At 45.3% G+C, this 120,671-nt stretch overlaps 7 protein-coding genes and 2 long non-coding RNA genes across 13 annotated transcripts; 5 read left to right on the top strand and 4 right to left on the bottom strand.

Moving 5' to 3' along the window:
* Positions 1-4,018: 4,018 nt before the first annotated feature.
* Positions 4,019-5,541, bottom strand: LOC137442192 (uncharacterized). The gene is made up of 3 exons (XR_010987610.1): positions 5,479-5,541; positions 4,978-5,067; positions 4,019-4,886 (listed from the first exon to the last, which is right to left on the bottom strand). It is a non-coding gene; the product is annotated as an uncharacterized lncRNA (long non-coding RNA).
* Positions 5,542-5,689: 148 nt separating this feature from the next.
* On the top strand, positions 5,690-13,472 carry IPP (intracisternal A particle-promoted polypeptide). The gene is made up of 8 exons (XM_068141621.1): positions 5,690-6,017; positions 6,133-6,564; positions 7,173-7,328; positions 8,084-8,251; positions 9,010-9,147; positions 9,944-10,066; positions 10,699-10,919; positions 11,802-13,472. Exons 1-8 carry the CDS (start codon positions 5,729-5,731, stop codon positions 12,024-12,026), a joined length of 1,752 nt encoding a protein of 583 aa, XP_067997722.1. The 5' UTR covers positions 5,690-5,728; the 3' UTR covers positions 12,027-13,472.
* Positions 13,473-17,138: 3,666 nt separating this feature from the next.
* TMEM69 (transmembrane protein 69) lies at positions 17,139-19,848 on the bottom strand. Of its 2 annotated transcripts, none has more exons than XM_068141619.1 (3): positions 19,270-19,848; positions 18,809-18,871; positions 17,139-18,211 (listed from the first exon to the last, which is right to left on the bottom strand). In XM_068141619.1, exons 2-3 carry the CDS (start codon positions 18,851-18,853, stop codon positions 17,483-17,485), a joined length of 774 nt encoding a protein of 257 aa, XP_067997720.1. In that variant the 5' UTR covers positions 18,854-18,871; positions 19,270-19,848; the 3' UTR covers positions 17,139-17,482. The 2 variants fall into 2 exon arrangements, with proteins under 2 accessions (XP_067997720.1, XP_067997721.1); XM_068141620.1 differs by having other exon boundaries at positions 19,299-19,848.
* Positions 19,849-20,158: 310 nt separating this feature from the next.
* Positions 20,159-57,164, top strand: GPBP1L1 (GC-rich promoter binding protein 1 like 1). Its single transcript, XM_068141618.1, has 12 exons — positions 20,159-20,249; positions 36,862-37,806; positions 39,251-39,365; positions 40,367-40,496; positions 40,860-41,143; positions 43,704-43,776; positions 44,972-45,165; positions 50,503-50,643; positions 54,329-54,487; positions 55,231-55,355; positions 56,605-56,707; positions 56,954-57,164. Exons 3-12 carry the CDS (start codon positions 39,306-39,308, stop codon positions 57,098-57,100), a joined length of 1,416 nt encoding a protein of 471 aa, XP_067997719.1. The 5' UTR covers positions 20,159-20,249; positions 36,862-37,806; positions 39,251-39,305; the 3' UTR covers positions 57,101-57,164.
* Positions 57,165-61,675: 4,511 nt separating this feature from the next.
* Positions 61,676-65,084, top strand: CCDC17 (coiled-coil domain containing 17). The gene is made up of 11 exons (XM_068141611.1): positions 61,676-61,807; positions 61,911-62,104; positions 62,337-62,513; positions 62,612-62,744; positions 62,846-62,975; positions 63,100-63,159; positions 63,242-63,372; positions 63,448-63,573; positions 63,948-64,000; positions 64,454-64,602; positions 65,008-65,084. Exons 2-10 carry the CDS (start codon positions 61,925-61,927, stop codon positions 64,586-64,588), a joined length of 1,125 nt encoding a protein of 374 aa, XP_067997712.1. The 5' UTR covers positions 61,676-61,807; positions 61,911-61,924; the 3' UTR covers positions 64,589-64,602; positions 65,008-65,084.
* Positions 65,085-65,345: 261 nt separating this feature from the next.
* Positions 65,346-77,461, bottom strand: NASP (nuclear autoantigenic sperm protein). 3 transcript variants are annotated; one of them, XM_068141609.1, is made up of 15 exons: positions 77,297-77,461; positions 76,094-76,144; positions 75,159-75,269; positions 74,405-74,485; positions 74,154-74,251; positions 72,472-73,449; positions 70,566-70,648; positions 69,999-70,075; positions 69,801-69,874; positions 68,572-68,760; positions 68,151-68,317; positions 67,282-67,335; positions 67,117-67,188; positions 66,013-66,144; positions 65,346-65,513 (listed from the first exon to the last, which is right to left on the bottom strand). In XM_068141609.1, the coding sequence occupies exons 1-15, from the start codon at positions 77,356-77,358 to the stop codon at positions 65,460-65,462; spliced, it is 2,283 nt and encodes a 760-aa protein (XP_067997710.1). In that variant the 5' UTR covers positions 77,359-77,461; the 3' UTR covers positions 65,346-65,459. The 3 variants fall into 3 exon arrangements, with proteins under 3 accessions (XP_067997710.1, XP_067997708.1, XP_067997711.1); XM_068141607.1 differs by having other exon boundaries at positions 69,999-70,084; positions 77,297-77,459; XM_068141610.1 differs by lacking the exon at positions 72,472-73,449 and having other exon boundaries at positions 69,999-70,084; positions 77,297-77,448.
* Positions 77,462-78,257: 796 nt separating this feature from the next.
* LOC137442628 (uncharacterized) lies at positions 78,258-96,113 on the top strand. Its single transcript, XR_010987715.1, has 3 exons — positions 78,258-78,378; positions 93,320-93,470; positions 96,017-96,113. It is a non-coding gene; the product is annotated as an uncharacterized lncRNA (long non-coding RNA).
* On the bottom strand, positions 78,519-106,752 carry AKR1A1 (aldo-keto reductase family 1 member A1). Of its 2 annotated transcripts, XM_068141613.1 has the most exons (10): positions 106,645-106,744; positions 105,604-105,815; positions 102,181-102,276; positions 96,156-96,275; positions 93,686-93,837; positions 87,987-88,182; positions 87,217-87,416; positions 85,638-85,710; positions 84,071-84,157; positions 78,519-80,478 (listed from the first exon to the last, which is right to left on the bottom strand). In XM_068141613.1, the coding sequence occupies exons 3-10, from the start codon at positions 102,268-102,270 to the stop codon at positions 80,413-80,415; spliced, it is 984 nt and encodes a 327-aa protein (XP_067997714.1). In that variant the 5' UTR covers positions 102,271-102,276; positions 105,604-105,815; positions 106,645-106,744; the 3' UTR covers positions 78,519-80,412. The 2 variants fall into 2 exon arrangements, with proteins under 2 accessions (XP_067997714.1, XP_067997713.1); XM_068141612.1 differs by lacking the exon at positions 105,604-105,815 and having other exon boundaries at positions 106,645-106,752.
* A 4,723-nt stretch (positions 106,753-111,475) lies between these two features.
* On the top strand, positions 111,476-119,352 carry PRDX1 (peroxiredoxin 1). The gene is made up of 6 exons (XM_068141616.1): positions 111,476-111,581; positions 114,346-114,462; positions 115,437-115,590; positions 115,852-115,974; positions 117,338-117,468; positions 118,969-119,352. Exons 2-6 carry the CDS (start codon positions 114,357-114,359, stop codon positions 119,052-119,054), a joined length of 600 nt encoding a protein of 199 aa, XP_067997717.1. The 5' UTR covers positions 111,476-111,581; positions 114,346-114,356; the 3' UTR covers positions 119,055-119,352.
* The last annotated feature ends 1,319 nt before the right edge of the window (positions 119,353-120,671 follow it).

Genomic DNA, 120,671 nt, shown 5'->3' with positions numbered 1-120,671 from the left:
AGAGAAGAGAAGAGAAGAGAAGAGAAGAGAAGAGAAGAGAAGAGAAGAGAAGAGAAGAGAAGAGAAGAGAAGAGAAGAGAAGAGAAGAGAAGAGAAGAGAAGAGAAGAGAAGAGAATTCAACATAGCACTTCAGTGAGCTTTACAGTTTCCCTAGCCATTAACAGCTCAGCTGAAAAATGTACAGAGCCATCATCACCTTGCTGGTAGTTTTCACACAAATCCTACATTATGGGACTGCCTGTGCAGAAATACTATCTTTGGGGACCCTTCTTGCTCTCCATCTTTGGGTCAGTTCCAGTTCAGACCTCTATTCTATACACACAGATGCACACAGTCATCAAGATTCATTAACCCTCACAAGAATGAAGGCATGAGCTGTTGGGCCTCCCCCAAACCTGCAAAGAGAATGTGTTCTCATGCCTAGCTTAACCCTGAAGAATATTACTGCACTGTGAAGCACAATGCCTTTACCCACTGAGATGGGAAACATTCAGACCCTGAAGGGAAGCTTCTTTATCCACTAATTCTTATGTATCACATAAAATGGTAAGCTGACAACAGATTTATGTAACTATCTAATGAGAATCTAGGGCCTGTAGCAGACAATATGATAACCAGTCCCACTGGGGTCGATAATGGATTAACCACTGTTGTCTTTGAGAAATGCCTTGAAAGTACCCAGGGAGCCTCATCTCTCCTTCATGTTGCATGAGTGTGATCTCCAGCAGCCTCTCTCATCTGATCCCTACTAGGGACTGCAAATTCCAACAGAATGTAACATCACTTCAATAAACCATAAGTAATAGAGACAGCTGATGTGCATCGCTGCCTTGGGCATGCAGTGGTATCCAGAGTAACTGCAACACCTGAGCAAACATAGACCTTAACAGAGTGAAGGTGTGTTATAAGTAAGAGATGTTACTTAGTGCACTACAGATATTCTAGGCCTAAGAAACTCTTGGTGGCTCTTTACTTCTGCAATTTTGGCTTCTCTGGGAGAAGCTTGAGCTCAAATCCTTATGCAGCTCAGGGAAGTGGAACAAAAATGGTTGTATCCTAACAGAGTTTTGTGACCTGGACACCAAGACACAAAGTAAGCTCCTTTCCATTTTGGTAGGGCTGTCCAACACCTCTCTTCTGGTAGGTCAAGTGCATTATATAAGTAGTAACTAAAACAAAAATCAGTAAGCACTAACTGAAAAATTAAAATATAAATAGTAAAATATAAGTAGTAACTACAGTGGGTAATTAGCAGTTAAAATGGCAATCAACTGTACCACTGAAAGATTATAGAAGATGTAGAATATCTCCAGGGATAGGGATCCAACCACCTCCCTGGGCAACCTGTTCCAGTGTTGCACTACCCTCATGGTAAAGAACCTGTTCCTAATATCCAATCTAAACCTGCTCTTCTCTAGTTTGAAGCCATTGCCCCTTGTCCCATCACTGCAGGCCTTCAGCACAGAGGACAAAGTTCCAAGATGCACTGCAGTTTGGAATGGGAAGTGAAGATTTCACACCCCTTGAAACTGGGGAAGGAATTTGACCTGGCACATTCTGTTTTGACATTCATGGAAAGTGGCTTCCTATCACAAAGCATCCCATGGGGTCTGTCATAGAAACAGTCAGGGCTTGAGTTCCATGTCTCCTCCACAAGACAGAACTTAGCAGCCAAGTACTGCAAGGATACTGCTGAAATATTAAGTCAAAATGATCCCCCAATATATAGGTATAATGGACAGAATTCTGACTAAAGCCAGACAGGCAACAGTGCACTTTCAATTACATTCTTTTTCTTTTCTTTTTGGTTGGTTGGTTTGTGGGGTTTGTTGTTTGGGTGGGGGTGGTTTGGGTTTTTGTTTTGTTTTGGGTGGGTTGGTTGGTTTCTTGAGATTAAAAGGCCTTCACCTTTATAGAGCTTGAGGGGGAAGATAGATCTAACTAAAGTCTTCCTGTAACAGAGAGAACTACAACACTCACAGAGGCAATACCTTTTAGCCTCCTATTTTGGTCGTATGTTTGAACCTATCACTCTGTAGTAACAGCACCATCTGCAGGATTTTAGGGAGGGAGCAGAGACACCTTACTCCTCAGCAGAACATCTTCCATACATCTGGGAAGGTTTTCCTGAGAAGCCTTCAGACAAGGAAATCTGAGCAGTCATGGGCCTCTGTGGAGTAACACAGGGAGGACTGCAGTGCTTCATGGTGTTCTGGCACAGCACAGGAGTTTTTCATGGCAAAGCCTGAATAGTCTGTGAGATTCTTCTCACTGAGGGGTTTTGGTACTGTGACAGCACTTCTGTGCAGGCATTAGCAAGTGGAACACAGGACATGCCTTTTTAAATCACCTGTTCTATTTAATCACTCAGCACTTATTGGTTTATTGGCAAATATCATGTCAGGAGCCTATTAAATTACAATTTAAGCGATTTCAAACTCTTTGTCATGACTGTCATTCTTGGTGTTAATTAACCAAAAGGCTCCTCATTGCACAGTGCAACTTCACACTGTCAAATGTACCTGTGCCACTCTACTCTGCTCTGATAACACTGCACCTGGAGTACTGCATCCAGCTCTGGAGCCCTCAATACAGGATGGACATGGGCCTGATGGAGAGAGTCCAGAAGAGGGCCACCAAAATGATCAGGGAGCTCGAGCACCTCTCCTATGAAGACAGGCTGAGGAAGTTGGGGTTGTTCAGCCTGGAGAAGGTTCCAGGGAGAACTAATAACGACTTTCCAGTACCTGAAGGGGGCCTGCAAGAAGGCTAGAGAGGGACTGTTTACAAAAGCCTGCAGTGATAGGATGAGGGCCAAACTTTTGAAAAGAGAGAAGAACAGATTTAGATTGGATGTTAGGATAAAGTTCTTTACAATGAGGGTGGTTGAACAGGTTACCCAGAGAGGTGGTTGAGGCCCCATCCCTGGAGATATTCCAGGTGAGGCTCGATGGGGCTCTGGGCAACCTGATCTAGTTAAGGATGTCCATGCTCACTGCAGGGGGGTTGGGCTAGATGGCTGTTAGAGGTCCTTTCCAACCCGGGTGATTCTATGGAGATACTTTCTGACTTATTCCTGAAAATCTGCAGTTTGTTTAGGGAGATGCACGACAGTACATAGGAGCCTCAGCTCCGTCTGGTAGAGATCTGTCTAGTAGAGACCTGGGGGTACTGGTTGATGGTAGGCTGAACATGAGCCTGCAGTGTGCCCAGGCAGCCAAGAAGGCCAATGGCATCCTGGCCTGCATCAGGAACAGTGTGGCCAGCAGGAGCAAGGAGGTCATTCTGCCCCTGTACTCTGCACTGGTTAGGCCACACCTTGAGTACTGTGTCCAGTTCTGGGCCCCTCAGTTTAGGAAGGATGTTGACTTGCTGGAACGAGTCCAGAGAAGAGCAACAAAGTTGGTGAGGGGCTTGGAACACAAGCCCTATGAGGAAAGACTGAGGGAGCTGGGGTTGCTCAGCCTGGAGAAGAGGAGACTCAGAGGTGACCTTATTACTCTCTACAACTACCTGAAGGGAGGTTGTAGGCAGGTGAGTGATGGTCTCTTCTCCCAGGCACCCAGCACCAGAACAAGAGGACATAGTCTCAGGCTGCACCAGGGGAGCTTCAGGTTGGATGTTAGGAAGAAGTTCTATACAGAAAGAGTGATTGCCCATTGGAATGGGCTGCCCAGGGAGGTGGTGGAGTCGCCGTCATTGAGGTGTTCAGGAGGAGACTTGATGGGGTACTTGGTGCCATGGTTTGCCATGGGTTAGCTGTTTGGGTGGGTTGGATTGGTTGATGGGTTGGACGTGATGATCTTGAAGGTCTCTTCCAACCTGGTTTGGTTTATTCTAATAAAGGTTTATTCTAATAAAGATCCTCTGCGGTCACAAAAGCGACACGCCGAAGCAGTGCCCTCTTCTGGAGGCAGAACCATTCAACCGCGTTAACACGGGACAGGCCTTCAGGGCAAAATTAGCAGTCTCAGCAAGGCTGTTTTGTGTCTGTAAATTTGGCGCTGTGGTGTGAAATCCTAGTACCGGCCAAGTGTCTAACAGCTGACATCAGCCAGCGACTGAGCCACTGGCATTTAGGAGAATTGTAAGCCTTTTACTCACAGGCCGCTTCCGATGAATAAAATGTCAGCACCAGAGGGGTCTGGTTTCTTTTACTGATTCATCAATCAAAGAACAGTCTCAATGCATTTATTAGCCCAGCTTAAAATGTATACTGAGTCGTATCAGCATGCATCCAACTGTGTGTGCTTGCAGAGGACTTATTTTTCTATCTAGATCTATATTTTCTATGGGGTTTGGGTGTGTTTTTTTTTAAGAGCAGCTTGAAAGGTAATTTTACCACTCTACTGTCAGGAATGTAATGTTGATGAACAGAGAAACCAACAGTCCCCAGAGAGTATCACGACTCAGATGCCTTCCAGAAGCACATTTAAAAGTTATTACAATGAAACACAGAATCATGAAAAGAGCCTGAGGGACCACGATCATTGTAAATGTAAGCAGACATGTTTTTCTTTCCCAGTCTCACAGTAAATAGACATGGAAGCGTTCCAAGAGGCTCTCTGGTTGCTTTTTTGCTTTAGCTGCATGTCATGTTGCTGGAACAGCTGTGGAAAACTCAGGAGCAGTGCTTTTCTCTCAGCATCAGCGCCAGCTCTGCCGCACTCAGCGGCGGTGTGCACATAACTCACTGTGTGATGCTCATCCCTCAGCCAGTGCTCAGGCACACAGTGACTTAGTGAGTTAATTACAGGCTTAAGACGGAAATGCAGCCTGCCCCAGGACCAGTGTTGACCCCAGTGGCCCACATGGCACTGCTACAGGATGCTGTGATGAAACATCTGCGCTGGAATGAAGAGGAAAGCTCAAACAGGGCATGGCTCTGTAGAGAAAGGGGGCGCATGGCTTTCGTCAGTGCTGCCTCTGATGCCACACTGCTGAGCTCATGACAAGCAGCTCCCCCCACATCTCACCTCAGGGGTTCCCCCAGCAGGGTGGTAGCTGTGGTTTCTCCCCAGCACTGCTGTATTTCCAAACACTGGAACAGGCTGGAGTCACCGTCCCTGGAAATGTTCAAAAATGTGTAAACATGGATCTGTGGGACACAGGTTAAAGACCGTGGTTGTGTTGAGGTGGTGGTTGGGCACAACAAACTCAGAGGCCTTTTCCAAACAAAGTGATTCTGTTTCTCTCCCACAGGCACAGATTAAGGTGGCCAGGAATCCAGTTCTCAAAAGCATGCCTGAGAGGAAAACGACTGAGGGACAGAGACTGTGAAGACACTCAATAAGGTGACAGAACATCTGCCACTCACCGGTTACCTCGGCACCTGGCACAGGGAGCAAACCTATGACAGGAGCAGCTTTAACCATAGACAAGAAAGCTCGTGGTGCGGTGCCCAGAGGTGCCTGCAGGGGTGAGCAGGGCCCACAATGACCAGGCAAGGAGAGAAACAAAGGATCAGCCAGACGTACCACAATGAGGACAGATCCGCCTCCCAGGCCCGCTGAGGAGCAGAGCGCTCAGCACACCTCATGAGGCACGGCGGCCCGCGGCTGACAGACTCAGGCGCCGCAGCGCCCCCTGCTTGCCCGCGCCACACGCACAGCGCGCATGCGCCGCGGGCGGGCCGAGCTGCGCGCTGCGGGAGCTGCTGCGCATGCGCCAGCGCAGCCCCTCAGGGAGGCGGGAGAGACGTGAAGCTGTCGCCGTCTTGGAGAAGTTATGGCGTGCGCCGCGGTGGCCAAGAACGGTGGAAGCTCCTTCTCTGATCGGCATGCCCGCCTTCTCCTAGCTCAGATTAACCGGTTGCGGGCCGGGGAGAGCTTCTGCGACGTGCGGCTGGAGGTGGGCCCGGAGGCGTTCGCCGTGCACCGGCTGGTGCTGGCGGCCAGTAGCCCCTACTTCGCGGCGCTCTTCGCGAGCGGCATGAAGGAGTCCGGCCGGGACGTGGTGCGGATCGCAGGCGTTGAGGCGGACACCTTCCAGACGCTCCTCGACTTTATCTACACAGGTAATGGCTGGCGGGGGATGGCGGGGGCCGTTGCCCGACGGCCGGGTCAGGGCGTCGGCTGCCCAGGGTGGCCGCAGCCTCGAGCGGAGCCCCGCTTTGGTGTGCGTGCCCGCAGGGGTGGTGAGCATCGCGGAGCACAACGTTCAGGAGCTGATCGTCGCCGCCGACATGCTGCAGCTCACCGAGGTGGTGGAGCTCTGCTGCGAGTTCCTGAAGGGGCAGATCGATCCGCTGAACTGCATCGGCCTCTTCCAGTTCTCCGAGCAGATCGCCTGTCATGACTTGATGGAGTTCAGCGAGAGCTACATCCATGCACACTTCTTGGAGGTGCAGAGTGGGGAGGAGTTCCTGGCGCTGACCAAAGAGCAGCTGGTGAAGATCTTACGAAGCGAGGACCTAAGCATCGAGGACGAGTACCAGGTTTTCATAGCAGCAATGCAGTGGATTTTGAAGGACGTGGGGAAAAGGAAGAAATATGTCGTAGAAGTACTGGAGCCTGTCCGGTTCCCTCTGCTACCAGCACAAAAGCTATTAAAATACATAGAAAGTAAGTGAAAGAAAGAAAGGCTGTCACATGCTTGTATGTGAACAAACCACGTGTTGTTCGGGGTTGCTGAGGGAGCTGGAGAAGAGGAGGCTTGAGGGAAGACCTCATCATTCTCTACAGCTACCTGAAGGGAGGTTGGAGCGAGGAGGGGGCCAGCCTCTTCTCCTTGGTGGCAAGTGACAGGACCAGAGCAAATGGTTTCAAGTTGCACGTGGGGAGGTTTAGGCTGGATAGTAGGAAATGGTTCTTCACAGAAAGTATTATAAGACATGGGAATGGCCTGCCCTTGGCAGTGGCAGAGTCACTGTCCCGGAAGTGTTTAAGCAGCATGTGGACCTGGCACTTAGGGACATGCTTTAGTGTTGACCTCTCAGTGCTGGGTCAGGACTTGGACTGGATGATCTTTGAGGTCTCTTCCAACCAGATGTTTTCTGTGATGGGGTTTTGAGATTAATAGTGTGTTTTGAAAATACTTTATAGCAAACAAGTTATAAAAGAGCTTAAAACTTGTCTGCTGTTTTTGGAGAAGTTTATAACTTTTCTGTAACTGAGTTACTTCTTATCTGTAAATTTTAACTGTGCCTTTATTCATCTGCTTTTTCCTCAAGGTATTCCAGATTTCAGCCTTCGAGTGGCCCTGCAAACTCTCTTGAAAGAATATTGTGAAGTTTGTAAATCTCCCAAAGAGAACAAGGTCAGCAGTTTTCTGCAAGCTTCTAAAGGTCGTCCCCGGAGGAAAGCCAGGAAATACCTTTATGCAGTAGGTTAGAATGTGGCTGTTTGAACCTTGTAAAAGAAATTATGAAATAGTATCTCATATATACTACAGTTCTGAAGGAGATACTGGTTTTTGATCAAAAGGTATAAAAATAGCAGAAGGTTTCACCTGGCTGAGTTGCCATGTTAGCTGCTTTCTGCTTAGCATTGCAGAGAGAGGCAGCATCCACATTTCATGCCATCGTGATGTGGCCTTCAAAGCCTGGAGTTGCCTTTATGAAATTATCTGCCTTGGGTGGAAATCTGCAGATCAGCAGAGGATTTGCCTGTGGTTCACTGCTGCAATGGTACATGCAAATTCACTGCACTCCTTGTTCTTCTGAAGGCTGAAGTTTTCTCTCTCCAGAATATCCTAGTTCATATGCTGGGATGCTTGAAACTGCGAGCTTCCAGCAAAGCAGCACCTTTGTGTTGGAAAGGAATGCTCTTGTTGCACCCTGTGGGAAGTAACACTGACTTAAGATAGCAAAGGCTGTTGGCTGGTCTCTGTGTTTTACTAAGAACATGAATGGTAGTATTTGTAGTGCTGGGATGAAGTGGTCAGCTCAGGCACAAGTCGTGTGACCCTGAAGGCGACCCGTCTTCCTTAGGTGCTGGAGAAACAGCGATACCTGGAAAAGTCCAATTCCTACTAAAAGTGGCTAGTGGATGTTACTGTAATTTTTTCCATAGTTTAGATGCAGAAGCATGGGGACAAACAGGGAGCTTTTGCTCAGCCATGATCTTTCCACTTCCTTTCTAGGTGGCTACACTCGACTGCAAGGAGGGCGCTGGAGTGACAGTAGAGCCCTCAGCTGTGTGGAACGATTTGACACTTTCAGCCACTACTGGACCACAGTCTCCTCTCTCCACCAGGCCCGGAGTGGACTGGGTGTGGCTGTGGTGGGGGGAATGATCTATGCTATTGGAGGTAACAGCTGAAACGTGCATTTGTTGTTAAATGGGTACTCACAGGTGGATATTTCGTAATTTTTCATTTCTATAAGTGGTTCTGAGGAACCCAGCAGTAGGTAAGATGACTTCTAGATAAAATAACAATCAAATTAGGGTTACTTGTTTCTCTACCATCACTGCTCTGCAAATGCCTGTTTAAGCTTCTGTGGGGGCCAGTTTTTACAAGTCCTCTCACTCCTCGTGGCCAAGAAGTCAGCATTTGGACAGGTGCAGATATATGAAGAGATGGGTAATCTGCAGACTTTGTGTACCACCACTAACAGCATTTGTCTTTAGTCTAGCAGAAGCCCATGATATAAAAAGCAGTAGCATAGCACAGACCACTTACGGTCTACCCACCTGGAAAGGCTTATGTATGCACAAAGATGGGATGAATAGCTCTGCTAGTCCATCATTCAAGAATGCATGTACATACTGGTTTTGTCACCACAGAGCACATTCTTTGGTCTTTAAAACCTGTGCTGCAGAGTAAATAATGTGTAGCACTGTGGTTCACCCCTCTCATGTTTTCAGTAATGTGTCAGGGAACTGTTGATGAAAGCTGTTGCTAGTGATGATTCAGTTCTAGGTGTAAACAAAGCTTTTGCTACTTTGGCCATCTGGCTAGCTGAAAGAAAGCTCTTCCATTCAAAAGTTCTCAGTTTGGGAAGAAGTTGAAGAATGCTTCTGTGTCTGCAGTGTGAAACATTGTGTTTCTTGCTCTTTATTACCTAGGTGAGGACAGCGCAATGATTTTTGACTGTACTGAACGTTACGATCCTGTAACTAAACAGTGGAGCACTGTGGCTTACATGAACCATCCCCGATGTGGACTGGGAGTGTGCACATGCTATGGTGCTATTTATGCTTTGGGTAAGTCTTGGGGTTTTCTAGGTGAAGTTAATTTTTAAGGTATTAATTCATGGAACTTCTGGGCCCTTCAGTTTAGGAAGGATGTTGACTCACTGGAGCGTGTCCAGAGAAGAGCAACAAAGTTGGTGAGGGGCTTGGAACACAAGCCCTATGAGGAGAGGCTGAGGGAGCTGGGGTTGCTTAGCCTGGAGAGGAGGAGACTCAGGGGTGACCTTATCACTCTCTACAACTACCTGAAGGGAGGTTGTAGACAGGCAGAGGTTGGTCTCTTCTCCCAGGCAACCAGCACCAGAACAAGAGGACACAGTCTCAGGCTGCACCAGGGGAGGTTTAGGCTGGATGTTAGGAAGAAATTCTTCATAGAGAGAGTGATTGCCCATTAGAATGGGCTGCCTGGGGAGGTGGTGGAGTCACCATCACTGGAGGTGTTCAGGAGGAGACTTGACAGGGTGCTTGGTTGCATGGTTTAGTTGATTGGGTGGTGTTGGATGATAGGTTGGACGCGATGATCTTGAATGTCTCTTCCAACCTGGTCTGGTCTATTCTATTCTGTTCTAAATTGATTTAATCTTACTAGGTGTTGCAAATTTGCAAACTTAAGTTTTCAAAAACAGCTCTTTACCTGAGCATTACTGTACCAAATCTTTGTGGATTAGTTACTGCTCAGCCATTACTTATTTCCATCATAGATTGCATTCTGGTTTCAGAATTAGTTTGTCCTTGCACAGTGCACTGTACCTCCAAAAGCTGTATCTCCATGGCAATAATTCTTCCCTGTCTTTGCTGTTATTTGCAGGAGGTTGGGTTGGAGCAGAGATTGGCAACACAATTGAAAGATTTGATCCTGAAGAAAATAGTTGGGATGTGGTGGGAAACATGGCTGTGCCCCGTTACTGCTTTGGGTGTTGTGAAATGCAAGGTGAATATTGTTCAGTGTGTATCCATGAACAGTTCCAGAGCCATTGGATTTTGAAGCTTTCTGTTTCAAGCATGAATTTTTACCTTTGTCTTGTGCTGTGCTGTCAGTTGCACAACTTTGTGCCTCACTTATTCGTCTTTCTAGTACCATGTTTTTAATTCTACAGAACTCAAACACTATCAAGTTCTGTTTTCTGCCCTTTATCTCATGAAGTTTTTACTTGGCTACTGGTTATCCAATTAGTCTTTAACAACTGATCTCCTTCCTGATAACTGTTTTTATTTACCTCCTGTATTTGGGTTTGTGTGCGTGTCTTTGTGACAAGTTGCTATGGGTTATTTAAGGACAGATATGTATTAACTGGTCCCTGCCCAATCAGCAACTGCAGCCTTCTGAATTCTCTCCCCTACACTTGATTAATTAGTGCTTTCATCAGAGCTTCTAGTGCCTGAGCCTCAAGTTACTCATTTGAAAGCTTTATGTATGCAACTACTGGGCAATGGAGGACTTCTATTTGGCATTCTTAAGCCATCTTAATGTCAGGCTGAAACTTGTTTTGAGCCAAACATTTTCTCTCTTTCAAACCTTTCTGTTTTGAAACCTAATAGAGGAAAAACCTCTTGTTTCTACAGGTTTGATTTATGTTGTGGGAGGTATCAGCAGTGAAGGTGTAGAGCTGCGTTCTGTTGAAGTCTATGACCCGATATCTAAACGTTGGTCTGAGCTCGCTCCAATGGGCACCCAAAGAGCATATCTTGGTGTAGCTGCTCTCAATGATTGTATCTATGCTGTGGGAGGCTGGAATGAATCTCAGGATGCACTTGCTACTGTAGAAAGATACTCCTTCGAAGAGGTACGGTGGAGTCCCATGCTTTCATAAATGTGTAGGTTGCATCAGCTGTAGAGGTAGCCTGCTTCCTTTCTTCGAAAACAAGCTGGAAATTTCATTCCATTCTCAGTACTGGCCAGTAATCTGAATGAAACAAAGCTTCAGTGCCCTCAGGGTCTGTCTATCCTAACTAGGATCTAGCATCTTGCTGTCTGACTTGAGTGTAACGTTACAAAGATTGCATGCATGCTTTCGGGCAACTGAAATGTCACCAGTGCTAATAATGTATAGATAGACTGTAGTTTGGTAAGTACTTGCTAGGGTTAAAATGGGGGGAGTGGGATAGATTTCCCCATCTGCAATGGAATGGTAAATAATATGATGAGAGGAAAACATCCCTGAGAAAAGTAAGAGTTGCTATTTGTTTCAGAAGTTGAGGATCTTTCTTCATCAAAATGTAGTGGTGGTTCAGCATGACTAGAAAAATCACTTTGAACACTTAAGCCTCTGAATAAGAGAAGAAATTATTCCTGGCTATTATTGATCATGTTTCTAAGATGATCTTTGGAACAGTAGCTAGCATAAAAAGCAAAGCAGAATCCAGTGTGCAATTCTAGTTTGCTTTTTGAATTGAATCTAGTTTTCCTTACTTCCCACCTTAAACTGTACCATTTGCTGCTTTAGAGATGGACAGCATCTTGCAGTGACTGAAGAAAGGGAGGGCTGTTGTGTACAGGCAGTTTTGTCATTAAAGTCTTGATAATCCTCCTCACACTGTACATACACATCCAATATTTTAAGTCTGTATGCTTAGTGTTGTTTATGTTATAGTTTTCAAGCTTTAAAAGTTAGTTTTATTGGAGTCGGGGCTTACTAAAACTGTTGATTCTTTCGCCTTCTCATTAGGAAAAGTGGGCTGAAGTGGCATCAATGAAGATACCAAGAGCTGGTGTCTGTGTGGTGGCTGTGAATGGATTTCTTTATGCCTTGGGAGGACGAGCTCCCAGTCAGGATTTTGCTGCTCCAGTAACCTCTGACTCTGTTGAAGTTTATAATCCTCACATGGACAGTTGGACTGAAATTGCCAACATGATCACCAGCCGCTGCGAAGGAGGTGTAGCTGTGCTGTAAAACACAGAAGAAAACTCAGTGAAGGAATGAGCAAATCCATCTCCTCAGACTTCAGGTTTCATTGGCTGGAAACCTCTGCTAACACAGGAGCTTCAGTAGAGACAGTGGAGAATTAGAGGGCTTTTCATGAGCAAAAGGAAGTAGTAAAACTCCTGCCCTTCAAAGTGGCTTATCCAATGTCTGCTCAGAAGTATTCTGTTGTGAGTAGGAATGCTTCTTATGACTGGATTGAGCTCGTGAGATTAATGGCAAACCTGCCCTGTAAAAACCTGAAGAAATCATTCCAGCTGTCTGAGGTGCACCAAAGCTAGCTGGCCTTAGTTTGGAAGGAGGTTACTACAGAGAGCTAGGAGTTACCTGCAGGTAAGAGTGGATGGGCTACTTGGTTAGCATTATATGCCCTTTTCTGGAGGAAAACAAGGAAGAGAAGATAACAGGGAAGACTTGGTACCTCGACTTAAGACCTTTCTGATCACTCCACTAACTTGGATGGTGAGTGGCTGAGAATTTCCTGTTCTGGAAGGTTATTCTCAGTTCTAATAAGGTCATTCCACTTCAGCACAGGCTGCTCTTCTCAGTGGTATCAGTGATGACAGCAGAGCTCCCTTTTGTGTAAGTTCTGATGAATTTTAAAGTGAAATGCTCTTCATTAGATTAGCTGCTGCTTTTAAGTCTGCTCTTAGTATAAAAATACAGGGAAAGCATTTTGCCCTTTTTAAGCCTTTTTTTCCTTCCTTTAATGTTTTACCACGTGTGACAAATGCTGAGACTTGGCACTGGAGCACGGTATTCTACGAGGTACGGACATTCATCCTTGCTGCGTCTTGTATCCTGCCTCCTCCAAATTTGAGCAGGTGGAATAATGTGTGATAGAATAAGCTGAATTTGGCATTAAGTGATGCTATTAGTGTGTTCTCTCTTAAGAAGTTTGTATTTAGCTTGGATACACTTAGGAGAACAATACTACCAGGAGTTAGGAGTTCTTTCTAGAGTCATTTAATGAACATAATTGATGTTGCCTTTTGCACAGTGCAGCAGCAGTTTCTGGAGGACTCAGATGGAGGCTGAAACTAGGCTGCTTGAACTTTGGTAGACAGTGTTACTCTAGAACACAAAGCCACCACTGGAATGGTAGTCTAGAACACAGAGCCACAACTGGAATGTCACAAAATCTGCCTTGTGTAGACAAAGCAGCATTTATGCTGTCTGGGTCCGAGGCAAGTGTTGCAGGTACCTTAAGAATCTAGGTCTTATGTTCTAACAGGATTGGGAGAGTGCCAGGATAAAACGTGCTAGACAATGGAGCATTTGTTTCTCTGATCATTCTGTAATCTTGTGTGTGCTTTTACTTAAAAGTATTTATGTGTGAACTAATGTTCATTGTCTTTTTCCCCCAAGTTTTAGCTTGTTTTAAGCAGTCTTTCATAATAAAATAAGTTTTCAGAACTGACTCTGGAATGCTCTTCAGCAGGGTGCCCTCTTCTCATAATCACTTTCATACAATAGTTTTGGGGGAGAGTACTTGGTTGGTGTCTTTTACTGGCAATCCTACTAAGAAAAGTTTGGCTATAAGTATTGACTCTCTGGAAGGTGCAAGTAACACAATTGTGTAGTAAAATGTATTTCTCTTCTCACACACTCCAAGTGTAAAATCACTCAGACTTCTTGAAAGCTTCCCTTGCCAGCTCTCTGCATCTCTCTGTGGAAGAGGCACTGTCATAGATGTTTATCTTGGACTGCTTCTCTGCTCGCTCTTCTTTGTATTCAAGCAACTAGGGTCCTGTGGTTTGCTTCTGGAACAGGACATTGTGGTTCAGACACTGGGTGCCTGCACCTGTGCAGGCTCAAGTTGGTCACTGCCACCTTGCAACTGAGCCTGTGAAAACAAAGGAATCTGCAGTTGCCCAGAATATTGAGGGTGCTTACTGTCTTGTGACCCTGGCAACACCCCCTCCAGGCACACCAAGAATGACTCTCCTAAACAGAGGCCCTAACGTGCCTGTGGCATCAGAACAGCAGTGCATGATCCACTCCCCTGTGGGAACACTTCCACCCACCAACCTCCTAGGTGGGGAACAAAGTGAAACTTGCAGATAAAAGGCAGCACCATGAACAGTCAGGGGTGCAGCCACCAGCAAGAAGAGATCAACCATGTGGGATACCACTGGAATTTGGAGTGGTGATACTTCCCTCCTCTTGTCTTACTTCTTTTTCCACTTTTCTCTTTTTTTTTCTTCTCTGGAACACAATAGGTAGTCACCTCCCCTGCCTTAAGAGCAATTCTATAATCAAAGCAATGTGTGGGAACATGTAACAAATCTACAATCATTCCAGCCCTTTTGGTGTCAGCTTGCCTCACTTCATTCCTTGGGTATCCCTGAAAGACCCTTCCATGAACCCTTCCTCTGAGGCTGGGTCACAACTCCCTCTTGGGATCAAATGATCAGTAATATTTCTTTGTTTTCTTTACATTTCAGAATCCTTCATGAACCATTTGAGAAACATTACAGTAGAGTTACAGAATTATTAGGGTTGGAAGGGACCTCAAGGAGCAGCAAGTTCCAACCCCCTTGATATGGGCAGGGACCCCTCACACTAGATCAGCTTGCTCAGAGCCACATCCAGCCTGGCTTCCACCACCTCCCTGTGCAATCTGTTCCAGCATCTCACCACTCTAACGGTGAAGAACTTCTTCCTAACATCCAATCTGAATCTACCCATTTCTTTTTTTTTGTTCCATTAGCCCTGGCTAGATTTCATTCTAACTGAGGTTTACTTTAGGTTTCCTAACCAGGCCTCTTGCTGCTCGGGCAGCTTCCTTATATGCCCCCCACTCCAGCTGTCTTTTCTTCCACTCCTTGTAGAGTTTCTTTTTGTGTGAAAGCATGTCCAGGAGCTCCTTGCTCATCCAAGCAGGTCTCCTAACATTCTTTCCTGCTTTCCTCTTTGTGGGTATACTTTGCTCCTGGGCACAGAGAAGGTGATCCTTGAACACTGACCAGCTGTCCTAGGCACCTCTTCCCTTTAGAGCTTTGTCCCATACTTTGGCCAGCAGATCCCTGAAGCAATCAATGTGCATGCCTAAAATCCAGGGTTGTAAACTTGGGATACATCCTCCAAGTTGCCCTGAGGATCTTAAATTCTGTTGCTTCATGCTCACTGAAGCCAAGGTTATCCCCGAGCCTCAAACTGGCTACCAGCCCTTCCCTATTGGTGAGAACAAAGTCCAGCATAGCACCTTTTGTCTGTTTGGTTCCTCTACCATTTGGAGGTACCATGTATGCATTCCAGGAACATCCTAGAATGCTGGTACCTAGCTGTGCTGTCCCTCCAGCAAATGTCAGGGTGGTTGAAATTCCCCCCCAAGGACCAGTTCCGTTTTAGTTGTTTGGGAACTATGGATTCACTTCTGATCCTTGCCCATAAACTTGCTGGTTTAGTAGAGCTTGAGGAAGTCTGTTGTTGGATGAAATTACCTTCTTCAGTTTTTGTAGCTGACTATCATATTTGAATGAAAGCTTGGAGCAAGTTGATTATCTTTGGTATTCACCATCTCTTTCCATGAATCAAGCCACAGACTACTGTCTACTACTACTACTACAGACTACTCTTCTCTGAGCACATCTTGAGAAACACCTTGTCTAAGAAAGAATAAAGGACCTCTTTCACTCACAGATTCAATTTTACTTCCTTTTATACTCAGAAAGCACTGCAATAGGTCGCTGATTCACAGGTATCATGCTAAAAACCATCTTGTCTAAGGAAGAAAGAATAAAGGAGCTGGTTTTATTCACAAACTCATTTTTACTTCCTCTATATTCATAAAGCACTGAAATACATCACAGATTCACAGATATAATGCTGCTACCATGTAAAGGTTGATGGGTTACAGAAGGCAGGGGCTCACATATGTAGTTGCTGTTTCAGCAATACTGTATCAAAAGAGGGCTCTGTCTTCAAGGTAGACAGTTTTCTTAAATGTCTGTTCTTTGCAGAAGGAAAAGATAAATGTGACAGCATGTGCTTTATTCTCTATAGAACAACAGTGAAGAACAGTACTTCTAAGAGAGCTAAGAGGATTATCTGAATTTATTCAGATGTCCCTTCTCAGATTTCTTCTTGCCTCTTATACTGTACTTAACACAAGACAAAAAGCCTGCAGTAAATATGCCCACACACAATTTCATAGGTTTCTTGAGGTGAGGTTAGAGAAGAAAATCCACCTGACTCAGGTTGTATTTTCTTCCCCTAAATAATATGCTAGGAAGACTTAAGTATAAAAAGCAGATGCTTCTGCCATGTTTTCACTAAGTGGCCCATCACAGAGGGCTTGCAGGCTACATGTCCATTTGTATCTGCCCCAGGTGCTCAAATAAAAAGAATTTGTGGAGGAAGACAACACAAATTACTTTCAATTCCACTATCTGAGATTGAGACCGTATCTAATATCATATATTTGTCCATACCCATATCATCAGTTGGTAGTGCTTCAGGAGTATGACAGATCTTTATGGCTGTGCTGCATGTAGATAGCCTCAAGTCCAACCAAAACCTGGGAACACATGGCCCATATATCCTTTATTTAGAATAAACCTTTATTTAGAATAAACCAAACCAGGTTGGAAGAGACCTTCAAGATCATCACATCCAACCCATCAACCAATCCAACCCACCCAAACAGCTAACCCATGGCACCAAGTACCCCATCAAGTCTCCTCCTGAACACCTCCTTTTTGATTTAAGCCTGGGTAGGAAGCTAAACTTCTGTCTCTTGTGGTGCCTTGTCAAAGATGCAAAGCTTGCTCTTCCAGCTATCCCCTCCATCAGAGCAGCTGGATGACATACTTCACCCGAGTGCTGACCTTGACTTGCCACTGCAAATAAACCTTGCCTATCCTTTTGTACCTAACACTTAATCATATAGCATCTTCACCACCTTCTCAGCTGAGAAGGGACAGAGGTGTGTCCCGCAGCACAGGAATTGCACATCCATGTACTTTTGCATAATTCTCTGCTGCTTCTTTAAACACTGAACTAGAAGGACTGCTCTCACCTTGTTCCTGTCCGTGACTACGCAGTTGTTTTTCCCACTGCAGAACATTATCACACAGGTTGGTTAAACCAGATACTTTATTCTGTATAGAGCAATTCACACCATTGGAATCACCATTTTAAACTGGTAGGACAAATAAATTCACATCTTCTTTTCAAAACTCCTGATTAGTTGAAAAGGGATGCTTTGTTCTACAAACAAAGACTCATGTCTGTCTTGGAAGTCACTGCTACTAACCATCCCTCCCTCCTAAACCAGCTAGTGCTTGCTTCGAGAAGCATCATCTTGATCACTGCCATCTTATGACTTCTAAGCACAAATACATTTTTATTTCCCCTGAAGCTCAATACAAACACCTCACTGGCAGATAAATAGGGTTGGTTTTTTTTTCCCTATTGATTTATTATTTTGTGATCTGCAATTCATTTCTGCTGTTGTTTAGCTGCTCCCCTAAAATCATCTTCAGTAACAGAGTAGCTAATAGCGATAATGCCATCACCACTGTTCCCACTACCCTCAGTACTTTAAACCACCTAGGATAAGTAGGCAGAAGGGAGACATCATAATGTAGTGCTATCCCTAAGGCTATTACAACCATTACTGCACCACTAGTGATATCTTTAAAAAATATGGCTTGCCAGGCAAATAGAGGAGGAATTGTACTGTTAGCCAGGTTCATCCAGTCTGGCTTGGCTGGGCTGTCTTCTGGGAGAGCAAACCCCCACCTCATTCCCCCTAGGAAAGAAACTGTTACAGCACCATAAATAACCTGAGCAAATGCCAGCTCTGGGTAGTAGGTCCCTTGGATGGCCATTACCAGTGGCGCAGAAACAAATGGAATTAGCCCTGCCAGGCTTAAGTAAAGGGCTGGCTTGGGAGACTCCTTTAGCGATGTCATACTTCGTTCCAAGATGCCCAAGTCTTTGGTTTGAGAATCTTTGGGGGTTTTCTTCTTGAAGAAGGGCAGAGAAGTGTGAAATGCCTGGAGCTTGATTGCATATACAGATGCTGGGTTGTGGCTTGGAGATTTTGACAGAGGACACACACCTCTCTGCAGCTGGAGGTCTAGAGAAGACCAGGATGTCTTATGCTTTCCATACAGTAATAGTCTGGGACCAGTTACCTTCTGGAGCTGCAAATATAAAACTCATTCTGAACAACTTACAAAGTAGGCTTACAGATCTACAGTTACTCAACTACCTGTGAAATACTGCACCAAGTGTTTTTCCATGACAGGTCACACCACAGCAGCCCTTGCTCTTAGTTTTCAGGTGTTTTTAACTAGCTAAGCTAAATGACACAGCTTTCACAAGCAAGCTAATGGAAAGCAATTAGCTTCATAATGAGGAAACCACCTATCCTTCCACCTACACACATGCATTCTTTAGGCATTAAGATACACCAGGCCTTTGCAGAGTAGAACATAAAACTTACAGAAGTAGGACAAGGTCATTCCAAGAAACTAGCTATTATCACCTCACTACCAAAAAGAGAAAGGGGGAAAAAATACCTTTGGACAATAAAACTTCATTAAAGAAAAATAAATTAATCAAATAAAATCTTTGCTGTGGCTAAAGGCTGCTGCAGAAGCTTGGAATTCTCTCAGAAAGGCTAAGTTATAAACTTGTATCTACTCCAAACTGTAAGTTGCCTTTTTTTTTTCCCCCCAGTGCTCCAGTCATGTTATTTGAGGTAAAGTAAGACCCCAAAAAAGGCTTCAGAAACTTACTTTTAAAGGAGTGTGGAAGCAGCATCGTCGTATAAGGGTTAACATATTTGTTTTATCAACACCCTATAACAGAAAAAAATCAGGAGAAGGTTTGAAATTGATGGATAGTTAAGTCACAGTCTAGACATCAGATGTGAGACTCACAGATGTATGTTTAAAGATACATAATGTGCATACTCAATCATTATTTACTCACGTCAGGATATTTTGTTTCAGGGCTATGAACTTAAGCTCTAAAGTTCCAGTAACTATTAAAAGAACAATTTCTAATTAAAGAATCTAGTATCAGGAAAGAGGTGATGGTTTCCTGTTCATGGACATCTCCCTTTTCATGGGATGTGTGGCTACACGAAGCCGATAATCAATCAACGAATCACAATGAATACTGAACCATAAAGGATTGGAAACTACATTACTCCCCAAGCTGCATACAAGGCTCCTGCAGGGGGGACAAAACCAACCGGGAAGTATAAGCAACTCGTTTGCTGACTTCGCTCCGCTGTTCACTGTTCCGCAGCTCCGAGGAAGGAAGACGGCTACGCTGCACCAACCCGGAGGGAGCTGTGTGTCCAGAGAATTACGGGTCCCACAGGGCCGAGGCAATCGCCATGGGGTGGCACGAAGCGCCGGGCTCGCCGTTAGGCCCCGATCACAACCGTACCCAACAGCTCCAGTCCGCGACCTCCTCCCTGAGCAGCTTCCGGTGCCCCGGGAAGCATTCCGGCGGGCCTGGCACTCTGCTGTGCAAGTCCGGGCGAGAATAGGTCCGGCCTATGTGGTTCCGCCGGGCCCGAGACGCAGCTAGGTTTGCGTGGCACCCACTAGAGCCAGCGGTCCCGGTCCCTGGCGTGCCAAGAGCAAAGCCTACAAGGCACGCTCCTTCCCCTGCCGCCACGGCAGCCTAGCTTGTTCCTAGTCCGAGGACTGCTGCTGAGCTGGCAGGAGAGTAACAACAGCCCCCACTATCCTCAGGATTACGAGGAATTGGGTCCGCTCCTGATTTCTGTGTTCCCGGATCTCCACAGCGGGCAAGCCTCCTCAGGAGTAAAGGCGCAACAGCTTGGCACTGGACTACAAATCCCAGCGTACCCCGCGGCGCGGCGCCTGGGCACCTGGAGCGGCGGGAGGACGCACAGCCTTCTGGGACGCATAGTCTCCGGTGGTGCTCAGCCGGCGACAACGGCGGTGCGTGCTACTGCTCTGATTGGTGGGGAGGGGGGGCGCGCGCGCGCGCCCCTCTCCCGGGGCGGGGATGAGAATCGCTCCGCGTGGCCGCCAGGGGATCCAGGGGGGCGGATCCCTTCCGCCTCCTCGGCCCCGCCCCACGCACTCGCAGGCCCCGCCCCCTCCGGCCCCCGGCCGGGCAGGGCCGGGCAGCCATTTTGGGCAGAGCTTTGTTATGGTTCTGGGGCCGCAGGAGGCAGCGAGAGGGGCCTGGCCGGTGAGTGTGGCTCCTACACCCCTCCTCCCGGCGTCCCGCCGCGCCTCCCCTTGCGGCCTTGTCGTCCGCCGTCCCGGGACTCGGGCCGCTGTTCTCCGCTGGCTTTGCGGCCTCGGAGCGGCCCGGGATCGGCCTCCCGCCAGGCCGGGACCCCGCTGGCGGCGGCGGGGGGCGGTGCGGCCGCCGAGGGGGCTCCCTCCGCCCCGCCGCGCGCCCACCCCTATCGCTCAAACGCGGCGGGCCCGTGGGGAACTCGCTCCTGGAAGTGGCAGGGAGAGGCTCCCTGCCGGGCAGGGCCGCCGGGCCGGGGGAGGGCGGCCGGGGCCGAGGCTCCTTGCTTATTGTTTCCTGCTTAGTCGGGAAGTTCCCAGCGCTTGACACTGCCAGGGCGCTGCCGCGGCCCTTCTGGCTTTCGCCCGGAGTTCAGCCTTGTCCTGTCAACAAGCGGGCCGGTCGGGTGCCGGGTGGGGGAAGGGGAGGGCGGGTTGGAAGGACAGGCCGGAGCGCCGCGTTCCGCCGTGACTGCGGGGTGAAGTCTCTCAGGGCCTGGGCGCCCGGCGCTTCCTGCGCGGCGGCCCCGGGGCAGGCGGAGCGCCCGCGGCAGGGGTGGCTCCGGTGCCATCTGTTTTGATGGCGAGCTGAAAACGACCCAAGGTGAGCTGTGCTGGCTCGGGCCGTTTCTCCTCGTCTCTGTGGGGTTTAGGGCCGCTCTTTCCGGCAGCCCCCGGCGGTAGGGAGCGGTCGGCGCCGAGCAGTGACACGTGTGCTGCGGGCAGCCGAGCCCGAGCTCTGCCAGCCTGCTGCCAGCCTCCCGGCCGGCCTGTGCGCTACCAGGGCAAACGGAGCCCGGGAAACTTGTCAGGTGCCACTTGTTATCTGGGCAGGAGAACACAGCGCCTGGCGTGAGCGTGAGGTGGCTTTTTCCGTCCTGGAAGTAATTTCCGGGGTGATTTGTGTCCTGTTGGCCTAAGGTCTTGCATGGTTTATCGTAAACAGCGGTAGCTAGAATTGGTCAGAGTAGCTGTGTTCACACCTAGCACTCTGAATTTAGTTCAGTAATGAGCTGCTTTGCAACGATTTTAGAGCAGTTAGTGGGTGTCTGCACAAGTTTGGAGTTTTTAAACAGCTTTAGAGGAACAACTGCAATTCAAATCCTTGTACGCAACGGCAGAATCATTTAAGAGTCTTAAGAACCTTTTTATATTAACATTACCAGGTAAATCAGCCTCCCTTTCCCCTCCCCCCGAGGTCTGAGTGACACAAGTGTTAGTAACGTTGCTAATGCTGTGAAATGTTGCAAGTGACAGAAGTGTGGAGACAGCAAAAGGGGGGTTAGGGAGATGAGAAAACAGCTGAGAGAATTGAAGAGCCCTCCAAACTTGAGTTTGCTGTAGAGTTGACATTGCCTGTGTGAAAATGTTAGGTGGTTATGAAAAAAGTTGATGCAAATGTGACTTCGTGAATGTGCATGGCTGTTACAGCAGTGAAAAGTTTCCTGTGCTCATCCATTTGGAGACCAGTGCTTCAAAATTCCAGTCCCTAACTCAGAAAGGAAACAGGTGTAGAGCAGCACTAGGAAGAAATAAAACTAAGTGGAAGAGGAGCAGGTTTGGTTTTTTTTTCCTCTGACATTCTTTCTGATAATTTCTAGAGCAGGTTACCTTAAGAAGAGCTTCTTGACATTTTATGTGGGGAATAGAAAAGCTTCAAGTGATTGTCCCTTCTGTTTGCTTTTGTGGGTTTGTTTTGGGTTGGTTTTTTTCTTTTCTCTCTCTCTCCTCTTTTTTTAACAGGACTTTGTAGAGAAGTGCAGCCTCTGCATTTTATTTTCATCTGGTTTGTAGTCTTAATCCTATAGGACACAGAAGTTTCCATTGCGGGACTTAAAGCAAAAATATGCAGGGAACAGATGGTATTTAGAATATATATATATATATATATATATTCTGGGGTTCCTGCAGATGTCTCAGAAATAAGAGTAGCAGAATGCAGATGTGATATGCAACAAATCAAGTGGAAGTGCACGCTGTCTGAAGTGTCAAGAAAAATACTCTGAGAACATTTTGGAGGGTATGGCCACTGTCTCACAGATGTGACTGTTTTGTATAGGGTATGACTGGCTCTTGAAATTCCTGGTTTAAATTAAGTCCCTGCAGGACAACAGTCTTCACTAGCATTTTCCTCCAATGTAAAAATCCTTTCAAGAGCTCTTAATACAACAAAATATTATTCTTTCCCCCCCCCCCCCCCCCCTGTATTTTTAATACAGAAAAATACTGTAGTTGGCTCTGAATTTCTTCAGGAGCGTGGAGTGTCAGATGGTGCAGCTCTTGAAGTGAACAAAAACTATTGTCTCAAGTTTGAGTTGGAGGTTTGGGTTGGTCTTTTTTTCTTTTCATTTCATTTCAGTGTTACAAGGTGTTTGAAGTTTTGTTAGCTGGGGAATTGATTTTAGTTGTGGAGTGTACTTAAGGGCGTGCTTTATTCATTCATCTGAATGCACAGATTGGAAAAGGGCTGACTGTGTTCAGCAGAGCTGCACATAAAGCACCTCTCTTCAGTAAAGTGCTGGCTGTTCTTGCATGGGACACAGCTTTCTCTTAGGGCTTTGCAAAAGCGCAGCCGTGGGGTGACTGTTGCTGTGACTTCCACGGTGAAAGCTCAGCTGCTGAGTGTTGCGGTTGGTGAGGTGGTGTGGAGTAGGGAGTTTGATTGGGATTTTGATGTCAATTTGTAGAAACAGGAGTGGTTTAGATTTTGTCCTGCTAGCACAGCAAGCAGACATTCTGCTGTCACGTAGTGACCAGGATACCAACTAAATTGTGTGTGCCTTTTGTTTCAGTAAGAGTAATTGAAGTGCATGTTCTCTTTACTTGTCAGATTTGATGAAAAGCAGCGAAGTTGGCAGAAACATGGTCCTGCTTAGAATACTTCATGAATGCCAGGATGTTGTTTAACTTGTGTGTTCTGTAAGTTAGTATGTTCCTGCAAAAATGTGCCAAACTTTATCTGCTGAGCCTAGAGTAACTCATTAAAGTTACATTTTGGGGAGTGGATATAGGTGGGGATTGATAATGGCCGAGTATCCACTGCCCCATACGTGTATGTGCAAACACTGTGCAGACCTAAAAGTTCTAGGTTAGAGGAGGCCATTAGCATGACAGTGAGTGGGAAGGGAAGCATATTGGTTAAATTAATCATACATATTAGCTATCAGGCTCCATCACTGCAAACTGGAATTTCTTGATTAAAGCATGCTTAACTATTTCAGGTCCCGCCGCCTTTAGTTGGCCTTCAAACCTGTCAGGAGGAGGATTGTAACACTTTATGCTTTTTAGACTTTTCCATAATTAAACTGCAAAAAATACTTGACAAAGTGTTGGTGTATGCAGCTCCATAAAGTGACTAATCTGAAATAGCTGCACTCCCAAGGTCTGGCTTAACAAAACCGCTTTGAACCAGTGCATCCAAACATAACTGAGGGTTTTCTGCGATAAACGATACTTGGAAACAAATATTTTGCTGTGTGTGACCTTGTGCCTCAGAGACTGATGTGTACTAGAGGGCTCACTGGCAGCTACTAAAGTTCTAGGATTTCAGAGTCAGTTTAGCAAAAATGATAATGTCTTTCTTTTCTTTTATATTCACCTCCTTTAATCTTGAGATTTCCTGCCAGTTTAGTATTTTCATGGTCTTGTCCTCCACCCTGCAAGGGAGCATTATGGCCACAACAACCCCATGCAGTGCTACAGGCTGGGGTCAGAGTGGCTGGAGAGCAGCCAGGCAGAGAGGGACCTGGGGGTGCTGGTCGATGGTAGGCTGAACATGAGCCTGCAGTGTGCCCAGGCAGCCAAGAGGGCCAATGGCATCCTGGCCTGCATCAGGAACAGTGTGGCCAGCAGGAGCAGGGAGGTGATTCTGCCCCTGTATACTGCACTGGTTAGGCCACACCTTGAGTCCTGTGTCCAGTTCTGGGCCCTTCAGTTTAGGAAGGATGTTGACTTGCTGGAACGAGTCCAGAGAAGAGCAACAAAGTTGGTGAGGGGTTTGGAACACAAGCCCTGTGAGGAGAGGCTGAGGGAGCTGGGGTTGCTTAGCCTGGAGAAGAGAAGACTCAGGAGTGACCTTCTTGCTCTCTACAACTACCTGAAGGGAGGTTGTAGACAGGCGGATGATGGTCTCTTCTCCCAGGCAGCCAGTACCAGAACAAGAGGACACAGTCTCAGGCTGCGTCAGGGGAGGTTCAGGTTGGATGTTAGGAAGAAGTTCTATACAGAGAGAGTGATTGCCCATTGGAATGGGCTGCCCAGGGAGGTGGTGGAGTCGCCATCATTGAAGGTGTTCAGGAGGAGACTTGATGGGGTGCTTGGTGCCATGGGTTAGCTGTTTGGGTGGGTTGGATTGGTTGATGGGTTGGACGCGATGATCTTGAAGGTCTCTTCCAACCTGGTTTGGTTTATTCTAATAAAGGTTTATTCTCCGTAGCGTGATGTTGGTGTTTCTTAATAAGCAAATGGGAGGGGTGTGTGTACATGAAGTTGTATAAATGTATGTCCCCCATTTTAGGAATCCCCTCCCTCCCCCCCGAATACAGAAAGGAATTAAGGTTTTTTTTAACATTAATTTTCTTTGGAGTAGTTTTATTTTCAGCATCTCTCCTATGTTCATGCAGATAGTAAGTATCAAGGTGGATAGTGGAAACAGAGGTTTAGTGTGGCAGGAACTGCTTTCCTGGTGATCTGTGTGACCCTCCTAGTACAGTTGCAAGCTATGAAGCATGTAGCACTGGTCATCACTCTTGCACTTTTGCCATCTTCAGTCTATGATGAACAGTTATCTTGTAAATAATGTTGCATGGTTTAGTTGATTAGGTAGTGTTGGATGGTAGGTTGGACACGATGATCTTGAAAGTCTTTTCCAACTTGGTTTATTCTATTCTATAAAGGACTGAGTCTGCTGTGGAGGTGTGGTGGTATTCTGGACACACCAATCTGTTGATGCTCACTAAGTTGCTGATGAATTTGTATGGCAAAGATTACAGCAGGCCTGCAGCAGCAAAGAGAGTTTTGCCGTTGTGTTCCAATGCGTCATCCATCATCGAGGGATTAATCAGGATTTGTGTGAGGTGGTCTGACAAGATCTTTGATGTTAAATCTTAAAAAGCTTGGTGGAGGAACTCTTTCACCTTGAGAATGTAGAATGTATTATGATTGTGACTCTTAGTTTGGGTAAACTGTCTGTCTTTCCTCTACTTCAAACTCTAGTTAAAGCAGAGAACAGGTTAGTTACCATTTTCATGTCTTCAGGTTGGCTGGGCCTTACAGTATGTATCCTGTAGTATTTAGAGGACAGAGCCTGTGAGGCTGGGAAAAGATCCAGAACACTGAAGAGCTGAAGAGTGCTTTTCCCGTGCAGCACCTAGAAAAAGGCAGGACTTTAGTATGTTCACATCAGGGACTCTGTCCTGGGTCACATACCATTTAGTGTTTTCTCTTCTCTACATTGACATAATATTCTTGCTGAACACAGATGATCTGATCTTGATAAACTCAAGAAATGGTCCAAAATCAATAGGATTGATTTCAGCCATTTTGGTGTAGATGGATTCAAATTACTGTGTTTGGGAACATTACCTTATGCAGACAAGTAACAGCTGACTAGGCAGCAGTTCTGTGGGGGAGTATCTAGGGGTTGTAGCAGTTCCTAAATTATCATGAGTCAGCAGCATCACTGTCATGAAAACTTGCTTGTCATACTGGAGCATATAGAAGAGCATGGTAAAGAAGCAGGTTTTCCATTCTGCTGAGGAGTGGTGGGTCATCAACTAAAAGTATGTTGTTCAATTCACGTTAGTATCATGCTTTGGGAAAGTTATGACTGTGTAACAAAAGAAGATAAAGTCTGTAAAAGAGAGAACCCCAACATGGGATTTGGGAGGATAAACAAAGAAGTTGATTGCTTAACTCTAGAATGGTTTTGTACAACTTGTTTCATCTGACATCAGCGGGTGGTCTATAAAGCAGCTTTGAAAAGTTACCTGCAGGTATAACTGGGAGCAGTCCTGACATCCTGTCACTGCCTGCAAGCTGTCATGCTTGGTAGGTGGGTCACATCAGGTAGTTTTCAACATGAGTCCTTTGAAGTGAAAAGCTTGCAGCTTCAACAATAAAATTGGAGTAGTTGGATAGGGAGTGTGTTTGGGTGGTTTTTTAAACATGACTCTATTTGATCCCAAAAGATGTTATTTCATCCTTTCTAGCTGCCAAACAGTACTGAGATGCAGGGTGGTCTGTGGGACTTCCCCCTGCCCCTTCCAAAACAAACCACCACTTGCCTTTCAGTCAGGGAACAATGAAGTGTTGGTCTGGAGAAAAGATAGCTTCAAAGGTATCTGCAAAAAGCGATTAGTCAGCTGGGATGCATCATGAATAAAACAAGTAGTTATGGGTTGAAATTGCAGCAGAATATATTTAGGTTAGGCACTGGGTGCAGGGACAGGCTTTCGAGCCATAAGGATAACCAAAACAGATTGTAGAGAGATACTGGAGAAGGATGCTATGCTAATCTCTTTTGATTTATGGCTCCCAAAAAGTATTCCAGTGGAGGTATGAATAGCTGCTTAATTAATTGCAGTCTGATGATAACAAACCTTGGTTTTCTGCTACCTTTTGAGGCATCTTAGTATTAATGTGCAGCCTGAATAATCACTACACATTGTTGGAGGGGAGCTTTGCTTGGTTTAATTTTAAAGACATTTGATGGGAAAGGATAGAGCTAAAGTCTTTTAAATCTTTGGGGAAGGGGATGAACTGTGCAGCCTCTGAAGATTCCCCCCACAGGCATTTTCCCAGTATTTCTTAGCTTATTCTAGAACACTAGGACAGAAGAGTGACATTGTTTAACTCTTGGCCTGCATAGTGTACCTGCAGAATAACAGCACAACAATTCTCTGCAAGAGCTAAAGACAAAGCTCAAACCAGCTGGGCAACACTTTGTCCATAACACCTTGCTTTATTTTATGTCTAAGGGTTTCACAGACTAAATCATAGAGAGGGCTAAAGCAAAACACTCTGAACATCCAAAGAAGTTATATCTGCCATCTGCAGCAAGTCCTCAGATCACAGGATTAGGGATCCCTTTCTTTTATGAGACAAGACCAAACAAATGGAGTATTTATTGTTTGTGGGGTGTTTTAATCCTATGTGTAGGACTTTTAAACTGAATTGTCTTCAGTGACTTTTCTGCATTGATGTTTGATAATGCTTTCTTAATTAGACAAAGCATGGAAAATGTTAAGCTGGTGGAATGAAAAACATAGCAGACAACGTAAACTTCACAAACTGTAATGCAGGTGTTCTACACATGCTGCAAAGTGCTGACTGTACATGTCTTTGTCATGTCCTAGTCACAGACAAATAAAAGTGGAGTTTGTTCTTAACTGTCCTGGTCTTGAGCTAAAATGGTTTGGAAATAATCCAAATGGAGGGAGGAGTAAGGAAGGTATGATTAGTCCCCCAGCCTGTTGTCTTTAACTGGGATGTATCACCCTTACCAGTTTGTAGTACTGGTCTTGTCAGGCTGGGCTAATGATGTTAAGGAGAAGAACTACTATAATACTGTTCAGGAGAATGATCCCTTATTTCTGAATGTCCTTCTCTGTTTATTTTGTTGACTCTCAGTTCTCTTTCCTCTTTGCAAGTGACATGCCTCCTCCTCTCTTATCCTTCATCTGGAATGCAGCTCTGTACTTCCCTGTACTTGATTTATAGTCTCTCTTGCCTTGACACAAATATTTGGTAAATAGTCTGGTTGCATTTGATGCTCTTTTCCAAAGGAAATATGTTCGTCTCAGATCCAAAGAGAATATATTTAAATATAAATAGACTGTTGTAGAAATAGTAACCCTAATAAAATACTGGGTTGTAAAATACCCTTAGTAGGAAACACCATCTTCTTGTTTTTCCTTTCTTGTTTTAAGATACAGAGGAACTACTGAACTACTTCACTTCTACCTAGGCTCTGACAGCATCTCCAGAAGATAGGTAGGCAGGAGGTATGTAGTATGCATCAGGGATAAAGCAGTAATTACATACTTGTAATTCCTTCCTTGTGATGGGGAACATTATCCTGGTGTGTGCTGCTGAGCAGTAGAAGGAACTTTGTTTATTAAGGCTTTGGTCAGCCCATACAGGTAGGCTCTTCATTGCTATTTCACTCATTCTGCCATGAGCTTTTGGGAAGGATAGTGGTACCTTTAAAGGCAGCCCTGACAAGGTGCTTTGTAAGGTTCAAGGCAGAACAGAGTCTTATCTTGACTTCAGATACTCTCAAAAGGTCTGTAGATCAAAGTACACTATAAATTAGATGCTTAGTTTTGTTCCTTTCAGGAGTTAAAAATAAAAAACATTAACAGAATGCCCTCTCCAGATTAAAAATACCTTATTCAATAAAATGCTGAAGCTGCTTGAAAGTTCAGAACATTGATCACAATTAAAGCCTAAAAATCTGTTTGTTTTGTATCAGTAGTCTCAATAGATACAGTTGGTTAAGGTTCCAGGGCTAATACACACCTCTGTTACTCACTGCAGTAGGTCAGAGCAGTGAGCAGGTTTTAATATTTCAGTTTAATACTGCAGCTCTCTAACATAAACAGTACTAAAGAGTGTTAAAGGGGCAGTCTTGGAGGGAAATGCAATCTTAAGTGCCCATAAGGGATGACAGAATTGCCAGTTGTGGTAGAGTATAAAGCATCTAGGGATAGCTGTTCATAGGTGTAATGTCTAGAAAGTCATTGCTCCTTATAAGCATTCTGTGCTTATATGGAGCAGAGCAGTTTAGATTTGACATGTTTAAAATAGTCCTGTGTTGGTGCTCACAGTAAACTCATCAAAACCCCCTGGAAGGTTTCAGTTGCAACGTATCACACTTGCTGGCTGAGGTTCAGAGCCTTATCATCTTACACAGGCCTTTGTGCAGGTTCCCCAGATGCTGCCTTTTCCAAAATGTGCTTGGGGCCTTTCTGTTAAGTACAGCTTGCTTCCAAAGACAAGCTTGCTGGCCTTGGGATCTGTGGTATCCTCAGTGCACCTGACACCATTGACCCAGTAGTGGTGTCATGGTTGCCTTACTGGCAGAAACTTGGATCAGCTGGGGCTGGAAGTGCAGGTGTGTTCTTATTTGATGAAGAATCTTTCCTACATTGTGGTCCTAGAAGTCACTTTTCTCTGTAGTTTGGTTGTGTTATGTTTGTATGCCATTGTATCTTCGATTGCTGTTAAATAAAGGGAAAAAAAATCTCCTTACCCACAGCATTCTAGATCTCTGTATGTGTTTGCAGGACCAGGGTGTGAAGGCTTTGCAAGTTAGGTGTTTGTGTGGGTGTGTATATGTGTTCCAGAAATTTTGTGGAGGTAGGATTCAGTCAGTGTGACTTTAGAGAAGTAGAAATTAAGTAGGTAAAAATGGCAAGGTCATTTGTGAAGCAGTACTGTATGAGGCACCAGTGGGGGGACTGCCAGTTGAGAAAAGGGGTTTGGGTATAAACATGTCTGTATGGAGCTTTCTTATCTTGGTTTCGGTTCAGTGAAGCTGGTCATCTGGTTTGTGAAAGTGGTCAGATACATAATACGATTTTTTTTTCTCCCCACCCCCAGCCAGATACCCTGGAAAAACTTTTGTACAGACAAGCTTCTGGCATGTTTTCATCTTGGAATATATAGATCTGCAGTGGTGTTTCTAGAACACAAAACCATTTTGATGATTCTGCAAGGGAGGTTAATTTGCTTCAGACTCGAAAAGCAAGGTGTTAATCTTTCAGTAGTTGCTGGCTTCCACAAGAACTTTTTAATATCTGTATCTGGGAAGACTTTTTGGTTTGGTACACAATTAACATTTTAATCTGTCATTTAGTGTTTTAATGGGCTCATTTTCCATAACTCTAGAAAGTCTGATAAGAGTGATGCTTTGCATTTTTAGATGCTAGGGGGTTTTGCAGCAGCCAGATGAAAATCTGAACAAAATTTTCTGCAGTGGTTTTTAATGAGTAGGCCTGTCCTTTATGTTCAAGTAAGTGCTGTGGGGGTCTAGCTGTGTGATGTAATGAGGGAGGGAATTTAAAAATGATTAAGGCAGATCTGTATTCTGGTTACTCTGGAGGTACCTCAGGGGTGTGACCAGTTGGACGGGCCAGTCTGGAACATCTGCATTTGTCCTCTCAGGAAGCAGCTGTCTGTCAGTTGTGTAGACAGACTGAAGGTGTGTCTAGACAACTGTGTTAGTGGAAGCTGAAAGCAAAATGAACGTAAGTTTGTTTTGGGGATACTTCATGTAGGTGAACTGCAAATAAACAATTTCAGCTCGAAGATGGAGCTCACCAGTTAGGACAACTGTAGAGCTAGTAATGCTGTGCTTGTGTCTTATAGTAAGGCCTAATAATGCATGCAAGGTTGAAGCAAGGTTCATAATTACATTATTTTTCAAGGGCTGTGCACACAAGTATGATTGTCTGATTCAATAAAACATCTCTAATAATAGGAAGGCCAAGCCACATTCTGCTTTTTTGGCAAACAAGGTAATGAGATTCCATGTGTGGCTCTTTGGTGTAAACAGTAGCACGCATTTGACTTCTAGGCTGGGTTCCAGGCTTTGGCTCCCCGTTCCTGTGAATGTGTTGGATGAATTGAAAGTTGTTAGAAAGAGATCATGCTTCAGTGAATGGGTATGTTATTAATTCTTTATCATAAACTAATATACACCTATTAAATGACACTGTACTCTGAAGAGTAGCTAAGTGGAAAGATCTGTTGTGTATGTTTAGGCATATGTGCTTGATTAAATAACTTTAAAAGAGCTGCACAGAAAGAAAACTGATGAGGGAAGTAAATTCTGTTCTGCCTTATGCATCCATTAAAATGTTCACTAATTTTTCTGAATGCTTTTGCAAGCCAGCTGACATCAGATCTTTAGGAATATTACTGAAATCCCAATTGACTTGGCCAGTTAGAAAAAGGAATCTTTACAGTAAACATACTCTGTTTGAAGCAATACATAGAAATGCAGGCAGGTGAACTGAAATTGTGGCAAGGATAGACAGATGTTGTCCTTGTCCTTTTATAGCTGCTATTAGTTGGATTGACAAATGTATAATGAAGGATGAAGGTTTACTTTTACGCTGTTTTTCCACTGAAGACTCTACATCTTTGTGATTGGCTCCTGCAAGTAGAGGAGAAATGGAATTCACAAGTGTAATTAGTGGGATTCTAGGTAGACAGCAGGATGGAAGGGACCTGAGGAAGTTTGCAGGGTACAATGAAGCAGAGAAAGTAGAACGTGTCAGTTTCAGCAATGTGCACTGCGGGATGTGATCTGAGCAAAGGGCGGAAGCCCTGGTTCCAGGTGTTCCCAGAGAGGCTGTGTGCTTGAACAGCACAGCATGGCAGGCAGTCTTGTAACTTGGGGCAGATTGTGCTTTCCATTCGGCTTTTACATTGTAGGCGGAGACATGAAGTGGAAGGGGAAACAATGGGGAAAATACTCTGAGGATAGGCTAATCCATGAGCTTTCGTAGGACTTTTGAAACATCTTGATCCATTTCCAATGAGTAATTTTACAGCTCAGTGGCTCTGATTAGCTTTTCTCTCTAGTCTTATGTTCTGGCCAGCATAGGTCTTTATATATTGAATATCCCCTTGGTTCCTACTGTCAGGTGCATCTGGAAAGCTCAGCTTGAGAATCAAAGCTTTAGAAACACTTTGGTTTAGAGCTGAACTCTGATCAGGTCTGTGTTAAGAGTAGAAATTAAAATTAACAGAAGGATTAAAGCAGCTGGGCAACTATATTCAGTGTAACAAAGCAAGAACACTTTAGGAATGGTGTATTGGAGAATGGGGCTTTTGCCCTGTGTTTGTTTCCTTGCTGTGGTTTGCACCTCTTCTTTAAATGGAATATGCTTGTATGTTCTTTCCATTTTCATGTCTGCATTTAAATGTTTGGTTGGAGAAATACACAATGAAATCTGGTAATGTAAAAGAACATCAGACAATTTTAACTTACTTGACTCAGTAATAAATATCATGTCTTCCACTTGTATGTGAAAGGACACAGTGAAGGATATTATGATACTATGATATTAGATATTAAGCGCTTACAAAGGAGAGAAAAAAGTCCTCTTCCAACAGTAAAAACTTAGGAAATGAGGTTGCTATGAAATAAGCTAAAATATTTTTAATACAGCATGTAAAAATTGGGCATGGAAATGATTTTCAAAACAAATGGAACCCAAGTGCTAATAAAGAGTTCAGGGGTTTATGTGCTTACATTACTTGCCAAAGACTTCTTCCCTCTGATCAGCAAAAGACTATTTTGGGGTAGTTGATAGACAACTTGTTTTTCTTCGCCGCAGCTCATTAATGTAGATTTCATTGTTCTGAAAGGAGGCATGCCTTCACAGAACATCTCATTTAGTGATACTAGTATTATTTTCTACTCTTCTGGTTTGTATTTCCAGAAGTAATTCAGACTTGAACTGATTCAAAAGGAGAGAGAGCAAATTAATTCAATTTGCACTGACTAGCACCTTAATTTGCTTTTTTTCCTGGAACTGGGAGTGGCTGCTGGGGATGATCTTTGTCCTCGCTGTTTTTCATAGTGAAGCAGAGACCAATTTGACTGAACTGTGAAGGGAATATGAGAAGAATTGGAAACTTTGCCTTCAGGGAACATGTGAGTGCTTGTTGCACACTTGTTCATGTGCATGACCAGAGAAGAGAATCCTCCACCTGTGTTTTGAGGAATCTCTTCACTCTATTCATTACTGAGTGTTTGGCAAAGGTCGTTTCAGTTCTGTGTAACAATCGGAAAAAGAAGGGGGGAGAAAGAAGAAAAATGAGGCAGATAAGTTTAAAAGTGCACAGTTTTTGCCACTTGTGTACCTTGGTCATGCTCCCAAATCTTAAATACATTATGCAGTGTTGGTGGCATATTTAAAGATATGGTAAAGCCTAGTAAGAATGATTAGAGGTGTTCAGAAAGCTTCCACAACTAGTCTTACTCAGCTTGGAAGAGGGATGACTTGATGAGTGTGTGTATATATGTGTGTGTCTGTGTGTGTATATATATATCATGGATAAAATAATGAGTTTTATGAAAAACTGAATAGAATGTGGTTGGGCACTTTGATAATGGAAGAAAACATCAGCTGAGTTGGGGCTGACATTTTTATGGTTGCAAATTGACCTGTACCTCAAGCACAGGTAAGCTGTTCCCCTTCTCATTTGGGAGGCACGTGTATAAATGTGTCTGAAACCAAACCAATCCAACAGGTTTACATGGAAGCACTGACTGGCAAACTATAGTGCAGACTCTGGCTTAAAAATCTAAGAAAGTAACCTGGGAGCCCTGGTGCTATTCACTCTTGTTCTTGTACTTCATTTTTTCCCCCTAAAAAGCTTTTGCAGGTTGCTGTTAGAGAGGGTAACTGAGAGACTGTTGTCAGCAGTGTGATAGGTTGTGGGTAGGTTGACATTGGGCAAGATTCAGAGTGTGTTTGTAAAACCCAGCACATGGGCTAATCCTGGAGACTGAAGGGTTTCACTAGTAGTACAATTTACAACACCTCATCTAACAGCAAGTTTTTTGCTTTAGCAAAAACTACTGCATTTTAATGTCACTCACCTTGTTATTTTTGTGATAGTGTATGCATGGAAGGCAATGCCTGAAGAGCAGTGTATATGACTGTTGAAATATGGAGCCAGCTGCAGGCAGTGTTGGCATGTAGTGTACTGGCATATAGCCTTCAGTACCTTCCTTATGCCAAAAAACACAGCTTTGGAAAGGCTGGAGATGTGGCTTTGAATTTGCTGTCTGAAGTGTGCCTTGTATACACCACCAGAAGAGAAGCAGGTGGAAATTAATTTGAGCATCTTTAATTTATTTCAAGCTCACTGCAGAGCCTTTTAGTAACTATGACACCTGAAAGTGAGATTGTTTCAGAATACAGGTTGCAGAAGTATCAAAATACTTGCTGGGAAGTTTGAGATGACATAGAGGTCATTCCTTTAATAAGCATAAAGTTTTCTGACCAGTATCTAATTCATGCTATGTAAGCAAGACTTGAACATGAGTCCAAAGTGTGTCCAGGAGTTGCGTGGGACTGTCTGCATGCATGTTAGATACTGCTTAGTAACGAATTGCCCTGACCACTGATACTAATAGTATCAAGTAGCAGGTTAGGAGACTTGAATATTCTTCTGCAAGGTCTTCTAAATTGGTAGCTGGACTTGTGTAAGGAGTTACACCTTGGTTTTGATTGTGTTAAAACAGAGAAAGATGTCTGCAAAACTTGTGTTGCCGTAAGACTGTTGATGTATTTTCCTTTTCCGTTTCTAAAGGTACTGGGAACCAGGTTGGTTTTTTTTTTAGATGGAAACTGGGTTTAGTACTTCCATAGTGGTTTTATTTTTGTTTTGTGCAGGGACCTAGTTCTTACTTGAGAACCTGAGGTGTTAATTTATTTAGATACCCTTAAAGCCAGAGAACATTTATGTGGGGGAGTTTGTTTTGTTTAACTCCATTTTTCACATTGCTGTGAATTGTTCTTAATGTTCATTCAGTCAACTTCTTAAATGACATGACTTTTTTTCAATAGTTTGACATGGCTTAATTGCTATACAGTTTGTTCTGAAAGGCATATTTATTCAGAAGGTAATGAATCTTGTCGAAATGTAGTCAACTATATTGACTTTGTCCCTGTTTTATCTTGAAGGTACTAATCAAATGTTTTAATAGTAGCCGCAGAAGGTTACATCTAAAGGAGTTCTGAGTTCTGTGCTGAGTTCAGTGTGATGGGAAGACTTTTCTGTCTGCAGCAGATGTTTCAGTATGCCCCCATAACACTGAAAAATCACCCTTTAATATAGAATAGGATGGAATTAACCAGGTTGGAAAATACCTTTGAGATCGAGTCCAACCTATCACCCGACACCATCTAATCAACTACACCATGGCACCAAGCACCCCATCCAGTCTCTTCCTAAACACCTCCAGTGATGATGACTCCACCAGCTCCCTGGGCAGCCCATTCCAATGGGCAATCACTCTTTCTATGAAGAACTTCCTAACATCTAGCCTAAACCTCCCCTGGCACAGCTTGAGACTGTGTCCTCTTGTTCTGGTTTTGATAGGTTAGGGCTTTTGTTACTTACAGTGTATGACAGGGCGGGGTGCTCAGAAAGCTCGTGGGTTGATAGCGTGCATGGCCATGTCCGCTCTGGTTTTGCCATATCTTGGCTGGTACTTTGTAGGGGTTGTGAGGCTGTTTGCTGTTACTCTACCTCCTGAAATGTGATCATGGCTTAGGTACAAAAATATTTCCCTCTTTCTAAACTCCCCTAGCTCCAGAAATAAGAGATGTATGAAAATTAGGGGTTTTTTGAAGTGAATGACCCAGAGGATAAAAAGTTAGTGATTCTTTTGTTATTCCCTGTGCTTATTTTGAGCCTCTATCAAAACCATCTTAAAAAATAAGAAAAACCAAATTTAACTCCACATGCTTAGTAGGGAAAAAAAAAGACACAACTGCAATGAAAACCAAAAATGGGTCACAGAATGGAACCCTATCCAAACACGAAAAACAAACTCTACTAAGTCAAATATGAAGGCAGAATAAGACACGCCTAAAGGGATCCTGAAAAATAGCTGATGGCAGGAAAACAGTCATAAAACTTCTCAGATGTTTCAGGAGCAATAAAGCTATCTGTTTGCTTCTGTTTAGGAAAGAAGGTTCAAGTTAAAAGAGGCCATAGTAGAAAAACTCTGTTGATATTTTCTGTGAAGGAGTTAATGGAATTCTGGGTCTGTTACTGTCATGAGTCTCTTGAGGGGGAAGCGTGGCTGTATTGGAGCAGGTGAGCAGTGGTGTGGGTGCATGGAGGAGATGAGGCACGTGGAATGGCCAAGCCTAGCTGCAGCCTAGGGGAGTCTTAGGTTGGATGTTAGGAAGAAGTTCTGTACAGAGTGAGTGATTGCCCATTGGAATGGGCTGCCTGGGGAGGCGGTGGAGTCACCATCATTGGAGGTGTTCAGGAGGAGACTTGATGGGGTGCTTGGTGCCATGGGTTAGTTGTTCAGGTGGGTTGGATTGGTTGATGGGTTGGACGTGATGATCTTGAAGGTCTCTTCCAACCTGGTTTATTCTGTGTACAAGCTTATGGTGTGTGAAAGGTTGGACTTGATGATCTTTGAGGTCTTTTCCACCCCTATTGGTTCTATGATTCTAGAGTATCATTATTTTAGCCTCAAGCTTTAGAACTGCTGTGAAGTGTGGAATCTCTTTTGTCAGCTGCATGCAGTTTCTCCACTCTTCCCTTTATTCTAATTCAGCTTGTTTGTATTGCACTTTTTTAAACTAAATCTGGGAAGTGACCATTTAAAAGCAAAGTTACTCATTTTAGGGATCTTTACAAAAATTAGATTATTTCAGGTTTTGTTTTGATCAGAGATCAAATAGCTTTTGGCATTTGAACTAGAGTTGCTCAATTTCTCCTCTCTAATCATACTTGGTCATCTTTATGTTGCTTGTATTGATGGGATTTTGTTTGTGTTTGTTTTTTTATAGTGACTACAGTTCCTGTCTCACCTCTTTGATGGAAGAGGACTATGACCCAGAAGTGAATCCTCCACTGTAGAACAAGAAGCTCTTGTGGAATAATTTGTCCCTTTAAAAGCAGCACCTAGCCTACAAAAGATAGAGTAGAAGAGACTATTTTTGGACCTGGCTCTTTTTTTGTTGTTGTTGTTGATGCAACCTATGTTTCAGCATGTAAATGGTGAAAACCAGGGAGATAAACATTTGTGCCTGCTTTTGAGCTTTATATTAAGTAGTGCTTAGCTCTGTGGAGCATTAACCACGTTAAGTGAAGACCAGAGTATATCCTAACATTCATTTTTTTAAATACTATCTATCTTTTTTTTTCCTTTTCTTTTTTTTTTTTTTTAGCAGATGTATGTGATAAAAATGAAACTTATATTTTAAGAGCACTTGGGCAGATGCTTTTTGTTTAGATCTCAGCATTTGGGGGGGGCAAACATTTTTTTTTATGTAACCACCTTCTTTTTCCGGAGTGTTCAAGGCTGATCCGCTGCAGATCATGAATTATCCAGTAGGCTTGAGTGTATCTGTTCAGTATTAACCATGGTGTTGCTCTGAAGGTTGTCATGCAGACTTGACAAAGCTTTTTGTAATGTAAAGGCAGACTTCTGTACTACCACCACCAGAGGAAATTAATGAGGTGAACGTGGTCGTAGCTTTTTTTTTTTTAAATCTCAATTACCATAGGGGTATATATTTTTTTTTTTTTCTTGTGAGAGTGCAAGGAGAGGTTAAAATGAGCAGCTGAGGGGGAGAAGGGCACAGTTGGCACGAAGTGCGGCCTCTCGTGCTCGGCTTCAAGACGCACTATTGCCTCAAGGCTGGCCTTACAGCGTGCTGCAGAAGGAAGGAACCCAAAAGTTAGTGAAGCACAGAAACTAGGGACATTAGACTACAGAGGCCAAAATCAGGGTAAGTGATCATACATACTCTTTTTTTTCTTTGCTTATATAGTGTTGACTTGTTTGCAGCTATAGCAGAAAAACAAAGCAAAATGGTAAGTTGGAGAACTTTCTGCCAAAAAGACATTCGGCTGTAATGGAATTTTCGTAATGGCAAGCAGTGGACATTGCTATGGCATGTTGGAAAGAACAGTTCGGTCTCAGATTCCACAGTGAATTGCCTCAGCTGGTCTTCAGTTGAATTTCCATCAAGATCCTTCAACCAGCTTGTGTTTTCACAGTATCACTAAGGTTGGAAGAGACCTCAAGGATCATTGAGTCCAACCTGTCACCACAGACCCCATGACTAGACCATGGCACCAAGTGCCACGTCCAATCTCCTCTTGAACGCCTCCAGGGACGGTGACCCCACCACCTCTCTGGGCAGCACATTCCAATGATGAATGACTCGCTCGGTGAAGAAGTTTCTCCTCACCTTGAGCCTAAACCTCCCTTGGCGCAGCTTGAAACTGTGTCCCCTTGTTCTGGTGCTGGTTGCCTAGGAGAAGAGACAAGCCCCTTCCCGGCTACAGCCACCTTTCAGGTAGTTGTAGAGAGCAATGAGGTCACCCCTGAGCCTCCTCTTCTCCAGGCTAAACAATCCCAGCTCCCTCAGTCTCTCCTCATAGAGCTTGTGCTCAAGGCCTCTCCCCAGCCTTGTTGCCCTTCTCAAGTGTCTCGATGTCCTTCTTAAACTGAGGGGCCCAGAACTGGACACAGGACTCAAGGTGCAGCCTAACCAAAGCAGAGTACAGGGGCACAATGACTTCCCTGCTCCTGCTGGCCACACTATTCCTAATGCAGTTTTGTTCCAAACCATTTGGTTACATACCTGTGAAAGCAGTTTCAGCATGGGATGTTTGCTGCTGTATTGAAGTTGGTGGATCCAGATACAATTGTAAGTTAGAGGTGTGGAAGCTGCCATGTGATTGCCTCAGGTCTCCATTCTGCTGTCAGTGTCTCTAACATCATAGAATCATGAAGGCTGGAAAAGACCTCTAAGATGACCAGTTTGGTCATCATTGGTTTACAGCCTCTGGAACAAAACAGGGAGACTCTGAGACAGTGAGCAATGGAGGAATGTAACCCAAATTTTGCCAGGTCTTTGTTTCACACAGCTGTACATTGTATGGCTTTTATGTGCTGTTAGTTCTGGTTTTTTCCCACCTCCATGGCCATCCTGCGTTTCATGGGTGTGTTAATTGTAAACAGTAAGTAACTGGGAAGGTTGAAGTTCATACCTGTTTTGGTCAGAGGAATGAAGTCAGCAGGAAAAGAATTGCTTAACTGTAATATGAAGAGCATGACCACTTTTCCCCTCATATTTCTATATAGGCCAAGCTTTTGGGAAAAATTGTATTGTTACTTCAGTTCTGAAAAGAAGGTAGTCAGGGAATGTTCTTTTCTTTTTGCAGATCCTGGCCATGAGGTTTGATGCCTCATTTTATTGAAGGGAGACACTGGACCTAAATGGCGCAGCATGACTTTGTTCCTGCCTGGCTTAACTTCTCAACGCCACAGTCAACCAAGGTAACATTAATACAGATACTTTCTTTGCAGCTGTGACAATAACAACAAACAACAGTAGCATAACAAATAATAACAAAATAATTAAGCAAGTGCCCCTAAACCTGTGGGAGTCAAGACTTGAGCTGCCACTTATTTACAATTCAGAATACAAGTTGGATTTGGTGTGAAAATAATTGACCGTTGTCAAGTAAAAGGTTGGTAATACACCCTTGGGCTCTAACTCCACACTCAGAAATACTCATTAGTTTTTTGCAACCTTAGAATGAGGTCAGCTTGCTTGTCACCTTCTTTCTAAAACTGGTTCCAGAAGAAGCTTCTTTTGACCCAGGAAATCTACTTTAGGATTTTAATGATTCGCGTTGCTCCTGCACGGCAGTGGAGAAAAACCTTTTAATAGCAAACTGGATCATGATGGACAACACTGATGAACAAGGAAGAATACAGCTTTCTGTTTCATGATTAAATACGAGGAGACAGAAGTAATTTTTGTATAAACAAGGAAAAATAAAAGATTCTTCAGTGCATTGATGTTTCCAACAGCATTGCAGTTGTTTCAGCCCAAAAGTACTTCACCTTAGTTGAGTGTGTCTGAATTTTAGTCAGACTGGTTGGACCTTCCATTGCTGTCTGCTCTTTTGACTTCAAAGGGAATGAGTGAGTGAGCACCTCTGTAGGATGGAATTTCTTAAATTAACTTTGCAGAAAGTGTGTGCTTGGAGAGACTGCTGCCAATATTAGTGTGTTGGGTTCTCTCTGATGTAAGATACACAGATTTGTGTGCCATTCGGAGCTGGTTGAAGTGATTGACATCATTGGCCAAGCAGTGCAGATACATGGATGTTGTATTGAAAGGCAGTGCAAGAATACAGGGTTTGGTGGTTGGGTTGGGTTTTGTGGTGTGGGGTTTTTTTTTGTGTGTTAACAAAGTGTCACTGTTGAACTCTCAGGCTCCTGGAGTGCCCTAATGAATGCTTCACTCCATCCCTTTTTACTGTTTGCAGTCCCCTGCAGCCACCTTTGAGAAACATGGAGAGCATCTTCCAAGGGGAGAGGGCCGCTTTGGGGTGAGCCGTAGGAGACACAACTCTTCCGATGGCTTTTTCAATAATGGGCCCCTCCGAGCTGCTGGAGGTGAGTAGGAACTAAAATGCAGCCTGTGAGCAGACAGCTTTGAATGTTCTACAGAAGGAAGAATTCTGCAGGATATAAATAATGTTTTCCAGAACGGTGCCGCCTTAGAAACATCCTGTAAGAAATTTGTGCTACTCTCTTCTCCCATGCCACATGCTCAGGCCTTAAGGGGTTTCTGTGATAGCTGCTTGTGCATTGTGTAACTTGGCTGGTTCTCTGGTGTAATCACACAGTAGCTCAATAAGTTTGACCTAGTAGTTACTTAGTGAACACTGACTTCCCCACAAGAAAAACAACCTGATACTTCCAGTGTCCTGCATGCTGTGTTGACTTTTACTTGCATCGTTATCTCCTTTTGTTTAGACTGCTGGCATCAGCCGTCCCTTCTCCGCCATGATTCTGTAGATTCTGGTGTTTCTAAAGGAGCTCATGTTGGGCTTTCTGGCAGTCAGCCTGGCTGGCATGGTCCCTCACGGGGCCATGATGGTGTGAACCAGCGTGGTGGAGGAGGAACCGGAGCTCATCGCCACTGGAATGGCAACTTCCATTCTCGGAAAAGTTCCGCCTTTCAAGAAAAGCTGCCTGTTGAATCCAGGGAAGAGAAGAAGGAAGATAAAGAGCAGCTGCAGTTTGAAGAAGAAGACTTTGTAAGTGTGTAACTTCTCACGAGAATTGGAGACTGTGAGAAGTGGCTTTTCAGATCTCGTTTTAATTCGTGTTCATGGGTGGATAGTTGCATTCCATGTTGGAGATCACAACAGATTTAAGCAAGTTACTCCAGTGCCAACAGGATGCTGACTGGTACCCAGAGTCCTTAGCATTTGACAGCCTGTTTGATTATGGGGTTTGGCACATTACTGTGTTTTGCCAAATGTTTACTGTGAACTGAAGGCAGAATTGTAACACATAAGCCAGATCTTCAGTAAAACCCATAAGGTGATGCTTTGATCTGCCACAGGAAAGCTTTGTGACTTTGCTTCCAAAGCCTTTATTTGCTCCTAAGTACATCTATTTGGTTTATTTTCAGTCTATGTGCTATTGCCTTCTGGAACATGGTGATGTTTGTGATTACCTTCCAAAGCTTGGTCATGGTGGGCTCAGGCCTTTGCAACTATCTGTCTTGAATCTTCTGGAATCTAGAGATCAGGGTTTCTTGAACCATTTCTTCTGTCAATATCTCCAGTTCATCAGCTTCTTACCTAAACATGGATTCATGTGGGATTATCTTTGTAATAGTCTCTTGCCTCTTTTTTTCTGGATTATCTTTAGTTTTCCAAACTTTACCAAGTAGTACTTCTGGGTTTCATCCTTACTGTGCACATTCCTCAATGCCAATGTTCTGGGATGTATGCATCTTTATCTTCCCTGCTTTCTTCCCCTCCTGTTGCTGCTCTTTACCACTGTAATGAGGTCCATTTGCCTGTAAGGTTCTGGTAACTCAGCACCTTCACCTATTGCAGTCCTCTTGACTTCATCTTCAATGTTAAAGCCATTGTTGTCTCCATTCATGAGAGTTCCCAGTGATAGTGTGCACCACATACTCCGGTGTGAATCATAATCTTGAGATTTTTGCTCTGAGCTTTTTTCTCTGGAAGGCTGTTCACAGCTGAAGTTGTTGTGACAGTTTGGCATTGCTTCTGTTCAGGAAGCTAGGAGTTGGAGTGAATTATATGAGTGCCCACAGCTGCTTCAGGTCAATCTAGTCTGCACTTAAATTGCCACAGGAGCCTGTTTGATTTAAGCTGCTGAGTTGTTTTTCAGTGAAGTGCTTGGGAGCGATTGCATGCTTCTGTTCAACCCCTGCTGCTGTGAGCAGCAGTCTGCATCACAAGGGAGTTAACAGCAATGATAGAGCTTGTGTGTAGATTTCTGTTGATCTCATTTCTCAGAAGTACTGTAATTCAGTATTCATCAAGCTTGTTCTTTAGGCTTTCAAAAACCTGTTGAAATGTAGGAAGTTGCAGTAACCGTACCGCTGTAGTCTACCATGGTCTCCCATGGACTTCCTTCTCTTTAGTGCCTTGGTGAGTGCCTGTTTCCAGCTACAAAGGTGTTTCTTCTGTAATCACTTCCACTTTTTTTTCCCTTTAAGATGGTAATAGCACACACTGCCTAGTAAGTAGCAAGCTTTGCTAAATAACTCCTGTATTGTCTTTGCCATAGTGGTGAGACTAATGTATACCGTAGCTGTTAGGCCCAGTGTGGCTGACAATGGCAACACTTTTCTTGAAAGGTCTGTAGAATGGGGTGTTAATAGAAGTTCTCCTGTGGTGTGAGCATCTGTGCTGTAAAATTGGCCTATAACTGAAAAATGAGGTGCTGAAACAGGAATTCCTAGGGTCTGAGGCAGAAATTCATGCTATGGTGTGACTTTTTTTTCCTAACTCTTATAGAGCAGGAATGACTACTATTTCAGAAGCTCTTTATTAGAGACTTATGCTGTCACCATAGAAACTAGCCTATGAAGAATTCATTAAAAAGAGGGGAAAAAGATGGCTTTATTTTGAACAGAAGTTATTTGGGATAGGGAAGAGGAACAGCTAATCAGGAACACTTGTCATTGAATGCTTGGATTTTCTGTACTCCACCTGAAGCGTGGACATGTCCTTAATTGTTCCACTGAGTTGAATTCTGATAACTGAATCAAAGGTAATTGTACTTGGTCAGAAAGCACTAAATCTGCAGGCAGCATTGCCCTGAAAAGTGGACCCTAAAGCTTTCTTTATAAAAGTGTGTATATTCATTATTCCATTCTGTTAGGAGCTCAGTATTGCTTTTGCTAGGGTCTTTTGTGGTGAATTCTTTGTTTGTTTATTTGTTTCTTTATTTGCCCCTTTTTTTAATTGGCTAATACATAACATTGTATAAATAGGAAATAGACCACATACTTCAGATACTGATGATGTGCATTCTGGCTTGTGTTTTGAGCTGTTGGTTTAAGTACCTTTTGTTAAACATCTTGTGTGTGTGTGTTATAGTAGAAAACTAAAGGGGCCTATCCTGAGCCCTCTGATAATTCTGTTGGAAGTAAAGCAGAACCCAAAGAGAATGTGGACTTTGTGTTTAGATGTCTTGTGTCAAAGCACTCTCTTCTAATTCAAGTGCTGTTCAGGAGTGCTCTGGGTTCCTAGAAGCATAAGGTTATGTACTGGGAATTTTTTTACTACATGATATAATGGTGTGTTTACTTGCTCTGTGTTTTTACAGCCATCTTTGAATCCAGAAGCTGGAAGACACAACAACCAGAACAAACCGTTAGGGACACCTTCTGGAGTATGGGGTAGGTAAAAGCAGCTACATGACTGTACAGAGTGCTGATGCTGAAAGAAGCTTTACAACCTTAAGTGAAGCAGAGAGCTTGCAGCTTTCTCTCCTTTGCTGTTTGCCTCACACAATCTTCACTATCTTTTTTTCTGTCTGCTTGAAAAGCTTGTCATAAAAAAACTGCTGGTGGCAATAATGTCACTGTTCTGCATTTGCTGTTTGTCTTGCTGCTGTTACAATTTCATACAGGCCTCACTTGAAGGGCAGAGCAAGTTTGAATGAACTAGACATGAATTCCTGACTTGTGATCTTTGTGTTAGAAATACAACTCAGCTGTCATAATTCTGTGGTTTGGGTTTATTAGAGAGGTTTTTATAAGACTTGTGATCCTTGTGTTAGAAATACAACTCAGCTGTCATCATTCCGTGGTTTGGGTTTATTTGAGGGGGTTTTTTATCATTTTATTGGGTTGGTTTGTTTTGTTTTTTAACTCAGAGTTGCTTCTGAGTCTGATGTGGTATATGAATCTCTGCCTTTAGAAAATAAATTAAAAAGTGAAACAAAGTACCAGTTCTAGCAACTAAATACAGATTTGTCACTCTTCAGTCAAAATGTGGCTAGATTAAGTGTAAACAGCACAACTACAACAAAAAAAATCAAACCCACTTCTTGCTATAGCACTGTATTGTATTCTCTTGGCATGTTTTTCAGGTAGCTCTTCTGCTCAAGAACTAATGACAATTACCATTTGTATCTCTCTTAGCTGTGTGTACTGTTACTGTTGTTAAATTGTTCAGCTCCTGCCAGTGTGTTGATTTAGCCTAGGAAATACTAATTGTCCTTGTTTGTAAAAGCACTGTCACTTCTCAGGTATGTTATGCAAAGTATTTTTGCTGTGTTAGTGAATTAACAAAGCTAATCCATGGCTGCTGGAAAAAAAAGTCTTTATTGCTATATTATGATGAAAGGCTGCTAGCTGATGTCACTGTACATCTTTCTGTGTCAGAGGAGCTGTTGTGGTTACATGTAAAGATTGGACTTTCACATTCTTATCCTGTATCTTTACTCAAGGCTGAAACAAGGGAACAGCTGATGACAGAATCAAATGTGTGGCATCTAAGATAAAGAACTGAGAAACTGGAGTGGTGAAGTGAAGCTGCTGTGAAACTGAATGTTTGTATTTCAGAATCTTTCTTGGTTTGTTTTTACAGAAAACCCCCCTAGTGCCAAGCAACCTACCAAGATGCTGGTCATCAAAAAGGTTTCAAAAGAGGATCCTGCTGCTGCCTTCTCAGCTGCATTCACATCACCTGTTTCTCACCTGGCAAATGGCAACAAAGCCACCACCATTGTCCCAAGTGTCTACAAAAATCTGGTTCCTAAACCTGCAGCTCCTCCTTCCAAGGTAGTCAGTGAACTCAGATCAAGGGAGAGCTCTCTCCCTTGACAAGGGTATCAAACCCCTACCAAATAGTAAGATCTGGAATCTAGTGGTTTGTGGGATCTTTACAGGAGACAGTGTTTACTGCTAAAATTGTCATTTGGTCTTGTTCATTCCCAGAGCTAACCTCTCTTCTCACTATACTAATGTCTGCCTCCATGGGTGTGTTCTTGTGCATCAGACAAATCCCTATCTTAATTAGACAAAACAAGCAGCGCTGGAGAAGTAGAACGTGTGCTATGACGTTCACGTGATTACCTTGAAACATCTTTATTGGGTTACAGTACTTTGATGTGTTTAAAACACAATTGAGGCTAAGATCAGATTAGATTGTAACATCCTGCAATTGAGCTGTAATTTAGTTGAGCCTTAAAGACAACCTGGAAAAGTGATGAGATGGGGTTTGTGCTTTCTTTTACTGAAAGAAATACAAGAGTGTTAGCAAACAAGTCGATTTTGGTTTCTTAGTTCTAGGCTGTATCTTGCCCTTTCTTTTCCCAGAGAATCTACATGTGTAGATGCCCTAAAAACTTCATAGTGTTGATTAGTGGAAATATTTAAGACCCTTTTAAAACTAACCTTTTTAATTAAAGAAAATGATTAGCTAAGTTGTGCTGTAAAACAGTGTCCAAATACATTTAAACTCCAAAATTTGATGAGTAATGCTGGCTGTGACATTGCAACAAAATCTCCCCTATGATTAGAGTGACCTCCTCTTGCACACTTCTAAGATAAATGCAAAATAGGAAACTTTTCTGTAAGAAAGCAACTTTAGAGCTTTTTTTTTTTTCCCCCCTTTCATAAGTTTCTCTTAATTCAGGCTAAATTCTTCCAGCTACAAGAAAAATCCTGTTGCTTGAAAATATCAAATAACCTTGTATAAACACTTCAGTTGACAACTGATCTTCTCTGAGAGATGGGATAAATTAGCCTATTACAGAGGTGGTTGATGAAAGGCTTTCACAGTCCATATACAGCTCTAAGTTCCTATGTGTACTTGTTTGCCATAGTTAAACAAGATCGAGCTTCTTGATGGAAAGGGAGCCTCCCATGCCTTTCAATTGCAGTTGTATAGCTTAATTGATATATGTGTGTATATATAGTCTTGCCTGGTTTTAGTCTGGTCTGAGGGATTTTTCAAGGTGGGGGGGAAAAAGCAGTCTGGAGACCAGTTATCTTTGTTGTGGTTAAACTGTGTCTTTGCTTCAAATTAACCAATTTTAGTGAGCAGGAATGCATACAACTTTTCTGGTTTAGCTGCTGTTGTGTCATAGTATCAGTCAGGGTTGGAAGGGACCACAAGGATCATCTAGTTCCAACCCCACCTGCCATGGGCAGGGACACCCCACACTAGATCAGCCTGGCCAGAGCCTCATCCAGCCTGGGCTTAAACACCTCCAGGGACGGGGCCACAACCACCTCCCTGGACAACCCATTCCAGGGTTTCACCTCACATCCAGCCTGAATCTCCCCACCTCCAGCTTCATTCCATTCCCCCTAGTCCTATCACTACCTGACATCCTGAGAAGTCCTTCCCCAGCCTTCCTGTAGGCCCCCTTCAGATACTGGAAGGCCACAATGAGGTCACCTGGGAGCCTTCTCTTCTCCAGACTGAACAGCCCCAACTCCTTCAGTCTGTCCTCATAGGAGAGGTGCTCCAGCCCTCTGATCATCCTCGTGGCCCTTCTCTGGACACGTTCCAGCACCTCCACATCCCTCTTGTAATAGGGGCTCCAGAACTGGAGGCAGTACTTCAGGTGGGGTCTCACCAGAGCTGAGTAGAGGGGGAGGATCACTCCCTTGCCCTGCTGGCCACACTTCTTCTGATGCAGCCCAGGATCTGATTGGCTTTGCGGGCTGCAAGTGCACACTGAGAGCTCATGTTGAGCTTCTCATCCACCAGCACCCCCGAGTCTCTCTCCTCAGGGCTGCTTTCCAGCCAGTCACTGCCCAGCCTGTATTTGTGCCTGGGATTGCCTCGAGCCAGATGCAGGACCCTGCACTTGCTCTTATGGAACCTCATGAGGTTGGCTTGTGCCCACCTCTCCAGCCTGTCAAGGTCCCTCTGGATGACCTTTGTGTGCAAAGGCAACTTGTGAAGTCTGCAAGTTAGTTCTGTACCAGCTGTAGAGATTGAGAGATTGAAATGCACTTCTGAAAGTTAAGTAAATGTCTGTTGCTGGTGGTGGTGGTATACTTGCTGCTTGAAACTGTAGGTTTTGGACTTAAACACATGTTCATTCCTTGCTGTATAGTCACCATTGCATTTGTTCTGACTGCTTCTAAAACCCATGGTCAAAAGGATTTTGTTAATTCCATCTGGAAGAGCTGCTCCTGAACCTTTAGTGTGTTTTGAAATTGCAGGAAGTTTTGATTCTTCAGATGAAACAAATACATCAGCCAGTGCTTACAGTTGGAATGAACCATGTAATTTTTATAGCTGATTTGAAAAATAGCTCTTTTTCTGAGTTAGCCTTCCTTACATCAAAAATAAGGGTAGGGTTTTATGTTAGCTTGTTCTGTGTGTTATGTAACTTTTATTTGCATTCCAGGTTGTATATCTATATTTAAATCTGGTATTATGGTAACATGTGATGGTAGCTGCCTACATGCCTTGTAATGAAGTATTTACTGTGCTGAACCAGGCCTTGGTTACACCTGGTTCATACCTGAAGTATTACAGCGTTGATAACGTATGAAATACTATTTGGCTAGTGGAGAAGTATTGACTTTTAATATGTAGCCCAAGAGATCACTTAGGTTGAGCAGGATATAAATATGCACTTAGTGATTCAGATACTCATTTTTAAATGTGTGTGCACTTCCATGGTGCTGTGGTGGTTGGGGAAGTGTGGTGCTCCTAAGCATGGGGATTGCAACAGGGAAGAATTGTCTGCTGGGTGTCATCAACAGTGGGTTTGTCAATGAATGATAACCACTAGCAAAGATAAAAGGTGGGATATCAGCATATCCTTAGCCAGAAAATTATGTGCATTGATGACTTTCACAAAGGTACATACATAAAGCAGCTGTGGTAGGATGCATTATTCTGAAGGCTTCTAGAAAGTTGTATAGAAATTGCAGTGCATCATGTGATAATAGAGGGGACAGAACATTCCTGTCCAGAGTTAGGGCTGGCCCAGCCTCTGAAGGAGTGACAAATGCTCTCTATTAACCCCATTCCCTTCTCAAAGGGGAAGAGAAAATGAATGAGGAGGAGAGACTTAGACTTAAAAACAAAGCTAAAGCAGCTTTGGAAATAATACCAATGAAATGAAAGATACAAGCCCAGTAAGGAACCCAATGACCCAGATAACAATTACCAAGCCATCAGCATTGATAGTATGGGCAGGCACTAAGGCAGTCCCAGACTGGGACTCAGTGTCAGATGGGAACTGGATTCTGGAAGTTGTGGACTGGGATGAGAGGCAGAATAGACAGTCCTCATCAGCTGCTGGCCATTGAAGAGGAGGGCTTAATTCTTGAGGTGTCTCAGCTTTATATTGATTATGATGCATATGGAATGGAATACCTTAGTGATCAGCTTAGGATCACCTGTCCTGTCTGTTTTTCCCTGCAGGTGCCACTGCTTGCTTTCTTCCTGCACCCCCAGTATGATGCACAGGATTTAGCAGTGACCTTGGTGCTCCCTGTCAGCATCAAGTGTTACCATTGTTAGAGGCAGACACTCTGCAAAACCATGTCATTAACTTCAGGAAGTGCAGTCGCTTAGAGACTGAGCTGAAAAGTGAAATCACTGAAGAGAATTAGGTCTCTTCTGGCTCAAACCAGGGCAATTGCTTTTGACAAAGTCAGTAATACTAGAAAGCTGTCACAGGCAAACACCATGAAAAATGTTTTTGTTGTGATGAGTAGTGTTGAAAGGAGGAGAAGTGGTGGCAGTGAAGCAAGTGCGTTCTTTCTTGGCTAATTGAGAGGGCTAATTGTTCACACTCAAGCAAGCCAGAAAGGTCAAAATCCTCAAATGATCTATGGTCGTCATGCTCCAATCTAGCGGCCTCCCTAAGAAAGCAGTAGGGGTCTGTCTGTGCATTTGTCTAAGCTGCCCCTTTGTGGAAGCCGGGAGAACAACGGTCAGCAGCTGGAAGCTGGTTATGTAAACAGTGCACTCTCTGGGGCTGCAGGGAGAAGCTCTGTGTCACAGAAATTCTACCCCCTGATTTTGGTGCCAGGCAATGTTGTGCAGGTCAGGGTACGTTCTGGGTTTGAAGGGAATGTGCGCTGTGAATGCCACATAATCCGTTCAATAATCGGGCCTGCTTTTGTTTTTAAGTGCCAGTGCTAAGTCATGCTGATGGCCTCCCCTACCAATTGATTTATTTCAGAGTAAATAAAATAACCCAGTGGAGAGTGAGAACATACTGAAACAAGGGCTTCTTCTCTCATTGCCTGCAGGCTGCATGATCTGTAGCATCTCAGATTTAACTGAATCCCACTTGTACTCCTGTTATTTTGCTGATGACTTGAAGTTGGCTTCAGAAATCGAATGGGTCAAAGGGACCCAGTATGTTCTAATGCTCCAACAGCTGTATTTCTGCTGCTGCTTGATGCAGTTTTCTTAGGATCCTTTTTGTGAAGACTTTCACTTAGCAGATTTGTCCTTGGTTGATAAGGGAGGCTCAAGGATAACATTCCAAGTAACAAAACCTTATCTTGTAGTTTTAGTGTGTCAGCCAAACTGCCAGTCTGTTTGCAGGATTACAGCAGAGTATCCAGATCAAAACAGCAAGTGCTCATGCACTGTAATGAACTGGCTGTTGCTTCTTTCTTTCTTTCTTTTCCTGTTGCTAAATCAGTGCCATGATGGACATTTTCAGAGCCCTAGGAAGTAAATAATTTGCATTCTCAGCCTGGACAGAAATATTCCTTGATGTGCTTGTTCCTTGCACAGGGGAAGTTGCTGTGAAGTGGTACAGACCCTTTGTTTGTGGCATGCAGTGCTCCTGTATGAAATGTGAGGTTAATTGGGAGTTTTTGCTGCCTGTCTGTGGGTAGCCGTAAGATGCATCGTGTTACTGAATGGTGATTCCAATTAATGAAGAGCAGTGCTGGATTTCTTTGAGCTCTAATAGTGTTTTACTGGAAAGAACCAGATTTGTGTTTGGTTTGGGGAAAACAGAAGGTGACTGGGGGGAACAATGGGTGTTGAGGTAAACTTGAGACTTTCCTTGGAGAGGGAGGGGAAAAATGCCAATACAATGCTTATTGTAATACATGCAAGTAATCCTTTTTTGTGCCATAGCATTTACTGTGCCATGTTTTGTGTTCTCTTCAATATAGCCAAGCCCATGGAAAGCCAACAGAAGTGAACATAAACCAGGCTCGCTTTCCTCCAGCCGTGACTCTGCCTTTACCAGTCCAGTGTCTGTAACCAAACCAGCGGTACTGGCGAGTGGCTCAGTCCTCACCTCTCCCAAAGAGGTAAGGGGTTGGATTTTGTGAGAGGGTGGGGACTTCTTAGTATCAGCTACTATAGCTTGGACATGATAAGGTCCTTTCTGCATATGGTACCAACCTTTGTACCCTTGAAGAATGACTCACTTGCACATTCTGTCACGATTCTTGTACACTAGCAGAAACTGAAATGTGGTTTCCCTGGATGGAAAGAATGGAAAGTCATTGGTGGTTTTGTCAATGTGTTAGAAACTCTCTCCAATATTAAGAGGAAAAAGAAAAAATTAATGCTTTAAATAGTGTTGTATAACCAGATGTGCCTAGACTTGGTGTTATTGAAGTGCAGATAGCAAGAGCCAGTGAGAACATACAGGTGTAAAGTGAGTCCCATGCTGTTCCTTAGTATGGGAAAAGAAGGGGAATGAAAGTGATGCACCTCATTTGTTTTCTCTAGGGGGAGAACAGCACAAGCAGTGAGCTCTGAAGGGGTTGAGGGAGTTTTAAGTGTACATGTATCTTCAGCTATAGTGTCTGCTTATGGTTTTGGTGTTGGAAGGAGGTAGTCTGGTGAGGTAGAAGATGACTTACCTCTGGTTTTTGTCTGAAACATGTTATGTTCCAAGGTTCTCTCCATACACACATATGTATGTGTGTGTGTCTATACATAAAATACAACCATTCAGTAGTAACTGTGCCATGACATGTTTTGGCCAGCATTTCTATCCTTCAGTCATGGCTTGTGTACAAAGTGCAAGTTTGGACCTTGAAATTCCACGAAGCTTAACAGGAGAATAACACTGAATAACTATTCTCTTCTGCTGCTGGGCCTCCAAATGCAGCAGGTTTGTGGTGATATGTAAACAGAGCAAAAATAAACCCGGCTGCGATAAATGACGTAGTCGCAGAACTCGAAACGGGTTAGTTTGTGTTTGCAGTATAACAGAGGGGTGGTGTTCTGGTTCTGCAAATGTCTTGCTTCTCTACAGGCCTTACTTCTAAAATAAGAACTTGTCATATTTATGAATTCCTCCTTTGCAGGCTGTACTTTGCTTTAGCTACTGCTGCGTCTAAAGGCAGACATGAAAGGCAATGGTTAACAAGCATGTACTTGTCACCTCAACAAATAGACTTTTATACCCCATTCCTTTCCCTTACCTTGCTTTTGTCTGTCCTTAGAGCAAGTCTTTTGTGCTACTAACAGCCTTCATCTTTCTGTAATGTCCATACTGGACAGCTTTGCATAAATATGTTAACTTAAATATGCTTTCCCCTCCAGGTAGAGCCAGAAAAGGACACTCACTTTGTAACATACAGTAGTAACAAGTCATCTCCTCCACCCACCCCTTAACAGCCCAAGAGGGTCTTCTGTGAAAGTTTAGTCAGCAAAGATGTCAGGTATTAATCTGACAGTGGGAGTAGGCAGCTGGGTTTTCCCTCAGCACAAGCAGCACTTCCTTGACTTACTTCTGTCTTACCGCTGTCAATCACCTAAACAAAAAGGGCTTAACAATTCCAAGTAAAACTGAGCACTTGTAATACACTTTCCTTTGAATCTGCTGGAGAGTTACAGTATTGAAACACAAGACCTTGGCCACCAAATACTACTCTAATCCCAGCTCCCCAGGCCTGCTACAAGTTTTTGTTTCTGAAATGAGGATTATGCCCCTCCTGCAGGAGTGTTGAACAGAGCACCTTTATTCATGAGAGACCCTGCTGTGTTGAAGGCCAAAAGGCTACCAACTAGTACTGACACCATGTCCCCACAAGTCAGTCTGTGGTAACCAAATTAAGATACAGTCTGAATTCTTAAAATAAGTTGGGATGGCTCTTCATTAAGAGTAGCTGTCCCTGTTACATGGTCTGACATCTGACCAAATATCAGATGATGCTTAGGATTCTTAGTTAAAAACAAACAACAACAAAAATCCCTGAGGGATGCCTTGACGTTTCAGTCTAAGGACTAAAGTTACCTTTGGAAAAGATGCCAAAAATGCCTAGCTGCTGCCCTTTAGAAGATGTTATGTTAAAATCCTTCTGCACAAAGTATGTGTAAAGCCAGAATTGAGGTGAAATTCAATTCCTTGTCAGAAATCTGTCTCTGAGCTTTGGCTGCAACTGTCGTGCCCCAGTGTGCAGAAGTTAAGTTTTAGCACCTCAGCAATTCTATTAAACAGTAAAATAGCCACTAGCAAAGAGCTCAAGTAGAGTATTCCAAGTGAGCAGAACTCATGTAAATTTTAGCCTTCATTTATTTATTGTGCCTTCTGTCACTGAAGTCAAAGTAGCTACCATATTGAGAGCTAAATTTTAGTACTGTGATAGCTTTTTATCCCAGTATTCACAGTCACACGGTTAAAATTGCTCTTGTTCCTTAATATGTTGAATTAGGCCAAAAACCTGAAAAGGCCAACTGAAAAATGTTTGCTGTGAGGTATTCCTTTCAGCATTCCCTTCCCTGAAAGGCATTATTTCACACCAAGGCATTAGAAATACAAGCAGCAATTGCTGCCTTGTTTGTGTTTTACCAAATATTCCAGTTCCCTTGATTTTTCTCAGAGGACTGGGGAGTGTGACAAAAACACTTTGCAAAGGAAATTCATTTTGAAGAGCCTGAATTTGCAACCTTCCTCACCTAGCTTAAAGGAGAGGGGGAAAAAAAGAGTGACGTGGGGGAACACTACATGCTTTAATAAATTTTAATCTGTTTTAATATTGAGAGGGGAAAATCACACTAGGTGAAGAAAAGGAATAGGTATGCATGCAAGATTCTAGTGTCACAAAGTCTCATTAGTGACTAGATTCCTCGTATTCTTGAAGTAGCCAGGCACAGATTCCATATATGAGCCAGAAGGTTAAGGTGTCAGGAACATGCTCTTAGATTTCTTTTGTGTGTCCAGTCAAAGTGATGGAACAGATTGGGTTGAAAGCTCACCTTGGCTAGCAGTGTTTTTATTGTATTGTCTGGGATTACTTACTGTACTTGCTGAGCTACTGCCAGTGTGCAAATTGTTGTGCCTTATGCCTGGCTCATACATTTGAGGTGATTAAGAAAGTCTAAATGCTGTGGTAGAGCATGGGAGGTTCCCTTGGGCTCATGAAACTGAGCTGAGCAGATTTCCCACAGGCTCCAAGGTTGTCTGTGTCTGGCTCCACACTGACCCATCCGGGCTGTGAGTGTACATGGCCAGGAATCTGCAGCGTGCTGTTAGGGGAGGTTACCAAGGCTGTGGCTACCTATTTCATATCCAGCTGTGGTTAGCTAAGGATGTGACCACTCCCTGGAATAAGATTTCCACCCCATAGCTTAATGTCAGGGTACAGTCTGTCTGAATGGGTTAAGGTGAAAAATCAAACAGCCAGGTCTCTTTAATTTTTGTGGGGTAAGAGTCTTGTATGAAGTTCTGTCTTCATACTCTGTTGTAGGCTCCACTATTGCTTAAGAGTGTTACATTCCCAAGGAACAAAATAAACATGGTCATGGCCATGTGAACTGACTCCTTTGGGCAGAAATTGAGAGGCTAGTGCTAAGTGGGAGAACTGTGTGCTGGTAAGGGAAAGAAGGGAATTTGACATTCATTTTCTTTTTTGAGGGTTAAGAGCCAGCCAAGGAACCGGTTTGGTGTTTGAAATGTGTAAGCACAGACCCCACAGAGGGCCCTGTCTTCTCAGCCATGCAGTTTGAAAGCTTTTGTATTTTTCTTTCCTTGTCTAGAGTCCTTCCAGCACCACCCCTCCCATTGAGATCTGCTCTTCACGCCTGACAAAGCTGATGCGCCGTACCACTGATAAGAAGAGCGAATTCCTGAAGGCACTGAAAGATGATAGGAATGGGGAGATAACAGAGAACAGAGAATGCGACAAGCTGGATGATGTGAGACCACTGTCCTTACTGCAATATGGTCATTATATATTTAAGGAGTTAGGTACTGAAAAAAGAAGAGAGCAGTGTGTGTGATTCAGGCTCCAGAGCGAGTAAGGGACAACTTCTATCAGTCTGACAGCTGGCAGGAGTAGTGCGCAGCACTGTGATGGAGGGAGACCTGTAACACGATGAAATGCAAATGGACAAGTAATAAAGGAGACTGAAGGGAGGTCCCAGATGGTGATGGTAATCTAGATTTCTGCAAGAATTCTCTGAGGAGTGGAACAATGCTGGCTTTCAACATCTTAATTTGCTTTCAAACTTCTTTGTCAGACTACATCCACAGGAAAATTGAATTCAGTGCTTGTGAAAGGCGCAGGGTGGTGGCTCAAGCCTCAGAGTCTGGACCTCTAAATGCCTAAGTCTGTGACTTAATGCATATGTGAAGTCCCTCCTGAGGTGTATTTCATTCTTAGTTTTCTTGCTCTTGCTCCAAGGCCTCTGGTGATGGCTTCATAATGCCATCACTTATTCTCCTGACACAAAAGTGCTGTCTGCCAAATGTTGTTCATAACTGCATTGTCTTGTAACAGCCAGGTAGAAGTTGCTCTCAGCTTCTGGCTCTGTAAAAAACAGACTTGAGGTGGAAAAGGCTGTGCTGTACTTTACTTTCATGAGCAGCAGCTTGAACTTGGAAATGTGCTATTAGGCAGTCTGTGCAAGCACACTTTGATGCTTTTATTTTCCTTTAGATGGAGAGCAACAGCACACCAGAACCAAAGGAAAACTGGGAAGAGAACTGCCATCAGAATGGCCTTTCTCTCCCTTTGCCGGAGGAGGGGGAAAACCTCTCCCATTCATTGGAAGCAGAACACAGGTAGGTAAATAGCAAAACAGTGTCTGCAATAAAGGAGAGTGAGTCCTTGGGTTGTGAGGAGGAGGAGGAGGAAACTATTTCAAAGATATTTCTCTGGGAAGCAGCAGTAGCTTTGTGTGTTGTGAGCTAGAGGTGTGTGGGCTTCGTGACTAGTGCTGGACTGGGTGGAGTCCTATTGAAAATAAAATAAGACACTGATGACAGTTGAGGCAAGACTTTGCCAAGGTCTGTAATTAAATTCCAGTGCTTCTCTAGTGCCCTATCCCTGTGTTAATGCTGCCTATGTTTACGTGCCCACACCAAGAGTGAGCGTAAGCTTCATCGGATTCTGGTTGCTTTACGAGCAGGTGTCCTAAATGGAACGGTCCGAAGGTACACCCTCACATACACACACTGCTTTTTGCCTGCACTTACAATGCTCCTGTGCTGCTTCAAATGCTGGAGAAGTTAGGGAGAGTTGAGAAAATGTTTACCTAGTGTCTCAGCTTGCCCCTTGCTTCACTGAGCAAGCAATGTGTGCACATCTGGTGTAAGCAGATAGTAAGTTTTAGGAGAATCCTGATCCGTGATACTGGCTTAATTGCCTCACGTCCTTGGGTAGAACTTCAAGCTTCTGCCTTGCATTCTTTCTGCCAGGCTCATTATTTACACACTGTACAGGACTGCTAATGGTTAAATATTTGTAAAAGGCATCAAGTCTGGAAAAGGCTGGGTAAACACAAAGCATTGTGGAAGTGATCTCTGATAGAGAAGATTCCCTGGTGAATTGGGAGGATTTTGATACAATAAAAGTCACACTTCATGTAGAAAATATTCTCTCCTTTGCCATTGTTCCTTCACTTTAATTCATAGTATCATAGTATCATTCAGGGTTGGAAGGGACCACAAGGATCATCTAGTTCCAACCCCCCTGCCATGGGCAGGGACACCCCACACTAGATCAGGCTGCCCAGAGCCTCAGCCAGCCTGGGCTTAAACACCTCCAGGGATGGGGCCTCAACCACCTCCCTGGACAACCCATTCCAGGGTTTCACCACTCTCCTGGTGAAGAACCTCCTCCTCACATCCAGCCTGAATCTCCCCACCTCCAGCTTCATTCCATTTCCCCTGATCCTTTCACTACTTGAGATCCTGAGAAGTCCCTCCCCAGCCTTCCTGTAGGCCCCCTTCAGATACTGGAAGGCCACAATTAGGTCACCTCGGAGCCTTCTCAATTCCCATGCCCCTTCTTATTTTCTCCCCAAATCAGGTTACTGAAAGAAATGGGATGGCAGGAATATCCTGAAAATGATGAGAACTACCTTCCCCTCACAGAGGATGAGCTCAAAGAGTTCCAAATTAAATCAGAGCAGGTACGTGTACAGCTCTTGCCACTTGTGGCATTGCTCTTCTCCCTCCCCTTCTCACACCCGAGTCTTCTATGGCAGAATTCTTAAGGATCTTGGAGAAGATAAAGAGTTGGAAGTGAGATTGTAGTGTGATTGGTGACTCTGCATTAGCCATGCAGAGTGTAAAGGTAAAATGTGTGTCCAGAGGTGGTTAGTGACAGTTACTCTCTGCGCTCTTCCTTGCTTTAAGACTTGCTTTCATTCCTACAGCGAAGAAGAAACGGATATGGGAAGAACGGATTTCTTCAGGGCCGCGGCTCCAGCCTGTTGTTCCACTGGAGAAGCACTTTTAAGACAAAGATTGAGGACTCAGACACAGAAACTAGTAGCAGCGAAACGTCAGATGACGATGCCTGAGAGTGGGCACAAGAAAATTTAAAATAAATAAAAACCAACCCAATAAACTCAGTTCATAGTTCAACATGTGTTCGGGGTTGTATAAACTAAACAGAGTTTATTCTGTCTCCAGTCTGTTCAGTTTTCTTTTCTTTTGTTGTTGATACTTCATGCACAAGGGAAATAATTGTATCCCAAAGAAGAGAGAAATTGGCTTCTTTAGCTTTTTCTTTTGGTTTTGCCCTAATGCTTAATAGAAGTTTGTGCAGCTAGCAAATTTTGACACAAAAATCCCTTCGGGGGGGGGGAGGGGGGAAGGGGGCGGGCAGTGCACAAGTTCAGTCTTGTAAAGCGGGACACAAGTGGCTGACTGATCTCTGCAAACAACAAGCTTCTAAACAGCGCCGCCGGCATTGCTCCATGCCCCGCGGCGGTAACGAGCGTGTGCTAAAACAATCGTTGTCAATGACAAAAAACAAACAAACGGCTATTGAAGTTCTAATTATGTTAAATTAATGCTAATGACGTGGATTTTTTTCTTTTTGGGTTTTTACTTTTTCTTTCTTTCTTTGGGTTTATTATGGGTTTTTTTCTGGCGGCTTGGGGGAGCTTCATCACTTAACCAGGCGTTTGTGGTTGGTTTTTTTTCGCCCTCTTTTTTTTCACCCTCTTTTTTTTCGCCCTCTTTTTTTTCGCCCTCTTTTTTTTTGCCCTCTTTTTTTTTGCCCTCTTTTTTTTGCCCTCTTTTTTTTCGACCTCTTCTTTTTCGACCTCTTTTTTTTCGCCCTCTCTTTTTTTTCGCCCTCTCTTTTTTTTCGCCCTCTCTTTTTTTTGCCCTCTCTTTTTTTTCGCCCTCTCTTTTTTTTCGCCCTCTCTTTTTTTTCGCCCTCTCTTTTTTTTGCCCTCTCTTTTTTTTCGCCCTCTCTTTTTTTTCGCCCTCTCTTTTTTTTGCCCTCTCTTTTTTTTCGCCCTCTCTTTTTTTTCGCCCTCTCTTTTTTTTCGCCCTCTCTTTTTTTTGCCCTCTCTTTTTTTTCGCCCTCTCTTTTTTTTCGCCCTCTCTTTTTTTTCGCCCTCTCTTTTTTTTCGCCCTCTCTTTTTTTTCGCCCTCTCTTTTTTTTCGCCCTCTCTTTTTTTTCGCCCTCTCTTTTTTTTCGCCCTCTCTTTTTTTTCGCCCTCTCTTTTTTTTCGCCCTCTCTTTTTTTTCGCCCTCTCTTTTTTTTCGCCCTCTCTTTTTTTTCGCCCTCTTTTTTTTCGCCCTCTTTTTTTTCGCCCTCTTTTTTTTCGCCCCCTTTTTTTTCGCCCCCTTTTTTTTCGCCCCCTTTTTTTTCGCCCCCTTTTTTTTCGCCCCCTTTTTTTTCGCCCCCTTTTTTTTCGCCCCCTTTTTTTTCGCCCCCTTTTTTTTCGCCCCCTTTTTTTTCGCCCCCTTTTTTTCGCCCCCTTTTTTTCGCCCCCTTTTTTTTCGCCCCCTTTTTTTTCGCCCCCTTTTTTTTTGCCCCCTTTTTTTTCGCCTCTTTTTTTCGCCCTCTTTTTTTCGCCCTCTTTTTTTTTGCCCCCTTTTTTTTCGCCCCCTTTTTTTTCGCCCCCTTTTTTTTCGCCCCCTTTTTTTTCGCCCCCTTTTTTTTCGCCCCCTTTTTTTTCGCCCCCTTTTTTTTCGCCCCCTTTTTTTTCGCCCCCTTTTTTTTCGCCCCCTTTTTTTTCGCCCCCTTTTTTTTCGCCCCCTTTTTTTTCGCCCCCTTTTTTTTCGCCCCCTTTTTTTTCGCCCCCTTTTTTTTCGCCCCCTTTTTTTTCGCCCTCTTTTTTTTTCGCCCTCTTTTTTTTTCGCCCTCTTTTTTTTTCGCCCTCTTTTTTTTTCGCCCTCTTTTTTTTTCGCCCTCTTTTTTTTCGCCCTCTTTTTTTTTCGCCCTCTTTTTTTTCGCCCTCTTTTTTTTCCGCCCTCTTTTTTTTTTCTTTTTCCTCCTTTTTTTTTTTTCCCCACTCTTTTTTTTTTTTCCTTTTCCTCCTCTTTTTTTTTTTTTTTCTCCTCTTTGGTTTGGTTTTTTTTTGTTTGGGTACAGCTGTAAAATATTTGGATATAGGAATTGTTTGTGTTCTTCTTCTTCTTCTTCTCGCAGCCTTGATATTCAGGGTGGATTGTAAAATATAAAAAAAATTTTTTGTGAGATTTCAAAGATTAAGATTATTTTGATAACATTATTTACAGATTTAAGAAAAAAAAAAAGAAAGAAAAAAAAAGAAAAAAAAAAGAAGTGACTATCACCTTGAGTCTGTATGAGGGGGAAAAACAAAAAACTACTGCATCAAAAAAAAGAACTAACTTGGAATAAATATTTTGCATCAGTTTGCCAATTCTAATTGTCTTTCTTATGTAAGGAAAAGCTTTTCCTCTAAAGGGGGCCTGCAACTTCGGGGGCCTCATAGCACTGTGGGGATAACAAAAAAGAAGTTTCTTCTCCCGCTGTATTTTTGGTTTTTTCTTTCCACTTGGCAAACATTGCTCAGACTGCAGGAGCTGAACTCTTCCTTGAAGAAGGGAGAGGGGGAGAACAATGGTGAGATGACTAGCCCATCTTTTGTTTCGTTGTGTTTTGGTTCTTCTTTTTTAGGGGGGGGGATGGGGAGGGAAAGGGGGGGAAAGCAATTTAAAAGACAATAATTTCACTTATCTTCCACTAAAGCAGTTTGCTTTTTTTTTTTTCCTTTTCTTTTTGGTTTTTTTTCTTCCTTCTTTCTGCTTCATACGGAATCGTGAAGCTCGACTGATCGGTGTCACTTGTTCCTAGTGCAATGCTGCTGTTTATGTTCACGATGTGGCAAGGGAATGTCTGAATCCAAAGCTGTTTTCATTGAAATCTTTTTTAAAACTTCATGAAAACATTTCTATTAGATTAAAAAGGATTTTACAAACAACTCACTTGTGGCCTAAGCTATTTCAGTGTCTCTTTTTAAGCTCAGCTCTGCTACACAAATGTTTTGGATTGGAGCATACTTGCATGGCTGCGCACTGTTTGCAAGCGGGGTGGGTGGGATTGCACGTGGAGGATGAAACCCTTGCTCTCAGGGGGATGTCACCTGAGGTCTTGTTTGGGTGGTTTGGTTTTTTTATGATCCACTCCTGACCAGGCAGGGAGGACCAGCATGTAATAAAAGTGTAATGTTCAGCCACAGATACTTGTATCTGCAATCGAGGGAAAGCTCTCAGCAACACCAGCCATTAACTCCTTTTCTCTGTAGTGACTTAGAGAATGACACACAAGAGACTCAGTAAGTTTCTTGTATTATGCTTCTATTCTGGCGTGCCTGACACAGGTAGAATCATTTCAAAAGACCTGTGTGTGTTCAGAGAGTTTTGGGCAAACTTTTATACAAAAAGTTATCTGTCTATAATGACAGAGGTCCAGATGCTTCCTATCTATACAAAGCTTATCTATCTAAAAATAGCAGAAGTATACATATCATGCAGGTGTCCTTTATCTTATACAAAAGATCATCTTGTCCAAGACTAACAGAAGTGAATCACTGAAAAATACTGCTATTCCTTATCTATGCAAAGGCTGTCTGCCAACCCCTCTCCCCCTCCCTGCATTCCAGCATTTCAGCTAACAAGCAGAACATTCCTATCAACTCTGTTATTCTGTTAATGAGACTTTTCTGTTCATCAGTAGTTCCCATAGACATTGGGAGCTGGGCACTGCAGTTTGGCCCTTGGGTAGGAAGGGCTGAGGGCTGTTTCTTCACTGCTGCTGTCTGCAAACCAAGCTCCAGTTGCTGGGATGGGCTGAGAATGCCTGGGGAAGTGTTTGACCTCCTCTAAGACATTTCACAGATTTCCTAGTTCCCTTTGAAGGTCTTGCCACTTTGGTCCCATCAAACATGGGCTTTGTCTGGAAACATTTAACTCCTTTTTCTTGTTTTTCCTTTTTTTTCTTTTTTTTTTTTTTTTCCTTATGTCAATCTAATTGGAAAAAAAATAAATTAATTGTATTTGCATTTCTGTTTAGAAGTAGGCTAAGTTTAAAAAGTCCTTTGTATCAGTGGGCAAACTTGCTTCCTCAGTGATTCCTGTCGAATGTGAGGAAGCTGCGTCATGGGGGGGCAGCAGAGTGATGGATGTGTGCTTAGAGCTTTTTCATGCCAAGCTTCCTTCAGGTTCTGTGTCCCCACCCTCTGAGGGCAGGGGCAGGGTTTAACTTGGATGAAACCTCTCGAGGGCTACTCCATCAAGCAGCTTTTTCCTGAGCAGAGCACTAATGATGACAGTTGGTAGAAGCGGTGAAGTGAGACGGTGGCCTTGAACACCCTGAGAAAGAGCCTGTGGGTGTGGATGTTCAGCAAGCAGAGTTGGGGACAAGGATCGAAGAAGGGGAGCTCGTTGTGCGAACGAGTGTGTGAAAGGGAGCAGCGAGCAGCAGAGGCCCTTTCACCTTGGTGGGGGCTTTGCTCGCTCAGCTTCAAGACTGCTGTGCGCAACAGTGAGGTGCTGTCAGGAGGAGGAAGGTGTCCGTCGGGGGCAGGACACAAAGCAGCGACTGAACTTCGTCCTGAGAGGGAGCGCTGAGGGGGCTTCCTCCATCTTGCTTGCTGTGGCTTGCTCAGGGGGCCAGGCCAGGTGGTACTTTTCCCGCCTTCCCCGTGCCTGTGGCAGACAATGGGAAGGGCTGGGCGCAGGGGCGCGGCCGTCCCAGCGTAGCAACAGTGGCGTCAAACACAGCAGCCACCTCCACGGAGCAGGTCTGTGCCCGCATCCCACCCGGCCCGGGGCCCTCGGCGGGAGGACCCCTCTGCCCTGGCAGGGTGGCACTCTCAGGGACCCCCGCCCCTCTGTGCCTTCCAGGGTGCCGGACGCACATGGGGGGCTTCGTCTGCCCCCGCTGCCGCCTGGCTTTCAGCTCCTGGCCGCTGCTGCGTGTACACGAGGAGAAGCTGTGCCTCGGGCCCCCGGTGCCCGGCAGTGCCTGGCTGCCCGGGGAGGACCAGCCGCCGCTGGAGGAGGTTCCAGGCACCGCGGGGAGGCTGCGGGACGCCTCGGTAGCGTGGAGCCGGGCCGGGCCCAGGGCGCGCAGAGAAGGGGCAGGGGCGGGCACGAGGGCGGGAGGCGTACCGCAGTGACGTCACGGGGGGCACAGCCCCCCGGCCTGTCCTGAGCGAGAGGGACTCCCCTCCTCCCGCGCTGGCAGCCCGCGGGGCTTGCTTTGCCAAAGCCAGGGAAGTTCATCCCGTTAATCTCTTCCCCCAATATCTTTCCGTTTTCCTCTGCGAGGTCGGGGTGTCCCAGCACGGGGATCGTGCCGAGACCGTGCCTCCCGGGCTCCGGGCCGGGCGGCGGCGGCGGGCACCGGGGAGCGCTCGGGAGAGTCCTCTGGGGGCTGTGCTCACCAGCCAGGAGAGAGCCCTGCTCCGCGCAGCCGAGCCCGCACCCCGGAGGCTGACAGCGGAGGTACGGCCAACCTCGCACCCCCGACCGGCTCCCCACAGCCCAAGCCTCAGGGCTGACGGTGGGCCAGCCCCTCCTGCCCACTGCATCCCCCTGTGCAGCAGGGAGAGCCCGGCCAGCCGCCAGCCCCACCACCGGGCCGTGGGCAGCAGCTGCAGGAGCTGCTGGAAGCCCACCAGCGCAATGTGGCCGAAATCCGGGCCAGGACGCAGGAGCTGGAGCAGCAGCGAGAGGGTGGGTGCTGGCAGGGGGTTTGACTTGACAGGGAGACTCCTGTGGGCTACAGGAACCCCCGGGCCGTGCTGAGCTCCCCTCGGCTCCTCGCTGTCCCGCAGGGCTGTGCCAGCGGCTGGCAGCACTGGAGAGCAGAGCAGCTGTGAACACCCAGCCCAGGAAGGGGGAACTGGAGCTGAGACGAGAGCCTGAGGCCCTGCAGGGTCGTGTCCGACAGATACTGCATGGAGGGTGAGCCCAGCAGGGAGACAGGGCTCTGCACCCCTCCAGGGCAACAGCCAAGGAGGGGGGTGCTCTCAATCAAGGGGCCCCTGAACACCCACCACCTCCTCCTGTTTGCTTGTTTCCTCCCCAGGGCTGCCCTTCACCTCGACAATGTCCTACCAGTCACCGGCCCGCTCGCCACCGAGGCTAGGTAAGGGTTTGTGGGGTGGCAGCAGAGCAGAGCTGAGCATCCTGCTGAGCTCCAGCACCAGCAGATTCTGGGGCTGTGGCAGGGCACTGCGGCTGTCCTACCTGCACGCTGGAGGCCATGACCCGGACATCCTGGACCAGCTCCTCCAACTCCAGCTCGAGGCCATGGAGCTGGAGAATGGACCCACAAGGCTGCATCAGGGCAAGAGGATGGGTAAGTGCCAACCCCATCCCCCAGCAGACCCTCTGGTTCCACAGCTGGCAACTGAGGCACTCTTGGCTGTGACAGCAGAGCCCCCTGCCACCGGCACACGGGGCCTGGATGCAGCACTGCTGGCTGTGGAGCTGGAAAACCGTCGTCTGGAAGATGAACTCCTGGCTCTGAAGGTCAGGAGGGAGAGGAGAGCCGATGCCGGTAGGTGATGGGTTACAGGGTGTGTGTTGGGGGGCAGCTCCCACCTGCACTCCACTGCTCCTGGTTGTCCCTGGGGCTGCAGCTGTCAGGTCCTCTGGGCTGCCAATGGCCCATGGAAATTAGTGCAAGAGGCTGCGGTGGGGCTGGCACTGCACAGCCCAGCATGGGGTCTCTGTACCTGTAGGGGTCTTGCACAGTCACAGTACTGAGGGAGGGGACAATGTGACCTTAGATTATTGGAGGAAATGGGGTGGGGAGAGTCACAGCAAGCAGCACAAGTGGGAAACCCAGCAACCCCAAAGCAGGGTGGCAGACAAGGGGAAAGGGCTGCTGGGGGAGTGCAAGTCCTAAGGTGAGGACTTCTCCTCCCCCAGGCTCACGGGCAGCCCAGTGGCATGCAGAGGAGCTGGCCCAGCTCCAGGCAGAGGTAGGGATGCTGCGATGCCACAGGGAATGGATGAGGCCACGACTGCCCCCTGCCATCCTCCCACCCCCTGTGGCCCCCCCACTCCCGCTAGCCCAGGCCACACCACAGCTTCTGACAGTAAGAGCCTCAGCCCAGCGCGATTTCCGGGTCCCCGGGGAGGGGAGATGGGGATGGGCTGCTGCCCCAGGTCGGGTGATGTATGTGGAGGTATGAGCCTGGGGAGGTGATCTGGAAACTGTTCCCTTGGCTGCAGCTGGGAACACAGGAGCCTCATGAAGCCAAGGCCACCAGCCTAGGAGGTCATTGCCCCTTGGGTGCCAAAGCACAGGCTTGCTTTGCTCTGCCTGCTCAACACCATGGGATGCAGGGTAGCAGGGCAGCTCCTGACAGGCACTGTCAGGAGAAGGGGACTGGGAGTCCCCTCCCATTAATACCACTTTTCTGCTTTCCCAGGAGTCCCCTGGGCCAGCAGCACTGGGAACAGGCAGCCCCACAGGCCCCAGCTGCCCCCCTATCCCCTCCACCCTCCCCCTGCCCCCCTTTGTAGCCCTGGAGGACCCTCCTCCCCCTCAGGAGCCCCAGCTGTAGCACAGACCTCAGAGGTGAGCCAGGTCCTGTCCCTACAGCCTCTCTCAAAGCTGGAGTGGGAAATTTGGGCTTTTAATTAACTAGAAGTGTGACTGGGGAGGGGGGGGGGGGCAGGGCAGGAAATGATAAAATTTGTTCCAGCTGCAGTGATGGGGGCTTGGGACCCACTGCAGCAGTAGCAGTGGTATGTGGAGTCCTTCCACAGCCCAGAGAGGGTGTAAGCTTTGCAGCAGCAGTGAGAACACACTAAGGGACAGGGTCAGGAAGAGCCTAAAGCCAGCAGTCTCCACCTGGGCTTCTTGGCCCAGGACCACACCCAGAGGAAGATGAATTGTTTGATCCTGTTCAGCAGGGTGGTGTGGGGACTGGCAGAGGGCAGGGTGGGGCACAATCACTTTTTTTCCCCTTCTCACATACAGATCACCGTATCAAGCACCTCCCCTTCAGGAGCCCTCTCCAGGGGAAATTGGATAGCACAGTCCCAGCTCAGCCCTGGGACCCACCAAAACCTGCCCCTCCTAGGGGGAAGGCTGTGCTACATGTTTAATAAAGGGCTTCAAGCTGTTGCTTCTTGGTCTTGTACCACATCCTCTGCCCCTCCACAAGCTCCCCAAGCAGGAACAGAGGGATGATACAGGAGTAAACTAGAGGTAGAGCAGGGGCAACGATACACCGCAGCAGGGAGCATGAAGGGTGCAGGGGCCAGACAAGCACTTCAGTCTCCCCCAGCCTAACAAGAGACTCAGAGCAAGGAATATATGCTTACAGTCTTTATTGGAGTCATACAAAAGTTGCCAAAAAGTGAAAAAATACACTATATACAAAACCATTTTCCTTGCAAGGAGAGGAGTGTCCAAGGTTAAAAGAACTATCATACTGTGCTTTCAACTGCAGCCCCTGATTCTGCTTGTGGCCTTTTCTCTGTCTAAAAGAAAAGGAAAGGGTTTGGTTTTTAACAGGATGACACTGCCCCCCAGCACCAATTCATGCAGCAGTTCAAGGGTTTGGTCATTTGAAGACTTAACCACTTGTGCTTTGCTGGTCTTCAGAGCCCAACACTACTCTAAAATACTGATGTTAACAACTGCAGCCCAGGTGATAAGTTATTAAACCCCAGGAGTACTTAAAAATACACATTGGGGGAGAGACCCTCCCCTCAAACACCCAAAATTTCTGTCCCACCCCCACAGGTCCCAAGTCTCTACAGCTAGCATGCTTCCAGCCCCCCCACCAGTGTCAGACACCAGGGTACAACATGCATCTTTGCCAGCTAGGGAACAGTTCCCACCTCCCATGAGAAGCCTGAAGACCAGCAGGTAATAAACCCAGTACATCTACCAGGCACAAACCCATGCCTGGAAAGAGGGAAGGGTTGGGGGGAAAATAGTATAAGCAGAGCACAGACTGCTGACTCAGCTGCCCACCTCCTCTTCCATTTTTTCTGCCATGTCATTTCCACTGGGGGCAGCGTCACCACCACCACCATTGACAGCCGGCTCTGGTTTAGACTTTTTGGCTTCATTGTCTCCCTGTGGAGTCTCCTCCTCTGGTTTCCTCTGAAGATAAAATTGTTTATAGTCTTCACTATGTACAAATTAAAGTATTTTTTAGAGAGTTAGCATCTAGGTGTCCTAGCACATTATCTATTCAACCTCTGCTGGCCAGGCACGAGATGGACTTCAGCATTACAAAGGTTCAACCAAAAGCTGAAGCTTTGGTACAAAGGTCTCAACCACAAAGCATTTCCAGCAAGACATCATGTAGGTGCTGAATTACCTTTAGTTATAGTTTGTCAAGGAACCATGTAACACTTCATGGGGTAGATTGATTTAGGGCATTTGTAACACAATCACCTGTGTGAAGCAATCAAAGCTGCTCCAGGCAAACCTGCTCTGAAAGAGGCCAATAGAATACAGGATGGGCTGTGCCACAGCAACACAGAATGAACCCAAGATCCTACAGGGGACAGCTTCAGTTAGCAAAGAGCTCTGGAGAAAACCTAGACCTTTAAAGGGAGCTTAGGGCTCAATACCTCTTCAGGAGGCAGTTTATCACCACTACCATCAGACTGGATTTGCTGTTAGAATCCATTTCTCTTATTTCCACTTGGAAAGAAGGGAACCCAACTCAGATTGCTTGCTTGCCCTCCTCTTAAGATCTGTAGGCCACCTGCTCTTCTGGCAGGTCATCAGCCAAGGAAGGCACATGTTCAGAGACTGCCTGTAGAAGCCACACAACTCAGCTCTGAAGTTAAACCAGTGTGGGTCAGGCAGGGTGCTGAACCATCAAGAATAGTCTCCTGGAGACCAGACAGTTCCCAGACTGATTTGCTCCCAGTGGAAAGGAGCTTCATGGACTCTTTCTGGGTTTACTTTTAAGGTGTCAGGCTATTTTATTTTGTATTTGTTGTTTTTTCCCCATTATAGAACTAAGTGAAGAAAAAAGCTTCAAGCTAAGAAATTGCAATTACACAGAGCAAGCCAGTGGTGTTTTAAACAGTTTGTTCAGCCAGTTGTTTCTGGACTCACCTTTTTCCTGACTAGGTGAGATATGTCTGTGACACACTGAGATGCACCATCACCTGCTTTTCTGACTGGAATCTATTACAAGACAGACATTAATAAGTAAGTAACAGCAAACAGCAACCTTCAGAGCTGACAGGGATTCTCAGTCCCCATCTTAATTTAACTTACTGTGGAAACAGAACCACTGCCTTCACTTTGTGCAAAGCCAGATGTAGTTCCAACCTTAAGGAAAGCAGAAGAAAGAGTAAACAAGTTCTGGCAAGGCCATAGAAGCTAGCTTAGAGAGACATAAACCCCATCTCCTTCTCTCAGCACTGCATTCCACTTGCACATAGGGCAGATGCAACACCTAGTCCATTCTCCCATTTGGCTGACCTATCCTCTCCAGCCCTGACACATTAAATTGCTAGAGAAGTCTATTAAATTCCAGTTTAGCTTGCAACAGTTCCTATCAGGGCATTTACTAACTCTCCTCTCTTCAGATGTCAGCTGCCTCAATTCCTTCTCACAATCACAGTCTGTAGCCATTCATGAGTTAACCACCAGCCCCCAGTCTGTATGATCAAGTGTGAGCTGCTCCTGTCACTGGTCTACTTCACAGACTGAAGGAGTTGGGGCTGTTCAGTCTGCAGAAGAGAAGGCTCCCAGGTGACCTAATTGTGGCCTTCCAGTATCTGAAGGGGGCCTACAGGAAGGCTGGGGAAGGACTTCTCAGGATCTCAGGTAGTGATAGGACTAGGGGGAATGGAATGAAGATGGAGGTGGGGAGATTCAGGCTGGAGGTGAGGAGGAGATTCTTCACCATGAGAGTGGTGAAGCCCTGGAATGGGTTGTCCAGGGAGGTGGTTGAGGCCCCATCCCTGGAGGTGTTTAAGCCCAGGCTGGCTGAGGCTGTGGCCAGGCTGATCTAGTGTGGGGTGTCCCTGCCCATGGCAGGGGGGTTGGAACTAGATGATCCTTGTGCTCCCTTCCAACCCTGATATTACGATAAGTTTCACTGGAGGAACGCTTGGTTAGAAGGAAACCAAAGGACTAACCAGAGTTGCTTTCAGTGCCAGCTCAGCTACTCTTGCACTCTTTTGAGACTCCTTTGAATCTTCTATCTTCTCTTTAATTTCAGGAAGCAGTCCCTTCAGTTCTTCAATCTCCTTCTCATCTTCAGGGGACCCGTTCTCTGCCTTCTTTATCCGCTCAGTGAGCATTGCTAGGATGGAACAGTTATCATGGGAAAAAGCCTCAAGACAAAGTAAGTGTCCAGTTATCAACCCCCAGAGGCAACTATCTATTAACACACCCCATTTCACCAGCTCTGATGTCAGCATAGCCCACTACCACGTTCAGACCAGCAGACATCTGCATGGCAATATCCACACCTAAGTACTTCTGAGGCAGACAAAGCCTGCTTTGACTTGTGAAAGCTCTCCTTCTCACTAGGCAGAGTTTCAGAAACCCACTTACCCATCCTCTTGTCAATGACTTCCACAGATTTACCAAACTGCACAACAGCCTCCTCGAACTGGCTGTTATAGTGGTAGGCCAGGGCCAGCTGGTAGTGGCTCTCAGCAAGCAGGCGGTCATGAGCCTCCAGGTACTTCTGCTGCAGGGCCAGGCAGGCCTGAAACTCCTCTATAGCCTGAGTGTAGTTTTCTGCAGGAGAGAGCCACGAGGCCCTTACCAACCAGACTCACACACAGAAGCAAGATCTAAGCCCACACTCAGTGACTCCCTGTTTTCTGATGCTGAAAACAGACCCGCCAGCAAACACAGCGCTCGTGTTCAGCAGCAGGCTGCTTTCAGATTATCAAGTGACAATGCTGCTTCTCCCCCCCCTCAGAGATTTACAGTCCAGTTCTTCTGGTTCTCTCAAGGGTGCTTTATCTGTTTACAGCAGCACAGTACAGTAAGCAGTCAAGCCAAAATCAGGCATGCAAATTCTGGTGTTTCACCCGCTACCAGGACTTGAATGTAACTGGCACAACAGGAACTTTAATCTAGAGCTAAGGACAGTCCCCTGCCACCTTCCAGTCAAATCCTCCATTGTAAGTAGCCTAGTGGCATAAAACACAACCCTCAATTTCATAGCCCTGGTCCAGAAACCTGTCAGACTATTTGCAGTGCTTGCCATAAGGATTACACCCTACTTGCATTGCACAAGATTAAGAAGTGGGTCTAAACAAAGGCAGGTAAGACACACTAGAAACCACAAACCTGGGGCTTGCTTCCCACTCCATTTTTCTGCTGCATAACAAGCTCTTTCCTGACCATACCCTGGGATTTTGGAAAGTCTGAGAAAGTCAACCATTTTCCATTTGCAGTCTTTATGCTCTGAAGTGGCATGGTCCTGACACCTACTGCCCTCACTAGCCCAATAAGAACACATCTCCCAAGTTTCTGAAGCTAACCAAACCTTGCCTGGGAAGCAGAATTCAAGGCTGGTTTTGATCTGCCAACACAATGCTGCTCACTCTAAGCTTTAACTGCTCTGGAAAACGATGAGTTATCCTCTCTAAGGCACCAACTTGTTCAACCATGAATGCCAAAGCTTCTCACATGGCTGCCCTGTCATAGTTAGACAAGGTTTACATTGTTTTCACCTTAACAGCTCTAACTCCCCTCCACTCATTTTAAAGTGTGAGTGCTGGAAAGTGAAACCAAACACTTTGTGCATGAGAATGAATATGGCTTACCAGATTCAATGCTAACTTCTCCCAGCTTTAGATGAGCTTGAGCTGCATGGAGCTGAGCTTCTTTTGTTTCTTGTCTAAATGAAGAAAAACAAAGGGCAGTTTTCAATCCCTGATCAGGAGATGCCTCATTCACCACTTGCTTGTACTCTGCAATTTAGTTTCTCTAGCACACATCCCAATCAGGACTGAAGTCATTACCTCTTGTAGATAAGTTTTGCTAACTCCAGCATGTCCCAGGCTAGCTCAAGATTTCCAATTTCATCCTCCTCACTCTCCTGTAAAGACTAGAAACGTGTTAAAGATTAAGTGGCCTGGTTACATATCACATCAAGCAACGACACTGAGTTTCTAAGCAGTGTTGTCAAGGAGTGAGTTTCTTCAAGAGGAAACAAATTGACACTACAAGGAGAGGAAAAAAACCCACCACCACCAAACAACAAAACCACACACCCAACATGCAGAAGTTACTGCATCAACTGAGACTTTGCCTGCAATGAAGATACTTTAAGTCAAACAAAAGCTTATGTTGTTAAATTGGTAAGGCCTTGACTTCCCCCCCCAAAATACAGACACCAAGCACCAATATAATCCCAAGAGTAGATTTTCATTATTAAAGTGCTAATTAGATGAACCAAAAGCTAAACTAAGCAGGAGTTCCACTTTTTTAAAGCAAGCTTTGTGAGCTTTTATAAAGGCACCAACATGATATGTAGATCAACTCTGCACTCTTCCATGAGCATGGACAGCAGAACTCAGCAGCCTCACCTTGTCTTCCACTGTCAATTCATTTTCCTTATCATCATCAGCTTTATCATTTTCTTTATCTTCCTCATCAGATTCTTCAGTTTCTACAAGACAAGTGGATGAATGAGAACACTTACTGAACACCTGTTGATCTTGCTCTTGCTTCACATGGAGTCAGGCAGAACACATTATATCCAGCCCTTACCCTTCCAGTGATGGGTTAGATGTGTTAAGATCACAGATCTACACTAAATTCAGCAGCAGCAGCCATCTTGCTGAAAGTGTTAGGCACTGTAAAGTAGTTCCAAGCTACCTTAGTCCTTATCCCAAGTTTAATTTCATACTGTCTAGAACAGAAAACTCACATGGACTCCAGCTCCCACAAACATCTTGTGAGTTCCCAGTGAAGCCCTGGGGATCCTGAGCAGCCCTGGAGGTACTGGTCAGCTGCTGGATTTGGTGCTACAGATAACAAGTGTTTTCAGCAAGATAGCTGCCAAGCTGTGTACAAATAAGACTGCTTCTGAATTTGTGTTCTTCATGTCAGACATTTAAGTGACAATGCTGTTAACAAACCTGCTATTGTCTAGCACTGATCTGGCTTCTGGTACTGCACAGGAGCACTGCATGACCTATTCTACCAGTAAAAACATCTTGGGCAAGTAGGCAGTGAAGGAGCATGGCCAATAACTTCAGAGTGCTGGCTGAAGAAGTGCAGTGATAAACTGGCACTTAATTCTTACAGTGAGGCCACTAATCCCAGAATAAAAGGAGCTTTGCTGAGTGCAGAGTAGAGAACCTGTGAGCTCACTGCACCAACTGCCCAAAAGCACTCACCTACCACTGAGAGGGCCAACCCTCTAAGTCTGAGGACAGCTCAATCCAAGTAAAACAGAATAGGTATCAGCAAGTTAAGGAGCACCAGACCAGGATGCTCAAGAGTGTCCTTGTATTAACAGAGTTGGGGGGGGGGGGGAAAGCAGAAGTATACATAAGCAGCCTCTCACAGGAGGATGAGGAGCTTATGTTCACTCACACTCTGTCCAGACAGACACCTTGTTGGGCAGCTGTTCCACTGTCAAGTGCTCACTGTGCTCAGCAGTACAAATCCCTTCAGCGTCCAGAACTATTTAGTCTGCACATTTGCCACTCCTAAAATAAGGTTCTTCCTGTGAAGCTGAGTTACTGACAGTTTCAATTATCAGCTCATTAGTTCACTAGTGTAACAGGAGGCACTGGCCAGCTAACACTATGCAAGCAATGCTTCAGTGAAGTGTACAAGTTCTTTGTAGATTCCTTTAACAGAATCCTGAAAACAGCTGTAACGAAGCGGGGAAGCAGAATGGCAGAAGAAGTTAGGTAGCTGGAAGACTACTAGACAGCAGCAGTAAGCCTTCAGGCTCCAGATCAAATTAAGTTGAGACTTGCCAACTAACTCCTCACTTGTAATTGCCACCAGAAATGGAGAGTTCCTTCCTCCCCCACCACCAAAAGCAAATGTACTCTTTTGCTGTGTGTTCGGCTGTTCCTGGTTTTCTGCTCCACTGCTGTAAAATGTATTAGTTATAACCAGAGGCAACTTGTGCTTCAAGTTATTGGGAGGTTAGTGCAATAAACCCAGATGCATGCAAGTGAACATCCATTCAGTATTCTCCACCAGCCTAGCCATTACTTACACATTTCACAGGGCTGTTAAGTTTGCTTTCACACCAGATCTGCTTTGCAGTTAGTTAAGCGTTAGTCTGGAGAGACTGTTCACTAGGCCTCGAGACTTTACTTGGATGCAAAATCCTCCAAGAGCCCCTTTACTGTGCCTTTTCCTTATTCTAAGGCAAACAGAAAATTCTGAATGGAACACTTTTTACCCATGGTTAGCCAAATCCATCAAGTCATCCACCCACAAGTACTTTTCTCCTCTCACTGTTACCTTCTCCCTCTTCCATTAGGTCATCTTTCTCTTCTTTTTCTACCTTAGCACCTTCACTCTCTTCCATCAGGTCATCTCTCTTTTCCTCTTTTTCTACCTTAGCAGCTACTTCAGCCTTTTCCTCCGTGTTGTTAGACGGATCTTTACCCTCTGTGGGCAGAGGTTCCTTTGAGGACTCTGTCTCTTTAGATTCAGCTGGTTTCTCTTCTGCAGCTGTCTCTACTGGCTCCTGTTTTTCCTCCACCTTTTTCTCTTCAGCTGCTTCTGCTTTCCCTTCCACAGCTTTCTGCTCCACAGCAACTGCTGCCTGCACTTCTGCTGTCTCTTGTGCTACTTCCTTCTCTTCCACAGCTGCCTCTGCCTGCCCTTCTACAGCCTCTCCCTTTTCCACAGCTGGCTCCTTTTCTATGGCTTCTGCTGTCTGCTCTCCTGCCTCTCTCTTCGCTTCCAGAGCTGCCTCTCCAGCTTCAGTCCCTTCCACAGCTGCCTCTCCAGCTTCAGTCCCTTCCACAGCTGCCTCTCCAGCTTCAGTCCCTTCCACAGCTGCCTCTCCAGCTTCAGTCCCTTCCACAGCTGCCTTTGCCTCCTTGTCCAACACTTGTGTTGTATTCTCCTTCTCCTCAGCTGTCTCTGCTACCTTGTCTTTAGGCATCACCTTCTGCTCTTCTGCCACCTCCTCTTCCGCAGCTGACTCCTCTTTTACAGCCTCCTTTTCCACAGCTACTTGTGGCTTCTGCTCTTCTGAAGCTACTTCTTCATGCACAGAAACATCCATCTTCTCTTCAGCCTCTTCAAGCTTTACATCCTTGTCAGCAGCTGCTTCTGTCGGTTTTTCTTCTGTGATCTTTTTGTTTTCACCACTCTCCTTTTTTATTTCCTTCTCAGACAGTGCTGGAGACTCTTCTGTAGCCTTTTTGGCCTCTTCCTTATCCCCCATGGCGTTATATACCTGTTCTCTCAACTCCTCCCTTGCTTCTTCTACATGATTGAGGAAGCATAAACATTTCTTCGAGTTTAGTGATACAGACATTAACGGGCATGGACAACACCACCCTCAGACCCTCCAGTGTGTGTTGCTCTGTCATCAAGTTAGATGACAATCTTACAAGCTCCACTGTCAATGTGCAAGGAATTAGGATACAACCAACACAAGGACTTGAGCTAAGCAAATCCCTTCCCCAGGCTGCATTATGGCAAGCGGCCGCTCAAGCAGTGTGCGGTGTGGCGCGGTAGCGTTTTTAGTCACAGCTAAGCAAGAGGTGCCAGTGCCTTAATAATCTGGATTGACAGGAATTCCTGTGTTACCTCCAGATGCAGGTGGTGACAAAGTGACCATCCTTGGACTTTACAGAGAGACTACACACACCATCCTACTTACAATGCTACCAAGCATTTCAAGTCGACCGTGAAGCTTAAGAAAGCAAGGCTGAAAGCAGTGTCTCAGGGCACAGACATCTGGTGACCCTTTACACATGCTTTCAGTGACCATGTCCTTGCAAGTTTCAGAGACTTTGCTCAAGCTTTAAGGAAGTTTAGAAGAATAAACAAAGAAACAAATCATCCATTCAGGCTGCTGAGTTTAAACAGAATGGTTCAGGCTACCTGAGATACCAATGGATTGAACTTGGACTGTTTAGAGAGGAAAAGTTTGGTGCCTCCATATGGGGCACAGCTTTACATACCATCAACAGTGGGTAACGCTGAATCATCTTCACCTTTTTCTCCTTCCTCTTCAACCTGCACCCCTTCTAAGGCATTTCCCAGGACACCATTTTCCATTCTAAAGGGAACAAAAGCTTGTTACTCCTTAGCTCTTGCGACAGTAACGGTTACCCCACCCAGTGCAGCCCTGCATATATAACCATGTCTACACCATGGTGAAACTCTCTTCCATCAGGCAGCCCCTCTATCAGGTGAGAAGCTGTTAGCATACCTTGCCAACTCCAGGAGAGATTTTCCATAATAAAAAAAAGCTTCTGCACACTCATCCGCTGTCTCACCATATTTTTTACCCCTGCAAAAACAACAAAGAATGATTTCCCTGTTCGCACTTTGGGCTTTGATACGTGAACTTAAAGACTTGAAACTTCCTGGCCAGGATGAATCTGTTTCTTAGCTCATCTCTCCTTGGTTCCAAAAGCAATGAAAGCTCTTCTCACTTTGCTAGACATGGTTCTCAAACACCCAAAGCAGATTTATCTAAACCACAAAGAGGCATCACCCTCAGAGACTGATCAAGACCAGTGAAGAAGATACTGGCCAAGTATCACTATCCCATTGTTTGCATATCAACAGGCATCAGAACCATACATTACAAAACAGAAGATCCCTTTTTCCTCCTTAGGGAGCTGCACTGGCAATTGCTATCACAAAAGCTGTCTAAATCACACGCTACCACATTGGTTAGGACCAGAGTTAGAATAAACCAAACCAGGTTGGAAGAGACCTTCAAGATCATCGCGTCCAACCCATCAACCAATCTAACCCACCTGAACAACTAACCCATGGCACCAAGCACCCCATCAAGTCTCCAAAGTTAATTTAAGTTGCTCATCCTCTCCTTGACTGTGTTATAAATACAGCAGCACATACAATGTAAAAAAAACCCAACTCAATTTTCCCTTTGTAAGCTACACCAATCCAGCCAAGCCCTCTAACAATACAGAGAAATGCATTATACTACTCACAGTAAGCTTGCAGCTTCCTGGAATGCATTAACAGCAGCTGGAATATTTCCCATTACCAAGTGTTTTTGTCCCAAACCCAAAAGTTTCTTTGATTCTCCATCCACATCCATACTGGAGAGGGGAAAAAAAAAAAAGAGATAATTAAAAAAATCAAAATAGGAAAGCAATCAAACACAGGACTCTGCTGGTTTCCATAGTAACTTTGTACCCAGCTTTCAGAACCAAGTCTCTTATGTAAGAGTTGCATACATCATGCTGACTACAAGTATCGGGGCAGTGTGTGGGGAACAGGACATGATAACAGGCTTGTTTGTCTTTGCTGAAGCTTTTAGTTCTGACAGCCACAGGCAGACAGATTCATTTTAATCAACTGCTGCAAGGAGCAGGTACTGCAACCTACAATGTGACAAAGCATGCTAGAGTACATGCTTAAAGAGTTGCAGAGCCATACAACACTGAACACCGTAGCGTTTCACCACACTCAGATAGCAGCTAAGACAAGAATAAATCCAAGTTATAAATTCCCATGGCATGATGGATTGGAGAATGATGGAGTCAAGTCTTTGTTTCAAATCTCACACAGTTCCACCTCCCGAAGCTCCATTCCAATCCAGTATGCTGGCCTAGGACGAGAGGAACTGCCCACAGGAGCAGTTCCACATGCCAGCCACATGCTTGTACTTCCCCAGCAATAACTCACGGATTGAGAACTTCCTAAAGAAAAGTTAGTAGTTACGTATTTATTAGCCTTTAAAAGTTTTGTTGCACTAGATGTGAGCAGACTGCTGGTGAGCACAAACTTGCAGCATCTAGAGCACCGGCATCAGTTAAACTCCAAGCCTAGCAACCTATTCGAAGTGTCACCCTTTTGTTTCACTCAGTGATCCTTGGATTTCACAGTCTTTAGTAACTGACAACTCCAAGTCCAATCTCACCTGTCTGTCTTGTCTGTGGATGTGGAAGGAGCTGCCAATTCTTCTTCCATTCTGAAAATGAAATATTAAATAAGCACTTACAACAGGCCACGCAGTTTACGACAGGCACTGAGCTCTCGGAGGCATGAAACCGGAGCCAGGAGCAGCGCTTGCGTTCAGGCTGTTCACCCATCTACAGCTAGCTCACACAGTGGCTCACTCTGCTGGCCAGCTTCTGGAGAGAGCTTTTAATTTCAGTTTTGGTTTTTGTTTGAACGAAACATTGTTAGAAAACCATTTCTTTTCATGTTCAGGTTACACGGGACTACACCTGGTCAGCAGGTCTCGCCCACCCCTGCCAGCTTGCAGCCCACTGACCCACCCGCATCGTGGATCCCCCCCCCCGCAAGCCCGCGGCACGGAACAAGCCGCAGAGCCGCCCGTTTTGCACCGCGTCTCACTCAGAGAACCGGGGATGTGCCCGAGAAGCCCGTTTGCGGGGAGCTCGGGACTACCCGCCGGGCAGCCTGTCCTCGGCAGCAGTGGGGCAGCCGCCGCGCAGCCCCGGCCACCGGCTGACAGCCGAGGCAGGCAGCAGAGGGGGACGGGGGGCGGCGTCGTGGAGCTAGCCGGGCGGAACAAAGGCCGGGCGAAGCGGGCAGCAACCGCAGCCCCCCCACCTCTCGGAGACAATGGGCACCTTTCCCGCCTTCCCTTAGCTCCGCCCACCGCCATTGGCGCCAAACCCCGGCGGCGGCTCCTGACGGGCTGCGGGCCCGGCGTCACGTGGTGCCGCAGGACCACCTCCCACCGCCGCTCCCCCTCGCTCCCCCCTCTCGCCCTATGGGCCGGCTCGGCGGCGTCGGCTGCCCCCAACAAAGATGGCAGCAGCCGCGCAGAGGTCACGTGGTGGCCCCGCGCGAGCGGAGCGGGCCCAGCTGGCGCGGGAGGAGCGGGGCGGCACGTACGAACACCGGAGGGAGGGGGGAGGGGGTGCGGAGGGATTAAGGGGGGGGGGGGGGGTAAAGGGGGTAGATGCGTGAGCCCGATCAGCACCCCCCGCCCTGCTCCCCAAAGGAAGTCCCGCCGGCCCCTTACACAACCGTTCCCCAGTCTAGTCACCCCGCGGCGCGAAAGCGGCCCCATTTCTTCTGCTGCTTTCCCCCCCCCCCAACCTCCCCGACACGCACACACCGTGACCGGGGCCAGCGCGCGCGGCCCTACCTGCTCGGTGAGGCCGGCGCGGGCTCAACACAAGGGGGAGCGGCGACGGCCGAAGATTGCATAGAAGCTGCTGGAGACAGGGGCGGCGGCGGCAGAGTGCAGACCCCTACCCCTCCGGCTGCCTATATACCCCCCAGGACACGCCCCGGCCCGCCTCGCAGCGCGCACACGCCGCGGGGGGACTACCGCTCCCGGCATGTCCCACGCTCGCATTCCGCGGAACACTGGGGCGGTGCCGCGCGCCGCTTAGTGGGAAATGTAGTCCCGGGAAGCAGAGGAAGCTGCTGCGCCGCGCGGCCTGCTGGTAAGTGTAGTGCCCGGTGAGGCGCAGGGATCCCCGGGAAACGCAGTTCCCCAGAGCAGCCGCTGCCGCGCGGCATCTTGGAAAATGTAGTCCTCACCTCACGCCATCCCCAGCTGCGAGGCCCGCCGGCCTCTCTGCGGGGCAAGGTGGACATGTCGTGGGGTGGAAACCGCGGGGAGAAAGGCGAGCCCCAAGGCGGGGACGGGCTCTGTGGGCCGGGTTCAAGAAGGGCGAACCAGACCTTTGGTGCCGGATCACGGGCCCCAGGTCTATGATAGCCTGGCGCTGCCTTCGCGGCCAGGGCCCCTCCTCAGCACTGCTCGAGGAGCGGGCAGATCCTACCGCTCCAGCACGCTGACACACTGCCCTCTGATCCCCAGCAGAAGACAGGCGTTCATTAACATGGTGCACATCCGACTACAGCACCAGCCTATTCTTTGAAGAGCTCACGTGTCTCTGCTGAACACTAGCACTCTTGCTCTGGCATAATCTCATCACATTCAGTCTCAGCCTGTTCAAGAATCATAGCATGCTTTGGGCTGAAAAAGACCTTTAAAGGTCTGTTGGCTCTGCCTCATGAGAGGCTTTGCTTTTCCCCCAGCACATGCAAGCCAGCAGACAACGCAGACATGGCTGCTGCAGCAGCCCTGGGAAGCAGAGACCTCCAGAAAACTTGCACAGCAGCAGCAAAGCCATTGGTGGAGACCTGGAAGCTGACTTCCCCCTGTGTTATTTCAAGATAAAAGTTCACCAGCTCCAGCTATGCACAGTAACAAAGGTAGGAATTGTGGGTTTCACAGAGATACAGAATTCATCTGCTTTTCCTGGGAATTCTGTGCTCACTCACTCAGAAAAACAACCAGAAAAAAAGTTAATTGTGGCCCCGACCTTCGAGCGGGGGAAGAAGTCCCAAAGTCATAGACTGAGTATAGTGTTTATTTAAGACATGAAAACATGCAAGTAGAAATACATGCAACAAAAGCCACTTTTCTTGGCAGGATGATTGCTGTTAACGTTCTACATAGCCCCTTCAAAGTCAAACTGCTTCCCTACTGATTTGCAGGAAGATTTGGATTCGAAGTCACCTGTGTTTGATTAGAATAACAAAAAACAAAAGAAAAAGGAGGGATTTCAGTTCCCTTAGAAGAATATATCCAGTCTAGTAAGGAATCCTAATTGAGCTACATTGGCTTCCTCCACTGAGGTGAGTTCAACAGGGATTAGGAAATGCTTCGCTAAGGAACACAAGTTCTTTACGTTTTACAGAAGGGTTACAAAAAGTGGCAAACAGGTTTGTTCCAGTTTGGCTGCACACTGTGAGGCCCAGGGCAGGAAATACTTGGAGGCACTACGCCTGAGATGAGTATGTAGCTTTACTATAGACCTACAGTAAGCGAGATGATCAAGAACTGAAAGGAAACATTTGTTTCATTTTCTTAACTCTGTGAATCCAGAGCATACTTTTTCCCCCTAACTCTGTTTGTTATTGCTATGGGGGGAAAAAATCACTTTTAAAAGGTGTTCTTTATTTCACTTATAGTCACTTAAGGTTTCTTTATCCACCAGAAAATGAGGAGTCATGCCTCTGACTCTCTGACTGGCATCAACAGATCTGAAAGAGTTCCTTTGTTTTAAATCCCAAAGGCCTTTAGAAATTCTGCCTTGCCTGCACTAAGGAAAATAAGCACTAATCCTATTTTACAGGTAGAGAAAAGGCCACAAAAGGTATCACTATCAGAGCACTGGGAGGTACTAACACCTCATGCCCTTTGTACTCAGATGGTAAGCAATTCATTAAGAGACTGAAACAAACAAAGTAAACCCCTTGTTAGAGCTATAGAGTTCCAGTCCTGCTCAGCTGTGTATTACCACTTGGTAAATTAGTCCCCTGCCAAGGAGTGGCACAAAGATGTGGCAAGTGGCAAAGTTAGAGGCACAGGACAAATTACTTGCCCAGTGTTACCAGCAGGTCTGTGATAAAACAGGACCAGCTCTCCCAAGCATCAACTATGGCAGCAGTCAAAGATATGACATTAAAATGGTTAAGGGGGCCCCTGACAGCTCTTTGCTGTATAGTCAGGAACTAATTTTGTGACCTTGCAGAACTGGACATCTTTGGTAAAGAGACACTAGACAGCTTTACAGGAAAACCAGAGTGTTTTTCTACACAGAGTTGTTGATGCTTTTGTGACATGACAATCAGAGCTAAAACTTATCCATGACAGGCAGGAGGTCTGCTCCAGGGCATCGATCTACAGGCAAATTAAGAAGGGAAAAAATAAAAGGATACTAAGTTCCACAAATATTCTAAAGTGGAGAAAGAAAGCACTGGGCATGGCTGGTTGCTTGGGTTTTAAGCAATAGTTTATGGACACAGTGCAACTATAGCACACTTCACTTTATTCCCTGTATGAAAAAAACCAAAACAAAACAAAAAACAGCTTAGAGGTATCAAAGTTGAAGGCTGAGCAGTTCAATCTCAAAATGCTTTCATGCCTTCACCTCTCCCCTCCTCCCCCTCCCAGCTAATAACTCAAACTTGATTTAGACTCACCCACTCTCTCTAATCCCCCAAAAGATTTGATGCTTCCAGGAGCAAGCCTGCAGTCATTGTGATAAATCAACACACACTGGCATGGAAGCTCCAGTATCTCTGTAGAGGAGGTCAATTAGAGCAGTGTATTGGAAGAAAATATACTCAGGAAAGAAGGATTTTTTTCTGGATAGGCATTTAGGCAAATTCAGCAACAATTATTCCGTGGAGGGGCATGCAGAGGAGCATGTTCCTCTAGCACTTCATTTTCTCCAGTTGTTAATAAGGATCATTGAAGGGGTAATGGGGATGTCCAGCATCTCTTGGTACTAGCTTTCCATCCACCTGTGAAAGAGACAGACTCAAGTCAGAAGGATAAAAATCCATTCCTGCTCTCAGTTTCAAAGTCTGCATGGTTCAGATTTGCAACTCTTCATATCCTAAACATCTGGGAGCACTTTTTTTTTTGAGCTTAAACACGAGCTGTTCCCTCTGACTCCTGAGTCTCCTCAGCACTTCTTGGGGGGAAAAAAAAAGTAGGTAAAATAGATTTTAAAAAGGAGATAGCAGCTTGAAAGACTCTTGCTCTAGGCTAGAAAAATCTGACTCTTGAAGAATTCAATAAAGAATAGTTAAAAGCCTTTTGCCTTGTAGCTGTTACAGGGCAAATGTTGTAACACGCACACCTCCGAACACTATGGGAGTTGGAGCTCTAGCCCGTGTTTCCATGAGAGAGGCTTGCTGGGCTGCCAGTTTTACAGATGGATAAGCTGAAACACATTGAATAACTTGCTCAGGGTCACATACTGAAGCAATAATATTGTCACTGAATTCCTTCCTATCAGTTTTTGTTTAAGAGCATTTCCACGAAGCCCAGCTTCTCCAGCTGCAAAACGGGAACACTGAAACCAATATTCAGATAGGGAGAGGCTCAGGCTAGCCCAAAAGCAGATGTGGCCACATGCAAGTTGCAATTCCCACATCCCACCTTTAACCATTTGGATGCAAAAGCTGCATTTCTAGTTGCAACACCCTTTCCATTGCAACACCTCCAACTTCTGAGGAACTGAAGTAAAACCTTGCTCCTCATCTGCAACACCTGAGTGTTTAGCTTAGGAGCAGCACTGGCAAAGAGGTACACATTTCCCTGGGTGACTAACTGGCATCATTCAGCTCAAACTTGTAATTAATTATGTTAGAGAAAGTGTTGTCCTTTATACATACAAATGTGACTTTCATATGTGCAAATGTGATATCAGCAATCACTCAAAACGTTACAGGGGCAGAGGGAATCACAGGGACTTCCAAATCACACAGCCATCAGCAAAGTCCCTCCATTAGCTTTCAGTATGAAACCCGCATTTCAAAGCAACAACTGGAACCCCTTGTAACACACTGCTCACAGTGGCTACTGAAGTGTAAAATTAGTCACTTGGGGGCACTACAGAACAGAAAACTTCCATCATAAGGCTCAACATTTGACTGATGCTCAGGTTAAAATAAAGTGAAGCTGTCAACTGAAGGCAATCCTTAGAACTGTGGACAAAAGAACCACAGTACCTTGAGGTTTCCTGATATTCTCAGCTTCCTCCTGTTCCTAGAACTCCTGTTCCTCATTTGTCCTCTGTTTCTTAGCCCTGCACATTTTGCTGCACAGAACAGCTCTTCAAGCGAGCATTCTTGTTCACAGCATGCCAAGACAGCAGCTGCCAGAAGCAATGTTTCTCATAGCTGATTCCAGTCTACTCTGGGAATCTGAGAGGAGGCAGAGGAGTAAGAGCAGCAGTGAACACACTGCAGGTCAGTGGCAGCTAGTTATCAAACCCAGCCAGATATCATGTGTACTGTAGCATCACTCCTCCTCCTGCCTTGCCACTCGTTCAAGTTTCACCTAAGTCTGTTCCTTGGCCAATTAATGTGTGTGCAAAAGTTTGGATTTCAGGTTGGTGCAAGGTAATTTCTAACCTCTAACCAAATATTGATTGGTTGAAGTGTAAAGCAATGTAAATTGAGTGCATGCAATGCAATAGGCTCTCCTTAGGCTTTAAACAAAGCACCATGTGGAGAAGAGTGGCACAGGTCTAAGAACTTGTGTGCTTCGATCTCCATGAAGTAAAGCAAGGAAAAACAGTCTTGCCAGTAAGAGTAGGAGCTCTGGTATCACAACCATACTACACTTTGAAATCTAGACATTATAAATTAGAGTCATAGGGGAAGCAGGCATGAAAGGTTAGTCAGGAATTTTAATTCTCAGTTGATGAAAATTCTTTCCAATAAGCCCAGAGGGGATGGGCAGGAGACAAAAGGTTCCACTAGAGATCTTACAGCTAGAGTCGTGTTTTAGTTCTCATCTGGCTTCTTCCTCTGTTATCTGACAATATGGCAATATCTTTGAAGCCCAGCTGCATCACATTCACCCTTCTTCTAGCTGGATGGGCTAGCACTTTGAACTGTATTTCATCTCCCTTTTGTGAATCACTGTGATCTGATCAGGTCTCCCAGGTAACGAAAGCTCATGAATCATCCACAGCTCATCCAAGCCAGGCTGCATTTGAATCTATTTTGTCCTTTCATTAACAAACCAACTTTTGTTTGCAGCACAAGTAGCAGAAGACATGAAAGAAACATTGTCAATAGCAGGTGTGCTTATCACTACCACATTCACAGATCAGGAGCTAAGCTTGGAGTTTGGTGTACAGACTGCCAACCCATAAACACAGTGACAATTTTGGTTGCAGGGATGTGGGGGCATTTATTTACACACACATCCTGAACCAACTGTGCAGTTAAAAGTGTGGCCTTGAAGCTCTGATAAGCTCCAGCATGACAAACAGTGAAAGCTTTAACAAGTATCTCCCCTTGATACAAGGCAGGCATTCACCACATGCTCACAGCATCCCTTCTCTAACTCACAGTAGCTGATATGCTCCCAAGTAGTAAAAAAACCCAGGGATCAATCCTGGAGAAAAGCTCTCCCCAAAGAATTTCTTTAGCCAGTAGCCACTGACTACTGAAGAGTAACTTACAGGTAGACAAACTGTTGGAGAGGTAAGGGCATGCTTGAAGGCTTCCAAATCTGCAGCTAGACCTACTGTATCTATGCAGTGTACTGTATGATAGAGAAGGGGTAAATCACTTCAGACTCCTTATAGCTCAGTGATGCACCAAGGAATGGCAGTGGCTCTCTGTTGTATAGCCAGAAGCAGGACAGTAAGAAATGAAGAGCATTATGAAGACAGAAGACAAGAAAGCACTGACTTTGTTGCTGTTGTTACAGTGAGGGAAAAGGAGCAAGCTTAGATCCTTTAATACAAGAAAAGGCAGACCAAGAGGACTTCAACACTTACAGGGCATTGGTTTCTCCAAAACCAGTCTGGCATTTGACAGCACATGGCTTCATGGGAAAATAAACTACTGATGCTAAAAGATGCTGTGGCTAATAGAGTTGGGATGAAAAATACAACAGCCTAAGCCAAATTCCTTGCACTGGAAGAAAGTCATTGCAACAGGTGCGGAAAGGGGAGACATCCAGTGGGGAGGAGGGGATAAATTCCATCCTGTGACTTCCACCAGGGATGTGGAGAACTAACAGCACCCTGAGCCTTCAGGTATAAAATAAATGGGGAGAGTTGGAACAAAGAGCACTTGTGGAGGAACATGGACCTTAGCCTGCTTGTATGGAAGAAGAAAAAAAGTCAGCAGGACTTTGGTGCAACTTGAAGTAGGATGAGACTCTGTCAGTAATGGCAACCTGAGAACCACCAGTAGCCAAAGAAGTTAACCCTTTTCTATCCAGCTGTTGAAAAACTCTTTCTAGATACTGTAAAAAAAAGGATACAGTGTTCTTATGAGCAAGTAGTTCTGATGGGGACAGGAGAAGAGAGAAAACTGCAAAACTCCTGAGTGGTGCACATAAAGAGAAACATGAGCAGTTTACCGTAATCATTGGCACAATGTAACGCCAGTTTTTATTCAGGCTTCCAATGTGCTTCATCTCCTCTTCTGTGAGGCTGAAATCAAACACCTGAGGACAAAAGCAAGAGGCTTCATTCAACAACCACCATATTCAATTGATGTTAAGTTTTCCCTCTTGGTTTTGTTTCCTTTCTAAGTCACGACCATCCCCTTGAGCAGTGAACTCCTCCAGGTCCCCACGAGCCATAGAGCCAACTTACAGGCTAAAAGGTTCCCTTCTCAATAATCCAGGACAGAATGGAACAGCAGCAGTAACCCAAGACACTGATGGCTATTTCAAGTGTTTCATTTCAGCTGATTGTGCAACACCACAATTCATCTGAGGCAAACACATACAAGACTGGAATAATTTCTCAAGTTGTAGTTACATAACATTTCTTTTGTACTTCCAAGCAAACAGACCATGTGCTATATTAGAGTTGCAGGGTCCTGGTGTTAAAGCTCAGGTAAACTGAACAGAACAGCACCTGCAATATTTCAATGAAGCTGCAACTTTGGACAAGTCTGAGCCTCAAACAGAGGGAATTTCCATACAACTCTGATCAATAGCATTTATGTACCTGTAATAATCTTGGCTTTAGACAGCACTAGTTTTTGCCTTCTGTTTATAAATATGCAGTTGTAATTAAGCAAATTTTGTAAGGAACACCAAAACAAAAGGCTTAAAGCCTGAGGTGCTCACAGACTTGCCAACTCCAAGCTTACACTGACACTGCACAGCGTTCCTCCACAGAGATAAAAGGCAGCAGGACTGCTCCTCCAAGTGCGTGCTGCCAATTCAATCAAATGCTCTGTTCCCATGTAGATCTAAACCATGATTAAGTGCAGAGTTTACTGGGGGTTGTTGACATTCCCAGTACCTGCTACATGGCAGAACTTGGGTTTATGGGAGGGACACTTCCAGAAACAAGTCCCCACTTGAAAACATGTAACCAGCCCATCTGTGTGAGGGCTGAAAAACGGAGCTCAGAGACGTCTCTCCAAATTACTGGAGGTCAGAGTTTTGAAATCATTTCTAGAGTGAGCTGCTGCTATTTCAGAAGAGAAGCAAATGACACTAATTCTATTCTGTCAGCATCAGTGACAGTTTGCTGCAGAAGTACGTCACCAGCCCTCGCTTGTCAGGCAGAGCAACTGTTACTCATGAAGAACATCATGAAGAGACTCCCTTGTTCAGTAAGTTCACATGTCAGATACACTTCAGTAAAGAATTTTCATTTAGCTGCTACAAAGTGCATTCTTTACCTTTTGACAGCAAGACTGTGCCTGTGCACACATGCACACACTCAGCTGGAAAACAAACTTGATAGGTTTTAAGCCAAGTCTTTACCCTCCCTTTTAAGCATGGGTGACAGGTTGGACTTCATGATCCTTGAGGTCTTTTCCAACCTCATTGATTCTATGATTCTAATACACTGATGAGCAAGCATGAACCAAGTGCCTCAGCTTGTTGTTCTGCAAGCTGCAGGACAGTGTATCACTCACAGGAAAACATGTTGCTGAAACTCCTTTCCTCCATTTAAGCTCACCTGGATATTCTGCTGAATGCGAGCCGGAGTGACGCTCTTGGGAATGGCAACCACTTGACGCTGCACTTGCCATCTGTAAGATGAGAAGGAAAGAGATTTTTCTGGGTGTGCAGCCCAAGAACCACAGTAGTTCTTTTGGCTGGATCTGTGCCATCAGAGATGCCACATTTCTATGTGAAATAAAAACACCCAGAAGAGGGCTGACGTAGCACTGTGTTGTATTAGGACCTAATGTGTCCAAGCTTAAGCAGAACAGCAGCCACTAGACTAATCAGTGAGAGGAAGCTGCTCATGCCTTGGAACAAGGAAGCAAGTTTCAGGTGCTTTAAGCTAAAAACCCAAGAAACAGTCAGATAAAACATGCTTAAGAATTTTATGCAAGTTATAGCATGACAACCACCAAGAAACTAGAAGAAAACTCCCAAACCTCAAATGCCTGTCTAGTAGTTTCAGAACAAAATCTTCAGCAGACAGGGTAACTGCTGGTGGCCCAGACTGTACTAGTGGTATTGAAAGAGCCAAGTCCAAAAGAAAAATCTCCTCTTTTACTTTACAAAGTGCTGACCATATTCTGATCAATCATCTTGTTTCCCAGTATCCAGCAGATAGCTTTTGCTATATAAAAAACCCCAGCAAATGGTCCTTCAGTGTGAAGATGGAAAGTCCCTTCCTCAGCCCCTCTTCCTGGGAGCCCATTTGAATGGAGGGTTCAAGCAACTGACCATCTGCAAATTCAGTAGCCAGCACTTAAATGTGGTGTACTGCTGCCTTAATTGTCCTACTGCTATCACTGGTCAGGCCACACCTTGAGTCCTGTGTCCAGTTCTGGGCCTCTCAGTTTAGGAGAGATGTTGGGTTGCTGGAACGTGTCCAGAGAAGGGCAACAAAGCTGGGGGAAGGTTTGGGGCACAGCCCTGTGAGGAGAGGCTGAGGGAGCTGAGGTTGCTTAGCCTGGAGAGGAGGAGACTCAGGGGTGACCTTATTGCTCTCTACAACTACCTGAAGGGAGATTGTAGCCAGGTGGGGGTTGGTCTCTTCTCCCAGACAACCAGCACCAGAACAAGAGGACACAGTCTCAAGCTGCACCAGGGGAGATTTATGCTGGAGGTGAGGAGAAAGTTCTTCACAGAAAGAGTGATTGGCCATTGGAATGTGCTGCCCAGGGAGGTGGTGGAGTCACCATCATTGGAAGTGTTTAGGAAGAGACTGGATGGGGCACTTGGTGCCATGGTTTAGTTGGTTAGATGGTGTTGGGTGATGGGTTGGACTTGATCTCAAAGGTCTTTTCCAATGTGGTTAACTCTATTCTATTCTAAAAGGTTGGGATCTGTCCCAGGCATGGATCCATGCCCTGAATGGACTCCTCTTACCCACTTCATCTGCTTGTCCTAAGGCAGAACCAACTCTACCACCTGTGTCAAAAAAGCACCACATGGGGTTTGCTTTTGGCACTCCCTATGGGTTTAGCTCCTCGCTGATGTGGAAGAATATGTCATTTAAGTTAATTTCTTCCAGCTTGTGTGTTTTTGACTGAGGGCTGTGTCCCCAGATGCCATCCTCTCTCACAACCCTTCTGTACCTGAGGATGATCTGTGCAGGTGACTTGCTGTATTTGTCTGCCAGTTTTTTGATGCCAGGCTCTTCTAGAAGCACAGGCTCATCTGGGTGTTTCCACATGCGGTCTGGAGAGCCAAGGGGACTGTAGGCAGTGACAACCAAGCCTCTCTTCTGGCAGTGAGCTATCAGCTCGTTCTGAGCTAGGTAAGGGTGGCACTCTACCTATTAAAACAATCCACAATGAGCAGCTAGATCACAGGTATCAACACAAAACTCTAAACAAACAGGATGGCAAAAGCACAACAGAACCAAGCGCATCACAGGTGGTTTTTCCAGACTCTGGAAGTCCGTAGGTGGTTCAGTTATACCTCACTACCAGGAGAGTGAAAGCTTACAGGAAAAGGAGAACAGACCACCCAAGTACAGTGTGCTGGATTTTTCCTATGTACCATATAGATCACAGAATGACCAAAGGAGGTCTTTACAGAAGGCATTCAAGTGACTCCCTCACAGTCTTCCTTTCTTATAGACTAAATGGATCCTCATGAGAGATGACCTCTACAAAAAAATCTGATCAACTAAACAAGCATAAATGACTGTGGAACATGGATACAGGCCTCCTCCCCAACAAATTAGTCTGTGTTTGTGTGCCTACACCTGCAGAGCTAGCTCCATTCTTCCCTTTATATAAGCACCTGCACCCCCTGTCTACACCTGGAGTATTGGTGTGCAAATCCTTCACCCCCAAGGACAAACAGCAAAGGCAGCCATGCTCTCCTTTGTTCACCTTACCTGCAGCACAGCTGGTTTCACAGTAGCCACACTGAGCACATCATCAATCTGACGACTGTTGAAGTTTGACAGCCCAATGGCCTTCACCAGACCTTTCCCCACCAGCTTCTCCATAGCCTTCCAGGTGTCCTTGTAATCAGTGTAGTCGTAGCGCATCGTGTTATCAGGGTTCTTGGGGAAGATGTTGTCCCCTCGTCTACAGCACCAAAGGTGAAGTGTAAGTACACATACCACATCATTTATAGCATGTTAGTTCTTCACTAACAGAAACTTTCCTCAAAGGACTCTAAAAAGCTTATACAGTTGGAAGGGTAGAGCACAAACTGAGCAGATTTGTTTGTCAAACTCCACTATGCTGACTTGGCCTATAAGAAGTTATTTCACATATAGTCACTCCCATGTAAACTTGCTACATGGCACTTGAAGCCACTTACCTGTACAGCAGTAACCATAAAGAACTGATAAGCCACTGTACATGCAGCAGGAGCTCTTTGCACATGCTGATCCTAGCAAGGCAGATGAGTTAGAGAGCAGCAACCTGGAGGGCAGCTTTGGGTTTTCAGTTTGGTTTTTTGAGAGAGGACTGATTCTACATAATCTGTTTGGATCTGCTACCAAAGGGATTTGGGGCTAAGGGCTCTCTAGGAGAGATTGTATTCAAAGTATACTGGCATAGGCTGGTATGGCTGGGCAGTAACTGGCTGGAAAGCAGCCCTGAGAACAAAGACTTGGGGGTGCTGGTGGACAAAAAGCTCAACAGGAGCTCTCAATGTGCACTTGCAGCCTGCAAAGCCAATCAGATCCTGGGCTGCATCAGGAGAAGTGTGGCCAGCAGGTCGAGGGAGGTGATCCTCCCCCTCTACTCAGCCCTGGTGAGACCCCACCTGGAGTACTGCCTCCAGTTCTGGAGCCCCTATTGCAGGAGGGATGTGGAGATGCTGGAAGGTGTCCAGAGAAGGGCCACAAGGATGATCAGAGGGCTGGAGCACCTCTCCTATGAGGACAGACTGAAGGAGTTGGGGCTGTTCAGTCTGCAGAAGAGAAGGCTCTGAGGTGACCTAATTGTGGCCTTCCAGTATCTGAAGGGGGCCTACAGGAAGGCTGGGGAAGGACTTCTCAGGATCTCAGGTAGTGATAGGACTAGGGGGAATGGAATGAAGCTGGAGGTGGGAGATTCAGGCTGGATGTGAGGAGGAAGTTCTTCACCATGAGAGTGGTGAAACGCTGGAATGGGTTGTCCAGGGAGGTGGTTGGGGCCCCATCCCTGGAGGTGTTTAAGCTCAGGCTGGACGAGGCTGTGGCCAGCCTGATCTAGTGTGGAGTGTCCCTGCCCATGGCAGGGGGGTTGGAACTAGATGATCCTTGTGGTCCCTTCCAACCCTGAATGATACTATGATACTATGATTCCCACTCCCTCTGGATTCTGTAGCAGTGCTGCCATCCAACAGAAGTGCAGATTCTCACAGAAATCTTAACATGTATGTGTTGCTTATAGGCTGGGTGTGCTTCCACCACCCCATGTTAAAAATAAACCAAAATAAAACCCACCCTAAAACATGCAAAAAGAACCTGGTTATGCAAGGTGACACCACCATACCAGAGGCCTACATCTGCTGTCTGAGCAGTCCATGCTTGGAGGGGTACAAGCTATCCCACTGGAAGAGCACTGCTCCATAACCACTGCAGGACACTGCTAGCTCAGATCTCAGAGACTGTCATATGTTGCTCTAGCCAAGCAGTGAATAGTGTAAGAAATGGCAGCAGCTGGGGATGGTTCCTCTTGATGTCATTGATGAATCTACAACCAAGAGTAACTCTGAAAGCTTTATGAGCTCCCAACTCAGAAAAGCAGCCTCAAATGCACACACATCCTGGGGTTGGAGTGACTGGAGAGCAGCCAGGCAGAAAGGGGCCTGGGGGTACTGGTTGACAGTAGGCTGAACACGAGACAGAAGTGTGCCCAGGGAGTCAAGAAGACCAATGGCATCCTGGCCTGCATCAGAAATAATGTGGCCAGCAAGAGCAGGGAAGTCATTGTGCCCTGTGCTCAGCACTGGTTAGGCCACACCTTGAGTCCGGTGTCCAGTTCTGGGCTCCTCAATTAAAGAAGGACACTGAGATACTTGAACATGTCCAGAGAAGGGCAACGAGGCTGGGGAGAGGCCTTGAACACAGCCCTGTGAGGAGAGGCTGAGGGAGCTGGGGTTGTTTAGCCTGGAGAAGAGGAGGTTCAAGGGAGACCTTATTGCTCTCTACAACTATCTGAAAGGAGGCTGCAGTCAGGAGGGGATGGTCTGTTCTCCCAGGCAGCCAGCACCAGAATAAGAGGACACAGCCAGGGGAAGTTCAGGCTGGAGGTGAGGAGAAAGTTCTTCCCAGAAAGAGTAATTTGCCATTGGAATGTGCTGCCCAGGGAGGTGATGGAGTGACTGTCCCTGGAGGTGTCCAAAAAAGGATTGGATGTGGCACTTGGTGCCATGGTTAAGTTAGTCATGAGGTGTCAGGTATTAGGTTGGACTTGATGATCTCTGAGGTCTTTTCCAAGCTGGTTGATTCTATGATGTGTCAAGACTACTATATGAAGCAAGAGATTAATTTCTAAGTCCTAGAGGCACTGTGATTTTCACCTGGAAGCCTGGTTTAATTTCTGTGTAAATAACACTTGTTTGCTCAGCTTCCCTCAGCTCACCAATGGGTGCTAGAGGTAACAACACATTAAACCAGCTGAAGTAGAGCTAATGGAAAACTGCAGAGTGAACAGTTTCTTTTCTGAGAGTGTCAGTTCTGCCAACTGTTTCCACATCACCATCAAGCCCATTTAAATATTAGTATTATCTAAAGATGCACAATTCTTTGTGTTGTGTTACTACCACAGCAATGTTTAATTTTGTTTTCAACCAACTGGAAAACAAACCTGTTTCACAACAGGGGGAATTTTTTAACAGTTCCTTCTCCAAACCAGCTCTAGCTGAAAACACTTCCTCATTCTGTTATGCTCTGGAACAGATCTCTACTTCCTTTTACTGTTAGTGTTGTATGCTTAGTAAAAGTTCATATGACTGGAAGTGGGGGGGGGGAGGAAAGGTTCTCAAATTTGTAGAACAGCCAGATGCCTTTTAAAGTGAGAGGCTTTCCACTGCTGAGTGGTCTCCAAACATTTGGTCAAGAGATTCACTCCCTCTCTGCCACATGCTTGTAGATGTGCAAGCAATGTTGTCATCAAAGCAAGGAACTTTGTTTCTGAGGGGGTTGTAGGATAAGTGCATTTAGCACTTAGCTAGTCAGCTTCCAGAGAATAGAATAGAGTAGAATAGTATCATAGTATCATAGTATCATTCAGGGTTGGAAGGGACCACAAGGATCATCTAGTTCCAACCCCCCTGCCATGGGCAGGGACACCCCACACTAGATCAGGCTGGCCACAGCCTCATCCAGCCTGGGCTTAAACACCTCCAGGGACGGGGCCTCAACCACCTCCCTGGACAACCCATTCCAGGGCTTCACCACTCTCATGGGGAAGAACCTCCTCCTCACATCCAGCCTGAATCTCCCCACCTCCAGCTTCATTCCATTCCCCCTAGTCCTATCACTACCTGAGATTCTGAGAAGTCCTTCCCCAGCCTTCCTGTAGGCCCCCTTCAGATACTAGAATAGAATAGAATAGGTTGGAAGAGGCCTTTGAGATCATTGAGTCCAACCTATCATCCAACACTATCTAATCAACTAAACCATGGCATACAAGCACACAAGGCTCTTGTATTTCCTCACAGCACAGAATCAAAGTGTCATAAGAAGTGATTTCACAGTATCACAGTATTGCCAAGGTTGGAAGAGACTTCAAGGATCATCGAGTCCAACCTGTCACCACAGACCTCATGACTAAACCATGGCACCAAGTGCCACGTCCAATCTCCTCTTGAGCACCTCTAGGGATGGTGACTCCACCACCTCCCTGGGCAGCACATTCCAATGGCTAACAACTCTTTCTGTGAAGAACTTTCTCCTCACCTCGAGCCTAAACTTCCCCTGGCACAGCTTGAGACTGTGTCCCCTCGTTCTGGTGCTGGTTGCCTGGGAGAAGAGACCAACTCCCATTTCCATTTACCCCTCATACAGATAGCACCATGACACTGCATCTGTTTGGCCAGTCCAGTTAATAACTACCAGCAAAAAGTTCTGTCACAGAACACTTAATTCTCATTTTACAGATAAATAAAGCTGCGGCCCGCGGAACTGCCAGGATTTAGAATAGAATAGAATAAACCAGGTTGGAAGAGACCTTCAAGATCATCGAGTCCAACCTACCATCCAACACCACCTAATCAACTAAACCATGCAACCAAGCACCCTGTCAAGTCTCCTCCTGAACACCTCCAATGATGGTGACTCCACCATCTCCCCGGGCAGCCCATTCCAATGGGCAATCACTCTCTCTGTGTAAAACTTCCTCCTGACCTCCAGCCTGAACCTCCCCTGGCGCAGCCTGAGACTGTGTCCTCTTGTTCTGGTACTGGCTGCCTGGGAGAAGAGACCAACATCTGCCTGTCTACAACCTCCCTTCAGGTAGTTGTAGACAGCAATAATGTCTCCCCTGAGTCTCCTCATCTCCAGGCTAAGCAACCCCAGCTCCCTCAGCCTCTCCTCATAGGGCTTGTGCTCCAAACCCCTCACCAATTTTGTTGCCCTTCTCTGGACTCGTTCCAGCAAGTCAACCTCCTTCCTAAACTGAGGGGCCCAGAACTGGACACAGGACTCGAGGTGTGGCCTAACCAGTGCAGTGTACAGGGGCAGAATGACCTCCCTGCTCCTGCTGGCCACACTGTTCTTGATGCAGGCCAGGATGCCATTGGCCCTCCTGGCCACCTGGGCACACTGCAGGCTCATGTTCAGCCTACCATCAACCAGCACCCCCAGGTCCCTCTCTGCCTGGCTGCTCTCCAGCCGCTCTGACCCTAGCCTGTAGCACTGCATGGGGTTGTTGTGGCCAATGTGGCCTCAAGGCTGCCACATAGGCCAGCAGCAGAACCACAAAGAGCTGCCACACTTCCCCAGTGCCTCGATGAAGACACTGGAGTATTTTAAAATTCAAATATACTATATATTTGACAAATTTCCAGCCAGTGTAAGAATGTAAGCTGCCTGTGCCATGAAGTTTTGTTACTTTTCCCCAGCTGGACTGCTTCCAGTCATCTGTCTCTGGCACCTGGTTGTTCTCACTATTAAAAAAATCTAAGTAATTGCTTAAAGATCTTAAATTAAGACTTAACATTCATTTTTTTTCCACCCTCAGCATTGCTACACAATAACAACAATTATCCCTTCTCTATTTACAGTGCTTCTACACAAAGCCAGAAGTTTTGTCTCCTCTACTGTTTATTTAAAAGACCTGCTGCAAATCTACTGTAGAATTCCCACCACAACCTGAAAGTCAAAGAAAAATGACATTTGAAGGATTGTTTCTGTGAATGAAAGGACCAACTATGGGTAAGTGTACAGGTGATGGGTGGAAAAGACTGGCCATACAGTGTCTATGGTGTAGTGTATAGGACTACACGATTAGCCACACTGAAAAACATCTTACAGGCAGTACACAAAGGAAGAAATTAATAACTTAGAAAGAAGGCCCTCAGGATATAACAACAGCCACTTATTAAAAACTGGAGTGTCTGCATTCTGTGCCCTTTCCAGGTAGAACTTACTCAAAAGCGTGAGGCCAGTGCATGAGGTACAGATCCAGGTAATCCAGTTTCAAATCACTAAGTGTTTTCCTTAATGCTGGCTCTACATCATCTGGGTGGTGCTTGGTATTCCAGAGCTTTGATGTTACAAACAGGTCCTCTCTTTTAATAGCCTGTAAGAAAGAAAGAAAGAAAAGAAAATGAAGAAGAAAGGGAAGGGACGAGGGAAGAAGAAAGGGAAGGGACGAGGGAAGAAGAAAGGGAAGGGAAGAGGGAAGAAGAAAGGGAAGGGACGAGGGAAGAAGAAAGGGAAGGGACGAGGGAAGAAGAAAGGGAAGGGACGAGGGAAGAAGAAACTGTAGTAACACAGAACCCATGAATTAAACCTTTCAAAAATCTATTGGATGGAGAACAGTGAGAGAAATATCACATTGGTGACAGAAATACACACCACATACTTAGACATTTATTAGGAGTTCTAAAACCCAAAATTGTCCTCTCCACCTACACAATTTTCCAAACTTTCCAATTCGAGGGTTTCTCTACTAAGTGTGATGTGGCCATAAAAAAAAAAGCAGCTTACTGAGTTTATTCATATGTAAATGTTGTAACTTCTATTTAACAGTTCACATATTCCAGGCACAGCCAGCTAATTTACTGTACTCATCATGTTATAAACTAAGAGTGCTTCTCATGGGAAGAGCGTGGGAAAAAGAGAAGTTTACCCAAACCTCTGCACTTCAGTTTCCAAGTTCTGAAGAAACACACTTAGAACTGAGTGCCCTGCATGTTGTAAAAGAAGGGAAATAGCCAGAAATGCAACAAACAGAAAGTTTGTTCACTAGGATGCATAAAATGCCAAAGGGAGATTGTACTTGGAAAGCTGAAGGACAGAACACCTTCAGAGGGCACTTCTCACTGTGTTATGTGTGACCAAATTTCACTCAGATCTATAGTATCATGGTATCAGTCAGGGTTGGAAGGGACCACAAGGATCATCTAGTTCCAACCCCCCTGCCATGGGCAGGGACACCCCACACTAGATCAGGCTGGACAGAGCCTCATCCAGCCTGGGCTTAAACACCTCCAGGGACGGGGCCCCAACCACCTCCCTGGACAACCCATTCCAGGGCTTCACCACTCTCACGGTGAAATAGTTTGTAGAAGATGGAATTATTAATTCCTTCATTTCTCTTCTCCAACCATCTAGTTATTTCTGTTTCACCTGTGGCTGCTGTATTCAAAGAGAAAAATGTTTTCAAATGTCTAGTATTAAGTTAGCTAGCTAGTACAAACTGAGGAAGAGAGTCCTATGCTTCCCTGAATTTGTTACCATATTTAATAGGAAGGAATCCTTGGGGCAAGCTGAGGGCAGCTTCTCTCAAGCTAATTATATAACAAAGGGAATGCTCTAAAGCCAAGGTAGAGCAGCAGGGAAGCAGAAACTTTCTTTCCATGGGCTCTGAGGCTGTTAGAGGTAATCCTTCTGGCCCCTCAGGCCACAGGGCAAGGGCTGATGAACTTAAGATTCCACTCCATGTCATCCACAGGAATGCCTGTCACACCACATTAGATTTAGGTCATGGCTTCTCAGGTGCAGGCCTTAGAGGCACAGTTACCAAACCCTCAAATGCAATCACTGCTTAAACAAAAGTGTATATATTTGCTGGAGCACCTCTCCTACGAGGACAGACTGAAGGAGTTGGGGCTGTTCAGTCTGGAGAAAAGAAGGCTCCAAAGTGACCTAATTGTGGCCTTCCAGTATCTGAAGGGGGCCTACAGGAAGGCTGGGGAGGGACTTCTCAGGATCTCAGGCAGTGATAGGACTAGTGGGAATGGAATGAAGCTGGAGGTGGGAAGATTCAGGCTGGATGTGAGGAGGAGGTTCTTCCCCATGAGAGTGGTGAAGCCCTGGAATGGGTTGTCCAGGGAGGTGGTCGAGGCCCCGTCCCTGGGGGTGTTTAAGACCAGGCTGGACGAGGCTCTGGGCAGCCTGATCTAGTGTGGGGTGTCCCTGCCCATGGCAGGGGGGTTGGAACTAGATGATCCTTGTGGTCCCTTCCAACCCTGACTGATACTATGATACTATAACCAGAAAAAAATCCATGCCACTGAATTTGCTGTGGATATCCACTGCTGCATCCTGTTCCAGAATGGCAAACTGGAGGAACTTTTCACCTACATCATGACAAATATCTTACATTATAACTACTGATTCTGGGAACCTCCAATTTTTGATACCCAAATTGGGATTCTTTGCCATGGGGAAAGGAGCAAGCAGAGACAATTTTTAACAGGCACTGTCTGTAGCTTGCTTGCAATTGTTCCAACAATCTTTTCCCCTTCTTACAGCCAGGAGAGGAAGCCCTCTTTTGTGTCTGTTCCTGATCAATAACAAACAGCTGTGATAGAGGAGGAGGAGGAAAATCACAAATGCTGACTTTACAGACTACTTTCAGGTAAGTCAGCATGGTGGTTCTTGCCCTTTTACCTTGTCGGGCCCAAGGCATTCCTGGAGAGCTTCACCAATCTCCCCTTCATTGCAGTAAGCTGCTGCACAATCGATGTGGCGATAACCTGCACTAAGGGCATATTTCACTGCTGCTTTCACCTGCAATCAGAAAGAGATTACCCAATGCAATCAGTGAAAAGGGACACATCACTTAGTGAGAAACATCTCCAACAACCTACATACAGTCATGAGCAAACAGAGCAGGATACATTCCCCTGTAGCATAGCTTTTAGGAGTGAGCAGATGCTTCAGAAGTAACATGAAAATGGACCATGCACACAAGCCAAGCATGCAAAATTCACCAGATAGAATCCCTATGCTTTCTTAACTGTAGTTGTCACACTTCTCTTAAATACAACATCAGCTTTAAGAAGCAGGTTTAAAATAAATTGCCTCTCAGGAAGACAGTCTTTCTGGAATTGATAAATTAATGGATCAATGTCACTCAAGGCTGGAAGATACCTCCTTTCTCCTGGTAAAGAGTCTTGTTTCTAATTCCAGAATTGCCACAGTTTGGGTTTGGTTCAACTGCTAACAATTTCTAAGATAATACTATTTATATACAGCACATTTTCCCTCCTTGTCTTCATTTGGACTGATTGCACAACAGAAGTCACTACACGGCTGAGTATTAACCCATGGCCTGCAGGGGATCTCCTGATGCTCTCAACTTTGCATATTGCTTTTCACATTGCTGACAATGAGAGTGTTGCCAGCAGCCACACACCCCTTGCAGGAACCGAAAATGACTGCAAATGTCAGTGTCATAATGATCTCCCATTAGGCTTCCAGTGAATAGTAAATCTATCTTCTCTTTTACACCTACCCCTCTGAAGTGCTACAGTAAGAGTACATCTTAACTGTACAGGGATTTCTATACCTTGCTTTTCACCCACTTGGGAATTACTCTGTATATAAAGCTTGATGCAATAAGGCCCTAAAGTATTTATAGAGATTAAATCTCTCACGTCAAAAGATTAGTAATGTGTTCACATAGACCAGAGAGAGATTGATTTCCTTCAACTTGAAGCACCAGCACTTTAAATTTTAAAGCTGACAACATTATTAACAGCAACTAAAGATGTGTACAGCCCTGCTTTTAGATGCTCAGAAAGAAGGGGAAATCAAGTGTGAAATAGATCTCTCTTCTACTGGTGGGTTTCATTTTTTCTCCTTGGCAAGGCAGACACAGGAATATCCTGATTGCATTCTTTGGCGTTTTGAGAGGAAAGCTGGAATGCAGACCAGTTTCCCTTAGCTAGAATGACAAAGCACTTCTATTACAGCAGTGAAGTAAGCTCTTCCTCTCTCTAGCAGGATGGCATTTACAACCCATTTCACTGTGACAAAGACATTCCTCGGAAGGTCACCACAAAGTCAATGTGGTGGTAATTCCGAAATCACTTGAGACACATTAAATGCTTTTCAGACTCAACATCCAATTTCAAGACTCCAAAAAGGTGAGAGCTGTGGAGCTGAAGCAGAAAGGAAAGGATCTTTGAGGTCTCTTCCAACCTTGGTGATACTTTGCTAAACAGAGGTGCTTGCTTTATTTATTTAGATTAAACCAGGTTGGAAGAGACCTTCAAGATCATAGTGTCCAACCCATCAACCAATCCAACCCACCCAAACAGCTAACCCATGGCACCAAGCACCCCATCAAGTCTCCTCCTGAACACCTCCAGTGACGACGACTCCACCACCTCCTCTGTACTGCTCTCCTGTTTCCTCTACCAGAGCAGCATAAATTTGTTTTTAATCCAAACAGGCACAAAATTTGCCATGAAATGAACAGCAGGCACCACTTGCAGAAAACTAGGGATAAGGCACTTCAAACACATTTTCTTGCAAAGCAAAAACACAGGAAGCTGTATTCCTGCATCAGCATGTTTTGATACTTTTCTAGCACTGCAAAACTGGGACTGGTCATTTAAATAAGGTTTGGATTGAAGCAGAAAAAAATCTGTGTTTGTGTAAACTACTGTCAGCCTGCTGAGCCATTCCAGTGTGAACTGAGAGTTCCTGTTCCACCAAATAAAAAAAGCAAACAATCAAGAGAAAATTGTGCAAAAAAAAAGCACTTCTAGAGGGGAAAGAAATCTCAACTACTGTAAATTTCAGAAGAGCAGTTTGTTTGAACAGAACAGTTTTGCATTTTTGAGATGATGTTCAGACAGGTGTATTCATTGCTGGAGAGGCAGAGGGGAAAAAAAGGCAACACAGAAGAAGATGGAGATTTCCTGAGCCTCTGGGTATTTGGTGCTGTGGAGTAACAATAGCTAAAGGATCCTTCAAGCTTGCCATATATTATAGTTTCATTGTTTCATTCAGGGTTGGAAGGGACCACAAGGATCATCTACTTCCAACCCCCCTGCCATGGGCAGGGACACCCCACACTAGATCAGGCTGCCCAGAGCCTCATCCAGCCTGCTCTTAAACACCTCCAGGGACGGGGCCTCGACCACCTCCCTGGACAACACATTCCAGGGTTTCACCACTCTCATGGTGAAGAACCTCCTCCTCACATCTAGCCTGAATCTCCCCACCTCCAGCTTCATTCCATTCCCCCTAGTCCTATCACTACCTGAGATCCTGAGAAGTCCTTCCCCAGCCTTCCTGTAGGCCCCCTTCAGATACTGGAAGGCCACAATTAGGTCACCTGGGAGCCTGTTGATGCTGCTATGGAAGGAGTAGCTGCTATGGAAGGAGTAGCTGCTATGGAAGGAGTAGCTGCTATGGAAGGAGTAGCTGCTATGGAAGGAGTAGCTGCTATGGAAGGAGTAGCTGCTATGGAAGGAGTAGCTGCTATGGAAGGAGTAGCTGCTATGGAAGGAGTAGCTAAGTTCATTTTGCATTAGGCAAGTTGAATCACACAGCTTAAGCATGACTCACAAACCCAGCATCATGTAACTACAGAAAGTTGGTCTGAGCAGATCCTGAGGCATTGCCTACTCGATCCCCACACCCTACAGAAAGGCAAACTTAAATCTAAGCCACTCCTAAGCACCTTTGTCAAAACTCTTAAGTGACAGGCAGTCTGTTCCAATGCTTAGGTATCTTTATGTTCAAGCCTTTTAGATGTCTAACCAAAACAGCCCAGATGTCACACCCCAGTCCTGAAATCCATGGTTTGTCCTTTTTAAGAGCTTTTTGCACATTTGGAATGCACCAGCACACCTTCTCTCAAGCTTCTCAGGCTCCTCCTTCCTTCATCACCACTCATTTTTTCCAAACCTTGCACCACTGTAGCTGCTGCCTCATCATCTGGCTTAAGTTTTTCTTGAATGGCTTTGATCCAAAACAGACACAGTATTTCAGCTGAAGCCTTACTCTCCTCCACTGTATAGCAAAGTCCTAAGAAATCACAATCCCATGTATACATCCTAACAAGAGACTTGGCCTTCCCTGCTCTTTTTGGATTTAAAGATGGAGGAACATGATACTGATGACAAGCAGTGGTAGGCTCAAAACCAGAATCTTTAAGTCCCACTTCATTATAGATTTCCAGCTGAAAAACTACTCAGCCATCTTTGTATTTCCAAGTAACACAGAGTTCAAGCGACTAGGGACCCTCTTCTGCACAGCCTCAAGACATTTTGAAGAGGTTTTCTCAGTTCCAGTCAACAACACTTGGAAGACAAGGGCTCTGACAGCCTCCCCTGCTTCCTGCAAAGATGTCACGTTTTAGCAGTCCAAGTATGTTTTGCTGACAGGAAACACAAAAAAACCCCAGGTCATCAGTCCACATGATACTGAAATACAAAATGACCAAACCTAAGTGTTGCTCTTCCACAGTTTGCACACACAATGCTAAACCAGGCTGAAAGAGAACTCAGACCACCACATAAGTAGTGCCAACTTAAGAACTGTCTCCTATCCTTCAGATGTTGAAGACCTTCCTTCAATATACACCTTCACTAATGCATTTCTGTGCACATAAACGGGATTCTCTAGATTGCCTGATAAGCTTTTCCAAGAACTAGTCTTCTCCACAGAAGCAATCCTGTCACAAGACACCCAGTCCAACTGCTTTTCTGAAGTACACATCCTCTTCAGCTTTCTTGCTGTTTCACACAGAAATAAAACTTCCCTAAGCCCTTTGTTTCTCTTCCCCAATCTGAGCCTCTCTGCCTCAGGAGATCAAACTGCTCATCAGGTGGGGATCAATCCTCCAGGCTGAAAGCATGGCACACTTGTAAGAAGAGAACAAAGCACTAAAGGATTACAGACATTCAAGGTCCAACATTAAAAACAAAAAAGCTTCAGTTATTCTTGATGCTCCTGTCTGAATGGACTTCTCTTTGAACTCATTTCATAAGCTTCTGTACTTTGCTCTCCCTGCCAGTCAATAGCCCTCTATCCTGCTCCTATGGTAACATGGAAAACAAATTCATCTTTCAGCTTTTGATCATGTAAGACACAAAATATCCTATTATTTTATAGGATCTACATTCTATGAAAGGATATAGAGGATCTAAATCCCATAAAATCCTGTGCTCTTCCAACATGGATTTAGATTCAATTATTTCCCCCATCTGCTGTTACCAGCAAGGAAACTAAGGCTGCAGATGCCCTTGCATTGCACTGCTAAGATCTGACTACAAGGTCAAGGCTTGTTTAAGATCAGCTTGGCAAGGAAAAGTGCTGGAAGCACTTCCTATGGCAAAAATCTATCTGAATTAGGCTTAAATTGTACCCAAGCAGGAGCTTCCTTGGTTCTCTTATGACACCATACTTTCCTCAGAACAGTTAAGTGCACACAATAAACAATGCATTGGTGTTCTGTTTCTTTAGTTTTAGGCAATGCACATTTAACTGCTTTGGGTGCACAGAAATTCATCTATTAAGCTCCTGCATGTTAATAAATGTAATTCAGCTGCCAGCTGATGTTTTGAGTGACAGAGCTGAACATTCACCCTTGTCCTCATTTAAGAGCTTGACTGAGCTCTCACCCCAACTCAGCTTCCATGTCAGCAAAGCTTCTACTCCTAACGCTCTCCGGACAGTTGCTCAGACTGGAAGACCAACAATAAAATGGCTTGGAAAAGATCTACTTTTTACAGCTTGTTTCCCACTGTTTTTCTAGCTGGCAGAATACCTTTCCCTCTCAGCCACAAGCACAATGCCATCTGACATCCTCAAAAGCCCATCATGAAACTAATGCAAGAGTAGCAGCAAGAAACACATTTATTGCAGACATGCAATGGTACACATAATCCAAGACACATAGAAACAACAATCCCAGCTATGAATTGCACCAAGCAGTAGATGATGCCTTTTACAGCAAGCATGTGCAATCTCTTCCCCCAAGAATGTCTCTTTTAACTAAATGAAACAGAAAAAAACCAAACACACACACCCCACAGAAAAGAGGGAGAAGTACTACACTAGAAGGGACAGTACACAGCATGCCAACATTCCCACAGAGGGTTTGTAGTAACACACTGAATTGTTTCCAAGTGTGGTGTTTGCCAATCCATTGCCTTTAGAAGCAGCATGACTGTCTAATGACATATTAGTCGTCTTAGCCTAAAAGCAGGGCAACCAAAGTAAGTTCTTTGTTTTTGACTAAACATAGGTTGACTGTTGGAACAGCACTTAAGAACAACTAGAGTTCTAGCCTCTCAAAAGTATGTGTTCAGCTGAGTCGCCAGCCCAAGCCAGAGGAATGTTTGGTCAAAGTGAAGGCCTGAGGATTTACCAGTGGAAGGGTCAGGCATTTTTCCCCATCTCACCCCACTCATTAACCTCTTTCTGGATTCATCTCCTAATGCATCACTGCCTAAGGCTTGGGTTGACAAGTCTTAAAGGATCTTCTGCTGCTGTTTTCATGCCTTAAGGTCTTAGTCATGCAAATACATACATACATTACACTGACTTCAAGGGACTTAAGACTAATCCCATTCAAGCAAAGGATCCAGGCCTCAGATCTAGGATCTTCAAGAGAGGTGCACATAATGCAAATACTAGTTGAGAGCACAACTCTGTATTGTTCTCTGCTTACTTGGCCAGGTTCACTTTTCCACGTTCCCAGTCCTATGAGAGGCATCTTCTGCCCAGTGTGGAGAGCAACAGAGCTGCATGCTGCCGACATCTTTCCCTAAAGAAGAAGAAGAGCAAACTGAGTTTCACAGCAAGTCAGTGATTTGCAACAATTTACCTTTTAATAGAAAAACAAATACCTAAAAGCACAGAGGTTCTCATGATGCTAAAGATGAAGTAGGTTCTTCACAGTTTTTACTGGTACAAAGGAAATTAATAGCTACCCTGGAGAGACTAAAAAAAAGGAGCCTTTTTTCTCCTCTTCCTTCTTTTTCTCTTTCCCTTTACAATGCACAGGTTTAATATTTCTCAGAGCTGAGAAGTACAAAAAGAAGCATCCTGGAATAACATAAAATTGAAAGGGAAGTTGAGATTTTAAAATATGGTTGTTTTTTTAAATCATCAGTGAGCTTTGATGAGGCAGAAGGGAGCAAGAGATGTTCCCCTCCCCTTAGTGTACAGTAATCCCACAGGACTTCAGCACTCTCTCTTTTACCAACTCACTACCAGCTGCCTCAGGAATGAAGCTTTCGGTTTTGCTGTAGTTAGGGATAAATTCTGACAGAAACTGCCAGTGCAGGTTAAGGTTTGCACCCCTCATACAGGCAGGGTTTTGATTTGGAGTGAGCCACGAAGGCATTGCCCAGAAAAACAAACCAAAAATTAATGCTCTGAAGAACATCACTGCTCATATCAATCCCATCTTTTTATGCCATGTACGTCCTTTGTCACCCTTCAATCCGAATTTTCACCCACTCAGAGAGAAAATACTCATTATCAAGGCTGTCTGGTGTTGTGAAGAAAACCAGAAACACTGTGGCTGCCTTTGTAGCAAGCATGGAGGTGTTCAGGAGGAGACTTGATGGGGTATTTGGTGCCATGGGTTAGCTGTTTGGGTGGGTTGGATTGGTTGATGGGTTGGACACGATGATCTTGAAGGTCTCTTCCAACCTGGTTTGGTTTATTCTAAATAAAGGTTATTCATAATTGCTTATGAATTGTTAGATACCTGCAACAGGTAAATGCTGCCAAATGAGGAGACTACTTTTTTCATCACAAAATCAAAACTCATTTTCTGTTGTGAAGTCAGGGTTAGCAGAGAGGACAAAACAGAAGCACCTTCAAAGGCAGACACTGGGAAATAACACTTCAGTAAACAGATCACATAAAATGGGTGCATATATAACATCTTTCCATCTTTCTGACATGGAACCAGCTGTCTGCAAAGTGAGATTAAAATGCAATAGGTCCTGGCATATTCATATGTTTTGATTCCCCCCCAAAATAACTTTGTCTTCCTGCTCTTTCAGAAAGGGACATTATCTTCTCAAAGAGCTAGAAGATTCCTTGTTCCCATACTGCTAAAACCTTCACGTGGACTCTGATGAAAACTCAAGATTGAGAGCTCAACTCTTGCATAAGATGCACTTCAAGTGTAAACAGAACATAAGAGCTAGCACTCTGTTATACAGAGTGTCACACACCTAGCTTGGCAGAAATTCACAGAAGAGTAGTGTTGTTCAGTGACTAAAGGGAGAATGATAAAAGATTATGCAAAGTCACTGGTCACTCTTGAGAGTGGGATTCTCTCTCCTGTTTAGTTAGCACCGTGATATTCAAGCATCTTCCCTGTGAAAGTCAACAGGACAAAGGTCCAGCAAGATCTTCTATTACCTGTTGCTGCAAATAGCAATCTACTCACAGTGGCAAAGCTTTTGAACAAGAGAAAGGTTTTACAGCATGTCTTCACACTTTACATTTCTGGTCAAACCATTAACAAGAAATCATAGTAGTAGTATCATAGTATCAGTCAGGGTTGGAAGGGACCACAAGGATCAGCTAGTTCCAACCCCCCTGCCATGGGCAGGGACACCCCACACTAGATCAGGCTGGACAGAGCCTCAGCCAGCCTGGGCTTAAACACCTCCAGGGACGGGGCCTCAACCACCTCCCTGAACAACCCATTCCAGGGCTTCACCACTCTCATGGTGAAGAACCTCCTCCTCACATCCAGCCTGAATCTCCCCACCTCCAGCTTCATTCCATTCCCCCTAGTCCTATCACTACCTGAGATCCTGAGCAGTCCTTCCCCAGCCTTCCTGTAGACCCCCTTCAGATACTGGAAGGCCACAATTAGGTCACCTCGAAGCCTTCTCCTCTGCAGACTGAACAGCCCCAACTCCTTCAGTCTGTCCTCATAGGAGAGGTGCTGCAGCCCTCTGATCATCCTTGTGGCCCTTGTGGATGGACTCCAAAACTGGCTAGCTTATTTCATCAGAAGCTGAGCAAGCTAATTCCACCGTTCAGCTGTGTCCAAAATCATTTACATTATTTGTTTCCTTAAGGGAAAAAATAAAGTCAGTTGAATGGCTGTGTAGGAAGAAGGGATGCTTTCAAAGCAAAGCATTCACACAGCATGCTACCCCGAAATAGCTCTGCCTTCTCCACGTTCTTATCATTTTCCTCAGATAACTGAGACCCAGCTGATGGATGTGTTCACACAGGATGTTTATGTTACGTTTCTTGCTTAGCTTCTCAAGCCTTATTTTTGTAGATTGACAGCAGACACCAAAGATTGCACTTGTTTTATGGAGATATAATAGAGCAGTTGGAGTGATCCTGACCCGAAGACTGTTGAACACCAAGTACTCAGTGATCCATGTAACAGTTAATCTAAGCAGGTCCAAAGCTTGCCTTGTGCTGCACTTCAGTTACAACAGCGTGGCCTTGAGGCCTCTGCTGTAGGACACAACCCACAGCTGCAGGATAAGCTCAGCAGCTGGTTGTGAAAGGGAAGCCTGCAGGCAGCTCCCACATAGTACCTGCAATTACACCACCTGTGTGTCCTCAGCCATTATCTTAAAAAAGCAGGAAGTTCTCATGGGAGCATCCTTTGTTTGACAGCAGGAATGATGAATAGAGTTATTTTGCTCTAGGAGAATCCCTACCAGCTCCAGCAACTGAAAGAGAGTAATCCCTTCTGTGCAGGGTCTGCACAACATGCTGCATATGAATTGGAGGAGGTGTGTTCAAAGCTGCACAGCTCAGGGGTCAGAAGGGAATTAAGATTATCAACACTATCCTCCTTCTTTGTACAATTAGCTATAACAAGAGGCATTTGCCTTTCTTATCAGGGCTGTAACAGACCAGCACCTCCTGCTGCAAAAGTGCAGTTAAACATAAACCCATGGCTCTGGATTTGCACTGGGATATGTATTCAGTCCAGATGGTACTGCTAAAGGCCATCACCAGTGAACCAAACTGTGGGTGTGTCTCTTTTTCTGGGCAAGAAGCAGAAAAGGAAGAAAAACAATGACAAAAACATTCTAGTGGGAATTGGCATAGCAATTTTGTAGTCAGCTACACGCTGGTAGATGCCTTTTACCTGAATTGAGTTGCCTAAATACTGGTATCTTCTCACACCATCACTGGAAGTGGTTAAGAAGCGAGTGGATGAGGCACTTGGTGCCAAGGTTTAGCTGAGTAGATTGTGTTGGGTGATGGGTTGGACTTGATGATTTTGAAGTTTTTTTCCAACCTGGTTAATTCTATTCTATTGCAGCTGAAGACTTAAGGCTTTTTTTGATTCACATTAACCTATAACACAAACATGAGAAACCCATATGCTTTACACAAGTGTGTTGCACAATCACCTTGAAGGCAGCACTTCGACCCAGAAGACAAGGTACACGTTTAATCAACAACTAGCAGGAGCATATTTTCTAACCACCACCTTGCTTCATGCAATGCTGTTTTATATTAACATTGCAAAGAGAGATGAACTACAGACTCTGGAAGACTGGAAACAGGCCAGAATTAGAAACACTGGAAGAAAATACAGTAACTAATATTTTCCACTGAGATGCTTCCCTTAACAAGGAGATGCAAGAGAACCAGAGTGCCTGCTAGCTACCATAATTGGGTTCATTAAAAAGCTCCAAGCCTCCTTTCAAACAAGCAAAAGAAAAAATAAACACAGAAGCAAAGTAATGCTGGACATGTAAGATGTGGTTTTGGCTTAATAACTCCTACCGATTGCCACATTCACATAAAATAATTAAAGCTCAGGGTAACTCAAAGGCCTGGCTAGGAGAATGTTTTAATAACAAGGAATGTCAACTCCAGCTCTGCATCCACCCACGGATACGATTGACTTGTAATATAAAGCATAGAGACTTCCGCTAGCAAACCAGACATAAATATGCACGGAATGAATGTACATAGAGAGCAAACACGTTGCAAACACAGAAACGCCTACTACGGAACGGCTTCAGCCCCACAACTGGAGCTAAACCTCCTCTTCCTGGCTGCCACGGAGACGGCAGCGCGCCTACCTGCCCCTTATCGGGGCGGCCCAGGGCTAGTCCGCCCGCGGCGGGGGGCGATAAGGAGCCCGCCAGCCTCGTTCATCCCCCGCTGTACTCACCCGCGCCCGCCGAGTACAGATCTCCCGCCTACGCTACCTCTGTCTTCTACTACTGCCGCTAGCGGTGCTTCCGCTTCCGGCCAGGACTGCTACCGGACCGAGCGCTCCGCTCCGGCGCCGCGCTGTGGGGCTGTGGTGCTCTGTACCCTGTACCCTCCCGCGCTGGCTGCCGCTGCGGCTGTGCCAGGCAAGGCGTCCGTGACCCAGCCGGAGCAGCACGGGGTGGTTCTCCCGAAAAACAACCAATAGTGCACCCAGCGCTGAGGGTTTGCGGAGGGACCCATGACCTAGTGGGGCTCCTGCAGATTCTGCATCCCCAGCGTGGGGCTGCCACCGGGCCATGTGGGGCTGAAGCGCCTCGGCACGGCTTGCACCCGGCTAAGCCCTGTGCTGCTCGGCTTTCCTTTTCTCTTGGAAGCTCAGGCAGCCCGGGCTCGCCCATCTGTCGCCGAGTACCCAAGTGATAAATCTGATGGCCTGCGCCACGGAGAGGGAAATGGCAAAGCTAGCAAATAAGGACTGCGTGAATTGTGTGCGTTTACATAAGAGCCTCCCTGTCTGATGTTTGTCTTGGCCTCTTGAGGCTGTTACTGGCAGAATGATGGAATTTCCCCAGTTTTATTTGCATCCTTAAATAATAGGAATGCAGGGAAAGTCTAAAGCCAGTTGCGTTCATTTTCCTTCACTTTTGGTGGAAAAAGGCATGCAAAGAGAAACAGCACTTCGCAGAGGACTTGGACTCCTCTTGTTGCAGGTGCACAAGAATGTATTTCCCTATTTGTGCAAGAGTGAAAGCAAGATTAAAGCGGACTGATTTCAGTAGAGTGCTTCCTTCTGGGTAGTTATAATCCTGCTACTGTAGTCAGGCCTGTAACTGAGTGACTTCTAGGCTTACGGGACTGTATGTGTAATCTTAACCAGCTTTCACTTCCGTTTTTGTACCTACTTTATAAATATTCATAATTTGAAAACAGTAAGATAACATCAAAAATAGGGCAAAATACATACCCAACAGGGCTCTGGAGAGGCTGTGAGTTTCCAGAAAGATAATTCTGTTGGAGATTCTTGCTGTTTGGACTTGAATTACTCAGGAGGCTCAAAGGCACAACTGTTAATTAATCTCTTGGGCATATTCACATGATCAGCCTTTCCTGCGTGCAACCCATTCAGACAAAACACAGGAAAGTGGCAAGAGTGCAAGGGCAAGACGGTTAAAAGGAACAGGAAACAGAAATTTGAGAAGAGGAAGGAATATAGGGGGAGGAAACACTGCTGGGTTTGATTTATTTTTATGGCCCTGTCAATCGCAAATCCGTTTGAAAATAGATGATGCTTGAATTGTGTGAATAGTTTAACAAACCTCAGCCTCTGATATGTAATAGGGAGGAAAAAGTTTCATAGTTTCATAGTTTCATTCAGGGTTGGAAGGGACCACAAGGATCATCTAGTTCCAACCCCCCTGCCATGGGCAGGGACACCCCACACTAGATCAGGCTGCCCAGAGCCTCATCCAGCCTGGTCTTAAACACCCCCAGGGACGGGGCCTCGACCACCTCCCTGGACAACCCATTCCAGGGTTTCACCACTCTCCTGGTGAAGAACCTCCTCCTCACATCCAGCCTGAATCTCCCCACCTCCAGCTTCATTCCATTCCCCCTAGTCCTATCACTACCTGATATCCTGAGAAGTCCTTCCCCAGCCTTCCTGTAGGCCCCTTTCAGATACTGGAAGGCCACAATTAGGTCACCTCAGAGCCTTCTCTTCTGCAGACTGAACAGCCCCAACTCCTTCAGTCTGTCCTCATAGGAGAGGTGCTCTAGCCCTCTGATCATCCTTGTGGCCCTTCTCTGGACACGTTCCAGCACCTCCACATCCCTCTTGTAATAGGGGCTCCAGAACTGGACACAGTACTCCAGGTGGGGTCTCACCAGGGCTGAGTAGAGGGAGAGGATCACCTCCCTCGACCTGCTAGCCACACTTCTCCTGATGCAGCCCAGGATCTGATTGGCTTTGCGGGCTGCAAGTGCACACTGAGAGCTCATGTTGAGCTTTTTGTCCAACAGCACCCCCAAGTCTCTCTCTTCAGGGCTACTGAAGTAAGGATGGCTAAGACATTTGTCATCAAAAGGCAGTGGTTATCTGAACATAAAGTTTGTTAATTAAAAAAATGCATGCAGAGAAGAGGTAATACAAGACATTTTAACTAGAATTGCAGTCTTCACTTGAGCAAAACAAGGGAGGCAGTTACACGCGTTGTATATTTAGTAGCATGTAATTGCTTTAATGAACGCTATTGTTCACCAGCTGCTTGTGCATAATTGCCCCACGTCTTGGGATCATGTCGGTTGTTGACTTTCCAGTTTACTTTTGTGTATATTATATTAAAATGTCCCCACATGGCCAGGTTTTTACTGTGGCCCTGATGGTACCATATGTATACAGTAAGTCCAGGATTTGGAAGGCTTTCTGCACATCATAGTATCACAGTATCATTCAGGGTTGGAAGGGACCACAAGGATCATCTAGTTCCAACCCCCCTGCCATGGGCAGGGACACCCCACACTAGATCAGGCTGGCCACAGCCTCGTCCAGCCTGGGCTTAAACACCTCCAGGGACGGGGCCTCAACCACCTCCCTGGACAACCCATTCCAGGGTTTCACCACTCTCATGGTGAAGAACCTCCTCCTCACATGCAGAGTTCAGCTCTGCAGAAGATACGTGATAATGTCCTGAAGTGTTGTCTTTAGAGGGCATGCACAGATCCTCTCTGCTGCAGAACAGATGTGTGTATGCTCAAGGTGTGTGCCCAGGATTGCCCAAACCCAGTTCACACTGCTGTTTCAGCTAAGGTCACCTTATTCCATGAAAGTCCTGGATACGCTTAGGTAAAATCCCCAAATTCTCTTCTGACATCATGTGTGGAAAATCGAAAGTGGTAGTGTTCTGATTTCTTTGGTTTTGCACTCAGCAGGGGTTTGGGTTCTCATAATGGGGATGCATTCCCAACCAAGGTATGTGGGAGATACTGTGATCAGGAGGATACATGTAAAATCTGGCATGCTTACCAATCTGTAAATCTTTGGATAGTTTCAGTGCTGTGGCACTACAGGGCTGGCTCTCCTTTGTTAAACTTCTTACTGTGTTATAGCTGTATGGATAGGTGCAAAGAGGTCTACACTATGCTAATCCGGTACAAGCTGATCCTGTCTGGTAGCTGTTTTAGCAGAACATTACACTGCAGAAACTGATATTTGGAAAGACTACCTCAGAAACTAATCAAAAATAATGAGGCCATGGACATATGAATGGAAATGCAATGCTTAAGGCACAAACTTGGAATGAACTCCTTTGCAGCAGCTGTGCAAAATGGGTGTATTATGCATCTGAAAGTGTGAGCAATGAGCATCATAAGCTTTAAAGGAGTCTGGAATCATGAGAAAGTTATTACTGTTTTGTCTATTGGTAAACATACCAGAGCTGCAGAAAGGCTACATTGTTCTAGAGGCTTTAATTAGGACTGCCTAATCTTTCAGGGGTTAATTTGTTCACAGGTTCCTGGCCTGCAAAGTAGGCATATACGTGTCAATTCACAGACCTCAATTATTGTCACAACACTGATATTAAGCGAATTACAAACTGTTTCTGTAAAAGATTAAGCATGCTGTAACAGAAACAGAAGCAGTGTTAAGCTGAGCACAGACTTATTTCCTGAGTGCATATATACATGTTATTTCGCAATGATTATTTAAGGAGTGATTTCATCTGGACTGAAATCAGACATCTCTTGGGTGAATCACCATATGGGCATAGTCACCCAGCAACGCTACACAGTGAAGTAGATTATAAACATGTAAAGTTTGTCAATCCTATGTGGTTTTCTCTTAATTACAACTTATAATCAAGTTTTAGCAGACAGAAGAAACAGAAGTGTAAACTGCAAAACAGACAAAAATCAGCTGGCAAGCATTTTTATCACATTTGACTAAAGCAAGCAGGTTTTGTCATTAATATGGCATTTGGGATTTACTATCTTACAAAGCTTTTATATCTAAATCCTGGATTTAGTCCTCAAAAAGTATTACACTGCTTCAGCTCAGCCTTGGATACAAACACAAAGAAGCTTCACGCTGGGAATGATGCAAAACTCCCTGAAGTGAGCGACTGTTTCTTCTGAGTTTCCATCCTGCTCCTGAACTTAACAGGTAAGCTTAATTTAGTTGTGATTTTTATGGCCAACTTGTGTTACTTGGTTTGGTCCTCCACTGACAGAGAAGAATCATAGGGAGTCAATGAAAGCGCTGGGAACTACTGTCGGGTTGAGGAGGAAGTTATTACTGCAGAGTGACAGAACAGAGATGGCCCCAAGTGTTTAGCACTGCACATGGACATTGCTTTCTTAGCAGGTCCGATCTGATTGAAGCCAATGGCAAACTCCCACTCTGCTCATGACACACCAGTGCTCTCTTATTTTCCCTCAGAACCCTGTGTATCCTCTGCCTCTTTGATGACGTCTAATAATTACGATTTGGTTGTAGCAAGGCATTTAAAAAAAAGGTAATTTCTTCTTGCAACAAGCCGACCGAATCCCCTTCCCGTTGTTTACAGCCGTCACAATGGATATTTCCACAGCATCTCCCTGGAGCGAATCCAGAGAGTTATCTCCATCTGCTCACGGTCTTCTGTTGCTCTGCACAGCCGGGACCGTGTTCCCGCAGCGATAAGCGGTGCCACCCCGCTATCGAGGGGCCGGCTGGCACCGGCCGCAGATGTGCCGAGTCACGCTGCCCTGGCAGGCGGCGGCGGGGGGCGGTGGCGGTCCCGGTCCCGAGCTCCCGCGCCCGTCTCCTCGCGAGAGCGGGGCGGCTATAAAGGGGGCGGCGCGGTAAAGCTGCCGCAGTTCGTGGGACCTGTCGTTGTTGTGTGTCTTCGGCTTCGTGTGAGTGCGGGGTGGGGGGGACAGGGGGGAAGAGCCGTGGGAGCGCGCTCGTCGCGGAGCGGTATCGGGATGGCATTCGCATCGGGATTTGCGCACTGCCTTTTCTTTTTTTCTTTTCCCCCCCTCACCAATTCCTTTTGTGTGTTTTGTTGTCCCCTCCCCCTCTGCGCGGATGGTCTCTGGAACGAAGCCTGTAGTGCGAGCTCTTGCTTTCTGTATCCCACCGCACCACTTCCCTCATTCCCTGGAAGGGCTCTTTGGGGGCTGCCTCTTTTTTGCCTTCTTTATTTTTTTTCTTTCGTGGGGGGCGGACAGATAACTCGCCCCTGCGCTCAGGCCTTTATCAGCTCTCCCGGCCGTGCCGCACGGGGAGGGGCCGCGGGGCGATCTCCGGGAACGGGGCGGGGGGGCGTGTGCAGCTTGGCTGCCGGGCGCGGAGCCGCCTCGCGGTGCGCCTGCAGCCCTGTGAGCCTGGAGGCCGTGGCTCGCGGGCGGGCGAGCGGTGAGCGGGGCGGCGGCTCGCTGCGCGGGCGTCAAAAGTAAAACACAACGGGGGATTCAGTGAGGGAGCGTGCAGGGGCACAGCTGTCGCCACCGCTGAGCAGTGCAGGGCCCTTCTGCGCAGGTGGATGCTGCGATCTCGCTCCGGAGCATTTTGGGCTATAGAAGGCATTTCGTGGTCTGCGTGTAGCTGTCTGCGGTGTGCTGGGACCGAAGAGAGCAGTGGCAGTATCTGACCGCAGCGCAGCAGCTTAACCGCGTTTATGTGAGAGGCTGACTGTAGCAAGGTGGAAGGCTGATGGCGTGTGTTGAAGTGACCTTTCACTTTTGCTCAAGGTGTCCTAAAGCTATGAATTGCTAGCGAGGAGTACAGGCCTGGCTCGTTATAATTGCAGTGTGAAGATAATTGAGGCCGTGTGGCTGTGAGCAGCAGAAAGCTGTTCTGACCTGATTCAAATGCACTTTATCTGCAGTGCCCATTCTCCTTTTCCCTAGAATGAAAGGAAATCACATTGAGGCTGTGGTCTGTTTCTCTTGGTTAGGAAATGATGTGGCTAAAATCTAAGCAGTATATGTGAGAACACAGTGGGGGGGGAAAAGGGGAAATGTTGCCAGGTTTCTGAGGAAGGCATATGCTGTAGTACAAGGCAGCTGAAATCTCCTGCCACTATTAAAGACTTTCACACTGCCTGAAAATAGGGGCAATAACTTGTAGCTTTAGAAAAGGGAAGTAGCAAAGATCAGTCTGCCAGCTTTTGTTTGGCATGGAATACCTAGTAAAATACTTCAGGCAATGGCTAATGGAACAGAAGGACTGGCATGGTGCTGAGCAAAAGGATGACCTTGAGTAATGGATAAGAATACAGTTTAGTGGTGAAGCTCAGTAGTTGGAGGCATCTCAAATAAATACTGTGCAATGGCTTGTCCCTCTTACAGAACTGGTTTGAGAATTGCAGATGTGTTCATGGTTACATGGGATGCTTGGCAGAGGGATTATCTATGTCTTTCTGCTGGACTGTTTCAGTGCAGTCCTGTGACTGATCTGTAGTTCTGGCCACCTTTGATCTTACAACTTAAGTCCGCTGCAGGTGAAAACTAAACCTTTGAATGAATATGGGGATAAAGAGCTTTGTTGCAATAGATAGTTAGAAATGCTGAACACGTTGGCACTTCTCAAAATGAAAACTGAAAGGTAGCTTAATTAGTGACTGCAAACTGTCAGGGTATGCAAGAGAAACTTCTGAAGGTAAAACCATTGCTGAAAACACTAGACTTGGATTAAATGCTTTATGGCTTGTGGCTAGCAAGGGGCAAGGAGCTGAAAGATGTGGTGCTCTCAATGTTTTCTAGAATGGACTCGGTGCCTTGCAGGCAGGGCTTGGAAGGATCTTTGATTCTCAGCTTTTCTTAGCAACGCTTGTATTACCATTGCAGAGGCTTTGTCAAGGCAGCTAGTGCATGTGTATAGCTAGTGTGTAGAACAACTTGAGTTAAATCACTTTCAAGGAGGTTTTGTGAGTCGAAACAGTGTTAATGAAGTTACCTTTTTGGAAGTGGAATTCTAAAGTGATAGACCATGTGGTCAGACAGCAGGGCGTATTGCAAATGACTGGTTTCTAGGGCAGACAGCCAGAAATGGAATTCTCCTGTCCTTGTATATCCTCTTGCTCTTTCAGTCGACCTGAGGAGGGAAAAAAACATGGCTGTACTGAATTAAGACCTGGTGAAATTGTAATTGTTAACATGGAACATAATTAGCATGTGTACTGTGAGTCTTTTCGGTTGCAAATAAACCAAGAAATAATAGTTTGAAAGTGTAGTCATGCAGAGCACTTTTCTCTGGGGATTAAGAAAAGGTCTTTTGGAGAGTCAACAGGAAGATAATGTTTAAGGTCTTCAATTCCCCTGTAAAACTGAACAAGGGTCTCCTCCTCAAAAGTTCTGTAACCCAGACTTCTAACCCATCCAAAATTGGAACAGGAAGAGTTAGTGAGTACTATAGTGACTTGATCTGGCTGTCTAGGCTGTGACTGTTGAACTGTACCTTACTGTGCTTCACTGGGGGGGGAATGATAGTGTTGACTGAACTGCCCAGATGACAAAGTAGGAAGTAATTTAACTCAGGCTTTGTGTTGTAAGACCAAGTGCTGATAAACTGTCTTTGATGTTCAATATAAATTGATAAGGGCCTTTGAGTAAATGCTTAGTTTTCATGTGCAAATGTAATATGATCTAAACTGTGGTGTTATTAACTCCTATCCAGATTAAATCAAGATGTCTTCAGGAAATGCTTTCATTGGCAAACCAGCCCCTAACTTCACTGCCACGGCTGTGATGCCAGATGGGCAATTCAAAGACATCAAACTCTCTGACTATAAAGGTAAACCTACATGCTGCTTTAATTACATGTGCATAACTGGCCATAGGCAGGAGTGGAGGGCATCTAAGAATACACCTTGTTTTGGCTTTCAGGTCATGACCACCTGGCAGCAGGCTGAAAGACACAACTTGGGCAGTGGTTCAGTGATGGCTGTCAGCTGTTGGGAAGCTGTCAGCAGTGTGGCTGAATGTTGCAGCTATGATAATTGTTGCTAATTAGTGTAAAACTCCTCTAAACACTAATCTTGGATCAGGCTACTTTGTCATGCTATGAGATTGTTGTAACATCTCCACACTATGTGGGACAGTTAAGACTTCACTTGTAGGCTGTCAGTGGAAAGTAGATTTTATTTCTTTTTAAATACATATGTATTCCCCACCTCCCCCTGCCACCAACCAGGTTCCTTTCTCTAGAATACTGGCAAAATATTTGCCTTGCCAAAAAGCTTACTGAAACCAAAGGGAAAGGCTGAAGTATTAATATGGATGGCTTTAGAAAGACATTTCTCATGAAGCTGTAGCCCTCAAATCACCTGAGGGTGGTGAGTAGGTATAGAATATTCACCTGCTCAATTAAAATACCTCCTTGGCTTGTAACCTTTTGGACCCATGGCATTTCTGCACCTCGTTAGCAGTCAACTGTAGGGCCTTCTAGTGTTAGGTACTCTGGGCAGGCCCCTGAGTAGATCCAGGAGATAAGCATTTGCTGTCAAATTTGACACTGGTTTTGGAGACTCCAGTGGAGGTAGGGTTCTGCACTAGTAGCTTTAGAGTGGCCTTGAAGAGTGTTATAAATGGTGTTGGCTGAAGTGTAAATCCCCTAGGTGCTTTTTGGTTTTACCACCTCTGCAGCAAGGCTTAAAATAGAGGCATCTGTGGTTTGCCATTTAATCTTGATCAGTATTTGTATGGTTGGTACTGAACATGACAGCTCCTAAAAAGGCAAGAGATTCACTGGTTATCTTGCTCTTCTAGGAAAATATGTTGTCTTCTTCTTCTACCCCCTGGACTTCACATTTGTCTGTCCAACTGAAATTATTGCCTACAGTGACAGAGCTGATGAATTCAAGAAAATTAACTGTGAAGTAATTGGAGCTTCTGTTGACTCTCACTTTTGTCACCTTGCCTGGTAAGAATCAGCCTTTTAACTTACTTCTTTGGTCTCAGTTCTTGTAGGAACTGAATCTTGAGTTTACTCAGACTTGCTTGCTGAAGTATCAAAGGCACTTCGGAAGTATCGGTGATGCCAGGTGCTTCTGAGCATACCCTTCAGTTCTTTTGCTGCCTCATGGCAGACAGTGCAACATTCCAGAAGGGGTCAGCTTCTGTTGTCCTTTATACTTTATTCTGAACTGTCCATATTGTTAACACTTAAACTTCCTCCTTTTAGGATCAATACTCCTAAGAAACAAGGTGGCTTGGGCACTATGAAAATCCCATTGGTTTCTGACACAAACCGTGCCATTGCCAAAGATTATGGAGTACTGAAAGAGGATGAAGGTATTGCATACAGGTAATATGCAAGAAGGTAAACTTGTATTGCAGAGCCTCAAAATGAGACTAGTCATGTGCTTGAAAATGAGATTTATTCTAATCAGAGCTGTTTAGCATTCCCAACAGACATTAGTAAACTACGGACTCAGATGTCAATTAAATGGAATTAATACTACCCAGACAACTTAAGCTGAAGTCTTGGGGGTGACGACCTGAAACGTCACTTGCCTAAGATAAGTGCTCCCAGCCTTTGGAGGAGTTACCTTAGGCAGCATCCTGATCTAAGGGGAGACTCTCTGACTGCAGACTTGCTGCTCTGAGTGGGACTGTCTCAATTTGATAGGACTCCATTTGTATCTTAGTTAAATCTGATCTGGGCATATGTGGTCAGTGGTTCAGAAACTTCTTCACCCAGCTGTTTCGCTGGTTGAGGGCTTTGTCTGTTAATTGAAGAGCCTTGGCTTCCCTATCCCTCAATGTCTCAACCCTCAAACCCTGCAACTTTTAGCAGTTCAGAAGGTTCAGCCTTCACTGGGATGTTTATGCCTGCCACAACTTGCTGTTGAAAGTCTTATGCTGCAATCATGTGGAGCATGTCAGATGAACACAGAGCTTGAATAAATTTGAATGCCTGTAGCAAGCTGAAACTATTTCAGTTGTAAACTACTTTAAAGCTATCAAACACGCCAAGGACTGATCCTGCTTGACTCACTTTAGTGTTGAGACTTCTCACAGTTTTGTTAAGCTATATAACTCTGCACTACTTCCCTTTGAGTCTGCACAGTGCAGGAGCCTTATGCCAGGTGAGCCTCTGTAAACATTGGCAATGTAAGACCTATGTAGTTACAAGAGTGATTACAGATATTTAATGATTGAAGTACAGAGTGAAATCCAAGCCTTAACTTCTAATTCAGCTGTTCAAGTAGCTGAGGGAGCTGAACTTCTAACTCTTAGTGTGACTTTGGAGGACTAACTGATGAGCCACTGCTGGGTTTGGGGTCTTTTGAGAGCAGTCTGTTTGTGTATTCTTTTTTCCTTGAATACAAGAACACCTCTGCAATTCACTTTTTTTCCCCTGGGTTTCTCTTCAGTGTGGTGGTGGTGAGGTTTTTTGGGTTTTGTCTTAAGGTTTTTTTTCCCCTACTACTACCATTTCTTTCCTGGATTAGTGTTTTGACTCTAGTTCCTGCTGAGTGTTAGTCTTTCAGCTGCTAAGGTTTTAGAGCTGTGCATAGACTGCAGGTGTCAGTTGTCATCTAGTTAGTGGCTCTGTAAGTACTGACTGCCATAACAGAATACTGAACTTGAGGGATTGAAACTTGCTCCAGTCAAATCAGTCTTGAAATGCTGTGTTTAACTTAGGGCTGTTTGGATTTTCTTAGGGGTCTGTTCATAATTGATGACAAGGGGATCTTGAGGCAGATAACAATCAATGATCTTCCTGTTGGCCGCTCTGTTGATGAAACCCTCAGGCTTGTCCAGGCTTTCCAGTTTACAGATAAGCATGGAGAAGGTAAGAGTTCTTCATTCTCATTTTGTTTTTTCCCCTGGAGAATACTAGGCAGGTTAAACTGAGGTTTACTGAAAAGTATGAAGTACATGTATTGATCTGTGTGGGGCAAGTAATTGTGCCTCTTTAAACATACCTGCTTCTGTAAAGCTGCTTTCTGAAGGGTGCCATAGTGCAGTGCTACATTTATTCTAGTCCACTGAGTACTTGCTAATGCTGAAGTGCCACTTAAATCAGTTGTACTGGATGTCTTGTTGAGCACACAGCAGTTGTCTCAACTTGAAGCAGAAATGAAGAGCATGTAATAACTTAGCCTGCAAGGGTGAACAGAATTCAGGCTGCTCTCAGGTACAGTAGGTGGAGACCATCAGTTCTAATGCAGTGTTTTATACAGTCTGTTAGACAAAGCACTTAAATTCCCAGAAAGCCTGCTGATAATGTGCCCATGTGTAGTGAGGAGAAAATGGGTGGGGGTCTTTGTGCCCATAGCTCAAGAGTAATAAGGTGTTTGAGGCTGGTCACTTTTGCAGGAGTTAAAAAGGGCAATGCAAATGAGAAGTTTAAACCAGGCTGTGGAAACTCAACTGCTCTGTAGGTGTTAGTAGTCTCCAGCTGTCATTAACTAATGTGTTGCTGCTGGTCATGCTTAATTTGCTTCAGAACTGGCAATTCCATGGCAAATTTCAATAAAACAAGCTGCTGCTGTGGTTGTACTATAGCCTGAAGACAGACAGTGCTTCTCAACTTGTATGCTAATCTCTCAGCTGAGAAGACACTCCTAATACTTGATGGTGGAGCAGTCACATTTCATGTAAATGAAGCTTAGAGTTTACTATGCCTTAGAGTAGCCAAAAGCTAGCAATAGTGCTTCCTCCAGAATTAGGGCTGTAGTCTTGTCTAAACCAGGATAGACCAAAATAAGTTGTGCAGCAACACTTGGAAGCTGAGAATGTTATAGCTAAAACTGCCAGTCTTGTGTGGCCCAAGCATCAAACCTTGCATAGCTGTAGACAAGGAGGACTGTCCAAAAAAATGCTGCTCAGGCTTTACAGCAATTTTGAGGCCTTGCAACTCTGCATTGTGGTGGCCTTTTGATAGCCATATAGAGGAACTAAAGACATCTTAACTATTCTTCCTCCTCTCCAATAAACTGGAGAATGGGACCAGAGCTGATTTAAAGATAAGGAGAACATAGACCTGCCTGGATCCAAGGAGAGAAGTGCTGTAGTAGTAAAGCCTTTCTGACTTGAGTGCTGGAGCTGGTCAAGCTGTCACCTTGCTGTCAAGCTTCCATAAAGTTTCTAAGCAGGGGTGTGGGGGGTGCATGTGTAAAGGAGCTGCTGTTCCATGGGCTTACACCTGATTCCTTGGGTACCCTTACCTGGTGGACAAATGGAAATGCACCTTCTGTATGTTGCAAATATGTGTACATGTTTGTTGCTTTACTGTGTAAAATGCTCTGCAGGAGCAGCTGTTATAATTTAAACACTTCTATCATTTCAGTGTGCCCAGCTGGCTGGAAGCCTGGCAGTGACACAATCAAGCCTGATGTTCAGAAAAGTAAAGAGTATTTTGCCAAGCAGAAATAAACTTCCAGTCTTGGATGGAAACTAGTATGCCTTACGTAAAGAACAAGCATCAGTTACTGAACTTTGACTAAGTCATTGCATCCAAGTCAAGGGATCATGCTGTAGGTATAAACAGTAACTTTTTTACTTGAAGGAAAGTTTGTTCTGTTGACAGTACCTTCATAGAAAATCTAAATGATCAGTATCTGTACATCAAGCCCTGTTGACTTTAGTGACAATGCTGTGCATGTGGCTAGCCATGTATTGCATATAGAGCAGTGGTATCCTTTTGTAACTCTATTAAACTTGTGGAAAAGCACACTGTCTACTGTTCTTGTGTAGTCATCAGAAGACCTGAAGGCAATGCAAGCTGCACTTCTGAAAGCTCTGTCTACTGAGCTGTCTGCAGAGAGAGCTCAATTCCCTAGGCCTTTTAAAGTACTGTTAGAATGGAGGTAGCAACACTTGGTTTTGCAGTAGTAAAGTAGTGTTTACCCTCATCTGTCAGACATAAGCAATACTAAATTGTCCAGAACATGAAGCATAGATGTGACTGGCAAAAGCTGGGTGTATTTTCACACTGTCAATGCCTTTCTGCATCTGCTTTGATCAAAACTGACTGTTCATAATAAATTTGGGCGAGTCAATATTCAGTTTGAACAGTCTGTGAAGAGTGGAAGACTGGGCCTTCTGAAAAGCAAAGTTCCTTGGATACACAGCATTAATCCTAGTGTCTCCCACTACATGGAATGGAGGTGAGAATATTCCTGTTATCTGTCACCTTGTTACATGATTAAGATCAAAAGAAGGGTGGCACTATAAAACCTAGTAGGTGCGTGTGCTCAGCCTTATCTTTGATCTTTGTATTCCAAATGCTTACATGCATACTGTAAAACTCAAAGCATATTACTGTGGCCTTAAGTTACACGAAAGCTGTGTCTGCTGTTTAACTTAATGATTCAAGTTGGCTTGTAATAAAGTGCTGAACTTCAGAGCAAAGGATATGGATAAAGAGCTATTACCTAGCAAAGTGAGTTAGAAGGCTGTGATCTTTATGTAGCTATAAAGATTAAACTGGTTTAAAGGTTTGTATCTAACTTCAGTTCAAGTAGTAAAGAAGTTCTATGGTGCTTAAAGGGAGCAGTAACAAAATGGAGGCTCAGGGTTGCTTGAGTCAGAAGTGAAAGCAGCCTGCCTGGAGAAGTGAACTTGTGCTGTTAGAAAAAAATGAAAATAGACTTATGAGAGAGGCCTTACTCTTAAAATACTGCAATAAATACTGAAATAGCTACTTCCCTGGGTGTAAGTGCCACAAATCTTAGTGAAGATGTGAAAGTGATGCTTAGTTTGATCACTTTTGCTTAGTATTTCAAATCCAACTTGCTAGCCTCAATAGGCTAACATCCTAGGAGTGTTTGTGTATAATTTCTATAGGATGTGGTTCAAGGTAAGCAAATAAATTAATTGGTAGGGCTGAGTACAAAGTTATCTATCAGACTTTCTTGGCTAAATGAGTAAAGTCAAGGCTAATCTAATGTAAAACTTAAGAGTTGTATCTAGCTGTATTAGCACTAGTTCTTTGGAGGGTACAGTGTTAGTGTGGTCTAGGCCTGAAGAATGAGTACCCTGATGTGCCTG

The sequence above is a fragment of the Melanerpes formicivorus genome, unplaced genomic scaffold (assembly GCF_026170545.1).
Source record: "Melanerpes formicivorus ecotype bairdi unplaced genomic scaffold, bMelFor1.0.p_v2 SCAF_7, whole genome shotgun sequence".
NCBI classification, from domain to species: Eukaryota; Metazoa; Chordata; class Aves; order Piciformes; family Picidae; genus Melanerpes; species Melanerpes formicivorus.
Note: the sequence above shows the minus strand (reverse complement) of the source record. Positions and strands in the feature narration are given on the sequence as shown.

What these genes read in the sequence shown, in the direction of transcription:
- CCDC17 (XM_068141611.1), top strand. Translation starts at nt 61,925, where the DNA reads ATGGGGGGCTTCGTCTGCCCCCGCTGCCGCCTGGCTTTCAGCTCCTGG. An exon ending in GGAGAGGAGAGCCGATGCCG is followed by an intron (nt 63,574 to 63,947) that starts GTAGGTGATGGG and finishes CTCCTCCCCCAG; the next exon opens with GCTCACGGGCAGCCCAGTGG. An exon ending in TGGCCCAGCTCCAGGCAGAG is followed by an intron (nt 64,001 to 64,453) that starts GTAGGGATGCTG and finishes CTGCTTTCCCAG; the next exon opens with GAGTCCCCTGGGCCAGCAGC.
- IPP (XM_068141621.1), top strand. Translation starts at nt 5,729, where the DNA reads ATGGCGTGCGCCGCGGTGGCCAAGAACGGTGGAAGCTCCTTCTCTGAT. An exon ending in GCTATTAAAATACATAGAAA is followed by an intron (nt 6,565 to 7,172) that starts GTAAGTGAAAGA and finishes TTTTTCCTCAAG; the next exon opens with GTATTCCAGATTTCAGCCTT. An exon ending in AATGATCTATGCTATTGGAG is followed by an intron (nt 8,252 to 9,009) that starts GTAACAGCTGAA and finishes TTTATTACCTAG; the next exon opens with GTGAGGACAGCGCAATGATT.
- NASP (XM_068141607.1), bottom strand. Translation starts at nt 77,358, where the DNA reads ATGCAATCTTCGGCCGTCGCCGCTCCCCCTTGTGTTGAGCCCGCGCCG. An exon ending in CAGGAAGCTGCAAGCTTACT is followed by an intron (nt 74,486 to 75,158) that starts GTGAGTAGTATA and finishes TTGTTTTTGCAG; the next exon opens with GGGTAAAAAATATGGTGAGA. An exon ending in CCTAATGGAAGAGGGAGAAG is followed by an intron (nt 70,649 to 72,471) that starts GTAACAGTGAGA and finishes CTTGTCTTGTAG; the next exon opens with AAACTGAAGAATCTGATGAG.
- PRDX1 (XM_068141616.1), top strand. Translation starts at nt 114,357, where the DNA reads ATGTCTTCAGGAAATGCTTTCATTGGCAAACCAGCCCCTAACTTCACT. An exon ending in CACTTTTGTCACCTTGCCTG is followed by an intron (nt 115,591 to 115,851) that starts GTAAGAATCAGC and finishes TCCTCCTTTTAG; the next exon opens with GATCAATACTCCTAAGAAAC. An exon ending in TACAGATAAGCATGGAGAAG is followed by an intron (nt 117,469 to 118,968) that starts GTAAGAGTTCTT and finishes CTATCATTTCAG; the next exon opens with TGTGCCCAGCTGGCTGGAAG.
- AKR1A1 (XM_068141612.1), bottom strand. Translation starts at nt 102,270, where the DNA reads ATGTCGGCAGCATGCAGCTCTGTTGCTCTCCACACTGGGCAGAAGATG. An exon ending in CACTGGCCTCACGCTTTTGA is followed by an intron (nt 88,183 to 93,685) that starts GTAAGTTCTACC and finishes TTGGTGCTGTAG; the next exon opens with ACGAGGGGACAACATCTTCC. An exon ending in TGAAACCAGCTGTGCTGCAG is followed by an intron (nt 87,417 to 87,986) that starts GTAAGGTGAACA and finishes TTGTTTTAATAG; the next exon opens with GTAGAGTGCCACCCTTACCT.
- TMEM69 (XM_068141619.1), bottom strand. Translation starts at nt 18,853, where the DNA reads ATGTTAACCCTTATACGACGATGCTGCTTCCACACTCCTTTAAAA. An exon ending in GCTTCCACACTCCTTTAAAA is followed by an intron (nt 18,212 to 18,808) that starts GTAAGTTTCTGA and finishes TTATATTTGCAG; the next exon opens with CTCCAGAAGGTAACTGGTCC.
- GPBP1L1 (XM_068141618.1), top strand. Translation starts at nt 39,306, where the DNA reads ATGGCGCAGCATGACTTTGTTCCTGCCTGGCTTAACTTCTCAACGCCA. An exon ending in CAACGCCACAGTCAACCAAG is followed by an intron (nt 39,366 to 40,366) that starts GTAACATTAATA and finishes TACTGTTTGCAG; the next exon opens with TCCCCTGCAGCCACCTTTGA. An exon ending in TCATTGGAAGCAGAACACAG is followed by an intron (nt 55,356 to 56,604) that starts GTAGGTAAATAG and finishes TCCCCAAATCAG; the next exon opens with GTTACTGAAAGAAATGGGAT.